The sequence below is a fragment of the Agelaius tricolor genome, unplaced genomic scaffold (assembly GCF_023055355.1).
Source record: "Agelaius tricolor isolate 1412-34295 unplaced genomic scaffold, bAgeTri1.0.p SCAF_4, whole genome shotgun sequence".
Lineage (NCBI taxonomy): Eukaryota > Metazoa > Chordata > Aves > Passeriformes > Icteridae > Agelaius > Agelaius tricolor.
The window spans coordinates 44,205,064-44,349,242 of record NW_027269264.1 but is presented as its reverse complement, the minus strand read 5'-3'; the positions used below and the strand labels follow the sequence as shown (position 1 = coordinate 44,349,242).

General features: G+C 39.1%; 1 protein-coding gene across 2 annotated transcripts; it reads left to right on the top strand.

Moving 5' to 3' along the window:
* Positions 1-24,222: 24,222 nt before the first annotated feature.
* On the top strand, positions 24,223-142,947 carry GHR (growth hormone receptor). Of its 2 annotated transcripts, XM_071425480.1 has the most exons (11): positions 24,223-24,446; positions 32,425-32,509; positions 66,027-66,111; positions 79,216-79,295; positions 128,421-128,550; positions 129,612-129,772; positions 130,547-130,725; positions 134,287-134,458; positions 136,960-137,050; positions 139,800-139,869; positions 140,139-142,947. In XM_071425480.1, the coding sequence occupies exons 4-11, from the start codon at positions 79,226-79,228 to the stop codon at positions 141,099-141,101; spliced, it is 1,836 nt and encodes a 611-aa protein (XP_071281581.1). In that variant the 5' UTR covers positions 24,223-24,446; positions 32,425-32,509; positions 66,027-66,111; positions 79,216-79,225; the 3' UTR covers positions 141,102-142,947. The 2 variants fall into 2 exon arrangements, with proteins under 2 accessions (XP_071281581.1, XP_071281580.1); XM_071425479.1 differs by lacking the exon at positions 32,425-32,509.
* The last annotated feature ends 1,232 nt before the right edge of the window (positions 142,948-144,179 follow it).

Here is a 144,179-nt window from a genome sequence, read left to right as displayed (position 1 = left end):
GTTGCAAATGCAAAGTGCTGAATAAGTAACACAATGTGATAATATTTGTTTTGGTTCCTCTCAGTCATAGTGTGACTTTATCTTGCTTATTGTATGTAAGCTGTACCTTATGTCAACACTTAAAATAGTTATTTTATTTTATGCTTGTTACCATAGGATCAGAGGACCCTACAAACACAAATGAGTTAGCCATCTCAGCTCCCAGATATGGTATTTTGTAAACTCCATAAGTATACATCCCAGAATTTACAGAAGCAGCCTCTAAAGTGTTTCATTACTTGTGCTCTTCACTGGGCATGCCTGGAACTTGTTTGATGGCCACCAGTCACTCATGGCATCTGCTGGCTTCAGCTGCACTGACTTGTCAGCATCTACGAAATGCAGACAGTGGCTGTCTTGGGCTGGGGACCCAGAAGGGAGGCAGCATGTCATTAGTGGTACAGTGTGGTTGTTTACCCAGTATAAAATGAAAATCCACGAATCTGCAGTCTGGAATCAATGTGCACCACAGTCTCTACTAATCCTCACTTTACTGAGTTTATAGCTATCTGTTTAAATTCCAATTGTCAACCTCATCCCTTGAAATAATGCACACAGTTCTTTCCTTTATATATACACAAGTTTCATGGGAAAATAGAAGTGCAATTCCTTCCAAAGGACAGGGTGCGCCAGTCAAGTTGAATTGTTTACTTATGTACCTTACAAATGTCAGTATGTCAGTCTTCTAATGTATAACACCAAAAGACATTCAGAAAACTTAGAGGAGCTGCTGTGATTATTGTCAATATACTTATTATACAAGCAGAGGTCAACAAACTGACTTCATTTAAGCTTTTTTTTCTGCATTAAACTAATGTGACGAATCAAAATATTTTCATTTTCATTGGAGGAATCATGGCAGCATCTAGGTTGTGGTACTTTTCACTTCCATAAAAAATACACTTGTTTATAAAAGATTATAAATGCTTGATGAGAAAGAAAAATATTTTATACAGACCAGGTCTGTCAGAACTTTGTTTCGTATTCTCTTTTAGTCATTAATTAATCCTTCTAATTTTTCACCTTTGATAATGGTAGATTTTAAGGGGTTTTTTTCCTGATTTTTGCTTTTGTTTTTACAAAAATAATTTTTAAAAATTAATACTCTGTCTATCCTCACAGTTTCTTCTTTGTCTAGTATCCTGAAAACTCCTAGAATCGGTATTTCTTACAACAGTCAAATATGAGTTATCTGGATTGCAGATTATTTATGCAAGTTATGGAAAGACTATTAAGGTTTGGCACAAGCACAGTTCCACTGTTTCTCACACCACTTTACCTCTGGGACCAGCGTTGCCACCGTTCTGCAGCAAAACACACAGAAAAACCACCCTGGCAGATACAACCTGGTTTCCAGCAAGCCCATCCAGGTCAGGTGCCTCCTGATCTCCTTATGAAGAGTAAGGCAGCTGGGGAGTACAAATACCCCTGCCCCACAGATCTCTGAGTCCCAGAAACTTGCTGGGTTTGATGCAAACCCATGTGAACGCCTGGACCTGTCTGAGCTCTAGCACAGAGTTGAGCCCAGCAACAAGCCAGAGGTTGGGAGAGCAGTGCAAATCCCAAGAGACAGGGCTGGCCCCTAAAGAAAACATTATCTACTACTTGTTTTTTCCTGGGAAGATCTAGTCTATGCTCCTATTTATTGTACCCAAGTCTCAGCACTTTCTGGCATCTAGGAGGAATGCAGCACCAAGGCACATGCTAGGCTTTGCATTTGCACTGTGCTGTGCTTTTTGCTGGAGGCAAAAAGTCCATCCAAAGCACCAAGGATAGCACAGACCTGCATGGTAGTTTCTCTGAGCAGGGCAGATGAGCTCCAAACTTGTTGTTAAACTAGAGCTAATAAAGAGTATTTGTTGCCTACTGGAGATACTGGTGGTACTTTAAACCACATTCTCTCTGAGCTATATATCTCTCATGCAGTGCACTCCTGCAGACCTTCCTCTTTGATCTGTAGATTATAGAGGCTGTGGCCACATATTTTGAATTTATTTATCTAATTTACATGCTAAGAATCGCCATTCAGAGGTGCCTAGATTCCTCCACATGCTGCTATAGAGAATTTAGTCTCCTGAATTTAGGTGTTGGGTATCAAGCAATTAAAGTAATTGAAAGTAGATGGTGTATGTGTTTAGCAGAATGGGATTCAAATCACACTATTACCTCGTATTCTATTGCCCAGAAAATCACTTCAGAAATACTTATCTAAAATTTACTAGGAAAAAATGCAATGTGGAAAGGAAATTTCAGCTCACTGTTCTCCTTACTGGAGATGTTCTTCAGTTCAAAGCAAATGGAAATAGAAATACTTTATAGCTACTCAAGTACTCAATGTGGGCAGGGACTTGTCTGAAAGAAGAGTCCTCTCTTAGCACCTGTTGGGAAAGAGGGAAAGTGAACAACTGAACACATCATTTACATCCAAGATGTGCAATAATTTAGAATACTTCTAAAGAAAGTAAAATTAAAGAAAAAAAAATTATGAAGCTGAAGTGATTGAAGGACTGCAAGCCATGTCTGGAAACCTCCAGAAATGAAATCTTTGACAAATATTCCTACAGACAAATGCTGCTCTGACAGTGGCTGCAGTCAGAAATGGGAAGGTGAAAGATTTTGGGACAGGTAAGTCATGGCCAATACTGTCCATTTTTGAAGGGTAAATTTATATTTCATGCACGAGCAAAGCACTGAAGTAGTCTCCCAGAAAGTCCAAAAGAGCTCACAGGCTGAAAACCAACAGCAGCTGGGAAAGTTCTCTGGCAATGATGACAGATGTGGGTAGGAAGGCAGCAGGAGTGGTGGTAGAGTTGAAGAGTGGCAACACAAATAACAAAAGCTGCCTTTTACCCGGCAATGCATGCCCTGGAGTTCCACATACTACAGAGACTATTTCAGATACTTCTTAGCTTGGAAAAGGATGTTAGCCTATGTTTGGACGGCTGCCATGGACATGTGAGAAGGTTAGTAATATTGACATAACTTATTTTGTAGATTAATTTTTTATCTCTGACTGGTTTATTGTTTTATTGTGTTTCTTTATCCCCTTATTAAAGTTCTATTTGTTCAAATTACTTTTACTGGTACTCCTTATCTTGTATGTCTTATTTCTCAAGTTTCTGAGACAGAATCCTAGAGTACAGATTTTTAAGCTTTCAGAAGGAACTGATAGAGTTGTATTGACTTCTTGTAAGGTTAATGAGCACAGCCAGTTTATGATTCATACTGCCCAGCCAGCCATAAGCTTCCAGTTCATCTTTATCTTCCATGACAAGAGTTGAGTTCAACACCTTCCATTCTTGCTGAATTATTTCTTTATGCTTTTAGAAACTCTTACTGCACAGATTTTACACTTCTCAGAGAAGATCTGTGCAGTTGCAGCATGTAGTGCCAGTCTGAGCTGTGTTTGTCATTGTAGTACTTTCCCCTGCATTTGTAACTGCTTTCCTGGCTGTGTGGGTTTGTGGCTGTATCCAAACCCACTGAAATCAGTATAAAGGTTTTATGACTGGTGGGATTTGGATCTTATGTTTCAGGCTGGAAACCAGTTAGTCAAATACACATGAAAATCAAAAAGGTGTTTTGAAGTACCTGCATAATACCTACTAAATTAAGATGAATTAATCTGACAGGAAGACAGATGTCTTTCTAATGAAAGTGTTAAGTAATCCTTTTGCAATACTCCTTCATGGCTTTGTATGGCAACGCTTTGTATTGCACCTATAGGAGTTTCCCTGGCTCACCTAATCACCATTTACATTTCACTGAACATCTGCTTTAACATGTGGTTAAAGGAAAACACTCCACATTTAATTATCCAACCAAACAGAAACAGTAATATATGGAGGAAATTAGGTTTTGAAATAAAGAAACAATATAGGGGCAGTAATATTGTTGGTCAACTATTGTTGTTAAAAACAAATGTAGTGAGCTTGTTTAACTTGATTTAAAGAGTGGACATGGCGGTCCTAAAGGACAGCATCAGGAACAACTGTTCATCTCTTCAGATTAAGTCCCTGCTCTTAACATCATTGTTACATGGGGTTGCTTTACCCATTTCCCCCCAACAGTATTGACAGAGGCTATGAAAATTCCCCAGGATAAAACTTGCTTTAGCTCAGGTTAAGGTAAGGGAGTATTTGCCTTACAGCATATTAATCTTGTGGAAATTATTAGATTTGTCTGTACATGCTCTTGTAGTATCTAACTTCCAATGAAGTATCATCAGAAGCACCACTAAAATAGGAGAAAAGTCACTGAATGTGGACATTTGTAAGTTCATTTTAAATCTCACATGTATGATTTTTTCATTGCCTTGTTTTGCACTTCTAGGTTCTATAACAGATCTAGATTTGTATGTGAGACTAACAAAAAAAGCTCACTGCCTGTTATCCCTTAGGGAAGAGAAGCTTCTGTTCTTGGACTGCTCTGTTTTTCTTGTGGGGAAGAAGGCTTATAGTAAAATTGCAAGTAGGAATACCAAGAAAAAGATGGAAATAGAGATCCCAGGGAACGATGAGGCTGCATGAATGTGGGAGAGCTCAAGGCTATGGGAACCATGAAAAAAAAAAGGGAAACCTAGATGTTATGGTATTCAAAGGGGAAGAAATATGGATGGATAAGAGCACCAAGAAAAGAAATGAACAATGACAATTGATAATTAAGTTGTAGGCTAGCCAGACCACGCATATTCTGAATAAGAAACAGGAGGGGAATGCATGGACAGGTTGAGACTAGGATGGCATCAGTGAAAAGAATAGCAGAGGAATAAGGGTATTCTCTTATCATGGCTTTTACTGCCAAGGAATACAAATAAGAGGGATTTTTTTGTTTGTTTTTCTTTCACTAGCAAGACAGCAAGGCTGATATTCCCATCATCCTTCCTCTGATTAAAAAAAAAAACAAACAAAACACATAAAACTGGACCTCTTGAAATTTGTTTGAAGAATCAGTTTCAAAAAGAATCTCTCTAGCAAATGGTTGCAAGCCAATTTCTTACCATACTCTTTTTACACAGCATTTGGAGGTCATTCATCAGAAAGTTATGAGATTATTACTGTATTAATCCAGTAGTTGACTTCTGAACATTAATTTCACTGATTTGCAACAGTAGGCACTCAAACCAATAGAAGCTTTAATTCACAGGTTCATCCTAATATTTTTCCCTGCAGTTGACATATGTATGACATCTGAGCTTTATCTGGAAAGAGCTTCTAACTTCTCTGGAGGGTGTTTTGTGTTGGGCATTGTTTTTTGTTTTATTTTTGTTTGTTTGTAATATTTATTTTCTGTCAAAAGCTGTTTGTATTCATGTCCTAGAATAAGATAAACATTCTCTGTATTATTTTAACCAATTTTAAAGACATGTCATGTATATGCCATCCAACAAAATCCCTAATGCAACAGCCCCCATTCCACAGCCAGTCAAGTGCTTTCTTTCTCATACAACTTTCTGTCCTTCCAGCTGAGAACTTACAGGTTTACTTACTGAATTTATTAAATTAAAGATATTTGTATTTTGCGCTCTGAACTTTACTGTTCACTTGGGAGGCCATATTTAGCATGGGCACCTGTAAAGAAGTGTTGCTGTACGGCTGTAGTTTTTATAAACAGCACTTAATACAGAAAATGCATAGAATCTCTGACAACTCTCCAAAAAACCCCCAGTTTGCCCAATCTTGATCTTATTATCAGCAATAAATCAGGTTTTCCATCTCTTTTTAGTCAGGAAAGATTACTGTGGTACAGTCATGAAATTGATGCTATTGCTACCTTGCAAATTACCCCAGTCCTAGATTTCAATAGTGTTCAAAACTGCACCATGAGGTTGCTGTTCCTTTGCAAATCCTCACGCTGGAGCCCAGAAATGTCTGCCTTGCTTCTGCTCTTAAAATCTACCTCCAAAGGGAAAAAAGTGGCTAAGTGGTTTAATCTTGAAAATTACTGCTGTAGCCAAAATTTGTTTATGGCCTAGGTTCAGGTTACAGCGTGGTTCAATTTGAATGCAAATATTATAAATGTTCAGTGATCAGTTTTCAAGGTGTGCTAGGGGTTGCCTGTGACTTTAACCTACAGTCCTCAGCTGCTTTAGGGTCATCTTGTCTTTACCAATCTTGTCTGTGTATTTATTTATGCATTTCCAGTTAGTCATTGACTTACAATGACAGTGCAGTGGGAGTAGCTGTCTCTCACTGCCAAGTGCATATTCTTTGCCTGGAGCCCAACCAATCATAAGAGGAAACAACCCAACAAAATCAAAATTATTCTTTTTGGTCATTTCTCAAATGATGGACTGATTGTCTTTCTAACTTATTTTTGGAATCAGATGTACCTTCTTGGTCTTTTACCAATAAACGCAAGGGAAATGAAATCTTTCTTCTGAGTACAGAGTATATCAGCTACCTTCAGAAACCAAGTTTGAGAAGGTGGAAACATTAACCAATACCTTCAGTAATATTTTGGACTACAAAGCATGTGTACCCAGTTCCCCGAATCATAAACTATTTCCTCTGCAGCTTTCAGTAAGAAATTCAGGATAGGTTCTAACTCGTGTTTAGATGTTCTAGCTCCTGTGGCTATTAAGGGTCTCTCTGCAGGCAGGAGGGAAAGTCAGATGTGTACAGGGATGAAACTTTTTAAATCTCATCCTCTGGAGACCTAACTTCTCATCTACAAGCAGGGAGAAGGGAAATGTATTCCTCATGAGGATAAGTGCACTGAAGAATGTCAGGCATTTGCACTTTGACACTACAGCTGTGTCAGTGCCGGACACAGACCACGTTACGGAGGCTTCGCAACAAAAATCAGAAAACTTACTGTGTCGGGGTGACTGTGTGATAGGGAATAGAGTTTGTCTTGGCCCATGCTTCTGAAATTTGCTTAGGCATTAGTGATGGCTGAGGGGCTGTGAGCACAGTAATTACTTCCTTCAGATAGTGAAGAACTGAGAGACTATTTGTGTGCAGAGATGAGCATAGCTCTGAAAGCCAGATGAAATCAAGCAGAACCCAAAAAATGGAAAATGACTGGTGGTACCAAATAATCACAGGCAGTTATGATGGTTTCAGTAAGCTGACAAAGCAAGAATTACTATAGTGCAAACAACTCTTCAATACAAAGACAAGTACATTTTGTGTAAAGGCCTGACTCTGAGGAATCTGGCGGGAATGTAGTCTTTGAAGATTGCCTAAGAAATAAGTGCTCAAAGTTCACAGGCTGACTTAATCAAAGCAAGTCACCCATTAAGACTTCCTTTACATCCCAAGTGCTTTGTATCTCAAGGCATATCTCCTTTCTGCACACAGAAAAGAAGGCTTTTTCTCTATGATTTTGTTAGTGATGAGGGATTTTATAACAAAACTACCACCAGAAAGCCATTTATGCCTCATTTTTATGTTAGCATTGGATTTTTGTGGTGGATTCTGTGATTTGTTTGGCTTGGCCATCGTCTAGCTGAGGACAGGATGTGCGTTATGGACTATCATGCTCATTTCCACAACCCATTCTTCTTCACTTCCTGAATCTTGACTAGTCTGGTCCAGGAGGATGAAAAGCTCTCTTGCACTGGCAGAACAATGGCACTCTCCATAGAGCATCCTACAGTGAAATCTACTGTTCTCCTAGATCTCAGACGATGATGTCTAGAGCAAAATTCTATTAGTAGTGGTGTGGAGCATGAGTGTGATAGGACTCACTTCCCAGGCTACCCAATCCTTGGGAAAGGAGGAAGGGTGAACTGAATCACTCGGCCTAGAAGAGTCAAGTCCAAAGATGATATTTGTCAAGGTTAAACAGCCAACATAAACACTTGCACCTTCTGAGGCCTTTTCCTTTTCCAGGGGAAATCACTGTATTAACCATTCTCTTACTGTTAGTGGCTACAGGATCATTATGGGGAATAGCTTCTGATAGGGAAAAAGAAGGATCAACAAGTGACTAGCTGGAGGGACCTAAAGGGACCAAGGCTTTATTTAAATGCCCTTGATGTGCCTTGGTCACAAGACAGAGTCTGGCAGGGATGCACTCATGCTAGTCCCAGACTCTGCCCAGACTACAATCACAGGTCATGTCACAAACCCTGGTGACCTGGGAGCTCTGGTGGTATTTATCATACCAGCAAACAGTACACTTGCCAGCCCAATGAATTAAGTAGCTCTAGGCTGGAGTTGCAACACAGTAGGCTCATTAACTTATTGTGAAATAAGCAGAATGTTATGGAATAGCACAGAAGATCAGTGGAGGCTACACGGGATCAACATCCCCTTTTTTCCTGCAGGCAGGATTACCAGGTAATGGCATACATACCTTTAGTAAGTTTTGCTGCTTCCAACACTTACAGGTACATATCTGTTCTAATTGCCTTGTTTAACTAGTTTTGAGTCCCTGATTTGCTTGAGTCCTACTTTTAGGGGCAATTTTTGATCCTTATGAAACAGTGAGGAGGAAAATGAGGATTGTGATCATCACAGCAGCGATTTTTTTTCTGCTCTTCTAAGCTGAATTTCATTTTCAATAAAAGTTTCATGGATTCTGCCTTTGGAAAAGAGGGGAGTCTCATCCATCTCAAGGATAACAGTTTGAATTTAGAAAAGGAATGAAACCCCAACTGTAATAGTCAGCTGAAGTCAGCTGTTCTGCTGCCTATAAATGGCCAGGACACTGATGAATAAATAGCTAGAGTGCACAAATAATGGAAACATTACTCTTAATAGATCAAGGCATTACAAAATGTGTTGTCAGGCTACATTATGGGAACTTGGAAGAATTTTTTTTTAAATTATAAGAAAATATTAGAGGCATTTTTGGGATGGGGAGAAGAACGGTTCAATATTCTAAAGTGAAGTTAAAAAGCAGTGAGAGGCATACCAGAAAAGGAAATTTCCACATCTCACATCCTAAGGAATTTCCATTGTATCTCTAGAGAAGGGAAGAAGAGGTAGTAATCATGGACTAAGCTGGCAGCCTTCTGAGGGAGAAAGAACAAAAGGTTGAGATAGAGAAGAAAAAGGAAAGCTTGAGTATTAAAAATGGTAAGAAAGACAAAGATCATATCAAATTTGTACTTTGGAGTATAGTGATACAACACTTACAGGATAAAGTGGCACATGACTGAATGCTGCAAAGAGTCTAGGAAACATGAAGGAAAAGTGATCTCTCTCTTACTACTGAGGGGCAAGCTGATAATTTTCTCCATTTTGAGACAACAGGAGGTATCCAGGCCATTATAGCAGGAGAAAGGACTAAGAAATTCAGTGCCTCTACTCTACTGCTACCAGTAAAAACCAAGTCATTCTTATCTGTTGTAATCAAGTGTAATTAGGTAAAAAATTATCAAGTGAGTACACTTCAGGCTTATTCTGTTAGCACTGGATTTTGTTTCAGACCTGTTTTTCCAGTTGTATTGGCTTGATATGCTTTGAAAGAGGCCATTTCAATCTGTGACCCAGGACACTACAGATGCTTATTGTTCCTATTTTAACAAAACCACAAGGTCTAGGAATAAAATGGCAAAAGAAAATAAGCAGCAAAACTGTAACTAATAGCATATATTAGCTCATTCTGGTGTTAATGAAAGTACAGTTTAACACCAATGTTGCTTTTTTTTGTCAAGTTTAATTTCAAATTTTCTCACTGGACTCAAATTTTAATTTTGTAACAATTATCACGGTTATAATCATGGTCTTCATTTTGCTGGGAAAAAAATTGTGATGATTACCACCCAATGGGGACAGATGAGGATTAGACTGCTATATAAAATATTGTGTATATTTGTAAATTTAGTTCTTTTGTTTGAAAAATTAATTTTAAAATTGACTTGAAGACTTGATAGATATTATGCAAATGAGACTGGCACAAAAATTTTGTTTGTTTTCCCTCTAGTCCCATAGCCCTGTGATTTCAGAGCTCACCACAGCTCTCAGCCCTGCATTGATGTCAAACACCAAGCACATTCTTGGAGTTGGTTCTCTCAGACCAGACCCTGTAAGATGTGGAAAGGGAGCTCAAATGTTGGCAAGCAAGGACGCATCTAATTATTTATCTCATTAAGTAAATGTCTCAGTGCTCAGTGTAATACCTCTGTGTAGTGGCTGTTCTGCCTGCATTCAGGTGCTGCATTTGTTGCTGCAGCTGCTGTAGATGGCAAAGCTCTCATGAGTATGTGAAGGACCTCGCCCTGTGGTGTGGCCCTTATTTGAACTCGGCAGATAAGGAACAGCCAATATTTTAAACTGCAGAGTTCAGAACTGTAACCATCTTCTAGCATTAAGGATTTACATATTTTATTTTAATGATGTAAAAGAACAAGTCAATTCAGAATAGCATTGAACTTTTGTTTGTAACAAATATTTTCCCTGTGTCCTTTCCTCTAACATACTTATTCAGATGGATATTTCAATCAGGTATATACAAAAAACTTTCAAGACAATAAATAAATCCTGAGAGTGGGGAAGGGAAGATAGCTTCCCCCAGCATGGGTGGGAAGGAGTTAACTGATTTCCTATAATAGAAAAGCCTTCAAGTCCAAGGTACTGCAATCATGGATGCAGAGGCAAATAACAGCATCAGTTATGAGATAACACGGTCTTCTTCTTCAAAATTTCTTCTTCAAAGAAATTTCAAAAATTTCTATTTGAAATTTATAGTTCAGTTACAAAAGTGTTCTGGGAATGATCATAAGGAGCTTCAGCCTCTGAAAACATTAATCTGTACTGAAGCAGAGCTGTGCAGCAGAAAGCTGTGCAGCAGAAAGCAGGGAAGGAAAGAGGTGGGATCTGAAAAGGCTGGCAAAGATTTGGAAAGAATATTAACATGCATAAATATTAATGTCTTTCTCTTACATAGAAGGGACTCCAGAAAGTCTTGGTGTATGAAGCAGCATCTGAAAGGAGCAATTGAGACAATGAGCATTGCTGCTGTAGTAATTTTTATTCCAGCTCTGTATTCCTGAACTGTGATCTCCAACAGCTGTGTCGGGATGGGGGGAGGGGAGGCTGTGGTTGGAGATCACTAGCTGGAGGAAAACTCCCAGGAGTTTACACAAAGCACCATTTAAAAGCTGAGTGCATTGACTCAAAGAGAGCTTTTGGTTGGGTTACACAGACAGAAAACTGGTAGGTGTTTGGATAGACTATGACAAAACCCCCTTTGTTTTCATGTTATTAGGTTTTAAGTTATGGAAATTAATTAGAGGCAGCTCGAGTAGGCAGATGATCATGTCTACATCTGTACTACTAAGTGAAACAGAAGCAGTCAGTGATGGGCAATGCCCACACTTACAAAGCTTTTGGCCATGGTTTCCTCTGGGCCCCCATCCAGCACTTGTATAGTATAATTATTATTTCTGTAGCTAAAATTGTGTGAAGGCTCAGGTTTCAGTCTGCCAGAACAGTGTTTTCATGGTGTGAAACTGCACGAATGTGCTGCAAACCCCTGACGTGTACCATGTTGCATGCCCAGGGATTCAGACACTGCTGGGACAGTGCTGGGACAGTCTAAGAGCAAGGAGCCAGCTTCAGTGGTTTAGTCATCTCTGTACTTTCTACTGGAAACTGTTCCCAGCCAGTGCTATTCCCCTGGCATTATTCAGGACTTGCTGACTCAGGTCAAAACTATGCCAAAGAGTGTGTTACGTGATGGGGATGATATGGGGCCCAGTGAGAAATCTCATTGCCAGGTCTTGTTTTATTTTTTTGTTATGTTGAAATTACTTTCACTAAAGAGAGAAGATGGGATTTAGTAGAAAAGGAGTACAAGGGATGGCTGGATGAAGCTTTGTCAGCAAGGCTTAGGGGATCAAGGTAGATAGGTACATGTACTCCTCCTGGCACTGCCTGTCCTACTCCTCAGGGTGGTCAGGCTTCTCATCTTTCCCTGTAGCAGTGGCCTCTCTTTGGCAGCAATCGCCAGCTCCAGCAGCACCGTGGTCAGGGTGGCTTGCTCTAGAGAAGGGACCGCGGGCAGAAAGATTGATCAGACAAAGGACTTTGTACAGAGATAAGGCAGTATTAATGACAGAAAAGAGAAAATTCACAGAACAGTGTGTTTCACCCACTAAAGCATGTGATCTGGACCTTGTAGTCTCTGAGAAACCTCGGCAGAACCCAAGGGGGGGCTGGATTGCTGGGAGCTTCCCAGAAGCTGAGCACTTTGCTCACACTAGCAACAGGACCATGCCAGGACTGATGTGGATTTCAGATTTTGTGACTCCAGAGCAGCCATATCTCATATATGGCAGCCAAGTACCTGTATTTCACTGCTCGAACCAAAGTCACAGGCTTAGGACCTTAGGTAGCAGAACTAAGGTGACTACTGATCTTCAAGTGGACAGCTTTTGAATTCGGTTCATAGAAGTTCAGTTCACAGGGAATTTCGAAATGTTCAGGTTTCGGTCCAAATCAAAACAAAGTAAACAAAAAAGGAGTAAAAAAAGAAAAAAAATTGCATTAAACTTGAAATTCTCCTTTTAGGGCAAGTCAGGAGCAGGATTATTAGGCAAATGAAGTATAAAGCACCAGGTGAATCTCCATTGCTATTAGAATTGACTGTTAATTTTATCAGTCTCTGACCTGAGAGGTGACTACAGCAGCTTTCTAAAATCAAAGTCAAAGCAAAGAGACAATACTGTAACTATCAATATACCAAGGGGAAAAATTGGGAAGGAAGTGAGTAACTTCAGGTGAAGGACAATTTTTACTGATAAAGAAAAGGATTTTTGCTGGCCATGAATATATTTAAGCATGGAATGCAATGAATACTAATAACCACAAGAAAAGCTGAGTTTTGATCCTGTCTCAAGATTCATTGCTTAAAATGGGCTCTGAGAGAGTTTGAGATGTTCAGATGACACAAGAACTGGAAACTGTGGACCTCTGTATATAAACTGCAGAGGATGTTGAAGAATATCCATCTTCCCTCTCTGCCCATGTGAATAAGAAGTTTGGAGTCAATGGTGTGCACCTGAATCTCATGATTCCTAGTTGTCAGGATGTAGTAGACTCTTTATGTAATACTATGTGTTGGAGATGCCTCTCTTTCACTTTTCAGCAGTTACTCAAAACATCCCACACTGTTCTGGTTTTTCTGTCTCTAAACTTCATTAAAATCATTAGGTGTGAGAAAAAAATAATGAGGAAGTCCCAACATATAAGTAGATACGCAGTCAGGACAATATTTTGTTGAGACTGCTGAAATATGTACATACCAAAGACAGTAATCTTACTATTGTAATCCTTGCCTGCCTGACCCATCCCATTCTTCCCAACTATTTTTCCACATTAGATAAATGGATGGGGCTTGATGGTTCCAGTCCTGTAGGCTTCCACTTCTGCAGGGTGACATAAACAGTGTCTGTGCTGCACAAATAACAGATGCTATACTTTTTAATGAGATGTGTCTCCAGAATTACAAACTTCCCTCACATTTCCCTGTCCCTGGGTAAGTTAGTGATTTGTTTCATATATTAAATTAAATTTCTAGGATGCAACAGGAGTACTCCAGTGCCTCTCTTATGGGGAAGCTTTGACCAGGCATGGATTGATCTGAGAGTGAGGTCAGAGGCAAACAGACCTTCAACCCTGAGTCCACAGCTGTGGCTGCTCACCTCCTCATCATGTCAGGCCAATGTCTGCACTAGGAGTTACAGCTGAAAACTACTAATTCAAGATTATAAAAGTGGAAGACTGAATTTATGAAAATGGGAAACAGCAGCTTTGTGACAGTTTCTCACTAGATCACACCTTCTGGGGTTGAAGTCATTAGTGTTCCTGTTAAACAGCAAGTATCACAACTGTCAACATAACATGGACCTCCTCTTGGCTGTGTCAACCATTTTATGGGATTATTTCTGCATAGGCTATTTCTAGCTGTAGCCTATGTCAGAGATTTGGGCTGGCTGGATATCCAAGTATCTGTTTACAAATGTTAGGATGGATGGAACGTTATCAAGTACAGTCAAAGGCAGTTGGAAAGGACACGCACTGTTGGTGCTTCACTTTAGGGCTAGAATTGTGACTAAAAACAACAAAACATTAGGTAAATGTTACTGCCATTGTTTGAAGCCATTTAAAAATTACAACTGCAAATGACTTCAAGGCTGCTATCTAAACTCCACTAGACTCAAGTAAACAATGAAAAATAAAAGCACAATATAACTTAGAATTTTGATAAAAGACCTCTTTTCCCTGTTTGTCTGTTTGGTCTTTCTGATAGTCAGTAACAAAAGAATACTGTAAAAATCTTCGAAGAAAAAGAACAGGGGAAAATCGTCATGCTTGAATTCAATTTTATATACCAAACTGTTCACTCTTTATGATTGCTTGTATGTGAACAGTTTGGATACATAAATCCATTTTGAACAAATTTAATCAAAAAAATCGTGTGCATTGGGGAGAAATATGGCAAACTAAGTTGAAATTATGAGGAGATACAAGAAATCAACAAGAGTAGAAAGGATACCTAAAACATGACCACAAAAAAGACTTTACTGACAAACAGAGTTATGAGTAAGATAACTACATAGTAGGGCAGTGTAACATTAAAGGACATAGCCCCCCACTGGTGCTGAACTGCAGACAAATGAGAAAGCTGGACTCATCAAAAGCTTGTGGATGATGCTGAAAGAAGAGGAGAACTCAGCTGCAGATGTCAGTAAACTAAACCACAGAACAGAGAATGAACAGAGAATATGTAGGGGAAGCCTTTATCATGAACAAATGACAAATCATTTAACACCCAATGCACAGAAGCAGAGTAACGAGAGAGCTAACTATGCAAAGAATGGGTAGGAAGGGAAACATCAGGTGCATAGATCAATTAACAAGCTCTATACTGAAAGGCATTGTTCACCACTTCTATTTCTGTATTAAAAACAGAGAGAGGAGAGGCTCTTCTGGATGTCCTTCTGTACCAGGGAAAAGTACCAGTGAAAAGTAGCTGTTTGAGAAAAGAATGATGAAAGGTGACTTGGAGACAGTGACTGAAATTATAGAGTATATATTCTCAGGTAAGAAAATAGAGAAAAAGGCGACAATCATGGACTTGAAGTAGACAACTTTCACCAATTCAAGTCAATAAGAAAGTCAAAGAAAAAAGTAATTAAGTTGTAGCAGAAAACATAAGATATACTTATCAGAAGGGAAAAGTATTGAGAGAGAGATTAGTTCAGGTAAGCCAGGAACTTTTACTTGATCTCAAACTCACAAAGTTCCATCTGAAAAGTGGGAATTAGATCAAATTCCTAAACATATAAAATAACAGTATGATGCAATCAGAAGACTAAGGCATAAACTAAACATAGAGCTAGAAGACACTTCAAAAGGAAAAAAGCATTAAAAATAACAAAGAGAAAACAAAATTATGATTGCTTTTCCTGACTATTTGTAGACTGGAGGCAAGACAATGACACAACAGATGATCCCAAGAAGACTGTAATATTTAAAACCTTTTTTTGCATGTGACAAGAAAAGTTGCAGACATCTCACTAGCATAATTAATGTTCATGAAAAGAAGTTAAGTGTTCAATTTAAAACAGGGTCAGTAGAGCCTTATGGAATGTTCTCAAGTCAGCCAGACCAGACAGACTTTGGCCTATTTTAGGATATTTTAGGAATGAGGTGAATTCTTCAGATTAGCAATTACTTGAGAATCTGTCAAAAATGGCTAAAAGATATAAGTCTGGGAAAGGACGAAAAATAACGGCTGCCTTATATAATAAGAGGGGAGAAAGTAGATGAAGAGGAGGCTGTAAATATTAAACTAATCAATCTAACTTCAACTCAGAAAAAAAAAAAACAACCCAGAAACAAATTCAAAGCATATATAGAGTTAGGTAAACTCTTTGCAAATACTTTAAATGAAAAATAATATCATAAAATCTAATTTGGTAATGCATATAATTTTAGACCCATTTTCTTTATTTTGATACTCTCATATCACAAAATTACAGGACCTTTCTTTGTTCTGACTTTATTCAACCTTATTTTAACAATATGAATAACAGCCTTAATAAGTTTGCAGATAAGACAAAGTTGAAAAGATGTGTAAACATGAATGTATTGAAGGACACAATTCAAATTCAGAATTATCTTGAGAAATTGCAGTGGTGGAATGAAAATGGTTTAAATTCTACATTATGTACTGCACTTAGGTGGAAATAATCAAATTTAATGCTCTGATTTATAAATAGCAGTATAGCCTTCAAGCCTTTCTCTTCTGAGCACCATTAGGACGTCATGTAGAGAACTTGGTCCCTTTGGGGCATTATACTTCAGAAGAGACATGAAACAACTGGAGAAAGCCCAAAACTGCACATGATTAGAAGCGAAGAAAATGTGATCCATGATGAAAGATTTTAAAAATAGAGACCCTTTGGCCTAGGACAAAGGAAAAACTCTAGAGTACATGGCAATTATTTTCAATAACAGAAGAGAATAATCTGATCACCATTTTCAGTGTGGATAGAAGAAATCTTGAATTTAAATTTTAACAAAATAATAAGAGGTAGGCATTATGGAAAGCATTTTAGTAATAATGTGTGAAAATCTGACACAGGTCGCTTTAGTAAGTAAGGGAGTCTTTTGCACTGAGATATTTAGAAAGCTAGTCAAGAAAATACCAAGAATTAGGAAACAAAAGTAAATCCTGCTTTGGGATACTTGCATGAACTACACTAGGAGTAGCTAACTCATAGCTTTCCACTGTATTTGGCTTCTCAGTAATTCAAGTGTGGTAACCATGTCAAAATAATGACATGTCAAACATGTTAAGCCCATAATGAGCAGGTGGGATTTTCTGGTGCAGGAGCTACTGCTCAATTTGAGTCTCCAGCAATGAAGGGAAGTAGTCATCAGATCCTGCTTAGAGTGAGGTCACCTATTTTCCTGGAACCCATCTTTATATTTAGCTTGCCCCAGACCCCATGACGGAACTCAGGAGTTGTATAAGAGCCCTCCTGTTCTCAGGACCCCTGCTCTTTGGCCTCCCGAAGATATATGGTATGCATCATATGGCTATCATCTAAGGTAAAATATTGTTTTGCAACTCCATGAACCAGAAAAAGGCAGGACACACCCCAAACTGGATCACTCTTAAGGCCATTTCTGTGTCCATCAGTACAGTTGTGAGTACCAAGCATCATCAAAGTACAAGCATGCAGGATGAAGAGTTTGAAATAATCGTACACAGCAATTTCACCCAGGCAGTGATTGAGGGCTAGGGGACCGACCATAGATTGTGTGGATGGACAGCCAAAACACTGGGAGGACCTCATGGAGGAGAAGAACTTGTTATATTAGACCCAAAGGGTCCAGAGATCTGTATTTTGACTATAGGGTGGTTATGGCTCCATTAAGGTTACTGACAGGAGAATTATAGGTCACATCTGCAAAAAAGACTCTATAATAGGGAAACCAGGGAGCTACAGACTTGTGGGTCTGATTTTTACACCTGATTAGATGGATGATACAGAGTGGAACTGGGAAGCATGTGAACAAACACAGTCTTTCTGAAGAGTCAAAGTGCTACCTTCCATCATCTTAGGAACTTCTATGCACATACAAATATTCTGCCTTGAGAGAAACTTCCCTGTGAGTATTTGAATGACAAAATAATGCAAGTCAAGATTTTCCTTTCCTGATATTACAATTTTCTCAAAATGGTGAATTGTAAAAACCCACACTCTCCAGATAATGGTTAATGTCATCCTGAACAGAAGCACACCCATTATGTAGAGATGGCAACAGCATGTATTTGATCAGTCTGTCCATCTCAAATCCCTTATTGTCACAAATGCTTATGATCTTCAACTGGAGACCTGAAGCTGAATCATAAATTAAAGGATGCTGCAGTTCCTGGAACTAGCAGACTAATGAAAACAACAAACAAAATTACTATCTGGCTTTGTTCACATTCTTTGACTAGCCCAAGAAATTTAAGAATCATCCTTTATGCTCTGTGACATTGACCAAATTCTTGTCTGTTGTCTTTTGCATGGTAGCACTACTGTTTAAGCATAAAGTGGAATTTTAAGTACACAAATAATCAAGCATAGTGTCTGTTCCTCTGCATTTTCCTTTCCACCTTAATCTGAGAGACAAAAGAACTTGATGTGGAGAGCAGGAATGTGTAGCAAAAGTTGCAGAAAAATGCTCATGAAACGTGGGTAGACAATGAATAAATGCTCTGATCAATTAAATATTAAATACTTGGAGATATTAATTGGTTAGGTCTCTAACATATTACAATTTAGGAATTCAAACATAGGAAAGCAACAAAGACTTGTTTGAAGTGTCCAAACCTTTGGGACACTTAGACAAAAGCCCTTCAGGCAGAAGATCTACCAGACTCCCAAACTTGTTCATTGGCAGAAAGAAATGGAGGACAATATGGACAAATTGGTGCAGAAAGTGGTCTGAGGCTCTTGATTCCAGCTTTGCAATAGTCACAGTCTTCAATAAACACTTGACAGACTAAGGATGGGATTCAGTTAAGATCCAGAGAGCAATAACAACACATTCATGAAATAATACATACAAACACACCCACACACCTATATATGCATATACATGCCACAAAATTGATTGATGTTTTTCACTGTTCATTTGGAGAAGTTCTTCTGTCTAACATAACATCTAGGATGCAGGACAACCTGTGTAGTGCTGGAAACAGGCCAGGACCAGCTTTGATATTTCTTGCATAATAAAAGAGCAGTGAATATATCAGTTGAGCCAAAACCTTTATCTCTACAATCCTCCATCTCCCTTCTTCAGAAAAAAGCAAGGAAAATACCACCAATATACACCTTTCCCAGCGAACCAGAAAGTCAGTGAATTCATTCCATGGCCAGATAGGTCTTTGTTTTATATTAGCTGTAGATAATGACATGATGGATGACTTAGAAACAACAGAATGAGAGAGCAAGAGACCTCAGGCTGTGGCAGAGTATTTCTTTATTTTTTCCTTTCTTGCTTTGCCTGTGCCTTGTTATCCTGCATGGATGTTCACATTGATTCATTGGAGATTAGTTCCTAAGAGAAAATTCTCTGTTTCCACAGATATTTATTGGTTAGGTAATTATTCTGCTTTCATATGAGGTATTTGGGGGGAGCTTTGCTCTGTAGCTTTAAAGGAAATAACTGAGACAACCCACAAACTAAATTTTTCCACATATTCAGAGGCTGAGAACAGACCTGCTATTAAATATTGGTTTTACTTTTATATACAGCAAGCACTGTGCATTCCCAGCTCTTGGTATGAGTCTGATCATGGTTGGAATATGCATTTTATTAGTGTGGTTTCTTTTTGTGGCAAGCAATCGTGTGTCATGGTATTTTTTTTCTGCAATTCTACTTATGATGGAAATTTAGATTAAAAGAGAGCTTCTCTTCTTTCAGCTATTCCTTATTTCTTACATGAATAAAGAACATTAGGAAGGTGAAGGAAGGAAGGAGGAATTAACTTTTCCCTGCACAGAATTTTGACTTGCTATTATCCTAAAAACAAATATTTTGATGGAAAACACAGTAAATGTCTAAATGACTGATTAACTTTCTATGAAGGTTATCACCTAAGTTTCACACATTGCCAGTGGACTTTCTTTCCCCTTAAGTTTTCTAAAAGCATGACACAAAGGGGGAAACACTTACTCATCTGAATCATTCTCTAGCTCATTCCCAAAAGACAAACATGTTCCTTTTACATTCCCCATTTTTTATTACCATCTAGATAAGATCAGCGGAGATTAATTGAAAAAAGGTGTGTATTGAATTACTAAAAACTATGGATTCATAGTCCCTGTGCTTGGGGGCCAGTAATCTATACCTGTCCTGTATAATATTTGCATCAATGACCTGGAGGAGGTACTGTGTACTCTTGACAAGTTTGCAGATAACACCAAACTGGAGGGATTGGTCAATACACTCACAAGGGCAGAGCCATCTTACAGCAGGACCTAGACAGGCTGGACGAGCAGGATGATGGGACCTGTGAGAAATTCTGCCAGGACAAATGCAAAATCTTGCCCTGGGGGAAAAAAGCCCATGAGGTGGTACACAGAGATATTGCCAAAGTGGAGTGACCCAGTGAAGCACTACCAGGATGCCCAGATCAGGAGTTGGAGCATAAGCCCAGAGACAAAGAGCATAATGAGAACTGAGGAGCTCAGAGCAGATAAGAAAGGAAACCTCTTGCCCCACAGGACAGTGCAGCAGTGGAGCAGGTTGTCCCAATATGCTGTGCAGCCTCCAGACATGAAAGGTTTTGAAACCCGACTGGGTAAAGCCCAGCAAGATTTGTTCTCTTCACTGACCCTGCATTGAGCAGGAGGTTGGACTGGAGAGCTCCTGAGATCTGTGCACTTTATGTGTTTATGATTGTGTTAAAGAAGAAGCCAAGAAAATAAGATTATAGATTTAAACTGCAGTTATGAATGCAGAATATGAACAATATTTTTATTTAATCTCCCTTCTGCATTATTTCATGCAGTTTTGAGAAATATAAAATTTTTTTGTAATTAGTGTAAGTACTTTTTCACTCAAGAGAACCATATCCATGCACACATTAACCTCAAAGCATAGGGAATTTTAAACTCCTCAGACTAAACCACCTTTTTTTCAGGCCTCATGTAAAAGCTCTGCAGGTAAAGCAGCGTCAATTAAGAGTGCATTTTGCACTATTGTATTAGCAAAAAGCCCAACAACAAAATGTCACTTGATTTCCTTTCAGTACAAACTGCTACACAAAGAAACCCCTTTATTTTTTTAGCATGGACCTTGCATGTGTACCCCATTATATTGATCCAGAAATATATAAATTAACATTGCTTTTGCTGACTACAGGCAACTACTACCTGCTAAATCAAGCCACGGGAGTTTGGCTGACAGAATTTACCAATACAGCTACCTTTATGCTGTAAAAGCTCAGATTTTAGCCAGTGCTTACAGTAGGCACTCACTGGCAAGCAAGTCTGGCAGAAATTACAAACAGCACTTGCTTTAGACACTTAGCAGTGAAGGAACCTCTTTCAGATGAATTATCATGAACTGAGCTTCTGGAATTCTATTTGACACCCTGTTTACAAACACTGCATTATACACTGTTGTAAACAGAGAGGAAAACCAGACTCAGGCATAATTTTGTCTTCTGCACTTGGTTCCAGAGCATCATGCGCTGGAAGGACTTGAACTTTTTTGAACACTGTTTGGAGAGGAGTGAAGCAGCAACTGCATGTAGAGAAAAGGGTAGGTGTGGGCAGCCCTGGATATTATGTCAGAGCAAATGGTCAGAATTCAGGTGTCTTCACTGAATGTCCTCAGGCCAGACTTGCTTTTCCAGGCTTTTTAAGGAGATTGGAATCTGGAAGAGTGATAGATAATACAGCATAAGCCAAAAAGTGAAGAACGTGGACATGGATGAAGTTATACGTAGTTTTAAAAGTAGTGTTTTAAAAGTGTTAGTTATGAAGTTATACATAGTTTTAAAAGTGTTTCCTAATGGATGTATAAAAAATACAGCCAATTTCTATATTGTTGCTGAGATAAGACTCATCCTTCATATGGTACCAATCCTGGGTCTTTTACTGCTAATTTATCTGGGAGATCAAACTGCTACTACAGATCAGCACTACTAAATCTAGTAAATAGTTTAATATACCCTGAAATCCTCCAAAGAAACTGAGAATAATAGTTATCAAAAGACAGACCTTTTTTAAAAAAATAATTTTAATAAGAGACAAGCCAAAAGACCACTGGCTATTTATTATGCTATTTATTTGTATTGGGGCGATTGAGAAAATTCAAAGTATTTATCCTACACACAAGCGACACACAGCCTTGTGCTTCCACAGATCCAAGGCCAGCTGTAGACAATGTGGAAACTCCACTCTTACCTGTCTCCTGTCTTTCCAGCTCCCCCCCACACCCTCACAAACTTTCTGATTGAAAATTACTTTGGCTGCTTTTGCCTAAATCTGGTCTTGTTGGCAGTGTACTGTGTTTGACATTAGTCCACATGAAACTGAACTACCTATCATGTGAAGAAATAGAAAACTTTATCTAGTATAGAGAAAGTCCAGGCAGCTGTAAACCTAGACTATGTAATAAATCAATGGACTTATTGTTATCCAAGCTTATTTGTATATATAATGAGGGAGAAATAAATTATTTTCTCTGGTTTATTCATGTGGTATTTTACATGTTCAGCTCTCACTGCCACTTAGTTAATGCAAACCAGTTTGTCATAGTCCCAGATGTTACTGTGTTATAGGAATATTGTATTAACAAAACCCATAAACATCTCCGGACCTGGAATCTTCTCCTTTTATCACAGTGCTTCAACCACAAGACTATAGGGCCAGGATCAGATCTGTGGCTGCAATTTCTAACACACTGGGTTATTAATCATGCTTTGCCATAGCTTCAGCACAAATGGTAAGAATAAAAGGTCTGAATAACAACTGCTAGTTTGGCAGCACAGGCATCTCCCAGGAGATGTGGATATGAATTCCCTGACCAGTGGTAAGAAGTGGAACTTAATGTCCTTTGCACATATATTAGTGCAAAGACAATGGTATTGTTCGATACTGTTTAAAAAAATCTACTCCTGTGATTTTGAATGAGGAAATGGCAAGAGATTGTTCTGGTAGGTTCTGGTAGGAATAAAGAAGATGAATCTGTGTGCCCTTATTTTAAAACCTCAAAAGCAATACTTTCATCATATGCTTATCAACGTGTGGGATTTTAATTCCCTTAAGTCAATTGGGAGCTGATGAGGTCACAACTCATGATCCATCTCACCCCTATACATGTCTTCAGCCCCCTGGAATCACTTTGTTCTGGGCAGAAGAAGCCTGGATCAACAGCACAGTTGAAGACAGATCACTTGCTGCTCGCAGGTCAGTCTTTGAGGAGCACCAGCCTCCAAAGACAAGCAGCTCCCAGTCTGGGAGCACCTGGTTCAAGAGGAAGGGAAGGGCAGCACCGACCTGAGCAGCCAAGGTGCCAGAACTGTTCCCAACCATTATAGTCAAACAACTTCCATATGCCGGCACTGCTATTCCTGTACACCCAACACAGCAGAAAGCTTGGGCGAGATACAATTCCCTTCTATTCCCAGGTAATTTCAGAGCGGGCTTTGTGACTTACTAAATGATTGTGAAACTCTTGCAACACTGATCTGTGGGGCTGTTGTCCCACCTTTGTTTTACGAGGAAGCCAGATGCTGAGCCGTTTTGAAGGTGGGGCCACACACATGACAGGGGGCCCACAAGGGCCTTAAAGAACAATGTGTCACTGCCGAGGTCACCTTTGCACATGAGGGTCTGCATTCGGTACTTCGTCAATGCAAATGATACCTAAATAAACTGATGATGGTATGCTCCTTTTTAATGTTTTCTTTCCTAAACAGTTTTTAGGACGATAAATCTTTTATTATTTTAAGACAATCCCTAGCAGACGCTCTCCTTTTTCCTGTAGCTACCTTCTACACTCACACTACTTAGCCCTGTGCGTGCACTGCCACACACCTGGCCGCAGAAGGTGCCATCCCTTCCACCTGGCAGCCGCGCCCGTGGCACGCCGACACCCCCTTCACCCTAAAATCGTGTTCGTCGATCCTGAACACAAATACGACTGCCAGCTCTGCTGAGCCCCTGCTTCAGGCTGGGCCAGGAGCCCGGGGCTCGCCCCCGGTAGCCGTCGCCAGTGGGACTGCGGCCACAGCGCGGAGCTGGCGCCGGGGCCATGCTCCCGCCCGTCCGGCCGGGATGTGCGTTGCAGCAGCCGCCGTCCCCGTCTAGACGGAGCCCCGCGGCGCAGCCGAAGTGCCGGCAGCGGCCGGGGCTCGGGCCGGGCGGCGGCGATCCCCGAGCCGCGCCGAGCCGCCCCCCCCGCCAAGCACGGTCGCCCTCGCCGCTCTGAGCCCGTCTCCGCGGCCGGCAGCTGCCGCGGTGAAAGACGACGAGGAGATCGCGGCGATGGCCGCTGAGTGCCCCGCGCCCCGGCAGGGCAGGGCAGGCACGGAGCGGGCTGCGGCAAGCGAGCAGTGCCAAGGCCGGTGCTGCTGCCGCCGCCGGGGGACGGTGCACGGGGAGGGGTGTAGGGGAGCGCTGCCCGCCGCCCCCCGCCCTGTGCTGATCTCCCCTCCCTCGCTCCGTCCGTCCCTCCACTCCGCTCCGCTCCGCTCTGTTCTCCGCCTGCCCTGCCCCGCCCCGCCCCGCGGGAGGAGTGCGGGCTCAGCCCGCCGCCCCGCCGCTCTCGCTCGCGTTTTATGACGGTCGCTGCCTCCCCAGAAGTTGGGGCCGGCCGCGGCGGCCGCTCGCTGAGGCGCTCCCATGGTGCCGGCGCCCGCCGGGGGGGGGGCCGTCCGCTGCCGCCCGCCGCGCCGCCGAAACTTGGGGGAAGTTTCCGAGCGAGTCGGTGAGTACCGGGCGGCGGCTCCGCGCCTCTCCCCCCGCCCGCCCGGCGCGGCCGCGCAGCGGCTTCTCCGCCCCCGGGGGCGGCGGGCCGGGGTCCCGCTCCTGTCCGGCTTCACCTCCCTCTCCCGGGATTGGCGGGGGATCGGCGAGTTTGCCTCACGGTCGGAGCCGCTCCAGGAGCGGGGCCGCCCGTGTCCCGCTGCTGTGGGCAGTGCGGCGCCGGAGCCGGGCCGGGAGAGCGGCGTCAGCTCTGGCCGGGGCTGGGACGGCGGGCGGGGGGCGAGAATTCCTGTCACGTCCCATGCTGTGGGTGATGGATAGGGTGTCGGGAAAGAGAAGCCTAGCCCTGGAGATCTGGAGAAAGAGTTTTCTTCAGAGAAGCCCTCTTTTCTGTGTGGACTTGGGCTTTAAAAGCAGAGCAAGAATGGTCGTTTAGCTGCCAGCGTCGCAATCTTCTCCGCTGTAATAGACCTAATCAGAATTTTTCTTCTGTATGATTTATTCCAGTTTATACAATCCCTGCAAATCCGACCTCTTTTTTTTTTTTTTAACGCCATTTGTCCATAATTTTGTTTCTTATTGTGTGGCATGTTATAAGTATTGCATAGGATGAAAAAACAGAGAATGTTTTGAAAAATAAATACTGCAAATGTTCTCAGCAGAAGTGTGCAAACAGAGGGGTTATATAGCATAGGAGTAACTAGTATTTAATCATAGTAACTTCTTCAGTAAAACTTGTTGCAAACTCTCACAGGGCTAATGCCGGAGATCCAGTGAGTGGATGTGAACTAGTTACTCATCTTTTCAGTGCAGTACATTTTGTTTAGAGTATAGTGTATTATTAACTTTATGGTGTTCAGTCACAGCTTAACTTATCTTTTTGTGTAGCAGCTACAGAAGACCCACACCTGGTCATCTTTCTGGTCATGATTATGTCAGAAGTAAGAATGAAGTAATTAAAAAACTGTAACCCACCACTTGAGTTAGATCCCATTTTATTAGTGCTTTAAGCAAGTATTTACTGATATGAAAAATTGAAGTTATTTGTCAAGATCTTTTTAGCTTAAGTCCAAAAGACTCTTAACTCCCAGAAAACATATTTCCTGTCAAACCACCACATTAGCATAGACTTGGTTGCTCACATCAGCAATGAAAATGCAGTTGGGCATAGAATCAATTTAAGGAGATTTGGTAAGATACATTTAAATGCTGGTATTTATTTAAAATAGGCTATTTCGAATATTGAGAATAAAGTACATTGCAATTGAGATGTCTTGTGGCTCTGAGTGATAAATGTAAGTAATACTAAAAGTTATTCAGACAGCTTGAGCTGTTTCAATAGGAATGTGGTGTCTTTCATCTCCACCACATCTCAGTCTCGCATTACTAGAATTGCTACTTGTTGTGTTAATTCATGATGTTACCATGTTCTAATAATTATGAAGGATTGACAAACAAGACAGCTTCCAATCTTTCTGAGGAGTAATTTCTAACATTGCCAGTAAGTGGTAGTGGTACTTTTATCAAATATATGACTATAACTGCTGAAAGTTACACTAATGTACAGAAAAGTTATAGACACTCACCAAATATTTTTAAATTCTCTGAGTATGGTCAATCATTGTTTTCGTTACCATGGGCTGTTTCCTCTCCTGGTCTTGATGTATTTGCATAGCACAGTGTAGCACCATTCAAGTGTAAGAAATCAAGGGCTCTGTAGAGGCAGCCCACAGCACTGCTCCCATGGGTGTTTGTGCCACACTGGCTGTGTTGGGGAAATCTATAGAGCTCAGTTCTAGACATCTTTTCAAACTGAAGTGGCATGTAGCACTGTGTATGACCTCTTGTGCCCTCTTCCAGTAAGGAATGATTAAAAGCTCTGAAGGCAAATTTCCCATTTACAGATTGGTACCATTCCTTTTCATGAACTAAGGAAGTATGAGTATATAGTTGTCCTTTTAGACCATAACTTCCACTTGCAGGGTCTCTTTTGCCTGACTGTATGTACATGTCTAAGTGCCTATATCACCTGGAGCTAGGCCTTGCTTCTTTTAAATGCTGCAGAAATTGTGTTTTACCTTGCACCATTGAAAGGAGCATTGAACAGAATAAATATAGCATCCTGTATCTTATTTGAAATACCAGATTTCCACAAATAAAATAGAAGTGGCAAATATTTGTTATTGAGGAAACAATGGAGGCAGAGGTGCTTTGATTTTTTTTTTCTCTTATTGAAAAATAAGTGCTTTATCAGACACGACAGCACTTGCTTGCATTCAGCCCAGTTGAAGATCTTGCAGTCTTAAGGTACATATCAAAACATTTCAAAAGCATTGCAAATTAATAAAAATTATAGGAGTACTAAGAAGGGGGGGTAAAGCTGGTGGGGTAAGAAAGTGCAAGGCTACCAGCAGTAATAATGAATCTACTCAGCCCACATGGGAGTCCTTCAGTAATAGGTTAGCTAAAGAGTCATATTTCTTTTAAATAAAAGGGTTTTCTTCTCTTGTTACCAAATGTTTGTGGGATGGAAAGATAATTCTTTGGCCCAGTTGAGCTGAGGTAGTAATTCTGGGGAGAGGGCAGTATGAGGAAAGCAGGGAGAGAGGTAGTAGGGCTGCTGCTTCGGTGTGGTGAAGGCGAAAGGCTGATGCAATGAGATACTAGCTTGGCAGGAACAGATTTATGTCAGGACTTGAAGGAACACTTTGTGCTCAAACTGTTTATCACTAGGGAAATCTTCCTTTACCGTATATGAATCCTAGTCTAAATCTTTGTATGAGGTGGGTGTTTGTTTACACATTATTTTAGTGCACGAGAGATGGAACAAGCGTCCTCTTACCAAAGAGCTGGTTTTCAGTGTATGAGAAAAAATTTTTCGCAGAAGATTGGAAAGGCTGTTTTCTGACAGAGATGAATGTTGTCCATATCACATGTACTGCAGATTATGAATTGAAAATACATTTAATATTTAAACACATATTTTATTGACCTTTAGAAAGCATGTTTTCTATTTAAAATACCTTAATCCCTAAAATTAGTTATTTTCTTCAATATTAATAAGTTAGTATAAAATTCAGAAATACTTCACAGTAGCGGGATGGCTTGCAACAGGGCGGAACTTAATGTCTCATTTGAACAATTTAATGTGCCTTGCTATTTGCTGGGCATTTCAGACATACCATATTGTGAGGATGTCAAAGAGAATGAAAATCGCTCTTACTGATGGAATAACTGCTGGAAGACACAATTGGTGGTGGATGCATATGCACAGACGGTAGGGTTGGAGTAACTTTTCAGATGTAATATTGCCCCACTCTGTTGCCATGTACTCAATAGCTGAAAGACTACATGACAAATCAAGCATTTCTGAGTTTTAAAACTTCATCTGCCACGCTATTCATACTTACCATGCTAATTTAAACCATTTATGTTTATCTTTTGACTTGCCAAGAGATCCAGACTGCCATGCCAACACCCGTACCTACTAAATCATGTTCAGCTTTATTATAAATTAGAGTTACAAAAGTACTCCTGTTTGTAGTGACACAGTCTGCAACATAGTCTTTTGTCCTGCTGTGCCCATGCTAGTGGTTGGATTTTGTGGAAGGGATCCGCTGTGTGGGATTGTGGTCCTGTGGGGGAAGGTGATACAGGGCTGCATGGAGAACGCTGAAGAGACGAGAACCTCTGCCCAGTGCTGGTGAGAGGATATGAAACTCTGATAAATGTAGCAGAAAATTTTAACCTCTGTGCATTAAGAGAATAAACACAGCACCCATTCTGTTGGTGTGGAATGATTTATGCTTCCCTGTTTCTCTTTTTCTGTAGCCATTTAGCGAAACTCAGAGCATTAGTGCATTACAGTGCTAGACCTGCTTGGCCTCTGCATCAGGCACTGAGTGACTGCTGAGGATGGGTTCCAAGTGTGTGAAACTGAACTCAGAATGTGCAAAGCAAAGATGCTTTGCAAAGCAAAGATGCTTTGCTGGCTTTGTGCTCATTAAGGCAGCAGATTGCTGTCTCTGATCACTTAATAAGCTTATTGCTTGTAATTCTAGAACAGAGGTGATATATGAAAACATAAAAACAAATAATCAGTTGCATTTAAATAGGACATTAACAGAGATGGAGATAATATTTAGAATTTCAAAAGCTGTTTAAATACTGTCACAAATCCATTATGGTCTTCAAACTCTGTAATTGGTCAGTCCAAACATGAAATATTCTTTTGGATGCACAATAGTAATTTCATACAAAAAAGTCAGTAGTTAACAGACAACAACTCTGAGGGAAAGTTGGAAAGAGGTTATTCATAACAACTATAATGCTACAGCATCCAAGCATTTAAATAGAATTTGAGTTTTTATAGCCTCAAGAGAAAACAGGATCAGTAATATTCCATATTGCAGTAAATCTGTAGGATGATTAATCAACCTCATCATAGCCCTCTCCTATGCCCTTCCAATCTTAATCGCAGTAACCTTCCTTACCCTAGTAGACCGCAAAATCCTAAGCTACATACAAAGCTGAAAGGGCCCAAACATTGTTGGCCCTTTCAGGCTCCTCCAACCCCTAGCAGATGGTGTAAAACTATGTATCAAAGAGCCTATTCGACCATCAACATCCTCTCCAATCTTATTCATCACAACCCCAATACTAGCCTTACTCCTAGCGATCTCAGTCTGAACCCCATTGCCCCTTCCATTTTCCTTAGCAGACCTCAGTCACCCTAGCTGATGAATTGATGGTTTGTAGAAACTGTACCTGTGTTAGTCCTGTGAACAGATGTCTTTGTGTCTGACCAATATGCAAAAGTTTTGCAAAAGGTTCCAATCCATACACAGTATATCTCTACAACCTTATTGGTATAGCCAAACAACTCCCTTTGTGCCTGATGGAGTTTGGGGGTAGTCTGACCATTAAGTACAGCTTGTTGGACAGAAGAAACAGACTGAAAGACCAGTCACATTTTATTCCAGCTGTCTCAGTTAAATGAGCATGCAGTCAGTTTCTGCCTTATGTGCCTGTTTCCCAGCTGCAACAAGCAGTCTGATTTCTGCTATGTTTCATGGTTTGTTTTTTTTCATACATGTGTTATGTTAGTGCTACCTAGAGAATGAGTTGGGCTCTCCTTCATTGCATGACTGAAAATATTGTTTAATTTTTTAATGGAATGCTTATTAAACTGTGTTTGCTCAAGAGCCATGTTATAAGCCTACTTTATAACTGTTCTTAGCAATGCCTTCTTTACTGTTTTCATCCAGAACAGCTTTAACTGTTTGGTGTTTTGATGGTTTGTGGCATTGCTAATAGCTTTATGTGATGCTATAAAAAGTGAGTGAAAAACAAAGCAGGATTCCTTCTTGATGGTGGTTCTTGTCCCTTGCTTTGCATGAGTTGAAGAAGACTGGTTGTGGTTTGGTTTGGGACCAAACTTTACCTGTTCTGCCAAGAATAAGAAAGATCTGATGCAAGGACTGAGAGAAGAGCCATTAAAAGGTGCTGTATCTTTGGGTTTTGATTGCATTTTATGTCTAAGCCTGTTACAGTATATCAGGGGAGCACTGTGGAACTTTTACTTAAAAAGAAACCTCTAAGAAAACCATAGCTTTCGTAATGACTGTGACAGTTCACAGTCAGACAGAGGAGCTCCAAGTCAGATGTTAAGTAAACAGAGTAGAATACAACATGGTCAGGACTCTACCAGGCCATTTCTTTCATAGGACACATAGATCAAACCTGGTGAGCTGTGTTTATGCTGGGGCTTTCGTCTTGTAGCTTGAGTCCTGGCTGGTTAGGGTGTAAAATAGGTGCATTGAGCCACCTGAAGGAATGATTTGCAGGGTGCAGTGGGAAATCCTACTCTTTTTCTAGAATTTGTTTGCAGGTTTTGGCTGAGGCACACATATAACTGCAACACATGCAGCTGAAACATTACAGTGCTTGTTCCAAATAGTGCCAGCCTACTGGTCCAGCATGTGTGAATGAGCTTATCTTACAGCTGCAGTGTTTTTGCGGTAGGATCAGAAAGAGTGTGTGAGACAGTGCTTTACACTTTTCAGCTGTGATTCCTGACCTTTGGAGAGCAGCAGTGTGCCTCTGGGTCTGCTCGTGCTGGGTGTTGCTAGCAAACGCTGCACAGGAGAGGTGCTTGTTACGTGATATGGTCAGGCTGGGCGGCTGTACACCAGCCAGTTCTGCTGCTGCAGGACAGCGTGTACAGCACAGAGGGACTGCAGCCTCACAGGGGGAGAAACGGCCCTCCACTTCCCTGTGAGAAAGGCTATTTTTGTGCAACTGTGTGATGAGCTCTGGTATCTTCCAGCTCTGAGGCGCTTTAATTAGGATGGCCATATCAGTTGAGAGAGCATGTCAGAAAAAGAAGTCACTGTTGCAAAGAAGCCTGTGCTTCTGGTTCTTAGGTATGTATTTTGTTTGAACAGCTAATTTCCTTGAAATAATGGGTAGCTTTGAGAAAATTCATTTCTTTGGTTGTACTACATCCAGATTTTTTCAGTGGCATGTAATTTCATCCACCACAAGGCACACACAAGCGGGTTGACTGCAGTGGATTCTGCTTGATGGTTCTCAGGGCTCTAGCTGACCACAGAGGTGCTGGTGCTGACAGTAAGGAAGCATGGCATTCACCTCTTTAAGTGGTGTGAGGGGCCTGCCTGACTTGCATCAAAGCAAGAGGAACAAGAATATTTGCTTTATACATCATTGTAAAGCTAGCATGGCTTTATATAAAGGGGAAGTCTTGCCTGACAAATTTGGTTGTGTGATGGAGCTACAGGTTTACTGGACAGGGCAGAGCAGCTGATATTGTTTACATGGGCTTATGCAGTTTGACACTGTCCTATAGGCCATCATTGTCTGTAAATTAGAGAGACATTAGAGAGACATTAGATCTCCCACTTGGTGGACAAAATGCTGGCTGGATGGCCACACTCAGAGCTGTGGTCGATAGTTCCCTGTCCACATGGAGACCAGTGAGGAGTGGTGTCCCTCAGGAGTGGGTCCTGGGGCTGGTACTGTCCCACACCTTTGTCAGGGACGTGGACAGTGGGGTCCAGGGCAGTCTCAGCAAGTTTGCTGCTGACACTGAGCTGGGTGGGGCTGTCCACACAGGGAGGGAAGGGATGGCATCCACAGGGACCTGGACAGGCTTGAGAGGTGGGACCATGCAAACCTCAGGGAGCTCAGCAAGGCCAAGGGCAAGGTCCTGCACCTGCACTGGGGCAATCCCAGACACACCCACAGGCTGGGCAGAGAAGTGATTGAGAGCAGCCCTGAGGGGAGGCACTTGGGGGTGGTGGCTGATGAAAAACTCACCATGAGCCAGCAGTGAGTGCTCCCAGCCCAGAAAGCCACAGGAATCCTGGGCTGCATCCAAAGGAGCGTGGCCAGCAGGTCAAGGGAGGGGCTTCTGCCTCTCTATTTTCCTCCTATGAAACCCCACCTGGAGCATTGTGTCCAGTCCTGGTGTCCCCAGTTTAAGAGGGACATGGAACTGCTGGAGCAAGTCCAGAGGAAGCCACAAAGCTGATAAGAGGACTGGAGCTCCTCCCCTAAAAAGACAGGCTGAGAAAGTTGGGGCTGTTCAGCCTGGAGAAGAGAAGGTTGTGTGGAGACCTCACAGAAGCCTGCTGGAAGAGGGAATACAGGGGAGCTGGAGATGGACTCTTCATCACGGACTGTAGAGACAGGCAAGGAGTAAACGGTATGCACTGAAAGAATGGAAATTTAGGTTAGATATAAGGAAAAAATCTTTTACTATGAGTGTGGTGAAACAGGTTGCCTAGGGAAGCTGTGGATCCCCCAGCTCTGGCAGTGTTTAGGGCGAGGTTGGACAAAGCCTTGAGCAGCCTGGTCGAGTGGGAGGTGTCCCTGTGCATGACAGGGGAGACTGGGGCTAGGTAATCATTACAGTGCAATTCCAACCCTTAATATCTCTATGATCTATGATTTTTCAGGCTTATGGTGTATAATGTATCCAGCATACAGGGAAATTAAGCAATATGTTTGGCCCTTGTATCTTTGATCCAGCCAGTGGCATAGGTGAATGCACTTAATGCCGTAATGTGAAAAGTAATGTTGTTTACTGTTGTACCCATGTGTTTGTTGTGGCCTGTTCTATTGCTTTTTTTTCCAAATACGAAAAGTTAATATTTTATTACGGTTATGAGGTATAGTGTGAAAATAATTGCAGGTCTCTTTTCCTCTCCTGTTCTACTGCTGCAGGTGAAGGTGAAGAGCTCTCTCCATAAAAGCCCAAGGGAGCTTTGTGGAGCCAGTATGAATAAAAAAATCCATCTATTGAAAGGAAAAAAACATAGGATTTAGGAAGAGAGACTCCTCCTGACTAGTTGTTCACATTGACATTGAATGATATAATGGGAATCTTCATGTAGAACTTTCTATAGTCATGCTCCTGTTTTCTTTGCTGAGGTGGGAGTTGCAGACTTTTAAAAATAGTTTTGGCCTATTATTTGAATGTTATTTCAAACCCAAGGAAACAAGGAGCCAAGTTATCACAGGAGATCTTCAATTAGAAGAGGGAAGAAGTTTTTCACAGTGTTAGAATGTGTTTAGTGTTTCAGTTTACTAAATCATGCAGAAAAGGAGAAGAGGTTAAAGGATCAAGAGCCAGGGACTGTATAGAGATTCTGGATAATTTGTGAAACAAAATGGAATATGTGCAAGTAGGAAGACCAGGACAGGAAAGTCTGGGGAACTAATGGTTGTTGGAAAGACTGAAGTTATAGGCTCTGAAGCAGTTGGTTCCACTGTCTTAAGTGGACATTTATGTGAACACATGACTGAACATTAAGTGGCCAGTGATCAAAAGAACATGTTTAAGACCTAGAGTAATGATTTGTTTAAGGATGTATTAAGGCTGGACTAAAACACAGTAAAAAACCCAGCTTCCTCAAAATGATTAAAAAATTCTAATGCAATTTGAATTGCACCTAGAAGTGTATTTTCATACTGATTTGAAATTTTCAGAAATTGTTATTATTGTAAAGATCACAGTGTTTCATGGATAGAGCTATGGTAGGAGTAGAAATATTTTTGTTAGGGTAGGACTGATTTTGTCAGTGGCTTGCTTTTGAAATGGCATACTAGTTGCAGTATTTTTTAGCAGCCTGTCAGTGCAACAGCATGTAAAAATAGAGGGAACAGAAAGATGGTATTTTTGCATCAAATAGATGATGTCATTCATCTACTCATTTTATATGTGAGTGGTTGGTACACATACTGTTTGTTTGTGTTTTTGGAGTTTGTGTTTCATTTACTAATGCTGGACTGTAAAACAAAAATGTAAGCTGTCAGTAAAAAAGGACTGGCACTGTTTGTTGTTAGGGGTGAAATAGAAGAGCTATCTCTCACTAGTTACTTTTTTGTTGGGAGTTTTTAAACTTCTAAAAGGTTCCTACCAGGGAATCTGATCTTGCAAAAGGCTGCAACTATTTGTGTGAAGAGTTTGTATATACAATCCCATTTATAAGAAGCAGAACTGTGGCTTTCTGGGCAAAAGAAGAATTCTCCTTTCCACTTCTGCATCTCAGACACCTGCTCTAATCAAATATCTTGAAAATTATCCATTCCCATTCCCATTAAGATTGAGCAGTACCACAGAGCAACAGCCTCAGCTGTGGCTTTGGGGCCTGAAGGTCATACACTCTCTCTTCTTGGGACTTTTCATTGTTGCTTCGTATCCCAGTAGATTGGTATTTTCCAGATGCTCTGATCACTCCCTATCCTAAGAATACAGATAGGTATTCTTGCAAAATGTTATTAAAATACCTGGTCAGAAGCAGTGTGCTTGTTTACAGGCTGTGTCTTGTGGAGCCTTTCAGACAGCACAGGCTGAAACCAGCTTGGGGAAAGTGCTGGATACACTCAGGCAGCTGCGGCTTCAGCTGAGCATCCAGCAGCCTGCAGACACAGCTGCCATCCCCTGTTCCTCACCAGCCCCTCTCCCTCTGCTTCTGCTGAGCAGAAATTGCAGTCTCTCTGAGTTTGGGCTAATGTATATGAACTCGGCAACCAGTGATCTCTAGTACCAGAGGAGCAGGCAGTGATTTAGCCTATGGGTTGTGTGTCCATCCCTGAGAGGGGGGAAGAGCTGCAGAAACCAGTAGAAGTGTGGCACCACTGGAGGTGGAAACTTGCTAATAGCAGGAGGGCTGAACAAACAACTGTATTCAGTTAGGCAATTACTGGACAGAAATGAGGCATTTTCTGGGGAAAGAGGAATGTCAATCTATGTTTTGCTCCATTGATGCTGTTCATACACAAGTGACTGGTAGTCATTTGTGCTGGTGCTATAGTACCACAAACAGTCCTGGAGGAAATTTGAGTATTAGAAAAATGACAAGAAGGAATACCAGAAAGACATTTAACAGGCTAATATCTATACTTTACCTTGTGTAAGTTTTCTAGTGTGCATGAAGGGACTGAGTAAGTCTAAGATCAAGTAATTCTAACAGTGTAGGTCAAGGATGGAGGGTATGTACTTCTGCCTCAACATCACTGACCTTTTGTGTATTCTACATTATAAATAGTTGCTTATCGGCAGCTCTGGCTTTTTGCATTGACTTTTGATCCCTACTGCTCTTACCATTCCTTTCTTTGTCTTGTCAGTTACTACAGGAAAGAACCCAATCCCATGCATTATATTGTTTTGTCATTTGAAAAAGTCAAAACAAATGCTCATATTCCTTTGACTTTTTCTTTGCAGACTCGTGGTGTGTGGAATGGGTGAGAAATGATGCTTTCAAAACTGTCATTCTGACTCCTTTCTGAGAAATGACATAAGGCTCTAGGGAACTATCTGCAGAAAATGTTACAGATTTTATGTGTAGTGTTAGTACTTCTTGATATTGTTTGGTTCAAAAGATGTATTCATGGGTGTTAAGTACTGGCTGCTCTTGCCTTGATTACCAGCAAATCGCTGTGTAGGGCATGGTCATTTAGTTGTTAACACTTTAAGCAAATGTTGAAATGGTAAAAAAGAGCCATGTGGACCATTAGATATATTTACTGTTGTGGGTCTTCCTGACCCCACAATAGTTTCTCTTCAGCTGTTAGTAGAGTTGGGCATTGAGAAGTTGTGAAGGAAATTCAAAACAATGTCTCCAAGTTTTGCCAAGATTACTCAGTGAAATCACTTGTTGCCAGATGCTCATGATGAATGAAAGAGAACACCAACCACTGTGGTGGGAATTAGTTTTCTGAAATTGCTCAAAGCCAATTATCAGTCCAGTTGTTTTAGGGGATTATTAATACTCTGTGAACTGTTCTACAGTTTGAATGACACACCAGCAGGTAGAAGTTATATTTATGAGGAAGTATTTCTCACCTTTATCCTGTTAACTGTGGGAATGAATACAGCAGCTTCTATTTGGGATTTCAGTGTAGCTGTGAAAAAGGGATTGGAGCACAGATTGTGGGATCAGAGTGAAAGATTTGGTTTGTATTTCCCAAGCAGTAGCTCCTGGAAGCGATACGGAGCTTGTGGCTAGGAATGGAGCCATAACCCTGTCCATGACTGCATGGGAGGCTCTGCAGTGAGTTCAGAAAGACCTCAGCCAGATGTGAGCCTTCGAAGCCTCTGCTCATGGCACTGCTTTCCAAACCATAGCAGAACCTCTTACTTTTTTTTTTCTTCTTCTTCTTGGAAGAGGGGAATACTTGTGTGTTTTGGTGTGATTTTGGATGTATTGTGCTCTTAGTTTTTATGCGAAAACTACTTGGAAGCTGTAATAAGCCTGGTGTTGATTGTGTTTCATGGATAGTGCATCCAACCCAAGAATCCAGGGACCCTGCAAACAGACTATTCCTCTTCCAGCTGTTCTTTTTGGCAGTAGCATGAGCTGAAAGGTTTACATGAATTAAAGATTCCCGACTGAGTATGAAGTTATCTGCTGATCAAACCCCTTTGCACAATTTGTTAATAAAGTGAAAATCCACTAAGTATGTTTGATTGCTTCAAGGGTAGGTGCTGCTGGGAGGAATGTAGCATCCTTTCTGGAGTCTGGTTTGTTGATTATTGTGTGACCCAGTTGGCAGCAAGCCTGTCCTATGAGGCACAGGACAATAATATGCTGCACAGCTATTTTGCTAAGTAGTTGAAATACAGTGCCAGCATTATTTGGGACAGATACCTCTTTGATAACCTATTGCTGCTAAGTTGCACAACAAAAAAAAAAAAAACTCTTTTTCCATCATAAAACGTTTCTCCATTGTTCATCAGCAAGCAGAGGAGAGGAGCTCTGTTTCTGTTGAGATTTAAGGGTAAGTTTCTAGTCAAGGTGTTAGCCTGTCCTGTTGCTTACTAGCAAATCTGCTTATTTTGAAGTTTTCCCTACTCTAATCATTTGCTAAAAAGCATAGTTTCAGAAAATTCACATTGGGCTGTCAAACTTATTTAGAAGTTATTTTCATAAATCCAGAAAAACTAAAACTTCACTAGTCGGTATCCTCAAAGATAATCTTATTTTGTAACTCTTGTCTCTGCCACATAATGACTTACCTGCAGGAAAGAAGCACTTTTTCACCAGTCTCAGAATGGCTAAAAACTTGCTCTTTAGCAAAAAATAGGAATCTGGCAAGCTTCAAGTACAAACCAGTCTCTTTGTGGAGGCTTACTGCAGGCCCTCGGATACACTCGTTGCTCTGCGAAGTTAATTCAGTCACCTGGTGTGGTTAGTATGATTTTTTTTCCTCTGTTTAAATTTCTCTGTTTGAACTTTGCCTGAAAAGTAGACTGGCACATGTTCTCTTATTTTTCAGATCAGTCATGCCAGCTATGCATAAAAGAGCTGGAGCAAAAGCATTCCATATCCGTTAAGTGTTTTATTTTCCAGACTGAAAACTGAATACTTGCAGCTTGTATGTCATTATATGCTTGTCATTCCTAATTACTTTCTGGCATGTTCCTGGGTGTTTTGTAGACAGGAAAATGCATTTGATTATTTTTTTAAGCTAGGGTAGCAAAAAAAAAAAGGAAGAAAAAAAAAGAAAAAAAGAGAGACTTCTACAAGAATGCCAGAGAGGCACTTTTTACAAGGGCAGGCAGAGATAGGGCAAGGGAGAATATCTTTAAAATGAAAGAGAATGGGTTTTGATTAGATATTTGGAAGAAATTAGGTATTGTGAAGGTGGTGAGGCACTGAAATAAGTTCCCCAGAGAGGTGGTGGATGCCCCATCTCTGAAGATATTCAAGACTGGGTTGGATAAGGCTTTGAGAAACCTGATCTAGTGAAAGGTGTCCCTGCCTATGGCAGTGGGGTTGGAACTAGGTGACCTTTAAGGTTCCTTGCAGCCCAAACCATCGTGTCATTCTGTGAGTTAGAAAACTACTGGGAGAAGGAAATGTGTAGACATAATAACTTCTTCCTTTCTGAAAGAGTAACTTGCTTTTTCTCTTATTATCAGTAAGAATTTTGGCTTGAAAAAGTAAGACTGTTGCATTTCATAACTGGAAATTAATCATCAAGCATATAGCTATTTTCAAAGAATGTAAGTATGTGATTTTTCCCTGCAGGTATTCTGAATACTGTGGCATGTTTTACTGAAGGAAAACATTGAGATTGCATATCAGATTTTATATGCACAAATCTGTAAATGTGTACGGAGAAGCAGATCTGTAGTTCTGACCCTTCAGATAGGCTACCAAGTGAGCTACAATAACTCACCTGAGGCTAGTGGTAGATAGAAACTGTGCCAATGAAGAAAAGAGTTTCCCAGCTGGCATTTCCTTTGCTTCTTTAGATTTTGTTCTTTCTTGACAGTCACTTGACAGCTTGACTACTCTAGAATAATGTGCTGGAGTATCGGAAGCCTGTTATCTCCTAAAATAGCTGTTGTTCCTCATACAGAATGTAAATCTCCAGAGTCACTGAAATAAAGAGTCATGCAGCTTTGTGGGGTGTGTGTCAATACACGGGCTGCTTATAACAGATTTAGACATGAAATTACATTCAAAGGCTATGGCTGCAAATTTAAGCCCAGATTGATTATTTGGCTCTCATCTCTCTGCCATGGGAGCTGTAGTGTAGGCTGCATGAGCTGCACCCCTAACTGGAAGCTGTTTTCACTGGGCTGATGCAACTTGTCCTACAACTGCCTGGTTCCAGGAGAGATGGAAGCCTGTGTCAGGAGCCTGCCTTGTCACCAAGAAGGGCTAGGCAAATCCTTCTGGGAGCAGCCCACGGCAAAGTTGGTTTTGGCCATTCACAAAGCTGCTTTTTGCCAGCCCTAGGTACCAGCCAGCACAGGGAAATGTGACCTAAGGATAGCTTGTCTGTGTGGGTGGTCTCTAAAGTTTGTTAAAGTTGCTGAAGAGTACTCACATGATGTAGTATTGTTTCCACCATATACCTGAATTGTTATTTGCCATCTGTAAAGATTCAACAGACTATGAGAAGTGCAAGGCCACCTCCGCCACCTCAGTTTAGAGCCTGCTTTTCAGTGGTATCTGCTGAATTTAACTGGTAGTGTGCTGCCTGCTGTGATAAACACGAGCAAAGACTCTTGCCTCGGGTGACAATAATTTATTACTTATACAGTGCCACAGCCATAGTTTGCAATTCAGTCAGCTATGCTAAACATATATGAAGATATCTGCCCTGGAGAGCTGCCAGCATTCAGGAATAGCAGGATAATTTATGGTGCTGAACAAAACAAATAGAGTCACCTGTGGCTGTACTGCATGGTGAATATTTGTGCTTTTGTAGACTGTATTCCTAATCTAATGATTCCCAATATTAGTTGCTTCTTTGTACCTTGCTAAAATAGCTGTAGGAAAATATTTTCCTGAAATCTGAGGTTTTAAAGGAATTTTGAATATAGCCTGATGAAATATGACAGCACAGGAATCCTGGAATTTTTACCTTACAGTGAAGATAATTACTCTCTTCTGTGCAATGTTGTGTATAAACTATTCACTATAAGCTTGCCTCTGACTGGATGAAATAAATAGTAATTTTTCTGGAACAACAAAAGTTTTCAAGAATTCAAGCCAGTTCCAATTTTTGGCTTGAATTAGAGTAATAGTTTCATCTCTCAGAAGTAGTTATGACTTTATAACTCATAAATGCTGGACTGGATAAACACATTTAAAATAAAAGTGTTTTCAGTCTGAAGGATTATTTTAATGTTGAAAACCAGTTAAAAACCAACTAAACAAAAGTAATTTCAATAATTCCAAAGAAGTTCAAATAATTTCAAGTGCATTCATAAAAATGCAAAAAATATTTTGTATTGCATAAAATGATATAAATTTGCTAGAGATAAAAACATCAATCTTCCTATAGAATTATGCATCAACATGAGTGAAACCAACTGAATTTTTTTCATGTCACCAGAAGGGTCTGTTACTAAACTGTTTTTTGCTGCCAGGGTAACTGCTGTCAGGTTTTTTTTAACAGAGAAGTAAATTTTTTCAGTGTTCATGAAGATATTGAAATGCCTTGAAAAATACAGAATTTTGTTAAATGATTACTTACTGATACAAGGTATTGATTATGCAAATCACTACTCCTGGGCAAGAGTAGACATAATGTGCTGTATGTGTGGTAGACATAATGCTGCTGCTGGTGCCACGATGGGCGCCTCTGGTGCTCACTCTGGTGAGTGGATGCACCTCTGTCCTTTGGAGAGTGTGCAGCATGCATAGGAAACTGTCTCCTCTCGTGTGGATGAGTCGGCAGAGTCCCTCAGCACCTTTGAGTGAGCTCCACAGGGTCTGCTACAGGGTTGTTTTGCTTTTCTTCATTACCTAGTGGAAAGGAACTGCTTCACCACCAAGAGCGTGGTTTCCAGGCTGCAGTGCTTTGGGCTCGCCTCCCTTTTCCTGCTCTCTCGCAAGTCTTGCATCTCCTCTGTAAACAAACTGTCAGTCTCTAAAGCTTTCTCCACAGGTCAGGTTTTCTGAACATTTTATCTTCATTGCCCTCTTTGGCAGAGTCTTTCACTTGGCAGCAGTATTGGAAAGGAGAAGCCCTCTAACATGTGCTGCTCCCATTTATGTGCTACAGAATTCCAGGTGCCTGTGAGACAATGGCATTTTCTCATCAACTTTTTTTCCCTTTTGATTTCCACTGGTTTAGTTTTTTCCCCTCTTCTCTTTGCAAAACTGCTGCCTAGCCTGTAACTACACTGGTCAGTGGTACAATATGACACATTAAATCTTGTAATAAAGCAATGAGAAAAGTGTATTGAATCATGAGAAATCCCTAGATGCGATCAGATTTTTGTTTGGTTTTTTTTCCGTGTCTTTTTTTCTTTTTTTCCCTTCAGATGCCACCCCAAAAAATGTGTGTAAGAGGAAACTTCAGGCTGAAAATTGCTTTAGTGAAACACAAAACATCCATCTTTAATTCCAGCTTAGGTTTGGGCATGACAGGATTTGCTGTGGGTCTTGGACGTGTCCTATGCTGTATTAGCATGACACTGATGCCCTGCTGCTCTTTGTCAGAGCCAACACCAAAGTCCTGTTTGGTTTTTGGTGTGTAAAGGTGTTGGCTCTCCTTTCTTCATGGACTAAGGTGGTAACTGCAGTAGCCAAGCTAAGCATCTGACAGTACAGCTTCCCTTTGGATCCTAAATGCTGCTTACAAAACTTTGCAAATGCAGTTCCTAAGCTGGCAGGCTGCTTGTCTTCAGCTACAGGGAGAGCCCTCATAAAGGCTTTCACTCTCCCTGAGGTCTATTGCAAAATGAGAATGTTCCCTTTCTCTTTGGCATCAACTCGGGTTTGTAAACTTTGATAACAAAAGAAATACTGAGTTCATATTCCAAAATACTTGGAATCTGGTTGTTGATTTTTGGGTACATAGGGCTGTTGCTCTCACACAGAATAGTTCTGCTTTTAAAGCTCCGTCTGATCCCTTTACACATTTTCTTGTTTATTCTGTCAGATGGCTTATTCCTGGAAAACGTAATACGAGCACAATTTCCAAATTGTGCTGAGGGTAATTGTTCTCTCTTGCTGTGAAAGCACTTGGTGGGATGCATAGTGGACATTTATGTTACTGATTTTTTAGCACCATAGATGGGAATATTCACATTACCAGAGACAATGAATGGATGGGGTGGGTACATAGAGATGGAGATGGGCAGGTAGCACAAGGGTGTGATGCTTAGCTGGGAGTTCTGACTGTTGGGCAAGTAGGAAGGGCTGGTATCTGGGAGAGGCTGCAGCAGGTAGGACTTGCCAGGGGTCACCTACTGACTTTCATCCACTCGTCTTGGGCACAGATTGCCCACCTTGTTCTCCAGCCTATCTCCTTCTCTTGGCCATCCCAGCTGCTTCTTGCCTTTGAGGCTGACCATGACTGCTCATGTATCAAAAGGTGAGCTCCCCTTAGCAGCCTGTTTGTTCATCTTAATCCAGATGCTGAATTATTTTATATTTTAATTGTTATTTTCACACTTTTAGGGGGTAAGAAGGACAAAAGGCAGTGCTGGGTTGTAAGGACTGGTTTACAGAGGCTTTGAAGATGGGGCTGTTCCACATTGAGGAATAATGTTTTTCCCCTGTGCAGCATCAATCACTTTGCATTCCATTTCCACTATGACAGCTCAGATATAATTACTGTTCACCTTGGGCCACTTAAATGAGTACTGTATATTCCTGTAAACCTTTTAACCTGCTAAATTAATCACATGGAGAAAGTTAATGCTATTTATATTTAAATAAAAATTTGCAAACCAGGCAGGAGGGAAGAGTGTTTTTGTGTACAGTGTTACCATTTACGCTCAACTACTTGAGGGAGGCTGGTGGCTTTTTGAGAGATTATGGGTATGAGCTTCTGCTAAAGACAATTGACTGTAATAAAGAGTATTTTTTTAAAAAAGGGCACTGTCCACTTGAATATTGTGGCAGTCAGTAATGTTAAATGCCTTATGGAGGGCTATAGCCCCGCTTCTCATTAATCCTGTTTATTTATTGATACTGTCATGTTTGAAGGGGGTTGGATCTGAAAAGAGGTGAATACATGTAACAAGGTTCATTCTGTTTGGTTTGCTCCCTATTTATATTTGGTTTGCTCCCTATATATACCTCCATGTCCATTTAGCACCTTGCTTGAGATTTAATCTTACACCTAGTGCTATAAAATGCCTTAAAGCATTCCATTTTCAAAGAGGTGCAATATGCCTTTCTCTTGCTTTTAATGAAATTTTACAGCCTTCAGTGTTGCATACACTGATTTTGCAAATGTAAATCCTAAAGGCTGATGCCCCAGAAGAAATAAGAAAACTCATTTTTAAGCACAACTTTAAGCTAGCCTCTTGAACATTGAATGTCTGTGGTAAGCTTGCCAAGTCAAGTAACTTCTTAATACAGTCCTATCCACCATCTTTGGTGTATGAATTTCTCAGCTATTTAAAATACAGAGAGTAGAAACAGCATCTTTTTCTACATCTTCTTTCTCAACCTGTGAGAAAACTCATGTACAGATATATGTGTTGTGTATTAGTTGCTTTCTCAAGGTACTGTTCTATTCTACTATTCTGCAGTACAATCTCTAAGCATGAGCCAGTGTAGAAATCACTGGTGCAGAATGAGAACACATGCCCTCTGAAAAGGGCTTATTTCATGTCTGGGCAGTGTTGAGGGGGAGCAGTGAGGTGCATTTTATCGTGGAAATGTTGCAAAAACTGTTTCAAGTGCAAGGAAGGGACAGGAGTAAAAGTGGTGTATAGCACTGAGTCATACTTGTTTAAAAATATAAAAAAAATTACTTTTCATGTTAAAATAACCAGCAGCTGTGTTTGCTTGCTGGAATTCATGTAGTTAAATTGTTATCTCATAAGAGTGTGCTCCCAGTTAATAGGATGTTACCCAAACTTTACCAAAAGTACAGGAATTCAGCATGTTTCACCATTAAGATGCTTTTAAAAGTGAAGACACATCCTGCCCTCTCTTTTTCATACTTTTTTTTTTAAGCAACAGTTAAACCATCTCAATGACTCTTAATGCCACTTATCTTTGGGAGATAGATGAACACTGAACTGTTTTGCCCTTTGCAATTTATTTGTCACTTCAGGGTGGTGACAAGTGGCCTTTAACTAAAAGGAGGGACAATTATGCTTAATTGTTTGCATTGGAGGATTTTAAAAATCTTTTTAATTGTACTACTTAAGATGTTTTCCTCTCAAAAAGAAACTGATATATTAATTTGTGTATTTGTTTCGTTGTTTAAGTGCAAATACTAACAGCATTCCAGAGCCTTCTCCTCTTGCAGTGACTGTTGCTGTTTATCTCTGTGTCATCTATGGCTCATACTGTTGCACCCAAACCTAAATTCTTCACATCTTGATTACCCAGAGCAGAGGTTTGTTGCTGTGCTGACCATCAGCATCATTAGCTAATACATTCCCTTTGTGTCTTCAAGTCAAATGCAGCTACAGTGATATTTCTATGTTTGTGTAACTTGCATACTTTGTAATCATCAAAATATCAAAAGTGCAGACTTTTCAAAAGTACATATGACTTAATAAATGTGTTTCTGATGTTCTGATGTATCTACTGGAAGAGGCATTTAGAGAAGGGAGGAGAAGGATTTATTGAGAAAAAACAAAATGACTCATCAGAATTACTTGTCCTCTTTTCTTTCCCTTTTGTGACTATTTCCATTATAAACTGAAGTTATCAATGTCTGCCTGAATGGAATTGAGGACATAGCTCTCAGAAGGTGAAATACTTTGTAATTTTTAACCTTCCATTTCTATGTTTACATTTGCTAAAGGCTGAAAAAGTTTAGTTGCTCTGAAGAATGTTTGTCTAGTTTGCTTATATCTTTTTCTAAGGGAAAAAAAAGAAATGGACAATGTTTTTCCTTGTTCCTGAAATTCGTGAAATAACATGAATGTGTTTATCCCGCACTAGATGGTAAAGATGGACTCCTTCTGACAATTAAAGTTGCTCTCCATTAAGAAGTGTGTGTACTGCATTTAATGAAGCAGTACTTAGCTTTGCTAATATCAGTCTGGAGCAGTGCAGAAGTTCTTTTTGCACATGAGTGGATTCCCAGAACTCTTGCTTTGTAAATAATGTCTGTGCCCAGTGAGCCCTAATTGATAATGACTGTTAATGTAATACCTGCTGGCTAGGCCTGGTCTTTACTGAAAGAGCTCTTTGAAACTTATTTACTGATTGCTGCAATCAGTTTATTTAAAAAAAAAACAAAGAAAGGAAAAAAAAAAAACCACCAAAAAGCCCCAGACATTTATTTGGTCTCAGCTTTCTGATAATTGTTTTTCTTATTTGATAGAGTTAGTGATATTAAAGTCTCAAAACCCTTGTCTGCCTTTTAACTTGTAAAGCATGTAATGGTTTTGATTATGATCTCAGGAGCAGATACTGAATAAATGTAATTTCTGTCCAGTTCACAAAGGCCATCCCAAAATAAAGACATAGAATTTGCCTACTCTCTGTATCATGAGGTTTTTATAAACTAGTTACTATTTATTTACCTGTGCAGAAATTGAGGTTTAGTCACAAGGCTGCAATGGTGTTCTTCCTGTACTCAGGGTTTCTGTTGCTTTATATTTGCACACACTGTACAGACATCAACTTTTGAACCCTTGTCCCGTGGTACAGACTATGGCCAGCTCTGCTCCTGTCTACAAAAGGGATGGGAGTTGTGCTTTCATCCTTCTCACCTATAGTGTTTCCTTACAGGTCTTGATTTGATTGCCATTGTCAGAGAATGGCTAATGCTTGACATAGATCATCCAATGGTGACATTCATGTTTTCTCTCTCTCCCTTTGTGGACATTTCAGTAGTTAAATTCTTAGTGCTGAATTACTTAATGGTTGCAAAGTGATCAGTTTATGGAGGGATAGCTGTATTTGTTTTGCCTTTATGTATTTTTACTTCAATAGTGATTTAGTTATAATTTTTTATGACTTGCACTAACTGTTGTAGAAATGACTAGTGGGAGGTAAGATTTGCTTCAAATTACCTGAAAAACAGTAGTCCATAAAATAATGCATGAAAAAGAATTAATTGTTGATTTTTAATAAAGGTTTAATTAATAAATAATTATTATTCTCTCTTTATTGCTGGGTGGTTTTTGCTCTCAGCTTTTCACTGCATTTTAGACTAATTTTTAGTATGTATGTCAGTTTTACACCAACAAGGAAGACAAATACAGTACACAAAGTCAGAAAAATAGCTAAAATCTAGCAGTGTATTTTAGTTGGGATAACTTAAACTTAAGTAGCATTTTGTGGAGAACTGAGTTCGGATTTTGATGTATCCCTTTAAGGATTTGTGCTTGGAGACTTATTTATGGCCTTATTCACTCCGTGCATCTCACGTGTATTTTGGCTGAGCAGTGGCACCCTGAATCTTTTGTGACAAGTTTATCAAGCCAGTCGGTATAATCTGTCAGTCCTGGGTCTGAAATGGACATGGGATCATAGTGGTTCATAATTTACAGCTCAGTGGGTGCTTTACAAGTGACTGCTCCAACCAGTGGAGAGATGATGCAGTTTTAAATGTTCTAAGGCACAAGGAGTGCAACAAAATAGTTCAAGATGCAGCCAGACCATAAATAATTAAACATCAATACAGTATAGGTGTCTTGTTCTGACATATGTAGTCATAAAGCCAGAAAAACAAATTTACAACACACTTTTATTTTACCATTACTCTGTACAAACAGTAACCATTACTAAGCATTTCTTTCCTGTCTGTTATTAGAGTCTAGCATATTGGTGTATAATACATTTGTGTTAATGATAAATGTAGTTAGTTAAAAACCCCCTCCTTTACAGAAAAATACTTCAAATATATTTTTAAGTGGTTTGTAGCTCTTTTGAGCATCCAACAATATGGTAAAGAGTTTTGAGCTTAGGGATATTGTAGACTGTTAAAAGGCCTGGGGTTTTCTGGGGGGGGGTTTTTGTTTGGTTGGTTGGTTGGTTGGTTTGGTTTGGATTTTCAAATTTATTTTCTCAGAATTTTGCATTCTGCATATTCTGTTATTCATTCCCAGAATGCCCTCTTATGAACCTCCACAGTTTTGGTCTTTGTTAATAGCTTCTGTTTATTAATAAGGCTGCACCTCTGCTGAAAGTGGCTTGACGACTGGTGTGATTGACAGTATTTAAAACCAGTAGAGATATTTGCATTTCTTTTCAAGATGTTACTTTTTTTTTTTTGACTCTCTCACATGGCAATTGTCCATCACTTCACTGGAATACCCTCCTGACAGCACCATGGGATTGTGCTGGTGTGAAACAGGGCAAGCCAGTACTGTCTTGTGTATCCTGCCATGCCAGGAATACTCCCAAAGGTGCTTTTGCTGAACACCAGCACCTGTCTTTCATCCTTCTATCCTTTCTGCAGGAGAGCCTCCTTGGATGACATATTTTGGGGGAGCCACAGGGGTATTTGGACTAAGTTCAGGATGTGACAAGGCATGGTTGTAGCGTTCCTGGTGTTGTACCAAAGCCCCTTAAAAATGGCCTTGCAGCATACCTCTGAGATTGGTGTCCCCAGCAGGTAGAAACAGCTGTCTGGGAGCTGTGGATTGGTACTTTAAGCATACCCAGAGCTGGGACCTGCAGAATGGCTACCTCTTTACTATTAAAATGTTTTGTTCTTAAAACACGCTTAAGAATTGTTTTCAGCTGTGGGACTTGACCCAAGCCAGGGATCTGCCAAGGACCATGGTGAGATAACCAGGCTTCATGGGAAAGGCATAATTGTTCTTTCAGGAGCAATGTGCTTGGGAGCATTCCTGTGTTTATTTTGACACCCAGCCCAAGTGGGGACATCTGATACTAGTCCTTTTGCTCCTCTTCTGACTTTCTATATTGAGGTCATTTTGGTTTCAGCAATCTGGTGATGAAGACCTGGACACTCTTCCAATGTTTTCAAGTAAAAAGCAGCAACCATGGTGAATTCATGTGATGGAGGAAGGAATGTCCTGATGCATGCTAAGGCCAAATTGACCAGGGATTTTTAACGGGAGGAAAGCCTTGACTTGGTGAAGATCTAATTTCAAAGGACGGAATAGCATTTTAGTTTCAATTTCATAATCACATAATCACATAAAACTGTTTTTAATGGCTTTCCAACAGAGATATGACACAAGGTTTTTCTTTTTCTTGTGCTTATTATATTGTATAATTGGTTTCTGGTAGTATCAAAACACTAGGAAATCTCTCTCAATAACATAATTAATCTCTACATGTTACAATTTAGTCTTAGCAAGGTCTGTTTTCCCAGAACCTCATACTTAACATCAAGACACTTTGAATTGTGTGTATATGCTTTGGTGCTGTCCTGTGGTTTTGGCAGTCAGTGCAGTATTCAAATCCCAATACCTAGTGCTTGCAACACCTCAGCTTTTTATGGTCACCACTGTGTCACTGGGCAGTTGTGTCTAGTAATGCCTGGAGTTAATGGAATTCAAAAGCTTATAAATACAAAGCACCTTCCTCTAGAGTGCCATATTAAAAATAACACAGCAGCCAAACTAAAAATGTTAAGGCTTGGCTCTAATGGTCCAGATTTTCAGAAACTGAACTTTCAGGTCTAACTGCTTTTATTGATACAAATATAAATATATTTATTTATATATTTAATTTATCAATTACCACTACTACCAGAATATGCATAAGTAGCACCTAAATACAAAAATAAAACCAAACCAAAACTTGAGCTATATATTGAACTTCCTAGGTGCTTCTTAAAACAAGATGGCTGCATTAAGTATGAACTATATTCAGCACGAGTTTGCAATGGGAAAGTACCTGAAATTGATCCATTTTTTTTTCCCAGCATATCTATCAAAATCCCGTGGAATATTATGCAAAACTCTTTTATACTGTGCGTAGGCTGCTTCTATGGAAGCTGAGTGGCTCTTGATGCCTCCTCTGGTACCTGACGCAAATGCCATCTTCCCATGCTGTCAGGGCTGCCAGCACTTGTCCTCCTGTGCAGTCCAGAGAGAGGACAGAGCACTGTGCCTCAGTGCAGGTGGTGCAGCTACTGAATTTTGCTTATAAATAATTTGGATAGTGGAGCAATGATAAAGAAGTCATGTAGCTCTTTTTGGAACTATTCGGTTTGCCACAAGCCCAGTCTCTATAGACCATGATAGATCTCTGCCTTTCAGTAAGAAAGTTTTTGTAGCACAGAAGGTAAATAGGTTGGGGAAGTTTTTCAGTGTATTCATGCTATTGACCCATAGTTTATGAGCAATTCATCTTGGCTCTGTTGAATAGCAAATTAATTTGCATCATTCTGTGTTTTCTTTTTAAAGCAGGCAGCTGGCAAGTGATTGGCTTTTAAAGCAGGTGTCTAAATGTAAAGGAATATAAATAAAATAAACTGACCTGTATTAATGTAGCATTGAAATACCAGGATTTTTTTGGGGACTAGAATAAGAGAATACACCTGAAAATAATGGTGGCTGATGTCAAACAGAAGGATAGTAATTTGTACCTCTGTGGCATGTTTTTCATATGCTTTTGAAATATCTGAAATACATGTTCTCCAAAAAGAACAAGCACATGAGATTCTTCAAGATGTGAGCTAGAAATAACAAGCCCAAAAATTGCAAGTGTTACTCTGGAAGACACTGATAATTCTGTGGACATGAAACTTTTCTCTTCAGAAGCCTAAGAATGTTTGTCTATTATTTGTCAGGCTCTTGAGCTCTGTCTAAGCTGTATAATGCATACCAATGTGAGCTGTTCACCTTTTTAATATTACACTTATTTTTTTGCTAAGCACTGTTTAAGGAGATCATTAATCCCTGATGTTCTCAGGTAAGAATAAAATAAGTATGTGACAGATAGAGAAGAGCAGGAAAAGACCTTGAAGCAAAAGTATAAGGACTCTGTTCATCTTTCATAAAGAAAAGAAATTCTCATCACGATCACAACTTTTTCTAAAAGGTGAAAATATTCTTTTCCCATATTGACTAGGTTTATTTAAACTTGACATTCATGTAGAATTCATTCATGTAGAATTTATACATTTGAACTAGGGAAAATAAGGGAAATTCACTTGAGTTATTTTTTCTTCGTTTGAAGACTGCCAACTTTGTTTGAACCCAGCCAACTGGATTTCTATGATGTTTTACATCTCCATAATAATTTCAGCTGGGTAGGGATCTGGTCATAACATATTTACTCTCTGGTATAAACCTAACTGTTTCAGTTTTCTTCTGCAGTTAAATCCAAGTCAGTATCTCTTGATGCTTCCAATGACAATAATGCTCTTTAAATGAGCACTCTTTGCTCATTTGGTGGTTTGAAATGCCTATTTGATTCTTATAGTACAGCAGACCCTTATGCTCACACAGCTGCCACCATCAAGGAGGCTTTTAAAGAGGCTGGTACTGCTCACCTGGGTGCTGGTATCTTCTCATAGCAGTACCGTAACTTTTCTTGAGTTTTCATATTTAATTGAAGGCAAATTTTCAAATTGTTGCTGCGTTTAGGAGTAGCTAATTATGATAACTGTTTGCAAAATCTTTGTTTTACTACAAGATATTTCTACAGCTACAGTTATAGAAGGTGTGGTGTTCTGGGCTGTTTCCTTAATGCTTTAGGCTGATATAACTTGGGCTTAACAGGAGCAAGCCACAAGATTGCTGGATGAAATCCTGAACACAGTAAACAAGTGGGAAATATACCTCTGAGAGGTTGCTGTCTCTCCACAGTCAGAACCGCAGTAAAACAAACCTGACTGTGAAGAGAGGATTTGAGCAGCAACAGAGAGCTACACACAATATTCATACCATTTTTCACCCACAGCTGGGCAGGGCAGTGTGTAAACACAGAGTGGGGTCTGCCACTGTTGCCATGCCATGCCCTTGCTTGGATAGGAAAGAATCTGATGAATATGAGCCATCAACTTCCTTCACTGCAATTCTTAGATCTGTGGTTTATTAAACATCCAGATTCCTTAGTACAAGTGCCAAGTGATCCCAGGGTTTTACTCTACAGTTATTTTACAGAGCAAGTACTGCTAAGCTGCTTACCTGTGTGATTCATTTTTTCCTCAAGATGATGCATAAAGAAGGCTTTATTCTGCATCCCTTTTGCTCAGCGTAATACCACAGTGACAGGAGTGCAACAATGTTTATTGTAATATTCTGAGTGTTTCGCAGCTGCATGTCAGTCATGTGGAATTAGCTTATTAATAATGTTGATGAGAAATCTCATCCAAAAAGTGAGTGCAAGAAAAGAATGACCTTTTACACTTCTGGCTGGTTCATCATGCATGCTTACAAAAGGATCTTGCCATAGTTCACAATCCTAGCATGGCAGAGAAGCAGGTATCTGGCTGGTGTTAGTTTTGGCAGTTGGTTTCTTTGTAGCTTAGAGTCTTAACTGAACCTTTGAGAGCCTGAGGGATTACTTAAACATACATGCAATATCTTAGTGTTCAAGAATTTTATATGTTTATTTTTAAAGACCTTCCTTCCTTCCTTTTCTAGGACTGGAATGGAAAAGAACATATTACCATAAAGGTTTCTAAAATTATATTTATGCATAAAATGCATATTATGTTAAACGATTTCTCTCTGGGGCTCAGATTAGGAATTATATTCAGTACTTTTCCTGTTGCTATTCCCTGCTGAATTTCTTCATCTGATAGTATTACTGTTTAGGAAGTGGTAACATATGCATCTAACAAGTTAATTGTAAAAGCCCAAAAGGGGTAATTTGATTGTGCTACTGAAACAATAGTAGTCAAGCATTCTGGTCTGTGGTTGCCAGTTTTAAATTACCACGATTGCTGTAAATCATGCAAAGGAATTGTGGGAAACAGAACTTTCAGCTTTTCATTAGAAATGCCCCATTTTCTCTCCAGGATCGCTCAGCCATCTGTCTAACAGACTGGAGTGGTGCTTCACAGGCCATTCCTTCAGCAATCCAGGGCAGTAAGAGTGGTGTGAGGGAACATTCCTGAGCGTTGCAGTATCTTTGAAATCTTAACTGTGCAGGTTTGTGGCTGAGAACCGAGTCCACTTCTCAAGGTAAATGATGCATAAGCAGGCACTGGCAATTTTCCATGGTAGGAACTCCTCATATGTTTCACATACACATAATTAGCTAGTTAGCACTTTGCTGTATAAGAGATGCTTCTCCTTTTTACTTTTAAAAAATAGAATCCAACTCCAGCATACCTGAACTAATGTATTCTTTGCCCTTGTGTGATTTCACTAATCTATCAGAGGACCTGGTAGCATCCTGTAGAAACATTCTGGAGAATCAGAACGGAAAATACCACACTCTAAAGATTTCAAGTAGTGTGTAAGGGGAAATAAGTGTCAATTTTAAAATGAAGTCATAATATCTCCCATTTTCAAACTTTTTATTTTACATATTCATGTTACCCATGTTGTCGGTATTGGACTGAGATGCAGGCTATTCCCAGGAAGCCCTAGTCCTGTTCTAGATACTCTATATTTGCCCTGTGGTGGAGAGGGGAAAGTAGTTCACACTGCTGGTGGGGGCTTATTTCTTTCTGGGGTGTTTAACAAAATGGCCCTTGAAGAGAATTATGTTTTATTAAATGAGTTCTGAGCTAGGACAACTGGAGAATTTAACTGGTAAGTGACTGAACGGCTGGTTCATTGTATATATAGCCTTACCAGTTTGTTTTTGCTGCCTAAAAATGAGGGGAGTTGTATGAGTAATGTCAAAATCACTATTCTGCAGTTGAAGTGAGTGGTATTTGGGTTAGTGTATCTTACCTTTATAAGGCATTTCTAATGCTTAACTCTGCCCTGATCCTTCCAGTGAAATTTGTACCACTTGAGCACATCATATGGCCACAATGTGTATGTGTGGGAGTTGGGATTTCCAGGATGCTAGTGCCTACATCTGTCACAAATATGTGAAATGTTCTGGGATTCCTAATCTTTTGTTTCTGCCTACCACATTTCACTAACTCTACTTTGTTTTGTATCTGCTCTTCTTCTCTTTAAAAAAAGAAAAGAAAAAAAAAAGGAAAAGAAAATCCATATTAAAAGGTTTCTCTGCACAAATTTACATCTGCCTAAGTACACATGGCATGGAAACATAGCAGTCATTCTAATCATAAGCACAAATTATTATGAAAGGTAGGCAGTTGCCACTTTATTTTTAAAAATGCATATTTATGAAGTAATGTAGATAGAAGTCATCTATATCTCAATTCAGTTAACAGTAGAGTAATTGATATGTTTTGAATAATCAGAAGCTAGTGTGATTTTGTTCTTAGTGTGGAGACAGCTACTATCATTCAAAAGCATTAGCTATTTGTGCTTATCAAGTATAAGCAGTGGTAGTGAAATGCCTTCTGATTGCCTAATTTACTATTATTTTTGCATCAAATAAAAGAAACAAACTAATTTTCAGTGAAGAAGTCATTATATCTGACAGACACTTCAAATTTCCCTTAGTGTTCTTTTTTGTTGACATGGCAATAAAAAACTGTTCTTCAGCTGTATGCAATCTTTCACTAAAAATTAGATCAGTGAACTCTAAACTTGATTTTCTTATTTGTGCAGCTTTAAGCTGTTCAACTAATTTCTTTCTGGCAAGAATTACCTTTTTTTTTTTAATCACTTGAGGGGGGGGATTTATTTAAATTTTCTTTGGCCTTTAAATGTCTTTCATTTCAGTTGTCCTTTAACCTTTGAAGTAAGATTTGGGTAAAATTTTAAATAATGTCTTTAAACAAATTCTTGCCTTTTTATATAATACTGCAGTGGATACTAGTTCAGGGGGAAGAAAAGAAAATTTTTGCAAACTTTCATTGAATCTCACTTCTGTTAAAGTTAGTTTGAGTTTACAGTTATTTTCAACTTATTCCCAGCTGTATTTTTCAGTGTGACAAGAGAAATTCATTTGGAGGAAGAAGTAGGAGGATTATGCTTAGTCAGAGGAATTTACATATATGCAAAGCTGCTGTTTCTGGTGAGACTTCCAAAAGATAAGAGGGAAGGAGGGAGTGAGTTTGAAAGTGAGGAGCTAAAATGGAAGCCCTCACAAAAAACCAGATTTGTGGAGTTCAATCAGAGCAGTGAGCAAAGAAGACTGAGAGGAGAATTAAGGTTCTGATTTGTTTTCCAAAAAAAAATCTTCAGGAATTTTCTTGAGGTGCAAAAGATCCATATTTTAAAGTCTGGATGATTAGACTTTTAGTGAGTGGATGTGTTTGGCTTGATGAGTTTGAGATGAAAATTGTAGGAAGATTCATGAGAGTTCTGGGCTGGTAGAACAGAGAATTTTGTAAGATGAGAAATACTGAACATATTTATAATGGAAAAGTAGAGCCCTAGAGTGAAAGGTCAGAAGACAGCATGAGGGAGAGGAAGAGAGTACTGGGACAGAGAGCAAAGAGGAGGGAGATGAAGGATTTAGACTAGACCAAAACCAAAAATCCATCTAGTTAATAGTTGAGAGAAATCTTCTGGCTCTTTCAACACTTATCCACTCCTTTCCTCTTTTCTCCAAAAGGAAAGATATCAGAGGGGGAAAGTAGTAGATGCGTTGTACTGGCTGGTGATCTGGTGGCAGCACTGGGACAATGGCCCATCTGGAGTAGCTGTGTGGCAGCTCCCTGGTGTATTTTACCTGCATTGTTCAGAGATCTCTCAGTAAGCAGGAGATTGATGTGACCTGCAGTTACCTTCTCTTTCCTGGGCTCTGTCTTAGAATGGCTTGAATGTTGACTCATAAAAGGAACACAGAGTTTGTTCAGTGTTCTCCATTATGCCCCTGGAGCACTTTTTGGATACCTAGAAAAGAAGCTGGGCCTCTGTAGCAGAGCGACACCACCCATGCTGTCTGAATGATGCTATCCTTGAGTCATCGCCCATGTGGGAAGAGCTGATCTGTGGGCCAGCCTGGAGATGAGCTGTTGATCAGCACAGACTGTGCTGTACAAAACTGTGAGTTTTGTTGCTCTGTTTTGAATCTTCCTTGGTTATTTTGAACATTTTGCCATAGAGTGTTTTCCAGTTCATGGTGAATAAGAAATCCAAATTTTGTTATATGACATCCATCCACCTCACCAGCATATCTACCTTACCAGGCTTTTCTTGTCCTCTGTCTTGCCCTGCCTGTGCAGTAATCCTTGTCCCTTTGAACTAAGTGTAAATAGTGAATATTTAGACTTAGTTAAATATTTTATTACTCTATTAATTTCTCTACACATGTTTAATTCCACCCTCAGGCTGTAATTAAGAATTACACTCTTAATTCTTCTCACTTAATTTTTGTAATGCACAGAGAGTGTCATTTGAGCTCTTTTTTGCACTGTCAGAGTTGAATTCATCTGTGCTCATTCAGGTATATCCTTATTCACACTTCCCTATTGACAAGTCTAGTTCTTAGGGATGTGATAGGACCCACCATGTCCTAAAAAGCTGAGGGATTCTTAGGAGTCATTCATCAAGAGTATGAGCTCCCTTTGAAGGAAGGGGCTGAGGGACATGCATGTATGCTACCTGCCAGTCTTGAAACTTGCTGTAGTCAGCACTTGCTGCTGTGGCAGCTGTGACATTCTGAAAGATTGGGTCTGTGGTATGCTTATGAGAAAAAGAGGATGTATTGTTAGCTTGAAACTTTCCTATGTAAATTATTTAAGTAAATCAATCAATTGTTGGGGTGATTTCTCCTGATGGACGTCACTTCAGCTGTGGTTACAGGAATGGATTGCTACTGGTAGGAAATGCTCTCACAGGATAAATCTCTTCTGCCTCAGTATTCTGTGCACTGGCTTTCACAGGTAAATGAGTGTAGCAGATCTGTCTGCTGGGTTCTCTAGCAGCCTGATACTCAGAAGCAGCAAATTCATGGCATGGTAACTGCATCTTGCTTTGGTATTTGGGTGTGATTTTATGTGATAATTTTTATTAAAAATTCATGAGTTTGGAGAAGAATACTCACCCTGGTGAGAAGCACTTTCAGTTTCTCACACTGCTACTTAAACTGAAATTGCTGGAAACAATTGCTTTCTTTTTTAGGTTTTTGAATAATCAGCTACCAAAGTAAGCTATATTTCATAAAAAAACTTAAATCATTAATTGATCTAAAGTTCCAAATGATAAAATTACTGAAATGTTCTGATATCAGCATGTGGTCTGAGGACTTAGTGCTACTTTAGAAGGAAACAAAGCACTCTAAAAATTGCACAAAGCCATATCTACACTTTTTTTTTTCAGATCTGTGACCAAATTCTGAAATGCTACTTTTATCTTTATAACCGTTATTGTGAGATTTCAGTCTGACAGTGATCAATTCTATAATTCATGGTACCCTGGAAATCTTAACTGCTGTCCACTGTTCTGATTCATTATTTTATTATTTTTGGCAAGGCAAGGTAGCATGCACCAGAGTTATGAGGAACAAGTTGAATTGAAAGTTGCTTGAAATATGATGCCTTTTTTTCTCTCTTTTCCTTTTTTTTTTTTTTAACCCTAGGGTTTCTTTTCAGTAAAACTTTTTTATTTATCTGTGTAGGTCACTTTTTTCATTCCGAGTTTGGTATATTATTTTTCTTAAATTGTGTTCAGGTTTTATTTCCAGAAAGTTGACTTCATTCTTCTTTGTGCCCGGTACAGAACTGCTTACAGAAATAGATGGTTATAAATAATCTTTTCAAAGACTCACATTGTAACAAGTGAAACCCTTGATCCATTCATCTTTAGGTTCTTAAACACTGAACAGGTAAATAAGAACTTCATGAAATTCATTATTCAATAATGGAAAATGAGTATTCAAGTTTATAATAATGGGTGAAGGGGTGAATTGAACTTTACATTAAACTTACCATTAAATGAAAGAACAAGGAAACAACAATTTGCATCTGTATAAACGCACATGCTTTGTGAGAATCTAGTTGTTAAGCCTAGAAGCATTCTGTGTAACATCTATTCAGTTACTATCAGCACCAGTTAGTCCACTATTTCTGAAATAACCTGAGATTTGGGAGAACTAAAAAACCCACATCTCTTTGTTTAGGTTCTTTAAAATATTTGGGAGTCCTTGATATCTTGCAAGTCACTTCTATACTGAGGCAATTAAATTTACAAACACATTATTAAGCATACCTTAAAAAGGCAAGAAAACTGCAAATCCCTTTGTTTTTAATGGCATTATTTGCCATCAAGGTACAATAATGTCATAAGGAAGCTATTAGAGATTATCTGATTAGGCATATAGGACTCTCTTCAGCTCTGTGATGTCCACATACTGAAGAATGGGAAGAGGAAGCCTTTGTTTTAAGTGAAAGTGTTAAGTGAGTTTACTTGATTGTCTCTTGCAATTATTCAGTATTTCTCATGTGGACTGTATAAACAAATATGACAGAGTTGTAAATAAATACCTATATGAAATAAGTATAGGTATGTAAATATGTAAGTAAATTTATATTCCTAATTCAGTCTAATATTGGCTACAGGCTGGAAGCTGAGTCCTGCCATCAGTGGCGTTCCTGCCAACCTCTGAAAATAGGCCTCTTTGAATTCCTGAGTCTGATTTAAGATTGTTGATTTAATATTTTTAGAAGGAAAAACAAGCCTAAATCAATGGAGAAGTACTTGGCTGGAGATTTGAATTGCACAAGATATGTGTTCTCACTTGAGACCTCAGGTAAAAGACTCTGGAGGAATTCTCTATCCCATTCCTATGTAAATTCTGACCCCAGCCCCCAAAAAAATCCTGCTAATGATACTTTCTGTTCCTTAGTTACCCACAGGTAAAGAAATCTTAGTTTTTGATACTGATGGTCTTTTAGTTGAACTCAATTTTTCACTGGCTGGATAACACATTGTCTTATTCTTTTCCTGAGATGTATCAAAAGACTTCAAGCTAAAGAGGCAGTGTGGATGTAAACGTACATGAAAATCAGCAGCAGAATTTAAGAGAAAGTAAATGATGGCTATGACAAGAACTTGCAACATGAAATGGAAACCTGTATTTTATACATAAAACCTTTAATTTAAATATATACATCGATGCAAGCCCAGGCAGTCTTAGGAAAGATGAGTGGAAGGGTATGAATTAAATGCTCAGATTTCCCAAGTGCCTCATTGTGACTGACTTTCAAGGAGGAATTCCGGAGCTGTGTTCCTTCTTCTGTTGATCTAATAAAAGAATCGAATAATAGAATGTTTAAAATAGAATGGAAGAAAAATACAAAATTTACTCTAAAGTGTCCTTGTTGTATAGGCTTCAGAATTTGAGGCATAGAATATCTCTTCTGGATCTCTCTTTCCATGGGTGACACAGGCCAGTAATGCCATGTATAATCTTCATTGAGTTAAGGAACTGGATTGGAGATCTCCCTAGAAGAAACATTGGGCTCTGAAATAAAATGTTGAGTTTCTTGCTTGAGACCTTTAAAATATTTTTTTCCCTGATCTATTAACTTCTTTGTTGTAGGGTTATTCTTCAGATTTAGATTTTAGAAAGTAGAAATTTTGAAAGTTTGAAGAAAGATAAGACTAAAACCAACAAAAAATGTTTCTTCTTCAGCAATTTTTAGAGTTTGGAAAACAGCTATTAAAAGCCGTAGCATGTATGGCTCCTGTGGCTTCGTTAAACAGACAGCACTAAGAGTATTTGTTTTCCAGAATTGTGGAGGATTGCCACAATAGAAATATATTTAGAATATGAAAATATATAAAGTACATATGTAGCTTGCAACAGAGGCCAATAGAAAAGCCTCAACTAAGATGTAAATCTTAGTGACTTTTTGCCTGTTACATGATACCTCAGTGGTGATTATTGAAGAACAAAACTAAGACCCGTATTTTATAATAACAAAATATTTATTTTGAACATGATTTGTACATTCACTCATATTCCAGCAGTATTTGAGGCCACAAGTATCTCAGCATATTGCAGGAACATCTGGTGAGGCCTGGATGCCTCACTCAGCCCCTGGCTGGGCATCGAGAGTAGATGGCAGGGGCTGCATTTTAGCCCTTCAGTCCTACATGCCTGTGGGCTTCCCAGCCACACTTTTCACTCCTGGCTGACTTCAGCACCTTTCTTCTTAGCAAACTTATGTACAGCCCTTTCTTTAATGATTAATCTCTTCACAGGGGCTCCTTCTTGATAGCACCAGTCACGCAGACCTTGGAGCTGTGTGGTCAGTGGTGTAGGGTTTAGGCATTGCTCTGCATAGCCAAGTGATGTCCAGATTCCCCTGACTGCAGAAGCTCTGAGGAAGTGCAGTTCAGGACTGAAAAGCTGAGAACATACTTCAGAAGTGTATAAAGATCAGCCCATTATGCTACATAATTTTGAGTGAAACTCAAAATACTCAGTAACTAATGAAGAGTTACATTTCTCGTGTCAGTGAAAGCTGAACCCTGTTAAGCTGAAATGGCAAATTTTGGCCTTTTTGAGGAAAAATGAGTGATAGTGAGTCAGAAAACAGAGTAGCTGTTTTAGGATATGACAACAAAGTGGGCTTTTTGTATTTGCTGTTGAGTGAAGAGAAGGTTGGAGAAAGTAACCACTCACAGGTAACGCTTTGTTTGAATGTGACCAATTTGTAGATTTTGTAAAGCCAGTCATTTAAACATTAGGAATGCTTAGGGTAGCAGCTACAAGGTTTAATGGCTAAGCTAAGCTCAAACGTAGAAGAGATGGAGGGAGATAAGGTAAATTTGCTGCTATCCCCTAAATCTCTCTTCTTTGTTCTCAAGAACGATGTGCTAAGGTTGCACCATTCCAAAAAGTAGAGGGGGAGTGGGAACCCTGGAGGTTTCTCTTTGCCTGAGTTACATACTAAGGCACCAGTAAGCCTAAAATAACATTTGTATCTCTGAATTATAAACCCTGTACTTCAAAGCATAAAATGTTTACTCACTGTGCTGGTTAGTCATGAGCTTTTTTGATCCAATAAATACTGTTTGTATGTTTCTGTATTAACAGTTTGCCAAGTCATTCTATACACTATGTCTTTTCTTAGAGCACTGACAATTTTGGCAACATACATTTATTGGGTGATTTTCTGAATATGCTGTATTTGCTTTTCAAAAATTCTGTATTTTTTTCTTCTCCCTTTTTACAGTCTTAGTTCTGTGAACCACAGTTTTTATTCCTGCTTTAGTTAGTATTAATAGATTTGTTTTTCCATATCAACTGACATTTTATGTGCCTATTGAGAAATGTTTAATCAAAAAGGAGATTAATTGAATTGCATTAATTGCATTAAGTGATCTGGCTGGGAAGAAGGGGATTGGACCAGATAATGTCTGACACTGTTGCACTGCCTGATTTTCTCCATTTCTGTTACACAGATCACCAGTTACTTGTGCCCAGTAACTTGTTTACTTGAACAGCAAGTTAAAGTGATGGAGATTTTTTAAAATTAATATTATTTATCTTCTAGTAAATTCCAGTTTTCATTTTGTTTCAGCCTTGTAAAATATTTATTGTTCCTTATTTCTATTTTTGATTCCTCAGTATCTCTTAGGTTTCATTAAAGAGCAATCTAGTGCTTATTGTTTCTGCTACATGTGGATTATCACCAGGTACAGTAATCCATTATGTATTTTTCTTAATTAACTGGCTATTACCTTGATAGTAAAAAGGTGCTCCAGACTTCAAGCAACATTTTTATGTCTATGCTCTTTTGAAGTTAGTCTCTTAAGTGTGGACATAAGAAGTGTCTACAATAATCCAGTAATATTTTTTTTTTCTAATCTTTTCTTTGTCATTTTCCTGTTAATTTATCAAAAGACGTTTCCTTTTAAGTTACTGATATGTCAGCAACAGTTTCAGCTAATAGAGTTCTGGATTTCCAGCTGCCCAGATCTCAGAATACTTTCTATAAACATTGACTAAACTATTCTTCATAACATTCCTCCAGCACAAGAAGATAATTAGCTGTAGCTGGGAATATGACATATTTCACTTAAGAAAGGCAGTCTGAATTTCTGGATACCACAAGAGCTATGTTGTTTGTCAAGTGAAATTGCTAGGATTTCTGTTTGCATCCTTTACAATACTGGTGGTTTCTTTTAAAAGGCCAAAGAGGTGTATTAATTCCTATATTTGGCCTTTCACCACAGTGTAGACCTCCTGAGCTATCCTGTCCACATATACTCTTGTAACCATAATGCAGTGGAAAACATAAATTAATCTTTTATCCTGCCATGAGTGCCAAAAAAGAATAAGTTGTTACTCAGCTTAGTGCTGCTAAGAAAATGTTCCGGTTATTGTTATGTCAAAGGGGCAAAGACTGCCAAGTCTGTAAGGACAGAAATGTGGTTCAGTGAAGTATTTAAAGCATGAAGGGCAAGATTTATTGTTAGACTCCTAAAGATATGAATAGATTGAGGGGAGGGGGGAAAAGACTCTGATTTGGAACTAGAATGTGATCCCTCATCCAGGGTAGATTGGTGAGACAAGTGTAAAGGTTAAACAGATTCAAAGCTTTTGGTGTCTGAATAGAAGAAAAAGGGAATGATGATGGAAGGTTCTGATGTGTTTTCTTAGTGTTTCCTTGAAGGAATTTAGGGAATTCCTATGCAGAGGAGAAAGTTGATGAGAGAATTTAAGGAGTGAGTTCACAGTTGCAGAACATTATTTTAGCTGAGAATGTGAAACCCCATTACAAGTTTGAAGGTGAGAAGTTTGAACCTAAGAAAGAGCACAGAATCACAGAATATCCCAAGCTTTGAGGGACCTATAAGGATCATCGAGTCCAACTCTGCCCCTCTCAGGACCATAAGGAACTAAACCATATAACCAAGAGCATTGTCCAGACAATCCTTGGAGCCCTGACATACTTGGTGCCATGACCAGGGGAGCCTGTTGGAGTGACTAACTACGTTCTTAGTAAAGAACCTTTTCCTAATGTCAAACCTGAACTTATCCAGTGCAGCCTCACTGCACTTCCTTGTGTCCTGGCACTGGTCACCAGGGAGAGATCAGCACCTCCCCTTCTCTGCCCCCAGGAGGAAAGTGTACCTTGCCTCCAGGTCCCCCCTCAGCTTCTCCCCTCCAAGCTGTGCAAGCCAACTCACCTCAAATGGTCTGCATAAATCTTGCCCTGGAGGGCTTTCACTGTCCTTCTCTGGACACATGGACACTTAGACAACAATCTGATGTCATTCTTATCCTGTGGCACCCAGAAGTGCCCCCAGCACTGGAGGTGAGGCTGCCCCAGTGCAGAGCAGAGCAGGACAATCCCCTCCCTTGCCTGGCTGGTGATGCTGTCCCTGATGCCCCCAGGACAGGGTTGGCCCTCCTGGCTGCCAGGGCACTGCTGGCTCATGTTCATCTTGCCATAAAATGGTTGGAATGACTCAAAAGTGCATGTGAAGAGTCCGTTTTTCCTTTTGTTTGAGATAAATACTTTCAAAAGGTTTAGGAAAAAGTAGTTCAAGACTCTCAGCAAGTGTCACACATCCCAATTGATACAATCTAGGGAAATAAAGTGCATTTCAGTTAAAATTATAATACATCTCAGACAAATTGTTTTGTTTTCCTTTGAGTTTAAATGTAGAGTAGTGGTTTAACTGGAAATGGAAAGAAATAACATACAAGAGAAATAGAATAAAGAGACAGGATTCCTTAGATCAATCTCAGAGGCACAAATGCTCAGGAAATAGGTGCCAGATATCACAGGTGCCAGGAGTCCTCTGACACGTCTGTTAGAGGTAGCCCAGCATAATGGAAAAGCAGGAACTCCTGGACAATCTTGTAGGACTTGTGAATCCATATCACGTGTCTGCTTGGAAATAGTCCACTCCTTTTCGATGTTCCATGCAATCAGAGGGGTTTTTTGCAATCTTTCTTCCAAAGCATATAATTTATACCCTCCTCTTATTTTGTCTGCTGTCTGCAACTTTTCAGTTAGATATGTTAATTCCACAGAATTGTGGAATCATGGAATTACTGAGGTTGGAAAGGATGCCTGGATATCATTTAGTCCAACCCTTGTGCTCAGAGCGAGATTTCATTAATGCAGTTGTGCTTTGAGTCCATAGGACTTTTGAGTACCCCTGGACTCCACAACCTCTAAACAACCTCTTCCACTGTTCTGTCCCCTCTTCAGTGAAAAAGATCATTAATGGAGATTTAAACAGAAATTACTCTTGTGTTGCTGCTTTAGTGGCTGTGCCTCAGCTGGACTTTTTGCCATTGGTTGAAATCCTTTGAGCAAGGCATTTCAGCTAGTTTCCAGTACATTTCACTAGTTTGTACTTCATCATTAAGATTTTACATGGGAGAGGTTCAAAAGCCTTTCCAGCTTTTTTTCAGCACTGGACCTTTCCTTAGATGCTTTTTTGAAGACTAAAAGAACTTCTGGCCCATTTGAGTCCATTTGATCTTGTCTGGATTATTATTTTCTGGTAGGTTAGCTTAGGACATAATGAGAAGATAATAATGGGCAAAGATCCTCACATGCCAGTTAAGGCACTAATGGGTCTGAGTCTGTTTCTTATTTTGTGAAACAAACTAGTTTGGATGGGCCCTATCAACTCAGTGCTGTAATCCTTTTGTTTGCCTTGTGGATTCCAGTAATCAAATGTGCTTCTCTATCTCTGAAAAAAAAAAAAAAAAAAGAGCTTCACCTATATCAGTTATTCACGTGAATCTGTGTTACCCTTTTTCAAAACTGCAGTTTTTCCAAGAATCATTTTAAAGGGAGACTGCTAATCATTTTAACATCCAGCTTATTACATTATGTACAGTAATGCCTGTTTTTCACACATAATGAACTGTCAGAGCCAAGTGCAAATATAGCTGATTTTGTGCTTGTATGGTTGTTCTAAACTGTTGCTGCTGGCATTTTTTGTGCTATCACCCCTTGCTGCTGCCACAGATAGAGTGACGCACTTCACCTGCAAGAGAGAAATAGCAATATCTTTATTGAGGTAAAACAGCCATTTCAGCCATTCAACAAAGTTTTGTGGTAAATGCGTCAACAGTTTAACAATATTTGATGGCAAGGTGTACTTAATTTTTTGCAGCACAGAGGATGGGGTCATACAGAACTGTCCAGGAGACCATCCTGCTGAGTCACAGGTTCAAAGGACTCCCCTGTGTTCTGAATTTTCTGATGGGAGTTTAGTTGTGCCTGGATCCAGACTTAGTCCCAGACTTGGTCAACACTTTATGGCTAAAGGATTGTAATTGCACAATCAATATTTTATGTCACTTAGGTAAAATTTTGAAGTTTAGCATGTTACTAATCACTTACCAAGAATCTTCTAAGGCAAGGAGTCTCTCAGCCCCAAGAATTAATGTAGAGATGTGTCCATGCTGAAGGGGAGCTCCTGGAACACAGCCCCTTCTGTGCAGGAGAGCTCAGGCTGCCCACTGTTTATGGAGTAAGATGATTGACTTATGGTCATATTTGCAAGCAGCCGTATTTCGTTTGGCGCATGCTCAACTAGCCCTCAGCTGTTGAACAAGCCTCACAGGCCTTAGGTGTCAAGCAAGATTTATGGCCCTTAACTATTGTGTTGATATCTGTGAGCCAGATGTAGCTGTCACAGCCACCCCGGGTGGCTGTTGCACAAGCAGAAAGCGGCAGGGGTTGGAGCACATCGCCACAGCTGCCAAGAGCGAAACAAAATGTTCTGAGTACAATCAGGTAATCAGAACTTAGGACATTTCCCTTTGTTGCCCATAAAGTAGCTGAGAGATCTTTGCTGCTGCTGAGCAGGGTTTCAAAATATTTTGGAAGGACTGCTGGAATAATTTTTTCTGTCCTATTGTAATAGGACTCTGACTTTGTCATATAAAGGTCATTTCCCCTTGTTAGTGCCACAGCGAGTGTTTTGAAAAAGGAATTTGTCAGTAGTCCTTAGTAGCTCACTTCAGTCAATAGCTGGCTTAGACTTTATAACTTTGTTCCATACCAAGCTGTCCTTTTATTTTTGGAAATGAGAGTTGTGGCTCACTGCTCAGTTATTCTGCCTGAAATTCAGAGTTCTTTCAAAAGTCAGAAATTAAATTAACACAAGATTCCTTGTAGAATTACATATGAATGCAGGACACAATCAGTAATATTCTCAGCCTGCTGAAATGTGAGCAGGCGTTTTCTAAAAAGTGTGATAATAGAATTTGGCTGAACATATTATGGGGTAGACTCATGTAAAGACTTATAATGTAGGGGCTTGTCTACATTATGTGAACCAGGAGGGAACCGTGCTTACAGGTTTTACTTTGGATAACCACACATAGAATGATTTATTTTTATTGTAATACTACATATTAGTCATGCTTTTGCATAGAAACAGCTTTCTGTTTATTTCAAATGTCTGTTTAATTTTTCTCCATACTAAAGGATTTTTTCAATTGGCAGGTGGAGAGGGTATTGTTTCAGGGCTTTTTAGTATAAATTTAGAGGTGTCAGTCTTTTACACATTGCACTATAGAAGGATTCCAGAGAAATATTAATGAAGCTTTCACTCAAAAGCACATTTTGCTTTCCATTGTTTAGTGATCTATCTGTACATTAAAATTATACACATACAGATAAAAAATTCTGGAGGTACAAAAAGATTCTTGCTGCTCTTTTTTCAGCTAGTGCTAACTCAGTAAAGGAAAATTCTCTTCTAAAATGTTACTTTTTTCTTGTTCAGGCTAGGGTAGTGTGACCCTAGGCATTCAGTTTGCATGTACACAGTAGTTCTTTAAATGTTATTTGAGGGGGTTTGCAGTCTGATTTTTTTTCCCCCTGTGTTTTAAAGAGCCTGATACTGTGAAATCTGGTCATCTTTTTGTAGTTCCACCCACTAGAAACCAGATTATTGTGAATTATTCAAATAATATGAGCATTATTTGACTTTTTAAATATCTGACTTTTTAAAATGCTTTCAAAAGCTGGCTTGAATTCTTGGGAAGAAGTAACTTTCCATGTTGAATTTATGTTATTTTCCTTTAACGGAGAAATGCTGCTAGTTAAGAACTCTTTTGGATGCTGCTGCTGTGCCAAAATATCATGGCAGTGAAAATGTGCTTAAGAATTCAGAACATATCATGCTACTTTTTTTTATCAGTGTGCCATCTTCGTGAGATTTAGACATCCTCCTTTAAGAGGGAAATGAAATGTTATTTTCCTAATTTCACCAGTTTATAAGTTACTGTGCTGTAATTTATTTTCTAAAGTAGTAGTAGGAGGAGGAGGAGGAGGAGTTGTTGTTGTTGTTGTTGTTGTTGTTGTTGTTGTGGTGGTGGTAGTGAGATACTACTCATCCTCTCAGTCGTTCAGAGATTACTTCCAGGGCAGATGATTTTCACCAGGAATGTGCATAAGAATGAGTTGACCTTGACCTCTCTTTGCCTTTTGAGTATGTGTTCACGTTAATGTCAAGGTTGGCAGGGTGCTGTGGCTTGGCAGGCCTCGGTGGCATGGGGCTGGGGCCCGGTGCAGTTTGAGTGAGCAGCCCAGGTGCTGCGCTCGGCGCCGCCGGCACACGGCCCTGCTGGTGGCCTTCCCTCAGGGACAGCAGGACCAGGACACCAGCCTGGATTTTGTCATGGTGCCCTCCCACCGCAGGTGACCTTTGCTGTTCCAGAGCTCAACTCTTGTCTGTTCTCCTGTTTTCATGAAGGTGCTGGGATGGCTGGAGAAGGTCGTGATCTGCAGTCGAGCTGAGGGAGGCGTGAAGCATTGTCCATCCCCTGCTGACATTTGAGGTAGGGTGATAATTTTTATCTTACCTGCAAGTGACTTTATTACCAGTGTTGGCTAAGCAGATTGATCAATAGTATCCTGTAATATCCCAAAATAATCCACACAGATCCTAGAATTCATTCCTGCAGGGGGTGATAATTAAAATATGCATTATTCAAAATTCTGATTGGGATTAATTGTCATATTTTAATATCCAAAACAATTGAGATATATAAATTAAGGCTGTCAGATGCAGTCCTGATTAAATTGATGACTTCAAGCCTTTCTGTCAATCTCTAGTAGCCAGCATTTGAGATAGAGGGCTGGGTGACTCTTTGAAGTGGTTAAAAGCCATTTTTCCTTGTCAGAGAAAAATTATTATACTGCATTTTAACAAGCCATTTCCCACGTAGAGTGCTATTTAGGATATTAATTAGCTGAATTTAAATGCACACTATTGAAACAAATAGAGAAAAAAAATCTCTATTTTATGAATGAGGGAGAATGTGAAAATGCCTATCAGAACACTGTAGGTAACAAATTGGGGTTTAAATGACACTTAAAAGTGTCATTGAATTTGAATGTACATATTGGTTTTAATTAATGTCTAATTCATTGGTTCTCTCCTGTATTACTGAAAGCCTAATCAGAATACAGTGGTGTAAATTTGAATTGGACATCACAGAAATATCCAGTGTATAATGGATTCAGACCCACGGTTGCTCATGGCGTGAAGCTGAAAAGCTGTTATCTGGTGTTAAATTGCTGCATGAGGCTACAGCTGCTATCCGTGTGTACTGTAGCAGTTTTATAAGACTTGAACTGGCTATTCCTGTCTAAGTGTACATAGTTGTACTGTCATTAAATAGAAGAGTAATTATAGATACTTCTAACTTCAGTTTCTATAACAGTAGGTAAAACTTGCTATCCTATGCCTATGTTTTTAATGTTTCTGAAACCAGATGGTATAGCCCTAGATTCATTCATTGTACCATGGATCTCTGCTTGGGATATTTGCCTATATGAATTTTACCAAGGAAATGAGAAGGTCAGAATAGTGAAAAGTTACTTGTAAAAATGCTTGTAAAGTATGCATAAATTAGTCATTAGTGATGTTCTTAACCAAAGCCTTCTTTGTTGTGGTTACCATGCTTTTTTATACAGAGTTCAGCACACCGGGAAAACAGTTTTTGGATTAGTTCTGTTATTTTATAGCTGAAACATGGCCAAACAACCATACAGAAAACTGCTTCTGGGCTCTGTTTTCTTGGCTTCCTGTGCCCAGGGAGTGATTTGATCCATAGTTAAACTGCCCCTTCCTGATTCCTCTGTGAGCTGCCTGGAACTGGAAGGACACAGCTTGGACACGGGGTCTGGCTTTACTGCTGAGCTCCACCACAAACTCAATCGGGCTCTGTCACCCTCTGTAACCTTGCTGTGTTTCAGTTTCCTGTTTGTAGATGAAGGCTAGTACTTGTGAACTTTCAGAAGGGACCAAAAGATCCCAATCCTTAGGAAATGCTATTTGCGCAGTGCTTATCATCTTTGATGTGATGTTCACGTGGTGTTACCAGGGGAGAATTTAAACCTTTTGGATTTATGCGTGACTGATTTTTATTCTTTCAAGTATATGAATTTAGTCACCGGTTAATGAGTGTGATTACTGAAGAAAAACTTGTATGCAACAAATGAATTAAAAATAAGGACTGATTTATGCATCAGGGCAATTCAAAACTCTGTCTGCTGTGATATTCCACAGTTTTAATAATGTCGAGAAAAATATATGCTATGAGGAAGTGATTTATTGAATATTGCTGTACAATTTGTGTTGAACCTGAGAGCAGTCAGTCTCATCACACTTATGTGAACATGGCTCCTGTCACAAGGTTGGTGTGATTGGTAAGTGTCATGCATATTTTACCAGATGGTATCATTGCTAATGACTTCTTTAAAAAAAAAGATAAAATGTTTTTATGTATATATATTTTTATTTTACATTTTTTAAAAGTTTCTCTTAAGATGAAAGTCTTTGGTCACTCCAATAATACAGCTTCCTGTGATATTAAATTTATTCAGTACAAGAACTACAAAAAAGGAACAGTCCTGCTCTTTCCCTTCCATGCTGACACTTTCCACATGGCATGTGAGTGAGACTGCCATTCAGAGCCCAGGGCTGAGTGATGTGAGGGTGTTTAGTGGTGGCCTGATTAAAGGGAGAGAGCCAGTTCCTAAGCCTTTTGCTGACAGGCATCTGTGCAAGCAGTCTTGCTTCCTGCTTTAGTATAAAAATGCCTACTAGAGCAAGGCTCCTAGTCAGACTTCAGAGGAGTTGGGTAATGTGCTAGATGAGAAGAGCCCCCAGCAGGGATTTACAAAACTCCCTCCAATGTCCTGCCCTTTAGTCTGCTCCTTTTTTTGAATGATATGTCCGAGATCTAGCTTGGTATGGGATTTATACTTGTGAATAGACAGCACAGAGTGGGTTTGTGCCTGAGAAATACTTAAAGTGGTTGTGGTTGAAGCCCCAGACTCTGTGAATTTTATCTGTAAATATCGATTTCCTCATGGTCCCATGCAAACAACAGTGACAGCAGTGGAAAAATGTGAGTGCATTTCTCGTTTTTAATGAACAGTTGAATGTGCTCCAAAGTTTCACTTTTTTAATGAGTTGGTATTGTGATGGAGTTCCTGCAGAGAAGGAAGTCATAAAATCAGTGAAGGCAGACGTGCTGCTGCCAGCCAGCCAGCTTTGCACGGGGCAGCTCTGTTGTTTGTAGCACCTGTTTGTTGCATAGTATCCCATTTTGAGCTGATCAGTCCAAACTTGATGTGCTTTATGTGCAATGTCTAAAATCAAATGTTGTAATGCTGAGCTATGATTGCTTTGGTCTCTGACATTTGAAAAGGGGTATATGTGGTATGATAGCCTTACAGCCACTACATTGGTGTTACTGCAGCTAAAGAGCACAGTTAATTTCTGTTGTTTGTGAAAGAGCTATACACTTATTAAGATGGCTTTTCTAGTTGCTTGAGTGTTTCAGATGAGCTTTTTTTCTCTTAATTGCAATTCTTTCCATCTTAATGCAAACTGTCAATTTGGATGGTTTGTTTGGTTTGGGTTTGGGATTTTTTTAATCCACTACAGCTTTATTTTGTGTTGGTGAGATGGCTGCCAGTGTATCCACAAGACACTAATATTCTGTGGTATATAAGGAGGGTGTTGCAGTCCATGCTTTACTCTGCTGCTAGGCTGAGGTTTAAATGCAGGCAAGTTCCTCTTCCCAGTGTGTCCCTTTCTCTGTCTGTTAAATGGATAATGCCATTGACTCCTGCTGCTGGCTGCTTCTGGATTTGCTGATGTAGAATACTATCTGGCGTAGTATTAAAATTAAAATACCTCTTTAGAAATTGATCTGTCAAATTATCTTTAAAATTAATATGGTCATTACTGTGGCTTATTTTACAGACACTTCTTAATTTCTCCATTCGTAAAGTTTTTCTTACAGGAAATGATGGGTGTTGGGACAAAGCTCTGTCAGTTTCCAAAGTGCATTTTTAATTACAACCTGGCATTTCTCTTTATGTCCATTGCAGAGAAAGCTGTCGTTGTAGTGCTATGATACCTGCAGGTGCCCATACAGATTTACTAGGAGGTAAACTTTCTGAACAAGTAACTGTTCAGTAGGTTGTTAACTCTAGAGATTACCAGGCATGTCTGTTTGGACTATGCCCCTTAAAAAGCAGGCTGGCTTCATCACTCAATGAGCAATCCAAACTTGTCTCCCCTTCCTTAATAATCAGTCATATTTCAAAGCTGTTCTGGATCCCATGTTGCGTGCCCTTCTACCTCTCCAGAGCAGGAAAAAAGGCTTTCCATGAGCCATCCCGTACTTCCTGCTCATCAGATCTAACCCATGCTCATCTGCCTCACAGGATGGAATCTCCCCCCTCTCTTATATAAAAACTCTTATATAAAAATATAAATATTTTTTTGTATATATATATATAGATAGATAGATAGAGAGAGAGAGGATGTAAATAATGAGCTGAGTTCTTGTGAAGGTACCTTCAGGTTTCATCAAAACACCAATATGCCTGTGTGCATGTGTGTGTTAAGTGTGTGCAAGCACATGGAGACAAACCAGATCCCACTTCTGCTGCTTCCTTGGGAAGAATTCTTTTAGGGCCTGTGATAACTGAAACAGCTAAAATAATGCCATTGTATGTTGCAAAACATGGGTTGGAAGAAGTTCCTTGAAGGCCATGAAAAATCAAGCCGTGTACACAGTTTGTGCACTTTCAGTAAATTCTGTCAGCCAAAAAGCTAGTCAGGCTCCCTATATTTGGAAATACTAGCCTTGGAAAAATCTCCAATTAAAAATTAGCAGCATTCCTTCTACAGCTCTTGGCCTAAAAGGTGTCATCAACAGCCGTATCATAAAAATGCGTATCAGAAGTGATTGTTTCAGTATAAAGGTTTTAGAGATCCTGTTTGGATGGTATCCAAAAATGCTCATATGTTTTTAAGCCACTTTGGTAAATGTGGGCATAGTCTGCCTCTGTATGTGAGATGCTTCATCAAAACATACTTTAAATTTAAAAGTTGGGTATTTTGTATTCCAGGTCTTACCAGCGCAGGTGGAGGCAGAAGTTAACAGACTTTTAAAGAATTTTATGAAAGGTTTGAACAGAGATCATCTTTTCTTTACAAGCTATTTCTTACCTCATGAAAACTTGTTTTGGCAGCACAGCATTAAAAAATACAGAATGATCTTCTCCACTTGCTCATTTTATTCAGTGCTTATTTCAACTTTGTGCTGATTTTCACAACTAAGGATCTAGCTCCAAATCTCTCTAAGTGTTGATATGAAGTAGTTTAAGCAGTTGTTGAATGCAGTAGCCTACTTTTTGGTAGGTGTCCACCATTTCTATATTCAGGTTTTGTGGACTTAAAGTGCCAAATCAGCAGCAAACAGGGGAGGGAACAATGGTGGTATGATCCCAGAGAGGGCACATGGAAAGCCAATCATACTGTTTCTTATTAAAACAGAACTTCTTAAACATTATTTAATTTTGCTTGCAGTTATTGTGAAAAACAGTTGCATTGAATAGGTGTGCTTGTATGTTAAATCTCAATCAGTTTCACTGAAATTTAAAGTTGGCTTCATTCTGAATATTAGACTCAAAATATATGAATATATTCAAAATATATGACTCAAAATATATGAATATACGTCATATCTTAAACTTACATGAGCTGCAGGACATACAAAACTGCACTAAATTAAAATGCAGTGATTACTGTTAAACCTTCCGTCAGGAAGATGATTCTTTTCCTGCAGAGCAACTGATAGTAAGTATGTGAGTGCTTGGAGTCCTGAGTGGTCATGCAGAAATGCACTCAGAAATGCTTTGTCTGTCATTTACTAGCTTTCACTTAGTGTGCTATTTAAGTTAATGACTTCCTAAATGCCATACAGACTCTGTTATGTAGTCTTTAATCTGATTAGGAGCACACGAATAATTTAGCATGCGATTAAACCCTATAATTAATTTGTCCCATGGTAATGAGCTGGTAAGTAATTCTGTTAGCCTAGGCTAAATATCAGGCCTTAAACTTAAATTTTACAACTTCTTGAGGATTTTTTTTTCCTAGAAGAAATGTTTTTTTTTTAAATAAGTACTATTTAAAATTAAAAGCCTGCTCACTCTGATTTCCTGAAATTGCTCTTTGAGCAAAAATGACTGGCTATTGCCAAACTGTTCCAAAATAATGAAATTCCTAGTGATCTCGAGTGAAACAGAATTGGATTACAGCCAAGCATTTTTGAACAAAGCATTCTCAATTTCTTCCAATCACCTAGAACTCAAACCTGCCTTACAGACTTCAAAGAGCAGTATAAGGAAATCAGAGGGAGCAGGGTTTTCATGTTATAGAAGAGCTCCAAGAGATCAGATGTGGATTTATTTATGATATGTGCTGAAACCTAACTGAATATATTTGCCCAAGTACCAGGTAGTATTTTTTTAATTCGAGCAATAATGCAGATACTGGCTTTCTCCTGGCACACAGGAGAAAGATTGCAGAGATTGTGCTGCCTGAACAGTGGAACTGACCTACTGTGTAATGATGATCCAACAGCACATATAAAATGGTAATTTGTTATCAAGCATAAAATAATCCTGTTTGTTTTCCCTCATGTTCCAGCCTAAACTCCCAGTGGTGTCACACAGGTTGCTTTGCACCATGATTCCTGTGCTTCATTATTTTTTCCTAATTTCTGGGAGGTGCTAAGCTCTCTCACTGTGCTAGGAGAATTACTTATCCATGTTCTCATGTTAAATATATAATCTTGCCTGCTTAAAATCAGATGTTTTTTACTGCTTTGCTGGTTTGGATCCACACTGCTGTAGTCCTGATGGGATTTGAACTTCAATGCCAGCAAGACAATGAAGAGCTTTTGCTTTGTGGTTTGGGATTTTTTTACAGAGCTGGAAATACCATTTAATCTCTTTATGTAAAGTGTGAATAATTATCTCAGTGAAAGGCTATTGAGTAAAACCACATTTATTTAGTACAGATTACTAGGGGTGTAATAGATACAGACTTAGATATTTCTCTTTGCTTTCTTAACATGATATTGGACATTAAATTTGATGCATTATATTTCTTCAAACAGACTGGAATATACATTTGCTTCTATAAAGAAATTCTAGCACTTTTCTTTGCAATTCATTGTACAAATAACAAAGCAAAGAGCAGAATTTTGTCTTTTGGATGACTGCTATCTAATAATAACTAAATAAATACTAATAATACTAATAATAACTAAATTACTAATAATAACTAAAAAAAAAGCCAAAAAAAACCAAAAAAACACCAAACTGAGAAGCCTTGGAAGAATTAGTACTGTAGTTGAGAAAGTGTTTTTAGCCTGAAAAACTTACCATGCTCACAAATAGGCCTGAATCTTCCTTAATGATACAATTATATGTAAAGCTGAGTATCTGCTCAGCAATTCCCATCTGCATGTTATGCAGCTAAATGTTTGCACTTTCCTCTGAGATGCATTTATTTTACTGCTTTGATCTGAAAATGGGGGGCTGAAAGGCAAACAGAGCAATTGAGTCTTTTCCAAGTCCAAATTTTTCTATCCATGTAGTAGACAGTAACTTAAGACTATAACTGCAATCCTCTTTTTAGGAATTGTTTTCTGATGGAGAGATCTACTAGTCTAAGAGCTGAGATCCTCCTTCTGTGTACCTAGTCCATTAAGTTACTGCTGTCAACGTACAGCACATTTTATTGTAAATAAAGAAGTGATACTTCATTGCCACAGCCATCCTTAGACTTACTAGCCAAGATTTTGGAGAATGACTTTAAAGAGTTTTCAGTACAAGCCCAGAGCAATGTCCAAATGTGGATTCACTGAAGGGCTCCTTAACCTCATGAAAGAGCTGGTAATCATTTGGCCTGTTACAAGTTTAAATCAAAGTAATTAATAGACACGCTGATCCATAGGAAAAAGAAACCCACTAAAAGCACTAAAGGTGTCTCTTACAATAGAGAGAAAAATAAACTGGGTGTTGAAATTAAAATTTAATATACTCTCTATTCCAAAATGATAAGTTTGTATAGGAAAAAAATATTTTTTAAACCCAAAGTGAGAAATTAATTCAATAGATTCCATTTGCAATTTTAACATTTTTACACTTGAAATCACTGTAAATTATTTAGCTGACATAAAGACCTAATTAATAATACAGAATTGCTTCTATTCCATAGGTTTAGTTTGTATTTATAGTGTACTTTTTTATAGTCCTCAAATTTGCATAAAAACATGCATAGTAAGTGCAACTTCATGTTTTTTTTGTTGTTAAGGTTTTGACTTTTTTTAAAGTGAAATGTACCCTTTATGAGGTTTTTGGTAGGTTGGTTTTTTAATTTGTAGTACGTAATTCTGCTTTGGTGGTATCATTCTTTGATTTTTTTTTATATCCAGGATAACAGTATGCAATAGGTGAGTGGTGTGTTTCTCATATCAGCTGAGACAATTTGTTATCTCTGTTTCTTACTGTGGCTGAGTATAGAGCCCTGATGAGGGCTCTGTAAAAGCAGGCACTCGTCCAAGGGCTGCTGATGACTTAATCAAGCCGTAACATCAGCAAGCAAGGGAAGAAGGCTTTAAGTCCATTGCAGTTTTAGATTGTGTTGATCGGAAGGGCTAAAACTAATTTCAGTTTCAGCATGACTCCATCCTGTTGGCACTCAGGGGAATGAAGCTATGCAGGCAAAGTGATTTCAGCTATGCACTATCAGCCAAAGTGATGTGAATGTTTTTAGGCAAGCACAGAAAGATTACCTCTTGGTGTCACTGGTCATGCCCTGAAATAACTTTTAAGAAATGTTCACACTGTGAATAATAAAGGCCTTTCACCCAGAAAAATTCTGCACAGGTACATGCACACATATTTCGTAGTTGCAATAAAGAAGATTCAGGACAGATCTGGGGAGCCTGGAGTTATGTTCCCTTCTCAACACTTGTTCTTATTTGGTGGTGGATCAGCTGGTGTATATTCTCATGCATGGCACACGCTTGTGCTATTGCCTCTTTGTGATCTAATGGAATGATGAAACAGCGGTGTATGGAAAACTCTTCAGATTAATCCTTCACTCAGTAATTTTGTGGTTTGATTTGCAGCAGAGAGGCTGCTTTTTGTTCTGTGCTAGCTGCAGAGATGCTGCTGTTGCAAGCAGTGCTAAACTGGAGGAGATTACTGGGGAGAAACTGTCATATTTGGAGTACCCTGAGTTAATGGTTGTGGCAAAAACAGAAGTGCCATAATAGGTGCAGTTCAATGTCCTTGTCCTTCTCCTTCCTTCTGGTCCTTTCAGGTTCAGAAACTATGTAAAGGTCGAGATCTCAGTTCAAGCAAGTTTTTCTTATAAGCAGGTCTCCTTCTGGTTTACTTTGAGTGTTAACATTTTTACCTGACCAGAGTAGATGCAAACAACTCAGTGTGCTGTGACTAAACTGTTTCTTTTCTCAGGGAGCTTCTTAGCCCAGTTTCGCCTGTTTATGCTGACTCTGTTCACGTCCCACTGGAGAGATGTTGTGTTTAAATTCACTTGTGATTGACCTTACTCCAACATTGCTATAGAAAAGGGCCAAGATATTTTTTTTATCCTTTTTATAACTCCTGGCTCTCTTTCTGTACTGAAGTAATTAGCCTGAGCTGACCTCTAGCCAAATGTTTCTGTGGTCAAGTTTCAGCTGGCTTGAGGACAGTCAGCTGCTGTAATTTTTTTTTTTTTTTTTTTTTCTGATTTTAACTCTGTTCATTCTTGCAGGCTGCTGGAGTTGGGTAAGAGTTAGAATATAATTCTTTAGAATAATATGTTTAAGAAACTTTAAGGTTTGGGGTTTTTTCTGTTGAATAAGAGGCACGTTATTAGTGCCATTTGTCTTTCATAGGCACATAAGGGTAGGTGTTGGGAGGTAAATACTACTGGATTGTAAAAGGTCAGGTTTTGTCCTAATGCCTGCAGAGAAGCTGTCTCTTGCTTGGTTAGCAGAGAAGCCTCTGGACAATACTGCTCCTATTGACAGCAAGCTCTCAAGAATGTCTTAGAGGAAGGGCAGTGGGTCATTATGGAACAGATCTTCAAGAACTTTCTGCAAGGCAGTAGTTGTCTGATGGTGATGCAGGTGGCACCTCAGAGGACCCTTCTCTCAGAATTTTTATTCTGTACCACCAAAAGTGGTATTGTGATGGGGCAGCTCCTGCTTTCCCCCAGATTTTCTCCCATGAGCCTGGAGCCATGGCAGTGTAGCTCTCACTTCATCTCAAATACTGCTAGAAGTGGCTGTTATAACTGCAGCCCAGGCAAGCTTATGGTGTTTGTGCTGAATGCAGAGGTCACGTCCCTGCTACTTCACGCCCCATGCAGAGCTCCATTTGCCTGGGTGAGGCCTTGAGTACAAGCCCTATCCCAAGGGCTCTGGGTTGCAGCTCCAAGGAGATAGAACAACTTGGCCTTTTACAAAGGCTCTTGCACAAAGGGTGGAGCATTATGCATCCATATTTTCAGAGCAGTTACTGTTTTTGAGCTCAGTCCTGTCCATATTGGGTATGTTCAGAGTATACCAGTTGGGTATTTTTCACAGAAACTACTTGTCTGAATGGATAACTCAGTGGGATATCCCATGTGGTTTTAGGCAAAGCCAAGACAGTGTTTTGTCTTGCTGAGATTCTGGAATTTGTGAGAGTCCACTGAAGAAACATAGTTTGTTTCTATACTGCGTTTTACTAACAAAAGGGCAAGGGATGAAGCAGCAATTTTATTCATTTCTGATGTTTAGGAGCACAAATTAATCCTGTGCCCTGTTCCAGAGAGATGGTTGTTTTTGTCAAGGTCTGTGGCTGAGCAGGGAATTTCCCAATAATTGTAGAATTGCTCTTAAACAAGTAATAGCTGCTGCTGGAGGGTGGCTGTGCCCTCCCCTCCACCCTGACTGCTCATTCCCATGCCTGTGCTGCCCCAGGTCTGCTCCTGGGCTTTGTCTTTGGGGACTCCTGATAAAACCTGTCTGCAAACAGGTTCATTAAAATAAATGTTTATGGATTCATTTGAACTGGAACAATCTCCTGATGGAGTTCACTGTGTTGCAGGTATGTAAACAAGTCTACTACTGCAGGAGGGAACAGCAGTACTGGAAGAGGATTGTTTTCCTCTGCAATAACAAGACCTTACTGAAGTGCAGTGTGTTTGTTGACATCTGTGATGTGTTTCCAGGCTCCTGGGTTAGTGCTTCAGCTGTCAAACCTTCCAAACTCTTCTTGGAAGGAGGCTGAGATGCTACCAGTCAGGTGTCCAGGGATGGAGGGGATAGTCATGCTGTGACAGCTGCACGTGGGGACCAGCCCTGGTCCTGCCAGAGTTGTTTGGTGTGGTTATGAAACGTGAAACAGTGTTGAAAAGTGAATGATGGATTCTGATCACGTTTGTTCTCACAGGAGGACTCTTGTGAGGATTTGGCCTTCTCTTGTGGCTGTTACTAGGTAGGAAGAAGTAGAAAGACTTGGACAAAAAGTAGTTGGAAGATTAGGAGAGGCTGATGGATGTGGGAGAACAGGAAAGTGGGAATAGGAAGGCAGCATGGCATGCCTGGGTACTGGGAAAGTAGAGTTGTAAATAAAGTGACATTGTTCTCAGGCCTGTGAAACAGGAAATAAAACTTTAGGGAGAAAGCAGAAGAGCTGAGTGAGAGAAGAGACTGATGGGGTAGACATTGTGTAACAGGAGAAGAATTGACAAACACAGAAGCACATTTTTGTAGTAGATTTATTAATAACAGATAATAAGAATCCTGTAAACAAGAGTACAGATGAAGCAGGAGGACCAATTGAGCTACCTGAAAATTGAGCTGATCTTGGATGAGCCTTGTACAGTGGCAGTGTAGCTCCTCTGCTGAGACTTAGGAGGACTGTTGGCCTATGTTTTGCTTTATTAGCTTTGTCCCAGGTCAGCTGCAGTTGTCACTTCTCCTTGTCCTGCTCCCCAAGTTGTCTCACTCCCACACTGCCCCAAATCCTCACTAAAGTTCTTCTCTTTCTTCCTTTCTTCCTCTCTTCTTTTCCTCTTTTCCTCCTTTCTTCCCCCCTCCTCCATCCCTCACTCCATGGAGTGACCCATGTCTGCCTGGCCAGAAAAAAGTCCTGCAGGTGCTTGGGCAGTCTAAAGAGCTCCTATAGCTCTTCCTTTGGTGTAGCAGTCCCATGCCCACTCTGGCTGGCCCAAGCTTGTCTGGGTGGGGCTGCCGGGCATCCTTGTCCTGATGTGTGTGAGGTGGGGAGCATTTCCTTTGCAGGTCTGGCTTAGGGTCTGCTGGTCTAGAGCAGTTTGAGTAAATGCCAACTTATGGAGTTGGTAATAGTTCTGGGTTTTTTTCTGTACTGTGATTCCTTCTGCTCTCTTAGTGTAAGAAAATTGAGGGAATTACCTTTTAAATTCAGCATTACTATAGTTTTACATACTCAACATTCTTGTGTTTTATCATCTTTAACCTAATTCAAACTTTGATAACTGTACTAAGCAACTGACTAGTTTTTGACACCCAGATTTGGTAGCATTGTTACTTGATAACTAACACCTACTTAGAGATTGTTACTCGTTAGTTGGCTTTGGACGCTTGTGGTTTAATCTCCTGTTAGAAAGGAGATTAGAAAGAAATAAATAAAGAAGAAAGAAATAAAATCTCTAAATGAAAACAGTCCAGTGTAGAATCAGAGTCTGTCATACCAATTTACAGTCAGATGTGGGAGTGGAGCTATTCTCTCTGTGCTGCCTCTCTGAGAGAGGTGTTAGTATATGGTGCTGGTTTGATGCCACAGAACACAAATTGCTGCCTGACTTGTTTAAACATCCATGCTCATTTTAGCATGTGTGTTGTAGCTTTAGTTTTGAAGGTCTCTGGTAATCTTCATGGCTATAAATTGTCAGGTTATAATCCATGGTATGGATGTTTTCCCCATACTTCCTATGGACACTTCAGGAGGTTTTTGAGAGCAAGGTACCATCTTGTGCAGATGTCTGCACAAGCTGCTAGTCCAGCATAGAGCAGCTGCTGCTCTTCACCATTGTTACCAGATGCTGGTGATAATGGCAAGAGCAAAGTAGAGTCTCAAAACAGGATTGTGTGATGGGGTTGTACGATGTGTGTGCATGTGTGGCACAAGCGAATTAAGGAAAACAAGGAGTGTGCTTTTTTGGGGGAAGTTGTAAAGGCTTGCTGGTTTATGCTGGGATTGTAAGTGTTTGCATTCTTGGAGGTTTTAAAGTCATTTGCAGATGTAGTCTATCAATTGACAACACTTCTTTTTTCCTCCCTCTGTATTTAATGGACTAGAGATGCATAAGCTACTTCTCTTGTAAATACAGTATTTGCTATCTGTTCCAGACTGCAAGATGATGTATTGTTTTATGAGGCAATGAACAATAAACTAAATGTACTTCTGGTTTAAATCCAGTCAAAAATTTAATAAAACTAGATAATAGCTTAAATGTCGTATCATATTAGTAATTGCTTGTAAAGAAACTCTCTTATTGTCTTTTCTTATTACAGAGTTAGGAGTATGGATCTTTGGCATCTGCTGTTTACTTTGGCACTGATCTGTGCAAATGACTCACTTTCTGCAGGTGATGGTAAGTTTTATGATGCCTCTCTGTGACTTTATGTGTGTAGATGTATACATATGTAGCTTTATTTAAACTGTATTTTTATATTGAATTTTTAACAACTGTGCAACTTTCTTGATTGCAGTAACCCAGGTACCTAATGTGACAAACGCATCAGTTAATCTTTTTGTAAACATAGTGGGTAAGGTTGGGACACGTTGCTAAATGAAGGTGAATTTCAAAGACAGTTTTTGATGTGTAAGCAAGATGAAATTGAAAGAATGAAAGAATTGTATGGGATTAGTTTTTTTTTTTCCTAAACAAGTCGTCTAGTATATTCATATTTTAAGTTTAGTATATTAATATATTAAGCATAGGACTTAGTATAAGTACAGGACTAAGTATTTTGACATACAGGATAAGCATTTGAAGACTGTATGCTTTGAATCTCAGGCCAGTAAGAACACGTTTCATAAGAAATAAACTTAGTTATTCTTGGGTAGAGATTATGGGATTTCAAAAGAATGTGTACCCTTAACCAGCCAGCTGGGAGTGGTGTTTAACTCATTTAACAAAACACATGTACTTCAGTGGGACTTGCATGTTGTGTCAGATTGATCTGCTTATGCAGATGATCTATGATCATCTATGATCTAATTAACTATGATCTAATTAACTAAAGAAGTGTAGCTCAACCTGATCAGCTCTGTACTGTTCTGGTTTTCAGAACAGACAGCGGTAACAGTTTTTGATAATAATTAATTTTATGCAGACATGTCACTGCTTCTCCCAAAGCTACAGAGCAGCTGCAGCTCTGTAAACAGGTGCCCCTCCTGACTTCTTAGCAGAGCAAGTCAGAAAGGGCAGTTTGTCAGGAAATTTTATTAAAGTGGGATGAAAACAGCTTCCACAGCTAACTCTAAATAAAGTGATATAATTTTCAATGAAATTTTCTGATGTCTCAATTTTTTTTTTCTTTAGGTCCATACTTTAGTTTTACTGAGTGCAAATTAAACATCTATAGACTTGCAAGCTATGTTTCATCAGCCTTTCTAGTGCTAGTTTTAAAGTATGGTAGTAAGCCAAAAGGCAATGACATAGTTGCCCTCTAGTCATAACTGGCTCACATTTTAAAGGTATAACCATAGCTCTTTGTCTTGATACAGTTCTGTATTTTCTTGGAGTTGCATACTTTGAATTTTTAGGTGTCTTGTATATATGGAAGCACTGGAGAGGCTATGAAGTGTTACTTGAATGTTAATGGAGACATTAGGCTAAAATAGGAAATAATTAAAACTCAGGTGATCAGTTCTCAGACAATTCTTCTATAAAGTTCATTCTGTTTATTAATAAACAGGTTTGGATACAGAAAACCCAAATGTCTGTTTATTTACTTCTATGCGTGTGGCTCAAATGATTGTCCTCTGTGCTGAAGAAAATCTATAAGGCTGCTAGTTAAGACTTTTTCTTTAACATTTACCAGACATATACACATGCACCAGCTCCTATTCATTGCCACCACAGAAAGGTCAGTAGAACAAAAATTAATGTGTCCTGACTTCATCCTTTCTCCCGCCATGTCTGCATTTTACAGTAGACTCATTCAACAGTCAAAAATAATCCCCAGGGCAGTCTACTGGACCAACTGATTTCTCTCTTGAGTTTTAAGAGCACGTGAGGGTTATATGATCCTTGGCAGATGAGCTGTGGTCCAGATGTCCTAACTGCAGTAAAAATCTATGTTATAAATAAAACTTGACCACAGCATCGTCTTTGTGTGACTTTGTCTATGCTGATGAAATAGTAATTTTCATGAGATTACCTTCAGAACCAAAAAATTAAGAATATTTTGGTTGTTTCTGTGCTTAAATACAAGACATAGTACTAAATATTTATGTCCTGATTTGTTGTGCTATTAAAGATTGTGTGTGTGAAGGGAATTGCTTTTTTTAGTGATTGTTATTAAATTGCTTCTAATTCTTTGGGCACATGCTCAGTGAGAATGTCAGAGAAGGAAGTATAAATTGAACAGCAGTGTTTGAGATAACAGTATGAAAGAACATCTATTTGCTGTTCTTTTGTGATTTAGAACAGAGTATTAGACAAGATCTGTTTATTATATTTTTTTTCTCCCATGTGAATATGCTCATATCTACCAAAGTTCTCATGAGGATGCAGCCCCATTCAGGTCGTGAATCCTGACAATCTTACAGTGCTCTGCCCAGCACAGTCTTGCTGAGACCTTTGTATAAACCTCATTAAATGTGCTCTATACTTGTACCATATCTGATATGTTGCCTGGTGACTGGATCTATGGTGTCATGGTTCCCTAAAAAATTCACTTCAGTAGTTCTATTTCTTCTGGCAGCAGAAGAGATAAAAATTACATATGTTTTGCAGTCTTGTACCAAAGCCCAGTACTGAACCAGTGTAATATAGACTTGTACATGGGATGCTTTCGTGTCTTGAAAATAAACAAAGTGCAAGTTCAGCTTTACAAGAGTGCTTGGAGCTGGCTTTGTCCCCTGGGGTCAGATCCACCCAAGATAGAGTGAATTCCCATACAAGTTTCCTTCTGGCAGGATCAAGGATGTGAGGCCAGCAGGTGGCCAGGCAACTGCACAGCATTTGAGACCAGATATTGGACATTTAATCACCTATTTGCTGTCTCCAGGCTGGTATCCACTTCTGCTGGAGGCTTTCTATTGATTTAGCTTGTTTTTCATGCTCTCCTCTTGAAGAAGCTGGCTTCCAGCTCCCTAAACTGGGACTGCAGCCAGCATGAAGTGAGAGGGGTGCCTGCTGTCTCTGAGAGGGTGATGCTCGAAGTGACCAGGTGTGTCCACTGCTCCAGGTCTTTGACTGTAATTCAGGGCTGAGCAGGTCTGGGACTTTCAGCCTTTCACCAGGGTTGCTGACCCTCGTGCTGTCCATGCCCCTGAGCTGCCTGATGTACAGTGACAAGGACAGAACAGAGGCAGTGGTAGAAAGAAAGTAAAGGCTGCAATAACAGGAAGGTAATTTCTAATAGGTGCATAATTACCATAGGTGAATGGGTTTTGTGCCTTCAGGATTGGAAAGCACAAGGGTCCTTTTCACAGCTGATTAAGACATTTTTTTCAGCAGAATTAGGCTTCTAGGTTGCTTTGAAGATGGATAATTGTGTGATTTTGACATTTTAGTTTAATTTAGTTAATTAGATACATAAACAAGAAAGAGTACTGCCTCATAAGCAGATGTATATCTGTGCAGTATTAATTGTAGTTCAGAAAGAAATATAAAAGCTTATATTTGCATAAAAATGCGCAGTTTGTATTTGAGATTTTACATTAATGTAACTCTAGTGTTTCAAAACCATATCCAGAATTCACCAAGGTACTTTGGTTTACTGTACCTGCTGACATCAGAAGCAGTTGAGGGGAATTGCTCCAGACACAGACTGAAATATGTTTAGGAAGCACAGTGAAAGTTGTGATATGGTTTGCTTGTTCCTTCTCTATGTCTGATGAGTGTAAGTCAAATAAGGACATAGAGAAATAAACTGGGAATGAGTCCCAGTTAATAAAACAATACATAAGCTCAAGCAACTCCAAAATGAATTTCTTCCCAGTGAAAAAAGTGAGAAATGTCTTTTACCGTATTTTTATGCTAGATCAAAGTTAATTCCAGACTATTACAGTTATGTTAATTTATCCTCTGAAACAGCTTTAGAAAGGCATTAATGTTTAATTATAGTACAAGAAAAATAATTTTGAGTGTACTGATTTTGTACAATGACAATTTTAAGAGCAACAACCCTTATATTATTGTTAATTTTATCTAATTGAATTTAAAAAATTTATTTATCTTTTTCCATCACAACTTTTAAAATTATTTTACAAACCTGCTGTGCTCAAATAGTCTATTTTCACAACTTTTATTTAAGAAATATACTTAGTTATTTTCCTTTCTGAAACAAATACAGTCCAATTTTTATTTCCATCAGGATGTCCTTTTGTTTTACTGGTGTCCGTTGTTGTACTTTGATGCTTTGTGTGCATTACACATTGATGATAAACCACCTAACTGTATGTGTGCACTGGGTATCAGTGCTCCAGTTGCAGAACTGGAGATTGAATCCATAACCCATGCATAGGACTTCAGTGTCATTAAAGATATGCCTGAGCAGCCAAGACTTCTGTGCAGGGCTCCCAGTGATACCAGTGGACCTGCAGGACATCTGCATCTTCCTGGGATGGTGAGAAGCTTACAGAGGTTTCTTAAAAACCTCATGCCCAGGTATCTGATACATAATTAACATGTATTTTCAGGTAATTAAATCAACTCTCTCAGCTACTCTATGTTCCAGGGCCTGTTTTGACTAACTCTCTATTGACTATTGGGAGCTTGGACACCTAAGGCTAAGATTCATCACAGGGATATCCTCTAGGTACTCAAAAAGTCTGCATAAAACTTGTAGATAGCACACCTGTGCCTTTTAAGCTGAAGCTGGAAGGCAAGCAGAGTATCCTAGGCAGTCTGAGATAGCTACAGATGTTTAGGCAACTATATTTTGCCCTATGGGGCATAAAGGGAGCTAACTTTAGGTGTTCTTATTTTGAACTGAGCCTCATCTTTGCAGCTGACACATTTCAAGGTGCATAATTCCGCTTGCTTTCTTCTGGGTAGCGTCGTAGCTACTCAGCCAGACACTGTAGGTTTTCTGCTACTGCCAAAGCGAGGGGTCTTCTCAGTGCACTGATGGGAAAGCACATGGGGTCTTGCTGGCACCATGAAGTTTAGTAGCAGAAACATGTCTGGAGGTTTTTGTGACATGTGAAGAAATTATTAGAATTAAATTAAGCAGAAGGGTGACTTTGAATGGCAGCATATTCTCTTCTAGGACAGGGAAATTTGTCCATCAGTTCATGGAGTCAGGAGGTACCTGGCCTAAACCATTCAGAAAAATGGTCTTGTCTGTAAACATATTTTGCGATTTAGATGAACTCAAATTTTATAGATGCAGTCAGTAACAAAACATTTCTCAAGTATTTGTTGGGGTTTTTTTTAATAACTTCTTTCATAATCACAAAGACTAGATATATTTGCATATATTAAAATCCTCATCTTGTTAGGAAGAGACAAAAGGACAGAATCTTCCTTAGCTTGAGCTGCAAACATTCTTGCCTTCTCTTGGTAAATAGTATTATGTACTATTGGTAGTCATTTGTTCACAGTGGTCATTTTCTCTTCTTGATTCTTTTAGTTTGGTGCATCTTTCCTATGGCCTTTCTCTATTTTGCCTGTTTTCTCGGTTAAATGCAGCTAAATATGGAGCATAAGTCCAAGCAGAGCTGGCAGGAAAACCTGAGAAACTGAAAACCGTGATCAGTGTGATGCATCCTGGTGTATGTGGATGGGAGCAGAACTGTTGAGAAGGCAGGTTTAAAACTTCCACCTGAAAACAAAGCCTTTAGAATAGTTGCCCTATTTGCCTATTTTAAGTGTTTCCAAGCAAGAAATGTGTTCCATTATGTAGAAGAAATTGCTACAGACACATTCCAGGAGCCAGAATCGGAAACCTTGGCACAGAGTTTTAAGTTATACCACTGTGATCTGGCTAAGCCATTTCAGCTGAAGAGAAGATTCATTTTGGCAGAGAGAAAAATAGTATTTCCATCATCACTTTCCATTGGGATTAAGGCTAGCTTTGATGACTAGCAGAAAAATCCAAGGGAAGGCCAAGGAAGTGCACTTCAGAGTTACTTTTACCACTCTTGCTTCCCACCCAGCAGTATATTTTTCAGGTAAACCATTTGTCTGGGCCTGTGTGACAGTATCTCATGGGGAAGAAAAGATTTCACTTTGCCTGTCTTTTACAGAAAACTATTTGGGATTTCTAAATGTGGAAAACACATGCTGAAAATTAATTGCAGATGGGGCTATATTTTATAAGAAAACTCAGAAAATAAAAAGCATTTTAAGGTATTTGAAGCCTGAAATTGTGCCCCGAAACGTCTGTGTTTAGGCTTACATCTGAGTAGATCCAATGGTTTAAATGCTAACTTGAGATGCAGAAACTTGTCTCCTTTGTCCTGTCTTCCAAACCACATCTGTGACTCCAGCACTTACTGAAGATTTTCAAGGCTTTGAATATCTTCACCCGAAAGTCTGCCAAAAACACTTCACGGACAATCAGCTTCAATCAGACACCCTGTAAAAGACCTACATGCCAAAGTTTCCCCATCCAGTTATCTCTGTCATCCTTAATATTCCTCCTATTGTGTGTATTTCCGTCATTGCTCTTTTGTTGCTATCATATTTTCTTCTCTGTTAAACACAGACTTGCCAATTTGCTGTCCTTTGATTGCTGTGTTTTGAGGCAGCTTGCAAGAATTAGCAACTCATCAGTGGTTAGTGCCTGGTGTAGTCAGAAGGGGAGGTCAGTCTTTCTCCCTCCCAATGGCAAAGCTTGTGATCCCAGCAGGGCTTTGCTCTCCCAAGCAGGCTTACAGACTGCAGGCTAGCCACCAACACGCACACTGGGCCTCCTGTGAACCAGAACTGCTCCTCTGATACCAGGACAGAGCTGCCCCCAGAACCGCTCACTGATGGTGGCCACTTGAGACTTGCTTTCAGAGGAGTGAGCCCAATTTGAAACACAAACTTTTTGCCCACACATGCAGTGAAGCCTTTGTATTTGTGGAGGATGATCAGGTGATGGAAATTATGCAAAACCTTGCACAGCAGTTTGTTACCACTATCTAAGAGGCTAGCAAGTGAGAAAGTTCCTAGTTACAGTCTTTGCTTTAACTCCACTTTGTATTTTAAATGTAATTGTGTATTTAATGTGAATTGGAGAAACAGTGTGTACTGCACTAGCCAAATCAATGCAGTTAATAAACTAACTTTGCAGCAGGGGAAGGAAAAGTAGCTCTAGCAAATAAACACTAGTCTGTATTATAAAAGCAGACTACATGAGTAGTCGCTCCACACGACTGAATGAATCATTCCATACAGTAAAGTACACACAGAGAAAATTTCTTTCAATACCATCCATCTCTAACAGGAAAAAGAACCTTTAGCTGCTGCATATTCGTAGTATGTAATGAAATGCTCCTGAAAAGGGGTGACTTTTTCAATTAATTTAAACAATGATGCAGGTAATGTGCAGTAACTTGCATTGCCTGATTTAAAACACAAGAAATTTTTGCAACCAGGAGACTCTTTGCTATTTTGCACGTTCCTTACCCATGCTGTGACAGCAGGGATTGTACTGGAAACTGAGTAGAAGTGTGACTGGAATTTAGAGAGCTGTAATTGAACAGACAGGTTTCTGTAAATCAGGGAGTATTGTGTGCACCTCAGCAATATTTTGGCACAACTGGGTATTCCCCCTCAACCATTCCAAGGGATCCAAAGTGAACAAGAAACATTCTAGAGCAGGAGTTCCCAAGATGCCATTCTGGAGTCACACAGAGTGACTCTGAAAGCTTTGCACTGGCCACCACCTGCAGCAGAATCAGATGATTTAGGGTTGCAGCAGAACTTTCAGCACAGCTGGGTAGTTTTGGAACTGGAGCCACCATCTGAAGTGTGCCTAATTCCAGCCTTGAGAATTTTTGGTCACTTGGGCTCCAGAGACTCCCCCGTTTCCAACCCTGGCAACTGCCCCAGTCTTCCTTGTTACACTCTGGCACACTGAACTGGTACCCAGGTGATTATCGACTTCTGAGGATGGAAAGGGGAATGAGAATGATATACTGTTGGGGAGCTTGGCTGTGGTGAGACCCTCCACAACAAGTTTCTGGTGAGGTTTCCCTTGGAGAACAAAAGTACCTGGCATAATGTTTCCCTTCTGAACTATGAAAGAATGCCCATGAACTATGGAAGAATGATGCAGTAGGTGAGAGGCAGAGCTGTAAACTATGAGTAGGACTCTCTAGCTGCTGAACCTGGAACAAGTCCTGCAAGATGGAGGTTTCTCTACTTTGCTTGCTATTCTCGCCTTTTGTAGAAGTATAATCAAGTAGTAAGAGCAATGGTCAGTTTTCTTCAGAACATCTAACAGATTGTGACTCTACTAGGGGTTTTAAATTCTTCCTGCATAATGCAGTGAAGACTTTCTTTTTTAGAAGTATAGGGTTTTTTTTTACAAATGCTTAAATGTCTTCTACTAAGTCATTTGGTGCAAAGGGGTGTTGAAAAGCCATAATGTATGCTGATAAAGTTGGTGGACTGTCTAAAGAGCCATACATAATGCTAGTTCAGTCCGGTGATTCATTCTCCTGAAGCTGGTCAGGGCAACAAACAGTTGTTCGCTCCCTGCCATTTTGGATTTTTTTGGAGCCCTTGATACAGCACTGTAAGCAACGGTTCCTTGAAGAAACACCAGGGATAAAATGGAAGGACTTGTGTGGATTAAAGAATTACTCAAAAGCAGGGAAAAAAAGAAAAATTAACTCCCACATCCAAGGGTATCTCCTGCCTCTGGATTGTGCGGGGAGGAATTAAATCGAGGTCTGTTCTGCTGGCAGAGCTGTGCAGCAGGACAGGCTGGAAAGCAGTGCAGGTCTGGGAGGCGCTGAGGGAATGAGGGAGAAGGATGCCAGGGGGGCAGCTGGAGCCCCGCAGCCCTGTGCACAAACACTGGGCACTGCTGGAATGGGGCTGTCCAGGGAAATGCCACAGAGTCACCTAGACCAACAAGTGTGTCTTCTGTGGGCTATCCCAAACTGTACCCTGAGCATATTCAGAGAAACATGCTGAAAGGAAATATGTTTATTTTGTATTCGGTCTGGGATTTTGTTTATTTATTACTCCCCTAGAAATGTGTAGTCTTGGTTTTAGGGCTGATGCAGAAACTTCAGAAGCAAATTGAAAACTGACTTGGATCAAAAATTTACTCTTGAATCCTTATCTACTAAAACCCTTCTCTGTATTACACTTTGTGAAGACAAAATAGCAAGACCAATTACGTGTCTGGCAGGCAAACACCATGTGCATCATGTTGCTTTTAAGATATAGTTTGTGTTTGCTACCTATGCCTACTGTATAACAAAAAAAACAGATAGTATTTAATAAATAGTAAATATTCGACAAAAAATTCATACAAATAAAATAATGTCATTATGCCCTTTGAATTTGTGTCTGGTCTCTTCGTAACTGAAACACTGAACAAAGAATAATGTCATAATTTACTTTTAACAGGAAAACTGCAAGTGTTAAGGAAGCAAATGTGGGTAATAACTATAAATGTTAACTTGATCTATTTATTGTTTGCTGTTAGTGATCAAGTTAATAGTCAATGTAATTATTTCAGTAAAAATGCTGATGTCAGCTATAGTTACTGTTCTAATACTGTATAGGTTTTAATTCAAACCATCTGTTTTAATCCTTGTATATATCCTGGGTTGATCTTTGCTTGCAGTGAAGGGTTTTTCTGGCAGTTAAAAGTAATTATTAGCGGAATGGAAATTATTAGTGGTTCGTGGTTTGGCAAGGAAAATAAATGCCTTTTCAAGTTCTTGGTGTCTCTTTTAGAGAGCTCCTGCACCAGAAATGGTTGAGGTTGGAGTATAACACAGAGTATTTTCTGTCACAGTCTATGTGATATTTGGGGTTCATGCCAGTGAGGTGTTTGGAAGTGTAAGTCACTGGTCTGATTATTCTCCACCACTTAATTAAGCCGATTTATTTCACAGGGCAAAAGAAATATAGGTGGTTTATTAAAACAGAGGTATAAAACACTGGGGAAGAATGTCAGAAATGCTGGCGTGTATACATAAACAACATAATTTACTTTCTACTGAACTATGTCGTTCTCCAGTGTATTCTTCAGAGGATTTATAGAGGATGTTTGGTCTTGCTAACTTGTTGAGTCAGCTTTGACTGTAACTGTCCTGTTTAAAATTGCCCTGTTGCCCAAGAATATCTCCACCTGGCTCCAGAACTCAGCCTTCATGCTGTGAAGATCTGTTAAGCCACTTTGCAGTAAAAAGATAATCATCTAGGGCAACTCCAAAAGTAGTGAAATAGATGTGAGATCAATAATTTATTATCTTTCCTTTCTGATTTCATAGCTATGGCACAATAGGAAACTGTAGAAATTTATCAGAAAAACCCAAGGTATCTCCTTGTACTCTTGTCACATGCCTTTCAGCACACCTAGGGACCTTCAGACTCAATTAAAGTCCTGGCTGGATCATGCCATACTTTACAGATGTAGAGGGCAAGACTTTGCTCTAGAAAGGATGCACTGGAAGCTTTTCAGGCTATCCAGCTATCACAGCTGACTGCGTTTAACCTCCCATTCTTGGTCAAGCCAGTTAAGCAGAGTTAAATCGTTGTCAACAAAAATACTTGTAATAATATTGCAAAAACCCTTCTGACAGAGACGTAATGTTAAGACCAGTAACAGAGACAAAGCCATCAGAATTTCATGTGGTGGCCCAAAACATGCAGCTGATATTATGTACTTTTCCAAGGCTGTGAACAGTGTTCATAGTTTAAAGTAGATTTTTCTCTGTTATGTCCTTTTTTCCTCCCTGAATCAAGAAACATTTGTTTTTTACCAGGAGGAGCATGCGTTACAGGATCTGGCACGTTTGCATGTGGTACAAGCTTGTGAATGTTTTGTTGAGATAAGTGAGTGACAGCTTCCAGTTGGTGTTCTGCAGGAGGTGAGGGTTTCTTTCCAGAAGCCCTGACCATCTCAAAATAACTATATTCTCCTTGCAGAGCTCCCAGTCTGACATGTTATCTTATCCCCTCAGTACAGCAGTGCTGATATTTTACTACACCAGTTTTTCTCGCTAATTGTCTTGAGTAGCAGCTTTAGTTACAAGAAGCGCTGAAAGGATTATATCTATCAGAGTTAGCATTTTGTCTGTGTTGTCCAGCATTATAACAGAAGACTTGATTGTAAATTGTTTTTAAATGCTGTTTTTCAGTTGTGACAGCATGTTACCACTGGAATTCAACTTATTTTTTGTTCCAATTTTTTAAGCCAAAAAGGGCATTTTTTCTTAAGAGAATAAGGCTGTGTTTTCTTCTGTTTTAGAGAAGTGTCAACAGTTAAGGCCTTGCTATTAAATTCCATTATAGCCCCTGGAAATTTCTCAAGAAACATGAGTTATGACCATGTCAATGCTTTTCACTTTATGGGTTTCACATCTCAGCAACTTGCAAAGATGTGTGAAATACAATTAACAGTTCCAGTAGTCCCAAGATACGTATATATAAGCACTGGCTTTCTAGACTTTTCCCAAGGTCCTAGTTATCCCTAAAGGAAACAGAGTATTAGACTTAGTATGTGGCTCTTAACCCTTTTTAAGAACACAACTGGAACCTGTTTGAAATAGTATATGGCTTACACTGGTGGGAGTCCTTGATCTAAAGAGAGCTGCCCTCTGTATGTTCTAATTGCTGTGGGAATACCATCATGCACTCAATTGTAGTTTATGAAAAGCTGCTGTTGTCTTCTAACAAATAACTTTTAGAAAAGCTCTGAATCCATCATATTGTTACTGGAGGTAAAGCTGCCATGACTTGTATAACATACAGCATTTCCTGGCTCTCATGCACTGTAGCATTTAAATGCAGCATGTTAGAAAGACATTATTTTTTTACAAAAATACATAAAAATGAACCCTCCTTTTAATCAGGGCAAGTCTAATATACTACATAAGGAATAAAATTTAATCCATATTTGTGATGGCTACAGGGTTGATATGTCCCTAGGAGGTTCAGGCTGTCCTGAGTTCTCAAGTGTTTATTTCAGTGCTAAGGCGTGAGTGAGCTGGGGAGTTAGTTGGGGGTTTTTTGTTATTTGTGTGGGTGGTTCTCACCTGATTGATGTGAAATTAAAATTTATATTTTTTTTTGTTTCTTGGAGGGAAACATTTACCTGAATTGTCACTGACAGACATACCTGTCACTGGTCTCAGCAGAAAGGCCAATCAGTGGCAATAATCTGAGATCTCCAGATAAGGCTGAGGCGTGTTGGCAGAAATGGTGAGCTTCCAAAGCCATTTACCTGTCCTAAAGAAAGCAAAATTCCTGTGACTCCAGCAAGAGTAATAGTTCTATAATCATGACACTGGTCTGAAACAAGCTTTCAGCATCTGGCTGTGCCATAGAAATTCCTCTGTGTCCTTGGAAAATTGATTAATATCTGTGCCCTGGCTCCCTAGCTGAAAAGTGAGAAGGCACTTTAGGGATAAACTTTTTAATCTGTTTGAGTTTATCAGATATTATGGTGAATGAAATTGCTGAGGTTGTGCAATATCCTCTGTCAACAGCATTGTATTTATTGTGCAGAACAAAGTGATAGAAAATTGTATCTCCTCCTCCAGCGCTCATGAAGCTGGCAGGCTCCCTCCTCCACCAAGGCAGGGAAGGGTGTCTGTATGCTTGTCAGGAGGTAAGGGACACCACCCACAAGCACAGGAAGAACTGAAGTGTCCTCCAGCTCATGTATTTTTTTTTCTGAGTAAATCTACATACTTGCAGAAACTATGCTTTTCTTCCAACAGGCAAGGACTTATGCTAATGTGGGCCCATAACTAATTGTTGCCATGAGAAACTCTGAAATAGCCACCCACGCTTTTATATCTGAATGGAGCTTGTGTTCAGATATACTGTTCCATCTGTGGGTCAGCATACGCAGATTAGTGTGTATATATGTTTCTTCCCTGGTGTAGCATGGTCAAGCTGAATTATGAAAGGTTGCCTTTCATGTTAAAGATTCTGGAAGCATCAATCAGCCCTGAAACACTCTGTCTTACGGGGCTGCTCCAGTGCTGACATGCCTAGAGTACCCTGTGGTGTTCCTTCAGTTCATTGGTGTGCTCAGAGCTGACACAAAGGCACAGCCAGTCTTAGGAAATTTTCACTTTAATTGTTGCCAGCATGACCCTGCAGCCCTTCTCCCCACAGAATAAAATATTATGCAAACACAAAAATGCAAATACTGGAGCTTTTAAAAGAAGAAAATATGGTGTTTTGAATTATAAACTTATTTTACCCTTTTCTTGTACTCAGACTGTACTGTGCTGTGTGAAGTTTTCTAAAATACTTGCACTGTGAGATGTGCACTTGATTTGGAGAATCCCAGCTCAGATGACTGAAGTTTGGAGAAACTGGAAGTGACCTAGCCATCCTTGGTGGCAGGTAGTAACTGAGGTGTCTGCTGGACAGGAGAAGGCAATGTCACTGGCACATGGTTTCTGCTAACCAGCAAGTGCTTGTGGAAGGTACTTGGACAAGCAATTCTAGATATACTTGTTGATAGGTTAAATTTAACTTATTTTTAAGCTGCCTAGTTTTTGAAAGCCTTTTTAGGTCTGCTACTGAACCCAAGCTACTTGCTAGCTACTTGCTAGGCTAGTAGCAAGCACTAATTGCTAAGCTAGCAATTACTAGGCTCAAGAAACAAGGACTTCTCTCATTGTACCATTGTCCTTTCAGAGCAGATCTGTGTGAAGCAGATTCAAACATATTGATGAAATGTTGTGGAAAAGGCTGCATTGTCACTGGCTGAGCTACACATTTGCTTTGGACTGTGAATTTGGCAGCGTTTATTGAGACGAAAGAAACACCAGCAGTAGAGTGCAATGCTTGGCTCCCTCCCTGCCTTCAAAACAGTCTAACCTGCCAATTTCTTCTGCATACCCAAATACTGACTAGATTAATATAAGTGTTAATTATAGCATCATTTGAGACAGCAAGCTAGCACTTGTTGCTGTCTAGCACTTTCATGTTGGTGTGTGAGCACCTTTAGCCACCAGCAGCTCTTTTCATAAATACAGGATAAGCCACAGCTGTCACAGGAGCACGAGCCTTAATGATTCCCTAACTGTGTGACTTTGTACAATTCATTAAATTTTTCCCCTGATTTCCTCATTTTTTGTTTTGAAAGGTTTTTTTAAGTCTGAAGAAATAGAGACTACACATATTATGAATTTAATTTTATTATGATGAATTTAATTTTATTATGATTATGATTTATTATGGTACTACAGGTGACTAGATATACTTAGTGGGATTTTGAGATGTGATTTACATCTAATTGTCACATCATTGCTATGCTTGCATTTCCTTAAATGACAATTTTCCTTTAAACTGGGATAGCTCACAAAAATTTTAGCTATAATGAGGGTACATACTGACAGTATAGACTTCCAGTAGTACATTGAGGTGCTAGGGCGAGTTCCAGAGAAGGGTGGCAGAGCTGGTGAAGGGTCAGCTGGGGAGGACAAGTCCTGTGAGGAGCAGCTGAGGGAGCTGAGAGTGTTTATCCTGGAGAAAAGGAGGCTCAGGAGTGACCTTATCACTCTCCACAACTGCCTGGAAGGAGGCTGTGGCCAGGTGGGGTTGGTCTCTTCTCCCAGCAACCAGTGACAGGAAGAGAGCTCATGGCCTCAAGCTGTGCCAGGGTAGGTTTATGCTGGACATTGGGAAGAATTTTTTCACAGAAGGGATGACTGAACCTTGGGATGGGCTGCCCAGGGACATGGTGGTGTCACCATCCCTGGAGGTGTTTAGGACTGGAAGTGGCACTCACTGCCATGGTCTGGTTGACAAGGTGGTGTTCAGTCACACGTTGGACTTGATCTCAGAGATCTTTTCCAACCTAATTGATTCTGTAATATTGAAAGTGAGAGTACCAAGCTAAACATCTCTGCATGTAGGCCACCTGATGCTCATTACCTCCTTTTCCTAGACTTGAGTAATTTACTAATGAAGAAAAGACCTTACAAATAGAATGTGAATTTAAAACATATTTTATAAAAGTTCCACTATTTTTAAATGATCTTAAAGATATTTTAAGTTAAACTGAATTGCATAAATGAGACAGAAACCTGTTCAAACTACAAAAGATTTCATGATCTTGGAAGGAACCTTTTTTAGTGAAATATCAATATTGAAGTTGTAAAAGAAGAAGACTTTTATTTTTGCACCCTCAAGGTTACTTATCTAACTTCTATCTGTTTTTTTGATGAGTTACCATAATATTTTGTATTTGTGTTACTTGGGCACTTAAAATATCTTTATAGATTTCCAAGTAGATAAATCTCTACTTTCAATTCTTTGAAATGCAATTACAGATGTTTGTCATATTATAGTTCTAGCTGTAGAACCATAAGCACAACAAGAGTCTCTAATTTACTTCATTTTTCTTTCGTTTTGTGAAGTGCCTTACTGGAGAAAATGGATTCTTAGGGGTATGGGTTACTTTAAAGCATGAAATGTACTACATAGGGACATATTCCAGATGCAATATTTTATCCTTTTGCCAAGGTATCTTTTGAAAAATTAAGAAATGTTTGTACTAAAAGTATTTTTAATAAGTGAGTAAACTGTACTTAGTTTTTTTTGAACAACAAAATTCTTCTATTTTAAGTGTTTGCAAAACAGTTGTATAGAATTTGTTGTTGTTGTTGTTGTAGTGTCTTGTGTGTTCTTCTTTTTCTTTTTATCCATTACTGAGAACTTTAATCATATTGAGCTTAGCCCAAAGGTTTCCTGTGTTCCAGCTTTTAAGCTGCTTAACCTGTGTAAATACATTAGGGCTGTTCTAAACCATTAAAAACAAGGAGAGATGGATGTGTGCAAAGTTCAAATGTGTTCTGCTGGCTTTTATCATCAGTGTGAATCATACAGCAATTTAGAAGCTTAAAATAGTTCATTGTTCATAAAACAGAAAATACAGAAAATGAAATCTCTTTAGAGGAGACAGAAGTATATATTGAGCATTTCAGTTCAGTGTTGTGGGAGATTTCTTACTGTAAGGGACTTTTATCTATTTGTATGTTTTGTCTTTTTTTTTTTTAATTTAATTACTTTTGGTGTGTTTAGAGTGGTGTGTGTTGAAAGCTGCTGAAACTGAAATCCATCTTTCATCCTCAAAGATGAAGTAGTATGGAAAGTTTAAAATACATCCTGCTTCCAGGACAGATTTGGATCACAATTGTTGCCCAAGTCAGGATTCAGTCTTCCTGCTGAATTAGTGTCTCTTCTTTTTCTGTTATTTTCTGAGACTGCTAGTTTAATTTAATATTTCACGCAGAATGAGTGAATAAAAATGCTCATAAAGTTTAAAAAGCCCCAGAAATTACATTTTGTGGGCCAGATACAGAGCCTCCTGTCTGAAATGTCCATGACATAGGATAAGCACTACTGAGCGACAACCAAAACATCACTGTGTCTCCAGTGTGATTTTCATACAGAATCCAAAACACAGCACTGCACCAGCTGCTAGGAACAAAGCTAGCTCTCTCCCAGCTGAAACCAGGACTCAGCTCTTCCCTAAAAGCAGTAAGCACAGCGTGCCAAATCAGCAAAGCTGAGTGGGGGAGTACATCAATTCAGGAAAGTGTATGAAATCTCATAGATTCATTGCAATTGATTGGAATTTTTTTTCGTCTTGAATTGTCATTTGTGTACAGACACAAAACAGTAGATACTTGTAAAGTGACCGGTCACTTTACAAGTATCTACTGTTTTGTGTCTGTACACAAAACAGTAGAAGGACACCATTCACATTCGTGAAATAGGAGGGACACCATTCACATTTGTGTTGGGAAAAGTTAGAGAAACAGGGGAGGCAGTGCTTGAACTGACAGACAGCTAGATAACAGAGAGAAGGAGTCAGCTGAGGTGATATTTGTGTGGGGACCTGTTCTTTTCTGTGCATTTATAAACAACTCAGCAGAGGAGGCAAATGCTGAAGTTTGCAAAAAAAGAAGTTTGTTGATGCCCCACTAAACCATAAAAGACCAGTTAAGGGGCTGCAGAAAGTCCTTACAAGGCAAATGCTTGGGTGATAAATCATTAGCAAGCAATGCTTGGTGTAGATAAATGCCAAATGATGCTTGTAGGCAAAATACAACCCTAACATGGCATATAAATTCATGCACTCCAAATGTTATGACTCAGAGATGGGATTTTGCTGTTGTGACAGGGTGTCCCCAGGAAGGTCAGCTCATTGCTTGTCACAGCTCCATTCCTCCCCACATCAAAGACATAGAGCAGAACTGGAAAAGTGCAGAGAAGGCCAATAAGGATGAGCAAAGCTCTGGAACAGATTCCTTGAAGGTCTTTCCTAAGCTGTTACTCCTCAGATGCTCCTACGACTGATGTCCTGAAATGAAGAAACAAGACCTTCAAGAACAAAGGTGGCTCTCACTTGTGCTCACAGAGACCAGCTGGGTTGCTGTGTGCAGGCACTACCTGATGGCAGCACACAGGTTGCATGAAGCCACACCCTGGAGAGAAGAAGTCCACTGGCATGGCTAATTTTACACTCTGTCTCAGTGTGTGCAAAATAGTCAAAGTAATTCTGGCCGGGTCTAGTCACTTTTATACTAATTATTGCATCTGACACAAGCTTTCTGGAGGAATGTGGTCAAAACTAGTTGATTGAGACAAATACTACACAGCCAATTTTTAAAAGAACACCATGAAAGTGTAGGGGCCTCAGAAGTCCTACTTTTCTGTGGTTGTTTTGTTTGTCTGCCAACCTTAAGCTAGAGTTTAAAAACATTGTGCCCAGATGGAAACTCGGTTATTGAGCAGGAGTAATAGAAATGTAGTAGAGAATAAGGGCAACTCCTGTTATGTTATGTTCTCCTCCATTCTGGTATTTGTGCTATTTCCACAAAAAATGCTGGAAATAGTCTATTCTGTAGTCAGCTTGAGGGAGTCCTTGGATCCTCTTCTGCTCTTGGTATGAAATGAGTCCCATTCCAGTTAGAGTAAAAAATAAGAAAACAAAAACAAACACAGGAAAAAAACACAAGAAGAATAATTTGAGAACATTTCAGAACAAGGATGGGCAGCACTCAATGTTTCTTCTCCATAGTTCCTTCTACAGCCAGGTTTTTCCAGCTGAGGAGGCTTTATCCGTCCTCAAGAATTGCAGCCCCATCCAAGAACACATGCTCTTGGCAGTGAGCTGGTCCCATGTAGCAAGAGAACTGAAAATAGCTTTCCTAAGGGAGAAGTTTTAAGCATGGCTATCTAATGTTGTTAGGTTTTAGAGTATTTATTTTGTGTGATTAGAGCATTGCAGATTAGGGTGGGGGGGTTGTGCTAGTTTGTTTTTTTCTTCTTTCTCCTCAAAAATAAGCAGCTGAACCCACAAAGATAAATTATATCAAACCTGCTGCTGCATATGAAATCCAAATTTCCAGTCTGTAGTTTTGAATTATGTGGAAAAAATTCAGTCATTGACATCAATGCTCAGTCTTTGTTTTGTACTGTTTTGTAAGTGGAGTTGGCTTATTTTCCAGTTTTCTCATTTATGTTAAGAGCAAAGAGGTACAGCTAACAATAATGTTGGATAAATAGATCAATAAAACCTTAGCAGTTTTGTTGGAGAACAAATGGTGGAATTTAGATCACCATTTTTTTCTAACAGGACTATCTGTTTTCAAGTAATTGTTAGCAGTGCCTGTCAATTTAAAGCAATATAACCAGCCACTGCTGTGGGAGGATTGTGACCTGGTCACCCACTCAAGGCAAGACACAATGTCATTTAAAAACAAATCCTTAGATTGTGCTAGTGCTACAGCTTGATTCAAAATAAGTGGACTACTTTGGTAGTAGTAGTAGTAGTAGTAGTAGTAGTAGTAGTAGTAGTAGTAGTAGTAGTAGTAGTAGTAGTAGTAGAGTGGGTTGTGATAAATGATCCTTAGGAAGCTCTTGGTGTCTTCATATACAGTGCAGACATAGTAACAGAACCATATATAAAGGTAAAAATTGCTGCATATGCTTCTTAGAGAGGACCTTACATTTGAGACTATCAAAGTACTTAATAAAGATTTAATGCAGAATGACAACAGATTCCATTAATATTATTTTCATTTAATTGCTGAGGCAAACAGCAGTATAAAGAAACAGTGATTTTCCAGAACTGTGATGATTAAGAATGTGCAGACTGGGCAGAGAAACAATGGAGAGGTGGGTTTCTCATTTTACTGAGTTTTGCATATTTCTATTATATTAGTAATAAAAGTGATGTTTTAAAAGTATGTGCTATACTTATAGAGTATAATTTGGTAATATAGAGAACATCTGCTTCTGATTTTTAGTTACTGGTAGGGAAGATCAATAGATTATTTTGGGAAGGAGTTGAAGAAAATTTTTTTCATGTTTCTTTTAATTTGGGGTTTTGCTTAATTTCAGATACAATTCCCCACACTGAAAGCATAAAGTAGAGACATTTTGTTTGCAATGCTGGTAACACTCTTTATATTTTATCAGCTTTCAGTCTGCTGCGACCAAAAAAATCCTGTCAACTATTGACAGCTTCACTTATTTACCAAATGTCATTTATACGAATACTTTGGCTTTTCTGAATCACTTTATTGGTAGAATAATTTAAATGTTGCCTGAAACCTGAAAAATATATGAAAAATGTCCAAAGTAAAAAAAAATTTATGGTATGAATTGTGCTGTTTGGTAATACTCAATTTATGAGTGTGCTCTCTGATGATGCTCACAACAGAGTGCTTCTTGAAAGATTGATCCATGCCACATAAGAGAGAAGAAAAACATAAAAGTAGAAGAGATGAATGATGATGGATGGGTTTGAAAGCTAGCCACACAGTGCACCACTCTTATCAAGAGCGATACTCTTTTAGTAATTTTAATGATAATGACATCATTTGATATGTATTAAGTTGAAAGGTAGGACCAATATTGTCTGTATTCTGAAAGAACAGCAAATTCAGAGTTTGCTGATTTTAAGTTATATTTATATTTATATACTTGTAGTAGATTTTCACTCTTGCTCTATTTTGCAGGTTATAGTCCTATGCAAGTAATTTATTAATTTCTGACAGAACATTTGCATTTCAAATGGTTGAGTATGGCTGTTACACACTAATTTCTTTCTACAAGGAGCTGAAAATCCTTTGCACCCAACAACATGCAGAATTAAAGGCACTTCCTGGATTTACTTTACTTCATCATAGAAAATTACGAACATTATTAAGTGGTTCAGAGCAGGAAACATGGGAAATGGTGATCTGTGCTGATACCAAGGGATACCAATTCTGCCAGATCCACGGCACTGAGCATTCATTGAGTACAACACAGAACTGCAACCAAAGAAAATACTGGAAGATCAGAGCAATTAAAAACTGTGAATTGAGTATGAAACTTTCTGGAAAAAGAAAGGATAAATGAAGAAGGCTGATACTGCTGTTAAAATATTTCTGCATTTCAATGTTAAAGCAAAAAAGTATTTTAGGCTTTTTCTTTCCTCGTAGATTAAAGGACTTTGTACCAACTAGATCTTTTTCACATAAAGCATGACAAAAAGACAGACAAAATTGTTATTGATTAGTGTCTGGAGCTCTGTGCATGAGTTCTGTACATACCACAGTCAGCATAAGAACCCATTCCTGGGTTTTGGAAATCTGGGATACAAAACATAAATGCATTAATGCTTTGAGCTAGGTTGCCTCCAGAAAAAAACAAACAAATTCTTTTTAGGGTTAGGAAATAGTAAGTTTCTCATCATGCTGATTGCGTAATTTGACCCTCCTCTCTGCTATCACAAGCTGGAAAGTCTTGTTTCTGCTTTAGGAAGAATTAAGATCCTTATTAAGGTGTTTCTCTAAATAGCAGTCCACTCTAAAAACAAACCATGGCTTGCCCTGCTCTTATGAGCAGATACAACTGGACTCTTCATGGACTACTCTCACGGAAGTTGGAGATGGTTTTGTTCTATGTCAGGATAGTGAGCCCTAAATCTCTGCTGGTTGTCACAAATTGTTGATTTATAACATTTGTCCTGAACACGATAAGCTGTTCCATTTGTCAATAGGAATTTACAGTTCTCATAAAAAGTTTTCCTTCTTAAGAATGAGTGGCACCATTTTTTACTGACAGAAGCACAAGCATTTAAAGCAATGGTTTTCAGATTTGTTTTCTTTTGTGTGGAATAAGTGTTCCAGGGAAACAGTAAGATTTACTGTTGGAAATGCTTATGATGCATTTATAGAGATGTGCAACAATCATTTTCCTAGTCTTGCTGCCAGATATCTGAGAGGCCTATTTCTAAATGTTATTATGATGAAAAGACTTCAGTAAGATTTCATACATTCTTCTACAAATACCCATTTTCTAGCTCAGTTGTGAATTATGTAGAGGTCTTTTGCATAAAATAAACAGACCAGTATATGGGAGATTAGGTCAAAGTAAACATCATTTGTCCACCAGATGGAAACAGAAGCAGCAAGTGTGTGTATATGCATGTTTTTTTGTGTATTCAACTGAATGTTTTTATCTCTTGTCTTCACATGAGAGAGAGAGTAAATAAAGTAATTTTTAGGATTGCAGTTAAAGTCAAGAATGAACTGGACAGCAGAGTATGGCTGACGTGGATGAAAAATGAGAGAGCTGAAGTAAGGGCGGAGAAGGGTAAGAGTAACAATGTGAGGAAAGTGAAAATCAGGGACACTCTGAAAATACTATATAAATTAAAGCTGCAAAATGCTGGCTCATCAAGAAGGGCAGAGTGTGGCAGAATATGTAAGATGGCTTTGATTTTCTTTTTGTCAGCATTTACTCATTCTTTGTTCCTTTCTTCCAACAGGGAAAAAATTATCTTGACTCTTCAAATGTGTCTGGAGTGATTATGTTTAAGAAAGCCTTGATTCGGAAAAGCCCTAGCAGTTCTTACCACATCTCCAGATTTTACTGTTTTCATCCAAAGTTGAACTTCTGAAGCCCACTTTATAAAACTGAAGAACAACAGCCTTCTTAGTTAACAATTAGTCATCTGTTCTGTATGGCCCTTTTTGAGTCATAGAAACTTTCAGTCACAGAATAATTTAAATCAAAAGAAAACTCTTCAGGTCTCTAGTCTACCCGCCTGCTGAAAGCAGGGCTGAGATTAAACTTAAATCAGGTTGCTCAGGGCTTTGTCAAGTTTTGAATGTTCCACAAACTGTCTGGCAAACCTATTCCTGTCCTTGACCACCCTGACTGTGGGGCAAAAACCCAAACTTTTGTGTCTAACCAGAATTTCCATTACAGCAACTTCTTCACTGCCTTCACCATTTCCAAAACTAGCATAGCCTCCACAGCTGAAGCTGCTGTAGACCTTCACATCCCCTACCAGCTCTTCCTTAACTGTAGGTCCTGCAAAGCATTTCCTTCAGTTGTCCTGCCCAGTGTCTGAGATAAAAAACTGTCACCAACAGACTCAGTTAACTGGGGTAGCAAAAGTAAATAGGGAAATTTTCAACACCTGTACCTAGAGATGCTTTGGAGATAGATTGACAGTAACACAAGAATAACAGGCATACTTCAACCATGTCTGAGCTCATCATAAAGCTGATGTCCATCCAATTTTACATGTCTCCTGTTTCTCTCCACTGATTGTAAAGGCTGCTTACATCATGGGTATCTAAAATTGAATTCAATTAGTCACGCCTTTGCTGACATAAATGACCACATCTCTATGTAACTCATGGGTATTGGAATTCTGTAAGATGAAATACAAACTTAGTGAATATGATAGTTGCAGTAGTCTGAAGGACCTGTCCTATGGGGATGTCATTGTGGCATTAGCAGTACCGTATTTACCATTTAACATTGGCAAGAACATACTTTATTTTACTATAACACTTCTATTGATATTAAATATCCCGTTAGTTTGCTCCAAAATGTTTGCAAATTAAACTAATCTAGGCTATAAATACTTTCTTGTCTGCTCTGCACATGTCCTGACAAGTTGATAGTTTTATCTGCTGCTTCTTTTCCACAATGCCATACTATAGTTTTTGGCTTAATTAGGCAGTATCACTTTATTGTTCAATCTGTGAAAGCCTAGACAGAGTTTTTACAACTGTTGATAGAAAAGGTTGGTCATGGACAGGTATGTGTTAAAATGCCAATCTGACTGGGAGTTCAAAGGAAAGCAAAAAAAAAAAAATTTTCCAGCATCTTGGGAAGAAACCTGAATCTGCACAGACACACTGGCCTTCTGTAGAGGGTTCACAGGCTCTTTTCTTTCTGTTTTGCTGTGTATAAAAATTAATAGGAATAGAGTGAAAAGGTGTTTCTAACTTGCAGGGTTCCTTTCCCTGCCAAAGAGTGTCATTCTCCAACCAGCCTAAATATCCCTCCTTAATTAGTAACAGATGCAGCAGTACGTGCACAAGCGTTGTGTCAGGAGGACATTTAGAATCATAGCAGAAGGTGCTGTGCCAGATAGGAAAGGAGTATGTGAAGCTGGAGCAGGGAGTTGTTAGGAGAGTTCAACAGTTGTTTTGTAAAGATAGGGAGGGAAATGGGGCAGCTGTTACGGGATTTTAGGTAACGTTGCACATCAGGCACATGACTCCCACTTCTCTTCACCGGCAGTCTTTATCTGTAATTTAGACTTGTCAAAAATGCATAGGAGTTACAAGAGATTCCTCCATAACTGCTCTTCAAAATTATGCTTAAAACATGTAAGCATTTTCCTCCTGTTTGCAAATTGAGAAGTTTTATAGCAGTTTAATGTCCGCATTTTCTTTCCCTCTTTTTCTCTTGCTATCACATTGTTGTGTATGGAAAGCAGGCAAGGTGCAAAGATATTAGTGACTGTACCAGTACGCATAGAAGAAACAAAGAACATAGCAGCACACAAAATTAAACAAAAGATATTTTTCTATCTCTTATTTTAGCAATGCTGTTACTATACTGGTGGTATTTTTATTACTTCTGATTATGTTAAGAATACAGTAATTGACCATATATACTTAATAGAAATTGTTATTGAGGTTTTCAATGTACTTGCAACAATCTCAACATATTTACCCCCTCAATTCCAAATGCTAATTTTGAAAACTTTTGTGGTTTGGTTTGGTTCAGTGGTCTTTGTTGTTATTATTTTTGCTCTATTATGGTTTTTTTATGGTGGTTGTGATTTTATTATTACTTTAGAATAGTAAACTTATAAATATATGGAGTTACATTGCAAAGTTTCTGCAAGTCTCACTAGACACCAGACAGCAATCCTTTTTATACCAGATAGGCTGTAATTTCTAAGTACTGGTGTTTTCATTGCTTTTTTTGTGACTTTGTAGACTAATCCAAAATACTCAGATTTTAAATTTATTATTTGTGTAAGAGATTTAAATGTATTTTTAACTATAGTTGGAGAAGTCGAGTCATGAATGAGCATTGAAGTGCAGAGCCTTTGATAGGCACTGACCCATAACTGCATGACCAAGGAGGTAGAGTGGCACCTCTGGTGTCATATGGATAAAGAGTGTCAGGCACTATTGATGCATCTCAGCTGTCTCAGCTGTCCACTGCCCCTTCAGAAATACCCTATGGAGGAAGGATGCTTCCAGAAAACCTAGAGTTGACTTGAACTTCCCCAAAGCCATTAACAATGGTTTTAGTATTAGGAATACAGGAATGAGGCTGGCAGCCCTGCTGCTTGCAGTGTCAAGCACTGTCAGAAATACATGATTTCTGTTGTCCTTCAGGAATATCACAGCTGGTACCACGTGGTTCCCACTTTCCTCATTGTTTCTCTGTACAAGGAAAAGTGAGGAGTTAGGCTTTGTGACAGCAAGAACTCACTGTGACCTGACAAATCCATAAAACCCTTTGTGACAGCTGCAGAACAGTGCCATGGGATAAGGTAACTGCCCTTACTATGCTGGAGGAGTTTTCATCAGTTATTGTTTCCCAAGAGTTGGATAATTTGGAGAGCTTCTCTGTAGATCACTTCAAACAGACTGGTGTTCATCACAAGAAGTGTTTCCAATTCTTAAGTGTACAAAGTGATTAATGAGGCTTTTCAGAAATATTTTTCAGAAGCACATCAAAGTCATCTCAGTTCACAGAAATAGGGGGCTTTGCCATGTGGAATATTCTAAAAGAAAGTACTTGTGGCTCAAAATTTGTAACCCTGTACTTACACCCAACATGCTTTCAGGTGGGGTGTAAGTACACAAATACCTTGGGACATTTTCTACCTAATAGTTATATTATTGCATAAGCTTTATTTTTTAATTTTACTGTACAACACACCTACAGAAACTGCCCTGTGCTGTGTGGTAATTACTGGCTAGATCTGCCACTTTGCTTGCAATCATTTTCTTTAATGAATCATGAAGGATCTGTAAAATTTATTCATAATATTTATATTACTGTTGTTAAGCTAGTGTGTTGTTGTGGGATTGAGCAATCTGGAGAGCTTTATAAATACTTGCAAATATTGCTGACAACCTGGAGGCAGTCCAGTGAAGGGACGCTAGGATGGGTAGAGGGCAGGAACACACAATAAACAAGAGAAATGGAAGAAACTGGCTTTGTTTTTTGTTACCTACAGGAGCTTTTTGGTCAAGCCAGCTTCTTCTGAGAGGTGTACACAAAAAGTAAGAAGTGGCAATGGTTCACAAACTGCAAGAAAAGATGACTAGCATGAGCATAAGAATAACATTCTTCTGCAGACAGAAAAGGTTTTGCCAGAGAGGACATAGGATCTCCATCTTCAAAGTACTTGAAGCAGGACAGTGCAAGGCCCTCAGCATACTGATCTAACTTCAAAGGTCCTTCCTAGGCTAGATGATGCCCAAGAAGTCCCTCCTACCCTAAACTGTTGTTTTTCTCATAAAGAGATGCATCATAAATAAACACAATTTTATGTCCTCCTCTGCACTTGCAAGCTCACTGACGGCAGAATGAGTGTAGGCAGTGGTGCTATCATGTTATGAGGTTACATTTTGCATCAGTCTTCCTACTGAAATATTCACAGTTGCCTCTAGTTTACCATGGAATTTTATTTTACTCTGTATGTGAAAGTGTATGCTCAAATTCTGGTGCTCCTGCAAGAGCTCTCTGTTCTGTTATGTGTGTGCTCAGTAGAAAGTAGCTTGCACTTAGAAACTAAAATCTCCAAAGCCCCTGACATCACAGTTTGCTTAGGCTCTCCCAGCAATTAGCACTGACGAGGCTGTGTGTGCTCCCGAAGGAGGGTGTCAGAGCACGCTGCGTCCCCGGGCTGCAGGGATGAAGCAGAGTTTCTGCAGCAGCCAGAGCCAGCTGCTGCGGGCTGGGACGTGGCCAAGCCTGGCAAGCATGAGCAGGAAGCCTGTCTCTTGTGCGCGTTCAGTGACCCCTTTGTTGGTGCCGAAGCAGTGGGGAGGAGGGAATGCGTTCAGATTTAGTGGGGACAAAACCTAAACTGGGAGGAAGGGATACAGGCAAGTATGCAAAAATATAGATGTATTTGTGCATCTGTGTGGATGTGAGCTGAAGGCATCTCGGTGGCCCTGTAGATGCCTATCCGCTTTACTTAAGCACTTCCATGCATTTGTGGCTCCCTCCTGTAGTGATGTCTCCATATTCCAGGAGAATATTCTCGAAATATTGAAATTTTCTTTGGATAGTCATTTAGAATAAGATTACCTGAAGTGCAGTTGAAACCATCTCTCTGTACAGCCTGTAGCTGTCACCTGCTGCTGTTAACATCATGCAGGTATTCCCTAAAGGTGATCTTGCATTGTGTAACTTCAGGGCAGATGAGGGTCTGTGTTGGCTGAGACGTGCAGGGCTGGGTACACAGCCAGAGACCTGCTGTGCAGGTGCCTTCTCTTTCACTCTGTTTTAGACAGAGTGAAAGAGAAGGCACCTGCACAGCAGCTTGCTGTGTGTTGACACACAAAGAAAAGATAAAGATGATCTGAATGGAAAAGGGGGGCTGAGCACAACTTGAAGAGTGCATTCTGTGATAAGGGCAGGAAGCAAATGACAGGTCTGTGATACTGAGACTTGAGATCACACTAGCAAAGAAATGCACAGAAACTCTCTGTATAATCCCTACAGCCTGCTTTCATCCAAAGCCTCAATTAGAACTGCATTTCTGTCTCGTCAGTCTGGTGCTTCATGCTGAAGGGATGTAAATCTCTTGGCAAAGCACATGTCAAAGCAAAGGACATATGTAGTGCCAGCAATTAGGCATTTCCCATCCTGGCAGGGTTGTTGCAGTTGGAATTCAGGAAGGTTGGCTCATATTTATTCCATATTTTCCTCCTATGTACATAAATGTGTTTTATTCACTGTGCAATAGAGCTGCAGCAGAAGAAATCATAAATCTGCTGGTGACTGAGATTAACCTAGGCACTGCACCAGAAGCACACTACTTTGGTCTCCTTAGAAGGAACATATTAGCTTTAAGAAGTTAGAGAGGGAATGTTTTATTACATTTCTGTTCTCAATTTAATCTGAATAGGCCTGTAGTACATTTTGCAGAAGGGTCCCATGGGGGAATTGTCTAGGTACACCCTGTTCTGCATGAGTAAGCATGGCACAGATGGCCCCACCCTGTGTTCATTTGATAATTAATTTCCGTCCTTTTTAGTGATAGGACTTAAACTGCTTAGGAGTGACTATGATCTTGACATGCCTAAATTACAACATAGCTTTCTAAAAAGATGTTGAAATGTTAATGGTTATGCAGTGTATCTTTGATGTGAACTTAAAAGACAGTTTTCATAGAAGAAACTGCCATTGTGTCAACAAGAGATTTCTCACCAGAGTGCCTGTGACAAAAGTAAATCCATTTATAAATTCTGTAAAGAATGACTAAATACTGTAGCACCCACATTATGCAAGGAAGTTAGTAATGATGACAAGGATTCTGTGGCAGCAGTTTGGAGAAAGCTTTGCAGTATTTTAAGGTCTTGATACCTTTTCATTTGTAATACTTGTGAGGTTTTTTTATGTGTTTCTTCTTGCAGTCTTTAAACACGTTTAGGTAAGTTTTCACAGTCACATGTCACATAGGAGAGCTGCAGTTCTCATGGACCCTTCTGGACTTCAGATGGCAAAACAGAATTCACACAAATCATAGAATCATAAAGTGGCTTGGGTTGGAAGGGTCATTAAAGACCATCTAGTTCCACCCCCCTGCCATGGGCAGGGACATCTTTCAGTTGACCAGGTTGCTCAGAGTTCCATCCAACCTGGCCATGACCACCTCCATGAATGGGGCATCCACAGCTTCTCTGGCAACTTGTTTTGGTGCCTCACTACCCTCATGGTGAAGAATTTCCTTCTAATATGTTATTCCTAATGGTAATTATTCCTAGTTCTTCATATGTTCTTCCTCAATGCTTGCCAAAATGTATTTTCTGAATTTTAGTAGTGACCTATATTGTCTCTATAGCAAAAACTCAGTGTTCCCTGTGGAGCAGGCAGGACAACTGTTGGATGCACTCTCATTGAAGATATGAAGATCTTTTGGGATTATTTTTTTTCTCTCCCTGGATTAGCTCATTTCCACTATCCCACTTCAGGAGGTTTGCTGGGAACTCTTGGTCCTACATAGAAAACAGAACTGTGTCCTGGACCACACCACGGTCTGTCCCTCAGCAAGCAGTCTGCTGCCATTCAGAAATGATATGTCACACATTCCCTCATGCACCCATCACCTCACTTGAAGTCAAGCAGTGTGGAATATCAAAGAGAAAATAAAAGAAAATAGGACTAGAGGGAAGAAGATGTCAAGAGGATGAATGAGGCTCTGCTGAGCAATAGGACAAGAGGCAAGGGGCAGAATATGATGTGCAGGAAGTTCCATCTGAAAATGAGGAAGAACTTCTTTATTGTGCAGTGACTGGAACAGATTCCAGAGAACTGGAACAGATTTCCCCGAGAGGCTGTGGAGTCTCCCATAACGGAGATATCCAAGAATGATCTGGACAGAGTGCTGTGACATGGCCCTGACTGGGCAGGGGTGTTGGACCAGATGACTTAAAGTGGGCCCTTCCAACTTGACCCATTCTGTGAAAGCACCTTGAGGAAAAATGCAAGGAATACATCAGTAGAAACAAAGACATTAGGGAGGGAAGGGGATGAGAAAAGGAGAAAATGAAAAGTGCAAAAAGATTTCTGTCTCTAGGATTTCTGTCACTAAGTGACAAAACCTGAGACATTCAATGCTCTGAAAGAGCATGAAAGGGAATGTTTTCTCTGATCTTCCCATCACAAGAATGTTAGCTCTTGTTTTTTTACAAACTGGGCTTAAAAAAATCCTAGCGTTGCCTTTCTTTTGACTCTCACCTTCCTAAGTGTCTGGCCCCAAGTGTGCTTAGTTTTCATTGAAATTGTACACTTGAATTAGACTATTCAACCAGGCACATTTCTTCCTGTTGTGTCCAGGGCCCTACTGCACTATAACACAGTGTTCAGAAGTTGATTTGATTCTTGCCACAGACTTGATTATTGAGGGATTGAAAATTAGGTATTTTTGGCTCTTCTGAGACTTTACAGGCTTACAAGCCATGATAGCCCCCTTCTCTTTTCTTCATCCCTCCTATTAATCTCTCAAACTGATCTTAGTCTTTCATCAGTAACTAGATCCCAAACCTGTGCATCCTCTGCCTTATCTTCACTTGTAGTTCAGAAATCACAGACAGAGTAAATGCTGCAAGAACTGCTCCACAAGTTTTGCAAGGGGAGATGGAGGCGTGTGGAGTGGGGCAGATCCTAATCTGCAATAAATACGTCTTTTTCCATCTATCTCTGGTACAATCTCAGCAGCAGAATAAGTATATGGCAAAAGCTTAGGGAATACTCTGTTCCTTTAGTTCTTCAAATGACTCCTGCTTGTCATAGCACTGCCTGGAATTCAGACAGGTTGGCTGTGGAACTTCCAGTTGCTGCCGGTTATTGGAAGTGGTGGATTTAGAGCAGTCAAAAAACCACCATGAATGCTGTATTTATTCTGGTAATGGAAAAATTATTAGGAGGGGTTTTTTTCACAAGGGAATACTTACCAGTCTTATTGGTCCTAAATGACTACTTGTTAAGAGACTTTATTAAGGTGCCTTTCATTTCATTTGGTATGTCCTTCCTTACGACAAATTGCCTATTTTTGTAAAAGATACTAAAGAAACTACTTTGCCTGTGGCCTAAACGGGGAATGCAGCTTAGACTTCCCATTCTTGGCTGCACTCCCACACTGGTGCTTATATAGTAATTTGTAAGTGAGCCTGAGAGGCGCCATTTACAGACAGAAGACAGGGTAGAGTTCAAGAGAAGAGTAGAGGGCTTTACACCTTTAAAAACTGTGAATTTCATGCTACCTCTGCCATACACCTCCTTCTGAGCTCTCTGTGTACATTGTACACAACTTGGGTTTACTTCTGGCAGTAAAATAGGAATTGTTGGCACAGAGCTGTGAACTGATGTGAGCTTGCCCAGTATTTCTTTACTAAAAGTAGAGGAAAGAACTTGTATCGTGTTTGTATTAAGTAGCAAGTTTTATTAATTTTGTAATATACTGACAAGGGATAACAAAACTAGGCTGACTAATTAAATAAATTGTAATTTACTTTGTAGTAGAAAACATATTTTGAACTACCACAAGTTGCTACTCATGTCTGTCTTCCTTGCAGGCCTGTCTTTTCAAAAGCATTGTGAAACAGTAATAGCTGTGCCAGTGTAAACCTAAAATTCTATTAGCTTTGTGTCCTATCTCCTGGAGCTCCAGTGGTTGCTTGCCAAATGCACAGCAGAGAGCAGAGTGGAGCAATCACTGAATAACACACCTTCCTCTGGTGTTGTGTATCTATGGGGTTTGGAGCCAGAGGTGGTACCTTGATATTCATTATCTTTGAATACTTTTTCATGTAAATTTGACAGTTGCTCTCTTGAACATGCAGATGTAGAAAATTTTAGGATCCTAAATGCCATTTAGTAAGGATCTTCACAGCTCAGCTACAAGGTGTGTGGAAAAATGTCTCTTTTTGTTCCTTTAATCTGCTACTTCCTAGTTGCATTAGCTTTCCTTTTGGTTTGTGGTTTTTGGGTTGTTTCATTTCTTGGGGGGGTTGTTTCTTTGGTTTTGGGGGGGGTGTTTGGTTTGTTGATTGGGTTTTGTTCTTTATTTTTTTAATTTAAAGAGACAGTGACTAATCAGTCAGGTCATCTCTTCTAGTTTTGTAAATATCACTACTTAGCTATCTCTTTTCCAGACAGGGAAGTCCTAGCATATTTATTTTGAAAGATCTATTCTTAAGCTGTTGTGGTAGGCTTGTCTGAAAACACTTTAGGATAGGATGTTGATTTTTCTTTCCAACTCTGATGAAGCCGGGGAAGGAGATGCACCTGGGAGAGGACAGAGAGCCCCATTGTGCAAATCAGCTGCTGTCAAATGTAAGAGCAGCTGTTTGGAAGAAGTTTACCTGCTCTCTGCAGTGACAGTGGGTGATGGTTCTTTGACTTACCTTCTACAAGGCAGCATTAGATATTCTTTTGTAATGTTGCTTCTCTAGATGCTTAAGCAACTGATACTTTAATCTGCTTCTCACTTAACCTGGTTTGGAAAGGGCTTGGCACTTTTATGGGAAAAAGGATCCTGATTTGAGCTCAAAATATCTGCCGAGTGATTTCTAAAAGAAGAAAACTTGTAAAAACATTTTTGATTTATGGTTCAGTGAGACATATGTAGGCATGTTTGGGGGCCAGGTGTAGATTAATCTGTCAGCATTTTGCCACTGTCGTAGGAATTTCCAACATGTGCCACCACGTTCCATGCCCTTAGGACTCAAAAGGGATCACTCCTATGTTTGGTTTCCCAGCTCAGATTACAGTGCAAACATCTCACCAACAGACTGAGACCTACACTGACCTATAATAGCATTATATAAGCAGTCACTGCAAGAAAAGTCTGTCTGTGCCTCATGTGATAAAATTGCGCCTTGTGCCAGGGGACCAGTGCAAATTTAGGCACACTGAAGCCTATAGTGGAATTGGAGCAAATTTCCACAAAATTATGTGGTGTTTCTAATTCAAAAGCTGTTTTCAAAATGAAGAACCCACAATGCTTAGCATGAGCAAACCACCAAAGAATCACCAAATCGTTTCAGGTGGAGATTTCCATAAAAAACAGGCACCTGATACTGAGATTGTCACCTCAAATAAATATGTTAGAGCAAAGATTAAAACATTCAAGTACTAGATTTTGTAGAGGGATGTGTAAAGAAGACTTAACTGATGGGATTGTTAGCTTTGCTACATGTTTTCTTTTAACATGCTTATGTTGCCTTATATCTGTTTTGTCATGTGGACCCTGAATCTATTCTCACTACTCTTCCCATCTTCCAACAATTTTTCTCTCTTATGCTAAGATAAGGTCGCAAAAACTACTAAAGTTTTTTGAGTTTTGTTTTACAGTTATCACTGCAGTCTCTGGAGTACCATAATTTTCCTTTTTCTCTTCATTGAAATGTTTTGATTTCATTTGAATGCTTTCCTCAAGCTGAATCATCTAGAAATGAACCTGGAAATCTTACATGTTATACTGTGGTATTTCCCATTTTCTTTGCTTTCTGGTTTTGTTGGAATAATTTTTACTTTGAAATAATATTTTTACTGATAATTTGACTTTTTATTTTATTCTTCCTGGTAGAACTAACAAACATAGTTAAAGATTAAGGAAAATTGAAGGATTATAAAAAAAATTCAATTTTTCATATTTCAAATAAGGCAAAGCTGGGCACTAAACTTATATCAAACTTTGTGCTGTTGTTGTTTCCTAGACCAGCTTGCTTATTTGTCTTTACTATACATGGCTCTCAGATTTGTTGGAGCTTGAGTTGCTGGAGCTGGTTATACAGTCAACACAGAAATGTTCTTCCAAATTTCAGGTTCATTTAATTGGTATAAATTGTTCTCATTAAGTTCATGTGTGGCGTGTGAAAGCAGTACTAGCTGATTTCTTTTGTCTTTCATGTTCATTCCTGCTTGCTGCTGGAGCCACACCACAGGTCAAGACAAGGGACCAAATGTACTTCTGCTTGTGCCTGTGACTCCACCCAATGTACCCCTGAATGATGTTTAAGCTGTGCAAAATCACTGGCACTCAGCCTTAAGACACCTCATGAGGAGCAAGGGTGGTTTCTTGTTTTCTTTATTCCCCAAAATAAATACTTTCACTACCAATGAAAGAATTGAGCTCATCTGTACCTGGCTGCTTGTTTCCTAACCATGGCTGCCTCCCACATGCCTGGCAAAAGCTTTTTTTGCAGTCACATGCAAGGCTGGCTTGATAAACTGATTTGGCTGGAAAATACTCTTTTCCCCCCCAGCCCCGAGCCCACCTCGCCACCACCCCCATGGCAGCAGACATCTGCATCCCTTTCCTAGTCCATTATACCACCTGATCATACAGGCTGTTGGGCCAGGGAGAAAAGTGGCCTTGGAAGTGGCCTCCAGCTGTGCCTGCTGGAGGAGCTGGCAAGGAACTGCAGGCAGGGAGGAGAGATTGGCATCTCCAGGTGGCAGATCAATATCTTCGTATGGCAGATCAAAGCACCTCAGCTCCTTTCTTTAGGGTATGAATTAAGCCCTTTGAAGTCAGAAGGAAAGATTCAATGCCTTGGCACCCAGAAAGCATGGCAGGGAGCCCAGGGAGAAGGAAGGTGGTAGAGCCCACACAGAACAAGGAAACCTTTAGGGCAACAGTAGTGGCATGTATCCATAGCACCCTGGGAAGCATTCGGTGGGGCTGTTTTGACATCACCGTGCTACAGATGTTAGAGAAGGGATGCCAGGCTTGTTTGTAGAGATCAGGAACAACTGATTGCATCATGGAAAGATTCCCTGTGCTCTCTTGCTTTGATAGTAGCAGGAAACCCACAGAGAGTTTATCCAACATGTACCTATTAAAGATCCTCTGTCTCCTGCTTAAGGCAAACACATGGGTTTAGGAAGTGATTTGATTTACTGTTTAGGTTTCTTATACGTGTCTTGACATGTTGAAGGAAATCCTGATAGCATGGGATACTTCCTGGGCAATGAAGGGACCAAACTGTGTGTAGCAGAGTTGTAGAGGGAAGTGTTCTTGGCTTTGTGAGTTGGCTTTGAGGGTTTGTGAGGAGGGTTATTATTGGATTTATGGCTAATACAGTCTCTAAATATTGCCAGTGCAGTATCTAAATAACAACTTTATAATCTATTGCAATGAATTATAGTATCTAAGGAGTTATAATATAAGAAGGTTCAGCTAGAATATACAGGTTTACAGTCTTCGGCCTTGCAGACTTCACAACTACAAAGCAACAAAGCACCTATGGAGATGCTCTAGGATCTTTTCTCCATATTTGGTTGAATCTTACTCACTTTTACTCAGATCCAAAAGGGAGTGTTCAGTCTTCGGGCTGGATGGACCTTGCAGGCATCCCTGGCAGGAGGAGGCTTCCACCCAGAAGCTGCCTACAGCCTTGGGAGGCCAGTTTGCCCAGTTGTCCCAGTCTCCAGCAGCATTCCATAACTTTTACTGGCTGTTGTGCTCCAAAGTAAATGCAAACATGTCAGCTCTCCCATTTCTGGAATGCATTGACTGTGCAATCATACTGACAGTTCCTCCTGCAATACCCACCTGGTGTTCCTATGTTAGGAAGAACCACATTGAGCATCAGGGAAAAGGAAAAAAGAGTGGGAGGGACAGGGAGGATGGGCCTGGGGGGAAGGGAGGTGTGATGTGTGCATGCAAAGTCCCAGCTATCTTAAGTTGCTGTCATACTGATCAAAGTCAAGGTAGGTGAGGTTCCTGGGAGTTTGACATAATGGCAAAACTGTGCCAAATGGTTGTATCAAAACACCTTGTTGGTCCTGTAAGTGTGAAGAAGAGCTTTTGAGCTGTGGATTGTGACTGTTAATTTTGTGTTTTCATTGCCCAAGAGGAGCAGTATGTACTCCAAAATCCTGACTGCATGTGGTGCAGCAGAGGGAACATGGTGCTGTTGTGGGGAATATAATGTCACGTTTCAATTGTCCTCTCTTCTCAGAGCAGTTGTCATTTTTTTTCTTCTGTAACATCTGCACGCTTTCACCAGGACAATGTGTATGTAGATCATGTCTGCACATCTCTTTTTCTCTGAGTCCTGAAGCAGTTAAGTCTCTTGGCTGGCTGGTGAGAAAAGGAACAGAGATACATATTGTAAATTACAGATGGAATTTTCTGTGTCACCAGTGAGGCCTCTGTCTCCCATGTCAGGCCCTCTTGTTTATTGTATTACTCTTCTATCTTAGGGAAGAAGGGTGAGCCTAATATTAATACATAGAGGACCATTACTGGATATCACTGACTGGGGATCTTTCTACTTTTTAAAACAAAGGTGTTATGTATTTCTGCTTCCTATTGTTTTGTGAAAGATTAATTTGCTAAAGAGATCTCTGTCATTGCCTGCACACTGTCTGATGTGATCTGTATTTTTCTTACCTTTTCAAAAGAAACAGCTGAGAACAGCTGAAGAAAAAATGATCCTCACATTTCCTACCAACATTTTTTCCTATTTTGAAATTAAAACAGTTAGTAGTAGTAGTAGTATACTTAAATGTATTTTTATTGTCTTAGTCCCGTCTCTGTCTGTGGTAGGCCTACATGCAGAAGCTAATCATATTATACTGTATACTATACTAATACTGTATCTTGTGCAGACACAGCAGAAATTATTTGCACTTTATTTTTGGGGTAACCATCAGAATGTCATGGCTGATGTCATTCAGTGTAATTTTTCTTGGTCACTGAAATAAGCAAGGTGACAGAAACACAGAAGTTCACCATAAACTCAGAACTTTGCAGATTTTGAGGCTGACTTGAGTTTTGAATGTCACCTCTGTAGTTTTCATATTCACTCCGGGGACTATCTTTATATGTGGTGCAGTGGTGCGGTGCAAAGTTCGGTGGAAGCAATCAGATAGCCTCTCTAGGCATAATTATTTTTCCCAAGCCTAACTGCATTCCCTGTTTTAACATTACTTTTAGCCCAGCTATGAAAGGAAGGTGATGAAAGTCACAGGGGAACTCCTGCTCAGAGACTTCCAAGTCAGCTTTGAGCACCATGGGAAAACTTGTTAACACTTGCCTGGCTATACTCAGCTGGATTGCGAGCTGAAGAAGAATTTGTCTGTAAAGATGCAAATAAGCTTCTAAGCTTGAAGCGCTGAGCTCAGCTTTCCTGAGTTTAATCCAGCTGTGACCAGCATTAAACACTAATGAACATCTGCCAAGGAAGGGCTTTTTAATGGAAATAGTGTCATTCTTTTGGTAGAGTCTTTACTGCAGTGTTTTAGAAAATGAATCCATGTTTTTCACAGTTTGCAAAGTTCAACTATAATGGTTGATGTAAACCTTTCCAACTGTTCAGGATCATTCTGGCCTCAAAATCAATGACAGAGAACAAACATGATGGGCTTTTATTGACAAGTTTACTTTTTAGACATGTCAGTAAGTGCAAGTAGGTCTAAAATGTTGCAACATTTTAAACAGACTGTATGCTTACTTTTGCCATTTAATCTTTTTCCTCAGTTTTGAGCTTTTTCAGATCTAACATTTTGCTGTAACTGCTGCCTTTCTGTTGAGTTTCTTGAATGTCAACTTTCCACAGAAATATTTTGCTCTTACTTTATAAGTTTTCATTAAAAATTAATTTTGTAGCTACTCAGAGTAGCAAAGATCAAATATTTTGAAAGAAGCAGTGCTTGTTTTAAATTAAGGGGGTTTTGTCAGTTATTCAGAGCTTGTGAATGAGCCTAGGCTGGTTTTTAAGGCAGATGCCTATTTGTGCAACCCCTTCTGACTTTTTGGAAAACCAGAATAAATATACACTTATGGCTGTAATACAGACTAATTAGTGTCACTTATTTCAGTTTAATAGCAACATTTGTGCATTGGGTTTTTGTTCTCAGGCTTCCGTTTAAGTTTCTTACTATAACATGCATTTTATAAGCTGCTTCCAGGTAGGTGTCATAGGATTTATTCAATACTTGGGTTCTTGTCTTCTTTCTGCATGCTTTTCCTTTTTTTTCTTCTGTCTTTTTTCATCTACTTTTTGTGGGCTGCTTTTAGCTCAGCATAATAACATATGCAGTAACTGAAAGTACAGGAATATTTAAATGTTGTATGAGGGGTTGAGCAGTGTAAGTCTCAAGGTGAGGATTCTGCAACTGTCTCGTGACAAACTCCGTTGAAACATGTACCATAATGTATAATCCATCTCACCTTTCCAAAATTGCACTGGCTCTGCAGGACCATCAAGACTTAGCAATTATTTAAATAAACTGAGACAGTGTGATTTGCTCTATAATCGAGAATTGTACCTAAGTAAAGGGTAACATTTCACAATGTCACTCTTGTTGCTATAACAGAAGCAGCTATCTGTACAGCAAAAATATGGGAATAATTACAAAGACTTTCTGATCCCAATTTGAATTGCATTCAAGAAAAGTATTCAACTTTGGGATATAATTTAGTCATCAGTTAGTCATAAACATTCATTTTTCCCTCTTCAGATACTGCTTTACCATTGAAATCTGATCAAACATACAGTTTGTCTTTTAACTCAACTGATTTTGTTTTATATAAGTACACTACTGAAAATGAACCAAAGCTGGTTAGTTTTCCTTCACATATCAATATTGCACATTATTTGCTTTAAAATTGGCTTTTGCATTTACTTTTTGGCCTGATATTTTCTGATTCTAGTCCTATCATTTAGTCTCTGTTTCCTTAAACTATATCAGTATACCCTTGGACATTTCTTAAGTTGAAAAACTTAGTAAAATACAATCCATAACATATCAAATTTAGAAGACCTGTAAGACAGCATATTGCATTGGTAAAGTAAAATCACAAATAGAAAAATCTCACCATTTCTTTATATTACTGTTGAGAGTGTCTTGGACTTCTGTGAACAATAAAAAACATGTACAGTTGATATTTGTCCAGAGGCATTGGGATCTAACAGTTTCTACCCTAGGAAGATCCACTCTTGGTATGATGCTGAAAAGCTGGATCTCAAAAATGCAGGGAAATTCAAACATCCTTCAGAAATGGTCTACTAAGAACAAACGTATGCTTATTGATGATTACTAATATTCACTGTATTTGGGCCTGCCAGGACTAGTGCAAAAGACCTGTGGTAACCTCTGTAAAACAACCTTGAAGACATGTTCTGAGGCAATTTCTTGGAAAAAATTTAAATATTCTGAACAAAACTGGTAAACCACATGGGATGTGAAACAAGGCTGCAAACATTAACTGCAGTGGGAAATTAAGGAGTAGCTTTCTTCCCAAAACTAAACTGGATTTTGTTTTTTTCTGTCTTAGACTTGTGTAATTCCATTTTACCTGCTGATATTGATTCATGCAGCAGTACAACCAGCACTAAATAGAGAGGAGTTTTTCACTGACACAGAACAATTTCCTGAAGTAAAACTTCAAATCATCACTCCAGGAGGGTCTCACATGACTCATCCTCACAGTTTTTTGTATTCATTGTTTTAAAGACAAGTCAAACCCTCTTGAACTCATCATGTTTTTTTCTTCACCTGTAAACGGAGTGAATTAATCCCTTAATCTCATGTCCCTCAATGTGCCAAAAATGTAGTTTTAGTCAATTTATATAATTACAGCTTGCAGGTTTTTATGAGGAGATGGTGTGATTATAACATTATTGTTTGTACCTGTCTGAGTAGCAAACTCTTACTGTGCAGGGGTAGATGGAATCATCACAGTTCTGAGAGTGTATCAGGAAAATCTGGCTAAGTGCACACAAGTGGTCTGTGACTTGTTTTAAGACCAATTTGCTCTTACTAAGGCACTGTAGCAAAATCACAACTTCTGGCCCTAATGGTGCGTTTGTTGACATTTACAAAGTAGCAGAGGATACTGAAAGAAAACTCAAGAGAGCGTGGAAAGGTGGGCAGGAAGGGAGGTGACGCATGTTTACTGTAGGAGACAAGTTCTGCAGTACCTGCCTTCAGGGTTTCCAAAATTACAGGGTCTCTAGAGCAGGCAAGGTGTATCTCGTAATACCCAGTGCCAATGAATAGCACATACATCAGTGACTAACCACCTGCATCTGGAAAACTGATACAAATGGAGCTTTCTAACTGGCTGGCACTTAGTGTGTTCTTTAATGTGTGTCTGACACATTGAAGCAAATTGTTGATGGCAGGATTTTCTGAGTAACCATTTGGGATTTAGGAAGTATTCTTCCTTCCAACTATCTGAGCTCAGTTGAAGCAAACCTCTCTGCTGCTCCTGTTTCTTCCCTGCAAAAAGCAGTAATTTTGGGGAGATGATGTGTAATTGTTTAATGATAACTTGAATGAGGGCAATTGCAAAAGTCTTCATGTATTGTGTGTAAAATGTTCATAACCTCCTGACTTTAACTGCATATTGGAGAGCTCCTAGAGGAGAAGGAAGTGTGTTACTATAAATGGTATGTAAGACTGTTTCCTGACTGACCTCTATTTCTTTGATTGTTTTAAAGGCTCATTAGATCTTCCCTTATTGATAGTGCCTATTAATCTTTTGTTAATCTAAATAAAGCATGAAAACTTTATCTGTATTCCTTTTGCATGAATGGGACTCAGGGGAATGGAACCCTCCTTGGCATAGTATTGTTAAAAGTCTATGCTTTTATCAGAAATGAAGTCTTCTTAGGCATGCTAAAGACTACAGTAATTCAAAAGACCTAGGTTGGTCTTCAGTTAACTTGACTGTTTGGGCTTGGTTTCTTTCCTGTCAGGAAATGTCTGTATTTTCAAATTTTAAAAATCTCATCTTCCCTCTAAACACCTCCTGTAGTCATTTGAAAAGATGGAAGATGGAAAACAAGCCTGATGGGAAAGTCTCATTCTTTAATAGCCACCAAACTTCAAGAATATCTCAGGAGCCTTTATTTAAAGTACTGTAAAATACTTCAAGTATTCTGTCTGTGAGCCTTCCCTATGTAAGCTCTGAAGCTGAGGGCTGACAGCACTGGATTCTGAGAAAGACAAAACAGGTGCCAGAGAATGTCAAGTTCAGCAGAGGATACATAATGTAAATAAATAATTTTTGGCAGTCTGTCAAAAAAAAAAAAAAAGAAATCCTCTATAAATCTGCCCAGTGTGATTTTGAAAATGACTGTTTTGTCCAAATCTCCTCTGCGGTAGTAAAATAAGGATTAGTCTGGAGGCTTACTTCTGGCCAGCCAGTGCCATAGAGATGATCAGAAGATCTTTTAGGTTCAGAGCCAGATGACAGAAATAAAAGCTGAAGGAAGATATGTATTATTCCCTTAAGCCCAACTCACTTCTTAGTCATGAACGTCCCCCATTTGTAAGTTCTCTGGTGTTTTGTTCCTCCTAGTGCTGAATTGCCAGTACTTCTGGGGATGGGGGATGTGTTTTTCCACTGCTGGCTTAATTCCATCAGTCTAACATCATTGACATGAGCTCTTCTCTTGTTTGGTATTTACATCATCCTGAATTTCAGATAAAGTCAAGATGCATCCAGCTCAGCAACTTTCCCATTTTGGGAAGAACTTCGAATACTCCCTGTTTGTAATTTACAGCTGTGTCACATACATTTCCTTTCATGTGCAGGAATCCAGCTGGGATCCAAAGCACATGTGTCAAGTCATGGCTGTGAGAACTGCTTGGTACTCTGATTTCTTGGTTGGGGTTTTTTCAAAAAAAAAGTTGTTTGTAAATTAGCAGGACTTCTAAATTATCTATCACAATATTGGCTTCATTTCTGACCATTAGGAGGTGGAGATTGTTGCTTTATAAATACGATTAAAAGGACAATCGTAGTAGGACTACTAGAACTTTGCTTAAGAGGAGACAGAACTGTTGTCACAGTGTTTTTCCTTTTGAAACCTACTAAAAAAACTTTCTTATAAAAGCAAAAGCCCTGCAAAACTGCAAAGACTTATGTACTTGTTAGGTTTGAAGGTAAAAGGAGAAAACAATTATTTTATTCTTCTTGGGTTTGATTTTTAAATTTCACTTTGAAGCTCGAAACTCATAGTTCATGATTCACTGCAATAATAAAGCTCTGAATTATGGAATGAATAAACATTCTGGTCACAGTAATAAAACAGACACTTAAAAAAGCACAAGAGAAATATGGCACAATAGAATATTCTAAAATACTCAATTCAGTTTTCTTTGGGATCCAAAAGAAAGTGTTAGGGTCTAGAGCTGCAAAAAGAGTGAAAATACCATATAAATCCCTGTATACTTCACAGTCTGTCTAAAGATGAAATTGGGTGGTTGTCATGATGAAGAATTGTGAAGAATCACTACACTTGCAGTCTTCAAAAAGTTTTCAATCATCACTGCCACAGAAATCCTTGGACTCCTTTGAGAACTCAGCTTCTGTTGAGTGCCTGTGGCCCTGCTTGCCAAGGATGTTTTTTGTAGTAGCACTTCTCAGGGAATGGCTCAGTAATGGAGTTATGGAATTTCACGCCAGGTGAAGGTAACAAATGACCCTCCTAGTAATAGCCTCCATATCTTTTTTATCTCCATAGCTTTTAAATTGCTATACGGTGACTGTAACAGGGAACTTCCCTCTGGACTAAGGAACAAATTGTTGCTGCCTTTTTGGAATGCCCTTCAAAGATATTCAGATAATTATTCTCTGGATAGATCTGGATTTTTTGCTTCGCTTGAATAAAAGCCAAATTTTACTGCTTCAAATGGAGATGGTTTAAAATCTCCGTAGAGTACAAGGTAGGATTTTCCTGCCATGTATGAAAGAGATACTGCAAATATACCAGACAGCCATTGTTTTGAAGAATGGTTAAAATCTGCAGAAGTCAGAAATAACTTGAAAGTTTAACAGTGGAAAGTACAAGAATTTAGAGATTAACTCTGATCTCCCAAAAGCAGTGTGAATTAAAAGTACTGAATGTCAAGAACAAGGCCAGATTGGGGGCCATATTTCTGTGAGTTACTTCATTCAAGTGTAGCAAGGGTGTGGATAGGAAATAAACAAGAAATATCAGGACACATTTCTGCATAACCAGCACTGTTTTGGTGATGTTTCGGACACAGTGTCATTGTCATCTTACCCATGGAGTTTGGGATATAATATCACTGTTAGTGCTTGGCTGCATCTTGGCGGTGAATGAAACCTGGCAAACTCACAGCCCTGCTTTCATGGAGCACTGATTGTATTAGACCTGATGTCTGACACTTAGATTTGTGAGGAAGACCTCAGTCTTTCTGTTGTGCAGAACTGCATTATTCTGCAGCAGTCCTTAAACAGGTTTGCTGTGTCAGTGCTTGCTTGTCTCTTTTCACACTGCCCTTGCAACCACCTGCTTTCTCCTCCAGTCTGTTGCCTTAGTATCTCTCTTGGGTGATCCCAGGTGCATGCAGTTTCTGCTCTACCTTATCAGGGTATGCATGTGCCAGACCCAAAGTTGTTGTCTTCACTGTTTGAACTGAGTAACAGTGACTGCAGGCTTACATCAGCTCATGTGTTTCATTTGTAGTTTTTCAATGTTATGCTTGTTCTGCCTTACCTCAAGTCTTTTGCTGCCCTTACTTACCTTCCTGTCATAACCAGTTATGCTTTCTTGTGCTTTTCTTTCCAAACATGTGATTTTCTCATTCTTCTTTTCACCTGTGTCTTTGTTCTCCTTTTTCTTTTTCTCCCTGTTTTGGCTCCATTTGTCTACTCCCACTGCTCTACTTCCCACTACTCTACTTCCTTTTTTAAAACAGTTTCTGTATTGTTCTCAGGCTGGCACTTGTGCTGTTTGCTTTCCTAACACCACTGCACAGTCATTTGCTGCTGCCAGGTTTTGCAAGATGTGCCCCACAGTACCCTGCCCACCATGGGCTCCATGCCCCAGCCACCTCCACCAGGCTCTGGGGCTCAAGGCTTGGTCCCCCCTTATCCCCTGGTCAGACCAAGACCTGGCTACCCTTACCCAATGCCAGTAGCCACTGCAGTGCAGTCAAACTGCCCCATCTGCACAGTTTCTTGTTTATAGGAAGGGAGCTAATGTTAAAACAAGGGAAGTAAGTTGCAACATTTAGGCAGGAGCATTAAGATGTGCCCTAGAGTGACTTTTCATTGTTTTGTCAAGTTGCAGTTCTTACACCTGACAATCTTACTCCCCATGTCCTCTGAGTACTCTCTTAGAGTTTGGGAAGGTGTTAGGTCCTGGATTGGGAATGCCAAGTTGAACTTAGCTTCTCTTTCTGAAAAGCTTGTCTTTCTGGTGCTGGTTCTGGGCACCAATCTCAGCAAGGATAACCCCTCATTGCTGCATGGTGGGGAGCAATGCATTTGGTCTTAGACAGCTGTTGACTTTGAAGTGGGCTTCAGAATAGAAATTGCTAGTACATATGCAGGAGAAAGAAGGATATTGAAAATTTTTATCAGTACTGAAAAATTTGTTTGCACTGAGAAGGGCATGGAGGACCTTTTGTGGTGTTTGCTAATTGCACATTCTGTTTGACCACAGGACCTCATTTGTGCTTCCATATTTCCTTACTTAATCTTCCACATAATGCTAGTCAATACTGAACATCTCCAGCAATGGCTGTAACAGATAAAAGCATTACACTTTTTTTTTTTTGTACATAATTTCTTGAAAAGGTCATTTCAATTTCAGTTACAACTACGTAAGCAATTAAGAGAGAATTGAAAATGGGTTTGTTACATTAACTGCCTTTCATTTACAATTACCATGATCTTTGGCTTTGCTTCTCTTTATTTGTCATATATGAAGGCAAGCCAGTAGACAGTGATTACCTGAAACTGAAATCCCTTGATTCCACCACTGCACGTGGGAGGGCATGATTTGGAAAGCACATACCAAGTACCATGGGACATGGCACATGTGCACATCCACTCTCCTCCCTGTACTTTCTCATGGGCAATGGTACTGAGTAATGCTGTGTGATTGTTTTTTCCCTCAGTCCTGAGCTTTATTTACTTCGTTTGTGTGTACTACCCTTACATGTGTGAGCCACATTGATTTCTGTTCTGTGGATGCTTAATAGCATAGAAAGTGTGGGAAACCAACACAGCTGTTAGACTTCTATGCTATGGAATAAGCTCAGTTTCTCCTGGCTTTTGTGCTTTTAACCACATCAGACTCACTAGACTAAAGATAGAAGAAGTTTTTTTCTGAAAGATCAGCCAGCATAGTTATCTGCTTTGCAGGGATGCCTACATAATGTATTTTGAGGTAGCAGTCACCAAATTAATGTCCAATGCAGACGTAAACATCCCACTTTCATTCTTCTAAGAAAAACACCTGTATTTATCATGAACTATTAAAATATTTAGACTTACTTCATGGGCATAGTATTCTCTTACACAGCATTTCCATTTTGTCTTCACTGTGATGCAGCATATCAGAGTTACTAAGTTTTGCTTTCTTTCTGTCAAGTATTTTGTACAAAAGGATTGGATTTATTACTGATATTTTAAAAAAAAATTATTATTTTCCACAAAAAAATGTTCTAGAACTTGTTGGTCCTTTATGGGTCCTTTTTACTTAGGGCAAAAACTGAGTCAGATTAGCAAGCAGCCTGCTGAAGAGGTGACCTGGTTGTTGTCTCCCTGTACTGCATCTCCTGCTCTCTATATAGGATGTGTGACAATTTATTAGTACTAGATTGTACCTATTCAACATATCATCCACTGACACCAAATGTGGTTCATTTTACTGCCTAATTTAAACAAATTAGAATTTCCTGGTAGCACAGAAATCAACTGGCTCTTATTAATTAAATGACCCAACCTTTGATGAGCCTGGTGGATTCAGGAGCAGGAGCTAATTGACAGAGCATTTACTGCCAATGTACAAATTTGAGCTACAGGAAATAGCACTCCAGCTCTTCATAGCTGTTTTCAGTGTTAACTGTAATGAATTCCCTTCATCGTATTGCCATTTCCACCTTTCTGTATTGCGCTCTAGCAGTGACACATTGTATGTGCTTTGAGAATGGATTATATTAAGAGATGTGCTGTTGCATAAGGTTTTTGTTATCAATGATTTGCATATTGGGGCATGTTATTCTTCTGTGAGTTTAACTTTGCTGTAGGTTTGACTGGTACAGGAAGTTCTGATAACGGATAAGTCTACTTGGAGCTTCTAAAATTCACAACTAGAAACACCTCATTTTGTTCAGCAAAAGTGCAGCCCCTTTTATCATTTTGTGTTTTGTTAGCTTGATTTTTATCAGTCATATGCTTATTATTATTTCACCTACCAAAGTCCTACACCAATAAGTGGGATATTTCTGTACAATTTGTGTACTCCTCCACTGTTGTCCCTGCAGAAGTGCTAGAGGTCTGGTGGCAGTAGGACTTTCTCCAAGATGATGATAAACTGTTTTGCTACACCCTGGTTACATATGTCAGTTCTTTAGTCTTCCACACTTCCAGCTCCTTTTAAAGTTATATTTTATTAGAGGGACTTTTAAGGAAGGGCGGGAAGGGAAAGAAAAGGAAAATATAAAAGTAAATTCAGTCTCTAAAAGAATTAGCCTTCTGACACTTTTTTCCCATGTTTTTTTCCTGTTGAAATGGCATATTTGGTCAAGCCATTATCTTGAGTAAAGCGAGTGGTTTTATTAATGACAGTTTGACTGGAACTTACTGGTTTAGATAGGAAATGAGCAAGTGTACATCCATGCTTTGTTTTGCTCTTCTTTGTTTTTCTCTTCTAGTCTATTTAAAATCTTGGTTTGACAGCCTTTACTTTCAGTGCCCTGCTGTCTTTATGCCTAAATGCATTCAGCTGAGCTATTGCTTACAGTTATCACATTCTGGGACAGTTTGTTCAGATGGAGCTCACAGAGGGTGCACAATGCTGATAATTGACTTGTGTGGGAAACAAGGAATTCATGAGCTCTACCCCAGGAATGCCAAGCCTTACACAAGTTAATATGCTAAAGTTTTCTTCAGTCAGTCACGAAATCTGCGGCTGGAAACTTGACACAGAAACTGGAAATGTTTATCATAAGATAGTATTTCTTTCAAATAGTCATAAAATAAAAATATATGTATTCATATAAACTGGTTAACCAGGACTACTGAATCCCAAACAAAAATACTGCCTGTTCAAAAATTCTTGGGACTGTTGATGGAACATCTATGAGAGAAAGAATTAATGGTCCTGTCATGATGAAGTGGAAAAGAGAGACTTGGGGATACATTCTTCTGAAGTTAGGATGTAAGAGACCAAGTCTTAATCTGTATTCTGTATTGCTAATCCTCTCCATTGTAAATGATGCCATTCTGGTTGTGCTGTTTTCCTAAAAGAGTTTGTACATCTGAAAGTGTGCATGAAGCTGGTAAATTCCAGATAATTGATTAGTAAGACATGGTAGAGCCTATATCTAAGATTCTGCTGGACCTCTCAAGATCTAAGTGAAGTTTGATTCAATTCAGTTCATTTCATCATGTGAAAAAATGACAGTGTGACTTTATTTACCCCTACAGATGAGAACATAGTCTGCATGGTCTGTAAATATTATATGTTCTAGCTATAAATACAGATATAAATACATCAACAGAAATACTCTAATTTAGTAGAGTTTTCCAATATATCATTTTCTCAAATTCTTAATGTGTTGCAGTAAAAATAGCTATATTTGCATGTAGCTGAGGATAGAAACAGGAAAAGCCATAGCATGTACTTCCTTGCACACTATCTGTTTATAGAAGAAGGGAGAGACATGTGTCTTCTTGATTATAGGTATTATGTAATTTTATTCATGTCTTTGAAGTAAAAGCAGAAAATATAATTCATTTTTCTTGTTCTGTTTTTAAACATTTTTTTCCTTTGTTTTGCTTTTATAAAGTAATTTGATTTTCAATTAAATAAGAAAATTCAAATTTGAAAGCTGGGACACTTGCACTTTTAAAAGTTATAAATACAACTCTGTTCTTGAATCTTTTATCCTGTTTTGTTTTGGATTTATGTTACAACGATTTGCAGTTTCGTGATCATGTGCTGTTTCTAACAAAGACATCTACAGCATGGAAATTGTTTGACAAATGATGTAAAACTATGTAAAAGCTCAAGTCAACATCAATCCCAGAAGCATTTTGAAGTTTTGCCAAAGCTGTCAAACACTAAATATCACACTAAAAAAAATCAGACACAATAGTAAAAATGTTCTGTTTCAATATTTTCTGGAAAAAGAACAGTACCATTTTTTTTTCCTTTGCAGCAACAGTTCATTTCAATATTTGTTTCAGTTTTAAACTGAAACTTATTTAAAGTTGAGCGAAATAGAACATGCTGGCTAAGAAAAAAAGACAGTTTTTTAAATCTTTCCAATCAAAGTTCAGTTATTTTAGGGTGGCAAGATGAATTCTCAATGCTTTGGGGAGGCAGGAAAGGGAAGGGGAGGGCAGAGAGGTTTAATCTAACCAGCTTGTGAAATCTATTTACAGACATGTTCTCAGGCCTTGTTCATTGTCCACAGTGTAAAATCAGACAATTTTATGGGATGAGCAAAACAGAAATTCATAATACTCATGTATTAGCTAGTGCCTGATATGGATGCTTGGTGGTGTGTAATGTAAAGTACACAATTTAAACCATTGAGCCTGAGAAATACAGATTGCTCAGGCATGGAGTGGCTGTGTCTGTCTGAGCCATAAATGAAGGAGTCAGCGTTCATGAAGGCCACAATATCCTCTTGTGTAGCAGGAAGTGCCTAGTGCTTGTGGATGACTGTATCTGACTTTGAAGGTAAATGTCTTGTATCAAGTATTATCCCAGAATCACAGAATAGTTTGGGCTGGAAGACACCTGTAAAGATCCTCTAGCCCAGCCCACCTGCAATCACCCAGGCTGTCTTCAACTAGACCAGGATGCTCAGAGTCCTGTCTAACCTAGTCTTGGATGTTTCCTGGGTGGGGCACCCACCACTTCTCTGGGCAATCTGTTCCAGTGTTTCACCACCCTGACATTAACATATTTCTTCTTTATTGTCTTGTCTGAAATTCTGATATTCACAGCTGCCAAAAGCTTCGCAAAGAACTTTGCATGCAGGGTTGAGGAGCACCATGTTATTCTCTTTTCAGTGATCATTTCACCACTCATAAATACCTGACTAACATCTACATCTTAAATGCTTAAATGCATTTTGGAGAAATTTTCTTAAATAAATGATCATATTCCCAGATGGTCTGTGAAGAGAGGTAGACAATTCCATGTACTTTCTCTGAAAGCTTTTCAGGCCAAATAGGGAACACTGGCAATTAGAACCTTCAAAATCAGGGAAAAGTTAAGGCTTGGCTTTGGAAGCAGTGAATCATACCTGCAACTTTTGCATTTATACTTCTCACAACAGTTGATGTGGCTGACTTATTGCAGCAGTCATTTTATGAGCTTTCATTGTTTCGGTTTTGACAAAGAATAGAAATGGGCATGTGGCAGAACATGCCCATGCTTAGAAGTCCCCTTATCTCCCTCAGAACAGGGTTATATCCACACAGCATTGTGCACACAAACCTGAGCTCAGCTCAAGGTAGCTTCCGTCATGAGCAGGCATCATGAAATGCATCAGCTGGGTATGTGCTAAGCTGTGGTGAGTCTGTGTAAGCTCTGCAGTACCACACCTTCTTCAAAGCAAATGAAGTGCTAATTCAGGTGTATCTGTACTGAACTAACCAAACTGGGGACAGCCAGCTAGTCCAAAGGCAGTGAGTCCACTGTGCTCAGCCTTGGTGTGACCTCCCTGTGTGCCGTATTGGGCCCTGCAGTTTAAAGAAGATTTGAATGTCCTTGTTTCCATCCTGAGGAGGGAAACAAAGCTGGTAAGAGCGGTAGTGACAGGACATGTGGGTATGTTTCAAAACTACACCTGAGGGATTTGGACTGGACATTAGGACAAGCTTCTTTAAGTGGTCAAACTCTGGAACAGGCGTCCTAGAGAGGTGGTTGATGCCCCAAGTCTGCCAGTGTTTAAGAGGCATTTGGACAGTGCCCTTAATAACAGGCTTTAACCTTAGGCTAGCCCTAAAGTGGTTAGGCAGTTGGACTGGATGATTGTTTTAGGTCCCTTCCATCTGAAACAGACTTTTCCGTTCAGTTACAGCTGTAGGGCTGGCAAATCCCTATGCCTAGTGTCAAGCTGTGATTATATTCACTTCTACACAGTACAAAAGAGAGCTCGATGCATCTTTCGAATTTATGGCTTCTATGTCCCTCTACATGTATGCATGTAAGAATTTAAATCTTGCCTCATTGTACATAAGGGATTGGAAGAAAAGTTAATTATTCATTAAAGGTGCTGTTTCATTTTAACAGCAGGTTATCCGGGGTTTGGATTTGTTTAATGTGTATCCTTCTGTCCCCTGCTTTTTTTTTCTGACAGACCTCTTGCAGTGGCCACAAATCAGAAAATGCAGATCACCTGAAATGGAGACATTTTCATGTTTTTGGACTGCTGGAAATCTTTATAACCTCACTGTTCCAAGAATACTACAGCTGTTGTACAAGAAGAGGTAATAAAAGCTGAAAAAGGAAAAGAGAAAAGTAATTTTTTTGGCATGCTTGTTAGGTTGCTACTGTTAATTTTTTGCTGTGATATAAGCCATATTGTTTTTAAGGGTATAAACCCATGTTTTAAGTACATTTTTTCCAATGTTAGATTTTATTGGTAGTTATTGGGCAATTTGCAGCAACAAGCATTATGTGACAGATAATTAAACACCATTCTTACTAAATTTAGGTCCAGGTTGCAGAATCCAAAACTGAACACTATATAGCTTGGGTAAGGATTTTTTAATAGGCAACTTCAGTTTATTCTTTATCCATCTAACCTGCAACACTGAGATTCCTTATATGTGTGCACAAATGTGGAGGTTGGATACAGGCCCTTTCAAATTTTTATTAAAGTTTTATGAAGTCCCCGTTGATCAATTGATGTGATAAAATCTGAATGTACAGGTCAGGGAAAAAGACTGCTCTGATACTGGGATAATGTTCCATTGAGTCCTGTTCAATTATGATTCAGCTCCACTTTAAGCTTTTTTAAATTTCAGGTTGCTACAATGATTAGGCTGAAAAAGGACATAGACATTACCAGTAATGGCTATTAAGGAAATAGGCCTTTTGTTCACAGGAATAGGAGGATGTGCATTTCTGTTCCCTTTAATGAACAGGGTTTTGATCTTTTTGATCTACAGATGCTTTTTGATGATGGTTATGATACATTTGCATATCAGACTTAAGCCTAATAGCAAGGTTGGCTTTCTTAGTTACTCTGAGACATCTCAGAAATCATAGGAACATAGAATAACAGAATCATAAAATGCTTTGGGTTAGAAGGCACCTTAAAGTTTAGCTATTTTCCAGGCCACTAAGTACCTGAGTACCTAAACCAGTTATGCAGGTTTCTTCAACAGTGGTTTCATTGTAAATCACCCTCAATACTGACATGTTTTTATCCCTTTCATAAATTTTACAACTTATCAGTACTGTGTCTAATAACATCTGTAATTTGTACTTTGTAAGGTCTGTAAATCTCTCTCTCATGAATATTGCATTTTTGTTGTCATTCTAGTAATGAGGAAGACTGGAAAGAATGCCCTGATTATATCACTTCAGGACAAAATAGCTGTTACTTCAATGCATCCTACACCTCTGTGTGGACACCATATTGTGTTCAACTTGCCAGTAAAAATGAAGTATATGACAAAAAATGTTTCAGTGTTGATGAAATAGGTATGCTTCCATTATGTATCTTACCTCTATAAGCTTTTGTATTACTTAGGCTGTATTTAAATATTGCCTCTCAGAAAAGTCAGTACCTAAAATATATGATCCATGGGAAGGGATTTGATTTTGTAACACTTTAATGTAATCCACACCAGAAAATACTGCCTAGATTGGAAGAAGGCTTGAAGGATAAAAGCAAATATGTGATTTCTTTTTCTAAATCCCAGTGGTCTCTCAAATGTGTGCATGCTCAAATGAGCTTGTCTTTGCTTTCACTTTGAGTCCTTTCTAATGGATACTACATCTCCTTGTAGAGCAAAGTTGGCATTAAAACCTTGATCCTGCAAAACTCTGGAAGCCAAACACTATTTTTTCCTGAATCAACTGTAATCTAAAGGATCAGGATGTCTTGTATTTCTAAGCTAGGATTTATATTTATGGCAGTATGAATCTTGACTGCCTGGGACTTGACAGATGTTATTGCTTGCTCAGAGTGGTAGTGTACCACCATTAACTGCATATCCAGATAATTTATTCCTACAGGTAATTAGAGTACCCAATGCTCTCTTTTATTCAGCTGAGCATTCATTCTTAATCTTCTTTATTGGTTGGTTGGGTGAGATTTATGCAGAACCTATCTACTGCCAATTGGCAGAGTGCCTTCTTGTTATGGTTAATATAATACTTTTTAAGTCCTGAAATAATTTATCAGTATGTAGTAAGAATGGTCATTTCACATTGAAAACTGGCTGTTTTATTCCAAATACTCTGTTTAAACAGTACTACCTGATCCCCCTGTCCACCTTAACTGGACTCTGCTAAATACTAGCCAAACTGGGATCCATGGGGATATCCAGGTAAGATGGGATCCACCACCAACAGCAGATGTTCGGAAGGGATGGATTACTCTGGAATATGAATTGCAGTACAAAGAAGTTAATGAGACAAAATGGAAGGAGGTATGAAACAAATATTTATTATACATTAGTCATAGTGCAGTGCAGGCTTGTTCTATCCCTAACACTCTTGTACCACTTTGAAAAACCTGTTTGTAATTGCTAATTAGACAATGCCTTGTATCTTAAATTATATACCTGCATTTTTTCTGACATTTTCTAGCAAATACTGTAACTTTATATGTCAAGATAGTTGACAGGCAGGGTAATGAAAACCCAGAAACCCCTGTGTTAGATTAGTAAGTATAGGAAGAGTCAGATATATGCAAGTGTTTTCAAGGATAAAATATTTGTCTATTCTTTTCTTAAGCTTCAACTATTTAAACAGTGCATGATGTTTCAGTAGTCTGAACAAGAATATCGCCATGTCATTCCAGATTCTTCAGAGTGCCTGTAAATTTTAATACTTATAATTTAGATGATGGATGGGTGGGAGGGAGGGAAGGAAGGAAGGAAGGAAGGAAGGAAGGAAGGAAGGAAGGAAGGAAGGAAGGAAGGAAGGAAGGAAGGAAGGAAGGAAGGAAGGAAGGAAGGAAGGAAGGAAGGAACTTTGAGTTACAATTTAAAATTTGATACAATAAGCAAATAAAAATAATGCAACATAGGTAAGACTTACAGATTTCATACCAGACATCAAGGGGAAGTTTTGGGATAGTCTGTGAAAATATAAAATAATACATTACAAATATTTTAAGTTTACTTTTTGAAAATCACTTAACTTCTCATGTAGTTAGTTTTTCTATTACAGGTAAGAGATTGTGCCCATCTTACCTGAATGCATAGGCTAAATTCCAGTGTGTCATGGCATATTTGCATATGGAGAGCTCTTTTTCAATTCAGTAAGAACATCATGTCAGAGGAGAATCCTTTCTTTGCTTTCTTATTAATATGAACTGATTTAATTGGCAGAAAAAAACCCAGATAATACTGTTACAAATTTGTCATTAACTAAAAAAGGAAAATTCAAACAATTTGAACCTAGCCAGATTTACCAGTTGAAACGTAGTCAAACTGGTTTGCTTGCCTTCACCTGTGAAAGACCTTGGCTTACTCCTCACTTCTGGTCCTTCTCAGTGTTAGCATTTTCTCTTTAACCTAGTGTTTATTAACAAGTCTACAGCCAAACAGGCCTATAATGTCTGTAAAAATTTTTCCTAATAATTCTCTGTCTTTCTATCTATACTGGTTTAAAATATTAGCCTCTTAATATATATATACTTAATATTTTAGCCTCTATTTTAAAGCCAGTTAAATGTGTTAAGTTTAGGCAGTGAATCAATAATCTTTAAGAAGCTGAAAATCTGCAAATGTTCAAAAGCAGAATACAGGTATGTCTCTAAAAATGCACATTTTAATGGTTTTTTTAGTACGAGTTTTGATATCATTCATATAAATGCCCTAATTAAGCTTTGTTCTTGCTCCAGTACTGTCAATAATCCCAGAATGCTTTGAGAATAGTTCTTCTCAGGAGAGCAAAGATTTGAAGATCAGTGTTCTTTCTGAACACAGATAAGGAATTCCTGATTGTGATACTTGCCTCAAGAGACAAAGTATTATAGATTATTTTGGACTTAACCTGTGTATAGTGGAAGGTTTTGTAAGCCTTTCATTTTAGGAATATAAACATGGCATAATTCACTGAGACACTATGAGAGCACAAAAGACAAATTTCTGAACAAAATCGTGGTCTGGCCTAGGACAAGAGCAAATTCTGAATGACAGCATTGAAGCAATGCTACAATTTCACTCTTTGGATTCCTTGCTACAAATGCCTTCTCTAATGAGTGTTGAAGCACATTAAGACATAAATATCTGCTTATACATGGTCAAGTTATACATGTCTACTTATTACTGTTTTTTTACACAAAAGGATAATTCTTGACTGCTTAAATATACCATAATGCTTTGTACATATAAGTAATAAAAAAATTAATTTATAGTACTTATTATGGTACTAAGTCCCTCCTTACTGAGATTTGTTTGTAATTTTTCTATATTTTTGGGGATGATTCATTGCTTTTTCATGCATAGCCTTTATTATTTTCTCAATATATTTACTACTTGAAAATAAATAATTTCTAAATTGAAAGAAGATTAAACATTAATTATTAAGTGTTAAAACAGGAAAATATGGTGATAAGAGGACCAAAATTATTTTCTGAGAAACGTTCTAAATGAATAAAATTCACCCTGACATAATGGGTGTTCATGAGACCTTTTATGATGTCTCTCTCATATGGCTTTTACTTGAATTAATCTATGACAAATGCTGTTTGTTCATCTATTCACTTCTTGCTGAACTTTTCCCACTCCATCCAGGAGCCTTTCATAAAGGCTCTGATGTATTCTTCTTGGCTTTTTCCAAGTAACACCATTATTTGGGATGGATGTAAACTTATCTGTAAAACTTCAGTGAACTATTTCTTTGTGGCTTAATACCATGAAATAAGTATATATTAAATACCCTTCCCAATGGTTTCCAAATGGATATTCTTCACATATTAAAAACATGGGTGATGTACAGCAATGGTTCTCCACAATTCTCAACTCCTAGGAGAGAAAAGCAGCCTGTCTCCTCCAAAATCTGACTGGTTGATTGTAAGAACATTGGAGTCAGGAGTCACCAGGGATCAGACAACTCCAGAGATCATACCTACCAACAAATATTGTCTCAAGTTGAGGTTATGCAGCTATGGAGATTATAGGACTGTGTTGTTGAAGCTTCCTTCAAATTCCCAAAGGCTGCTGTTTTCCAGATTTTTTAAGATTTAGCCATGATGCTTTTTTTCTGGTATCTATTTGATTCTAAAGTAAAAGTAGAATATAATATCTGCCAAATGGATTTCTATTTTGAGCACATTTTCTTTATTTTGTATACTATTGTAGGGTTATTGGAATGAAAATGCATATAGAGGTATAATAGAAAAAGGCAGAAATTTTACTTATTAAGACCTCTAATGTGATTTCCTAAACATTTTCATATTTAGCAGTATCTAAGTATGTTTCAGCTAATATAGAAGTTTCAAAGACCACAATCTGATGCCAGCTGTCACACAGTCTCCATTATCACATTTTGTATATAGCTGAAGATTTTGGAGGCCTATACATTGTTCTCCAAATAAAAACATTTATAACACGCAATATGTTTAGTTATAACCATTAAATTCATAGTGGAGATTGCAGTAGTTTTAGAACTCCCGTGTTATTTTAACAGCATTTTTGGCATTCTGCAATCAGTAATGTTGTGTTATAACAGTAAAAAGTATTTACAACCTGAAAGATCAGTGAAAGATGTTCACACCACCTACTTATGGTGTGTAACTGGGGGAAGCTGCCTTTCTTCATTGACTGTATCTACAGAGCTTGGATTCTCTGCTTTTGGTCCCCTGAATCACAGAAATGCCTGATGACTACTAAGTTGACAGTAAATGGTGTTAATGTTCTCTGAACTCTTCTTGTGCTATCCTCAAAATGCCCAGTAGCAAAAATGCCTTCAGAAATCAAGCGGCAGTGTAAAATTTCCAGTACAACTCAAACAAATAAATCACAGTTCTGTCTTTACAGTTAAAACCCAGGCTCTCAACAATGGTTCCACTGTACTCTCTGAAGACAGCAAGAGATTATGAGATACGAATCCGATCAAGACAACGAACTTCTGAAAAATTCGGGGAGTTCAGTGAAATCCTCTATGTGTCATTTTCTCAAATAGGCATTGGATGTGATCATTGTACAGAAGGTAAATAAGCAAAGCATTTTTATAGCTTTAACTCTTGTCTTTTCAATGATGGAGGATGGTTTCAACCATGTTTAATGATTGAATACAGAGGTATTCCAGCCTACTACATGAGAATCATTTGGGGAGATTGAGAATGTTCAAGTTCCTTATACAAGTTCAAGTTCAGAAGTAAATTCAGCAAGACTGTTTCACAGATCATCAGAGATCAAAAATACAAATAGCTTTAAGAATCAGAAGTAACTGCTATTGCACATCTCATGGAGTCTAAACCAGAATTAAATCTTGTACTTCATCATCTAAAATGAGCACCTCAGTTGGGAAGAGAAGAATTGTGATTTCTTGCAATACTGTTGGCTAAGTTTTTTTCTAGAATTCTGTGCTTTTCTAATCATCCTGATACACTATCGAAGACAGTGAGTATTTTTCTCATTCTTGCTTATGACTAGTACTCATTTTCAAGTGCTGTTAAAGACAAGAAAAATCAGCCATTGAGAATCACATATTTCTATTGAAGGAATGAGACAGTGCCTTTTCCAGACGTTCTCAGGTCTGAGCTACTAAATTAAGTCTTCAAAATGTGAGTTCCTTAACAAGTAATTTTAACAAGCTTCTTCACATCATTTTCCAGGTTATTAGTGAAGGTGTTATATAAAACAACCTGTTACTCTTATCTTTCAAAATCTGGCTATATTCTCCTTTTTAGTTCTTCCTATTATTAGTTCTCATTTCTAATTTATAGGAACAGTTAATGTTCTGTACATGTGTCATTTTTTTATTAAACTTATCCATATTAAGTGGTCATGGTTTTTATATGAATAACATTAAAATACTTGGAAAATCTAAGGCCATCCTAAGGCCAGTTTTCTTCAGTCACTACAACTCAGATTCTCCAAGGTGATCCTAATCCACATACCTCACACAGCAGCAGTGAGCTGATTTGATTGAGAATTTATTTTTACTTCTTTTGTATGTCACTTTCAGGAACACAGAATTAAACTTTAGATACGTTTCATGTATTAATAATTAAAAGTCTTCTAATACAATGTTCTAACTTCTTGAAGGAGCTGGACATTTGCTGGTCTCACTGATGTGACAATGAGCTATTCAAATACAGACCTGTTTAACACAGACATATCCATATAGGACTTTAGTGATGCCTGAAAGCATGTCTTGTCAAAATCTGAGCTGGGAACACAGAGCTCAAACTCATACCTGAATTTTTTATTTTGTTTTTTCTCTGAAAGGTCATTTTTGTTCATATATAGAGTTTTAAAGCTTTCTGTCCAGTGTTCCTTGGCCCAAAAGCTAAGAGTGAAATTTCTTCAGGAAATTTTAAATTATGAAAAAATGAGGAAAATCTAAGACTAAAGCTAGAAAAAATTTCTCTGTGCTTTGTAATTCACAATGTAATATTAAGAATAATGGAGTTGCTAGTATTTAAGAGATAAAACATTTCATTTATCAGCATTGTTCTTCATTTCTATTAAATTGCATTTCTCAATTAGTTTCTAAATTCTTTGTAGCCACCTGCAAGGTAAATAAAAGGGTTTTTTTTTTTTCAGTTGATTCAGTTGGTTCACAAAATAATTAATGTTCAACCTTTAGAAAGAGAAGTGGTATGTTTTTTGACACCACCATACCTTATTTTTTGTGAGAGAAAAATAGTTTGCTTGTGATTTTGTGTGCTATTAGTAATGTTCTCTCAGCTTGAATGAACAAGTATTAGCATGGTCTGTGGCATTACATGCCTCAGGACTACTGATACCATGTTCCAAGCAGGCAGAATGTTCCTCATGGCTGCTTTTGCCATAGACATTATCTTTATTAAGATCTTGTTTAGATTTATGAAAGCAGTCTGGTTTAGCAAGGAGTCTCAGTGGACTCATAAATGCATGGAAACTGCTGAGACCGAAAGTTGCCATGGATTAGGAATGATACTTCCCAATTCAGTGCCGTGACTGAGGCTCTCCCAAACCACACCCTTATCACTCAGTCCCTCTTCCCCTTTCTGCTCCAGTGGGAAGGAGTTGAAACTGATAACACAAAAAGTGAAGATCACGGGTCAAGATACAAGCGGTTTACTGGAAACAGCAATGAGATAAGAAAACAAACAGTAAAAGCAGCAATATTAATAGCAAAAGTATACAAAAGAAAGGGGGGTTCACACCCTCTGAGTGAGAGATGCTCACAGAGACAACAAGCAATGTCAGACAATGCCACCACATTTTTCAACCAGAAGTTACACCCTTCTTCTTGGAAGGCAGGGAGTCCCTTTGTCTGCCCCTGGCCGTGACATGAGGTGGTATCCAGGAACCTCCAAGTGCTGGCCAGAGCTAGGACAAAAAGCACATTTTTATTTCTGCTTAACATAGAACTTTTACATTTGAGTAAGAAGCATTTTCATCAGTTTTTACCACTTTGGAATCCTCAAGTGGTGGAAGACAAGGCTGAAGTTAAAGATGTGACTTTCCTGCTTATATGTTCATGTTTTGTTCTTTCAGAAGTTGAGTTTCCATGGTTCTTAGTTGTTGTCTTTGGAGTGTGTGGGCTGGCTGTAACAGTGATCTCAATCATGCTGTCTAAACAACCAAGGTAGAGACTTTTTATTTGTTGGATTTTATGTACCTATAGCTTTAAAAAAAGGGAAAAAAAAGATTTTTCAATTATTTAAAATATGGGGGACAAGTAACCATTTTGAGCATTTTTGTCTATTCTTGTAAATTACGTATCACTGGGATTAGTATGTATGGGGCCTTCAGCATGGGGAATCTGATTATCTTGATCTTCCTCTTTCACTGCAGTACATTCTATTCTGCAGAATTTACATGATTGATTTACTTACGCTTTGAACTGTTTTTTTAGTTCACTCAAATTTTGAACATACTATTTTTTATTCACATGCTGTTCAAAAGTTTAATACAAACCTATGTCTATATATTTGATTTTGTTCTTAGACCATTCCACTAAACTCTACTTCTTGAAGCCACGGGAAAGAGATTGATTCATAGGGCAATGTTTGGTCTCTGTGGATAAAGTGCAGTTTCTGTAGATAACAGGAATAAAATGAAACTAAGCACAGAATTGCATTGATTGTAAAAAATATGAAATGGTGTCATATACAAAAATGAAAGAATGAAACATAAATAAAAATAACAGGTCTTAAAATTAATTAATCCCCTAATATGTGTTTTCAGGGATAGGTTTTGGCAGAATTCAACTTGGATGTCATATCAGTACTGTTGTACACTATGGAGCAACACCATGGTCAAGACCCAGTGCACACATGGGTGTTGGCAGTGGTCTTGTGTATACACTTTAAAAATGAACACTGAGTAGCTTTGCACATACCAAAAAATGGTGAAATTTCATTTCACATACTGAAATTAAAACAATTTGGTGCATTTGGAGCAGATTTAAAAAAAAATTTTCACTAGGCAGTAATTTTTTTATTTAGGCAAGCTCTATACTTTGACAGAGTTTAATTTCAGGAAGCCATTCCCTGCAATAGCATCCCAATCCCAGATTTAAGAGCAAGGCTCCTGATACAATTCATGACAAAAGCTTGATGTGTCAGAATGGAGCAATGTGCATGTAGCACCAGGAGCTAAGGTCAGCACACTGAACAAAAGGTGGCTCAGTCTCAGAAAATCCTCAAGTCTGAAGCATATCCCTAATCAGAGTTTATAAATATCTTCCATGCTAATCATGAATGCTGGAGGAAGCTTTTCTCCACTGAGGACTTCATGTGGAAAGTTTTTCTGGACTGCAGGTGTGCGCCCTTTCCTCAAGCTTGAGCATTTAGTGGTGAAATGGCAATGTATTCTGCAGAGAAGCAGCCTGCATAGGTTTTCCATAATGCAAAATATCCAGGCTTGGTTTCCTTCTGATTCTGAAAGATGCCAATTCATATTTTCCTCAGTTATGATCTCACAGGCTCTGAGCGAGTCTCTGTAGGACAGATGCCATAGGTTTAGGTCATTAGAGTTGAGAGATGAAAGCTTGAATTATGCTAGGCTAAGAAAGGAGCAGAGCACAGTTCTCCCTCCCAAATGTCTTCTCCAGGCAGTGAGTGGTAAAATTCTTTGTCTGTTTCATTAGAAGCGATGCCCAGTCCTGTCAGAATACCTGATTTGTGGATTCAACTGTAAAGCACAAGTCCGAACCCTGAAAACCCAACCAGTTTACACTGCCTCTCCAGAGATTAGGTGGAAAATTACTGTATTTCTGGCTCTCACTAGGCTTTCTGGGCAGAACACTGAGGATCTGCTCAAAACCAGAAACATCTGAGGAATTTGGACATGCCATGGTTAAGCCAAAGGTGCCTAGATTTCTCTCAAGGCACTCTTTAAGACATCTGCGACCCTCTCTGGACCTCACCAATGTCCCTAAAAAGGCAGCAAAATTAATATCTGGATTTGTATTTACCATTTTCCATACCTTACTTTCTAAAATAGGCAATTAACCCAGTATAAAGAGAATTTTGAATTTTCCTTTTGTTCATCTGTTTGCAAAAGAAGCAGAGAGGTAACATGGAGGAAACAGGCATGACCAGACCAGCTACTGTTGGATTATGATTAAGGGAAAATCATCCTTCTATTAGAACTGGGGGGGGTGAGAGGGGCAGAGGGAGTGGTTTGGTTTGGAGGGTTTTTTTGTCCCCTAAAAATAAGGAATGCACTTTATGAAGGATTAGAATAATATGTATTTCCACAGCCTGCAAATGCCCAAGGAAGTTAATGGACCTTTCTCCACAAGGGTAACCCACTGCCTTAATTACAAATTATTTTATTATTTGTTGCACTAATAATTCAAGAAGCAGAACTGTCATAGAGATGGCAAAATGCTAGCCTAAAGTTTTGCAGATGTTTTTCAGTTTTATTTATTAGTTCTAAAGTAATTCACTCTTTCTACCAATTCCCATTTTCTGTTCCCCTATTTAAATTTATTGGGCATATGCAAGGCTACTGTATCCCTGAAAAAAAATTGGAAAGGTCACCACATACTTAGGTTTGTATCAGGTTGCATTGAAAGTATGTATAAAGGGAATGTATTGACAGAGCTCTAGGAATTTACTCTCTTTCTATACAGCATTGAATTGTCAAAGACCAGACTCCAAAATGGATTCCCACATAAATTTAAGTGATTTCCAAAATGAAGCTTGCAGAGAATTTGTTTCTTAATTTGCAATGAGAGAAAATATTCTTTCCTTAGGAGTATTTGAAATTTTATTTTCAAACATTTAAGTTTTGAAGTCATTAAATATAAATACAATGTAAGCCTGTCTTCTTTCTAACTTCCTCAAAAAAGACCACTGTCAATTAAAAGCCTTTTTTTTTTTCAGGTTAAAAATGCTTATTTTTCCTCCTGTGCCAGTTCCAAAGATTAAAGGGATTGACCCAGATCTTTTGAAGGTAATATCAAACTCTAAAATCTCCAGTGAAAATCTTTGTAGTAGTAGAAGATGACAACTGTTGTCCCAGGCAGAAAAATTTTGTAGAAGAAAATTCTAACATTTGGGGAGTTGCCATAGAATTAGTTTGCATAAAATAGTTCTTAATCCCTTTGCAATTATTACATAACTACATCTTTGCATAAGTCATCTTTACATAAGTCAACATTATAAAAAGGACAAGCATTTCTATTACTTCCTTTATAAAATTCTTTTTTATTTGCCTTGTAGAAAGGAAAGCTAGATGAAGTGAATTCCATCTTAGCCTGCCATGACAACTACAAGACACAGCTCTACATTGATGACTTGTGGGTTGAGTTTATTGAGTTGGACATTGAAGACCCTGATGAAAAGACCAGAGCCTCAGACACTGACAGGCTCCTGAGTGAAGATCATCTGAAATCTCACAGCTCCTTGGGAGCGAAGGATGATGATTCTGGACGGGCCAGTTGTTGTGAACCAGATATTCCAGAGACAGACTTCAGCGCAAGCGACACGTGTGATGCCACCTCTGATAGTGATCAGTTCAAAAAGGCTACTGAAAAAGAAGAGGATCTCTTGTGCCTTAACGGGCAAGATAATGATGAGTCACTTCCAAGCCTTGCCAACACAGACCTGCAACGCCAGCACAGGAGTACTCAGTCTGAAAACAGCCACCTGTGGGCACCCTTTGGAGACAGCGTTGAGTCACCCCGTCCGTCAGTCCATACCCAGATAAGCAACCAGAATTCACTGGCAAGTACTGACTTTTACGCTCAAGTGAGTGATATTACTCCAGCAGGCAGGGTTGTACTTTCACCAGGGCAGAAATCCAAGCTGGGGAGAGCACAGTGTGAAGGCTGCACAGAACAAAACTTCACCATGGACAACACCTATTTCTGTGAGGCAGATGTGAAAAAATGCATTGCTGTGACTTCCCACGAAGAGAATGAGCCACGTGTTCAGGAACAAGGCTATAATGAAGACGGTTACTTCACCACAGAGAGCCTTGCCACGACTGTTGCCAATCTTGGAGCTTCAACAGCAGCACCCCCAAGTTCAGAGATGCCTGTGGCAGACTATACGTCGATCCACATCGTTCAGTCTCCACAAGGCCTTGTGCTCAATGCCACCGCGCTGCCGGTGCCAGACAAGGAATTCAACGTGTCTTGTGGCTATGTGAGCGCAGACCAGCTGAATAAAATCATGCCATAGCTCTTTTTTTCACTAGGTGTGTGTCGTGTTTCACAGCAGAGAGTCAGTTTCGGGCTTGTATGCTGAAACCAAAATGAAGTCTAAAAGTTTTTCGTGGTTCCTATAATTTTATCTGAAATGTTGCAGCGTAAAATATACATCAAAATATTCCTATTGTGTTCTGTAAATATTATCTATGAATTTGTCTTGAGGCTGTTTTGTCTTTTCTTGTGGGTGTTGATTTTTGTGAAATTAAACATTGAAATTACTGTTTAATGTAGAGTAAATTGTGCATTTTGATAAAGCTAAAAATCAGGTGGTGTGAAGTGTAAGAATTTAGGAATAAACTGCTGTTGGCAGAGATCTTTATATCAATAGTTGGGAACTGATCATATAGGTGAAAACACCAAAGTAGCTTGACTAAATAACACATCTATTTTGATTTCTCTAAATTAGTAAAATATATTTTAATACTTTGGTCGTAAAACCATAAATTTTTTCTATTACACCAAATATTGTTGTTCAATTATGGTGACCCATTTAAGTAATGTAATTGCTGCAGTCCTAAAAAGGAGTTTTCTGTTTTTTAAAATTTTGTTCACTGCTAAAAGAATAATAGGTTTTTACAGAGCCATTTTATACCTCCAAAGAAACCTATATAAAATTTTGGAATATTGTAGAAACTTAAAAGTAACTGATTCTATTACTTTCTTATGGGAACTGTTATAGAAATATACATACAATTTAAAGTTCTATGTAAAATTTTAAAATATACAGCATACTTGGGGAAATTATTCTGTTCCTCATCAGATTCTAGTTAATGGTAATAATAATACACTTTTTATAAACAAAATCTTGTTGAGCACAGTATTAAACACTGTGCAACTAAATTTTCACTGAATATTTTTGAGAACACTTGAATAAGCTCTGATAAATTAGCAGCATAGTATCTTCATATTTGACCAACTTCTGAAGCCCTTCCAGAGCCAAAGGTATCATTATTACATTTATTAGTCAGTGCCACATCAAGTCTTTATTAAAAAAAAATAAATTAAGGACTTCAGAAGTTAGCCAGCAGTTAATTTTTAAATATATAACAGGATTAAAATACTTCAGTGGAACAAGGGGATCAAGTGCAGTATTGTTCAAACATGGTGTTCGGTTTTGCAGCCTAACAGCATCTCCTCTGACTGTGTTAGGCACACTTTCAGAAGGAAAGGAGAGACAACTGTAACTCGGAGGGAAAGCTCTCTTTGTTCTTGCACATGTTAAGAACCTGACAGAGCTTTGCAATTAACTCTTATTGTTTCAGGAGTTACCTTCCTAAGCCATGGTTTCATCACAGCAGGGTACTTCTTAGAAGGCAAATAGGAACATTAATTTCTTTACTCTGACCTGAAGAGAAGTGTATGATGTGCAACAAATTCAGGTCTTGCTTATGATGTCTCCAACTGATCTCACTGATGCTCTTTTTGTGACCAAGTGCTACACAACTGGGCCCAACTACTGGGTGGGATTTTTAAGTTTAGCACGTACTTTATGGTAAATGTGCATTAGATATTCTGCTAATTTGCTGCTATAATTTTCTAACAGCTGCATTATTTAGTTTCATATAAAATTTCATAGATGGTAGACACTAATGCAAGTAATGCCTATGTGTGTGTTTGAAAGAAGTTTCTTACTCTGTTTCTATTGCCAAAAATAGTTAAATACCTCAGTCAAACTCAGAATGTCATTTTGGTACTTTACTGGTCACACAAACCATGATATGCCGGTCAGAAGATGTGTCTTTCAGTTTCTATTTAACTTTCTCTATGTTAGTGTTTTGTTTGTTTTTCTCAAAGTTTAATAAATGTATTGTCTTTGATCTGTCTGGACACAATGTGGTTTTTTGCAGCTAATTAATTTTTTTAAATGGAAAATAGAGTTTTTTATTAGGAGAAAACAAGTATTTCTCATAGAATAAAGCATAAAGCCACTTTCCTTAGAATAGAAACAATCCCTTCTTTAACCAGTGTTTTCACTAATGGATGTGTATGGAGCCAAAGGACGTATTGCACCCAGAGCTGGCCAAGATGTGCTGCCAGTTTAGCTGACCCATTTACATGCTGCTGGACCATCCTGTGATGGGCAGGCTAGTCCCCAGCCTGTACTGGTGCATGGGTTTATTCTTCCCCTACTGCAGGACCCTGCAAATTTGCCTTTGTGGAACTTCATTAGGTTCCTCTCCACACAACTCTCCAGCCTGTCCAGGTCTCACACAGCTTCCTGAGTATCAACCACTCCTCCCAGCCCTGTGCCATCCTCAAACTTGTCCCTTCATGCCATGTCCCTTCATCCAGGTCACTGACCAACAGGCTGAACAAGATGGACACAGTACTGAGCCCTGGGGAACACGGCTGACTGCAGGCCTCCAACTGCACTCTGCACTGCTGATCACAGCCCTCTGAGCTCTGACAGTCAATTCTCAACCCACCTCATTGTCCACTCATCAGCCCATGCTTCCTGAGCTTCTTGTGAGGATGTTACGGGAGAAAGTCTTAAAAAGCCTTGCAGAAATCCAGGTAGACAACATCCACGGCTCTTCCCTCTTCTACCCAGCCAAGCATCACATATTAGAAGGCTTTTTTATTGCCTATGCTGCATGTATTGGCCTACAAACATGCCAGGGAGGGAACTGGGCATGCAGGTCTCCCAGGAGGGCTCCAGGTGAATTATCACAACCACACACACACACACACACCCTCTCCTTGAGGTGGCTGACCTGTTACTACCTTTGAAGGCAGCTAGGGAACATTTGTCACTGCTCTGGTTGGCCTAGTGTATTTCCTAATTGGATGGAATGGTGTGAGCATTGCCATTTTGTATCCCACCCCCAAAGTCCTTCACATTAAAGCCTATCTCAAACACATTGGCCAGCCTGCATGTAAACTGCCTGCACTGTTCCCTTTCTTAGAATGACACTTAGTTCATAGATTACCTGGCAAAGTTTAATCTGTCCTAGTATCTTTATTCAGAAAACATGTTGGTTATCAAAAGCAAGGACTCAAGTTGCTCTGCTGCCTGTCTGTTGGTGTCAGCAAGAAGCCACCTTGGTTT

What these genes read in the sequence shown, in the direction of transcription:
- GHR (XM_071425479.1), top strand. Translation starts at nt 79,226, where the DNA reads ATGGATCTTTGGCATCTGCTGTTTACTTTGGCACTGATCTGTGCAAAT. An exon ending in TTTCAGTGTTGATGAAATAG is followed by an intron (nt 129,773 to 130,546) that starts GTATGCTTCCAT and finishes CTGTTTAAACAG; the next exon opens with TACTACCTGATCCCCCTGTC. An exon ending in ATGAGACAAAATGGAAGGAG is followed by an intron (nt 130,726 to 134,286) that starts GTATGAAACAAA and finishes CTGTCTTTACAG; the next exon opens with TTAAAACCCAGGCTCTCAAC.